General features: G+C 32.9%; 9 protein-coding genes across 24 annotated transcripts; all 9 read right to left on the bottom strand.

Moving 5' to 3' along the window:
* Nucleotides 1–11,994: 11,994 nt before the first annotated feature.
* Nucleotides 11,995–17,800, bottom strand: LOC145316916 (uncharacterized). 2 transcript variants are annotated; one of them, XM_080157736.1, is made up of 11 exons: nucleotides 17,508–17,800; nucleotides 16,988–17,137; nucleotides 16,553–16,672; nucleotides 16,295–16,428; nucleotides 16,060–16,135; nucleotides 15,566–15,920; nucleotides 15,332–15,414; nucleotides 14,726–14,823; nucleotides 13,522–13,707; nucleotides 13,034–13,124; nucleotides 11,995–12,704 (listed from the first exon to the last, which is right to left on the bottom strand). In XM_080157736.1, exons 1-11 carry the CDS (start codon nucleotides 17,724–17,726, stop codon nucleotides 12,390–12,392), a joined length of 1,827 nt encoding a protein of 608 aa, XP_080013862.1. In that variant the 5' UTR covers nucleotides 17,727–17,800; the 3' UTR covers nucleotides 11,995–12,389. The 2 variants fall into 2 exon arrangements, with proteins under 2 accessions (XP_080013862.1, XP_080013861.1); XM_080157735.1 differs by having other exon boundaries at nucleotides 15,566–15,923; nucleotides 17,508–17,799.
* On the bottom strand, nucleotides 17,783–24,775 carry LOC145315435 (uncharacterized). The gene is made up of 14 exons (XM_080155416.1): nucleotides 24,645–24,775; nucleotides 24,218–24,260; nucleotides 23,987–24,051; nucleotides 23,601–23,686; nucleotides 23,132–23,182; nucleotides 22,664–22,763; nucleotides 22,060–22,248; nucleotides 21,560–21,655; nucleotides 20,186–20,331; nucleotides 19,606–19,695; nucleotides 19,265–19,328; nucleotides 18,981–19,017; nucleotides 18,539–18,807; nucleotides 17,783–18,187 (listed from the first exon to the last, which is right to left on the bottom strand). Exons 1-14 carry the CDS (start codon nucleotides 24,714–24,716, stop codon nucleotides 18,056–18,058), a joined length of 1,440 nt encoding a protein of 479 aa, XP_080011542.1. The 5' UTR covers nucleotides 24,717–24,775; the 3' UTR covers nucleotides 17,783–18,055.
* Nucleotides 24,727–29,789, bottom strand: Vti1b (Vesicle transport through interaction with t-SNAREs 1b). 3 transcript variants are annotated; one of them, XR_013878770.1, is made up of 8 exons: nucleotides 29,668–29,789; nucleotides 29,308–29,395; nucleotides 28,972–29,009; nucleotides 28,622–28,704; nucleotides 27,962–28,181; nucleotides 27,514–27,613; nucleotides 27,055–27,254; nucleotides 24,727–24,879 (listed from the first exon to the last, which is right to left on the bottom strand). XR_013878770.1 is itself a non-coding variant. In XM_080157751.1 (7 exons), exons 2-7 carry the CDS (start codon nucleotides 29,387–29,389, stop codon nucleotides 27,106–27,108), a joined length of 672 nt encoding a protein of 223 aa, XP_080013877.1. In that variant the 5' UTR covers nucleotides 29,390–29,395; nucleotides 29,668–29,789; the 3' UTR covers nucleotides 26,683–27,105. The 3 variants fall into 3 exon arrangements, 1 of the variants encoding a protein (XP_080013877.1); XR_013878769.1 differs by lacking the exon at nucleotides 24,727–24,879 and adding an exon at nucleotides 25,917–26,135; XM_080157751.1 differs by lacking the exon at nucleotides 24,727–24,879 and having other exon boundaries at nucleotides 26,683–27,254.
* GPHR (Golgi pH regulator) lies at nucleotides 29,786–51,478 on the bottom strand. Its single transcript, XM_080157742.1, has 14 exons — nucleotides 51,434–51,478; nucleotides 51,019–51,068; nucleotides 50,665–50,786; nucleotides 50,074–50,166; nucleotides 49,808–49,883; nucleotides 47,955–48,036; nucleotides 47,590–47,669; nucleotides 34,072–34,191; nucleotides 33,050–33,181; nucleotides 31,957–32,095; nucleotides 31,479–31,619; nucleotides 31,199–31,335; nucleotides 30,761–30,822; nucleotides 29,786–30,357 (listed from the first exon to the last, which is right to left on the bottom strand). The coding sequence occupies exons 1-14, from the start codon at nucleotides 51,471–51,473 to the stop codon at nucleotides 30,258–30,260; spliced, it is 1,374 nt and encodes a 457-aa protein (XP_080013868.1). The 5' UTR covers nucleotides 51,474–51,478; the 3' UTR covers nucleotides 29,786–30,257.
* A 3-nt stretch (nucleotides 51,479–51,481) lies between these two features.
* LOC145316919 (uncharacterized) lies at nucleotides 51,482–54,902 on the bottom strand. Of its 2 annotated transcripts, XR_013878768.1 has the most exons (6): nucleotides 54,012–54,902; nucleotides 53,554–53,750; nucleotides 53,115–53,169; nucleotides 52,705–52,945; nucleotides 52,019–52,378; nucleotides 51,482–51,762 (listed from the first exon to the last, which is right to left on the bottom strand). XR_013878768.1 is itself a non-coding variant. In XM_080157740.1 (5 exons), exons 1-5 carry the CDS (start codon nucleotides 54,900–54,902, stop codon nucleotides 52,293–52,295), a joined length of 1,470 nt encoding a protein of 489 aa, XP_080013866.1. In that variant the 3' UTR covers nucleotides 51,680–52,292. The 2 variants fall into 2 exon arrangements, 1 of the variants encoding a protein (XP_080013866.1); XM_080157740.1 differs by having other exon boundaries at nucleotides 51,680–52,378.
* Nucleotides 54,126–57,020, bottom strand: LOC145316924 (uncharacterized). Its single transcript, XM_080157752.1, has 5 exons — nucleotides 56,875–57,020; nucleotides 56,340–56,404; nucleotides 55,944–56,034; nucleotides 55,599–55,684; nucleotides 54,126–55,062 (listed from the first exon to the last, which is right to left on the bottom strand). Exons 1-5 carry the CDS (start codon nucleotides 56,951–56,953, stop codon nucleotides 54,961–54,963), a joined length of 423 nt encoding a protein of 140 aa, XP_080013878.1. The 5' UTR covers nucleotides 56,954–57,020; the 3' UTR covers nucleotides 54,126–54,960.
* A 36-nt stretch (nucleotides 57,021–57,056) lies between these two features.
* Nucleotides 57,057–66,451, bottom strand: LOC145316921 (RING finger and CHY zinc finger domain-containing protein 1-like). 8 transcript variants are annotated; one of them, XM_080157744.1, is made up of 11 exons: nucleotides 65,420–66,451; nucleotides 62,504–62,574; nucleotides 62,137–62,227; nucleotides 61,880–61,957; nucleotides 61,367–61,484; nucleotides 61,027–61,166; nucleotides 60,542–60,668; nucleotides 59,845–60,069; nucleotides 59,142–59,549; nucleotides 58,530–58,986; nucleotides 57,057–58,066 (listed from the first exon to the last, which is right to left on the bottom strand). In XM_080157744.1, the coding sequence occupies exons 1-9, from the start codon at nucleotides 65,546–65,548 to the stop codon at nucleotides 59,254–59,256; spliced, it is 1,275 nt and encodes a 424-aa protein (XP_080013870.1). In that variant the 5' UTR covers nucleotides 65,549–66,451; the 3' UTR covers nucleotides 57,057–58,066; nucleotides 58,530–58,986; nucleotides 59,142–59,253. The 8 variants fall into 8 exon arrangements, with proteins under 8 accessions (XP_080013870.1, XP_080013872.1, XP_080013876.1 ...); XM_080157746.1 differs by having other exon boundaries at nucleotides 57,057–58,839; nucleotides 58,958–58,986; XM_080157750.1 differs by having other exon boundaries at nucleotides 57,057–58,839; nucleotides 58,958–58,986; nucleotides 59,183–59,549.
* An 894-nt stretch (nucleotides 66,452–67,345) lies between these two features.
* Nucleotides 67,346–76,173, bottom strand: LOC145316917 (phosphatidylserine lipase ABHD16A). 3 transcript variants are annotated; one of them, XM_080157738.1, is made up of 15 exons: nucleotides 76,015–76,173; nucleotides 74,827–74,883; nucleotides 74,161–74,324; nucleotides 73,654–73,729; nucleotides 72,132–72,294; nucleotides 71,550–71,727; nucleotides 70,992–71,104; nucleotides 70,379–70,498; nucleotides 69,982–70,046; nucleotides 69,688–69,852; nucleotides 69,318–69,427; nucleotides 68,927–69,113; nucleotides 68,746–68,844; nucleotides 68,307–68,447; nucleotides 67,346–68,071 (listed from the first exon to the last, which is right to left on the bottom strand). In XM_080157738.1, the coding sequence occupies exons 1-14, from the start codon at nucleotides 76,171–76,173 to the stop codon at nucleotides 68,334–68,336; spliced, it is 1,770 nt and encodes a 589-aa protein (XP_080013864.1). In that variant the 3' UTR covers nucleotides 67,346–68,071; nucleotides 68,307–68,333. The 3 variants fall into 3 exon arrangements, with proteins under 3 accessions (XP_080013864.1, XP_080013865.1, XP_080013863.1); XM_080157739.1 differs by having other exon boundaries at nucleotides 67,346–68,038; XM_080157737.1 differs by having other exon boundaries at nucleotides 67,346–68,447.
* Nucleotides 76,163–95,558, bottom strand: stmA (Protein EFR3 homolog stmA). 3 transcript variants are annotated; one of them, XR_013878766.1, is made up of 17 exons: nucleotides 95,401–95,558; nucleotides 94,915–95,067; nucleotides 94,147–94,361; nucleotides 93,878–93,944; nucleotides 93,349–93,470; nucleotides 92,846–93,136; nucleotides 92,249–92,503; nucleotides 91,921–92,025; nucleotides 82,739–82,830; nucleotides 82,173–82,232; nucleotides 81,596–81,734; nucleotides 81,337–81,437; nucleotides 81,056–81,180; nucleotides 80,470–80,869; nucleotides 80,052–80,156; nucleotides 79,205–79,902; nucleotides 76,163–76,615 (listed from the first exon to the last, which is right to left on the bottom strand). XR_013878766.1 is itself a non-coding variant. In XM_080157734.1 (16 exons), the coding sequence occupies exons 1-16, from the start codon at nucleotides 95,465–95,467 to the stop codon at nucleotides 79,668–79,670; spliced, it is 2,532 nt and encodes an 843-aa protein (XP_080013860.1). In that variant the 5' UTR covers nucleotides 95,468–95,558; the 3' UTR covers nucleotides 78,999–79,667. The 3 variants fall into 3 exon arrangements, 1 of the variants encoding a protein (XP_080013860.1); XR_013878767.1 differs by having other exon boundaries at nucleotides 76,163–76,376; nucleotides 79,446–79,902; XM_080157734.1 differs by lacking the exon at nucleotides 76,163–76,615 and having other exon boundaries at nucleotides 78,999–79,902.
* Nucleotides 95,559–104,044: the final 8,486 nt, after the last annotated feature.

Here is a 104,044-nt window from a genome sequence, read left to right as displayed (position 1 = left end):
GGATAATGTTTATGGACATACTTTTTAGGACTTGATTAAAGAGTTGCTTCGCTTATTACATTATACTTTGTTGTCCCAGGAATCAATATACCAAAAATCAGATCAATCGGATGATCAGATCACATAAAAATTTGTTGTTAAAAAAGTAAAAAAAATCAACATGTTTAAAATGGACGTACGGACATTTTGGTGATGATTATAGAGTTGCTACGCTTTCTAAATCTTACCTAACTACTACAGAAATCACCATGTAAAATTCTTACATGCTTAAATTAACAAAAAAAAGCTATCAGTTACGGACGGACCGACCCTAATTATAGAAAAGCTTCGCTTTTAAAAAAACTTATAAATATGAATTTAGAAGTTAACCTTGTATTAATTCTTGAAGCCATATTTTGAAGCGCCTATCGAGCACTGAACCCCGCCTAACTTTAATCATGATGGGTAGGGGGGATGGGGAGTTTTTTTTTCCTATGCCTTACTAAACCTGAACTAATGTAATAAACAAACTAACGATAAACTTCCCTCCTCCCGTTTTCTTTTTATTTCAAAATAGTTTGGGAGGTTTATGTGCTCGACAAGACGCCAGGTAATCCAATTTGTGATCAAACAACCATTTTTATTCTTTTTATTTAACTATCCATTTTTCCCTGAAACAATTGCTTCCCAAAGTGACATCTGGTTTCTTCCTAAAACTGAGAAAGTTTAACCCGCTTTCTCTTCATACCTATAGTGGATTTAATAAGAATAAATTAAAGCTTTAGATGGGAGTAAAGTTCTTGCATGTCATTTTATTCCATATGCTAGAGAAGAAAATCCTATTCTATAGGTTTTTGTCTTAGTAACCACGGAACCGATTGGGTTTGCTTTCACTGGCAGACTTCATATAGGTCCAGTGGTGGTTTTAGACTGATTTATTTTCAGATAGAAGTTATTTAATGGTTTTAAGCTATTTTTTATGTCCCATTCAATAAAGTGCCTATAGATGCTAAGGAAGTAGCCGCTAGTGTTTATATACAGTAAGATTAAAAACAAGAGATAAGTTGTGTTTTAAATATTGGGTAAAAGTAAATATTTATTGGACCTTGATAGAAATTAGTCATCAGCCGCCTGTAATCCTCAGGGAAATCAACTTATTACAATTTCTAAAATCAGCAGGAAGTCTAAACCTGACCCAAATTTGAAAAATCCCTCTTTTCAAAACATATTTTAAAGCTTCCAAATGAGTTTAAATTTGAGGCTTAGTTGCAGCTGTCGCGCGGTTGCCGAGCTCCATTAGAAATATATATCTTTCAGTCATATACAAAAAAAAAAAATTTTAGCATTTTTATTTAGTTTTATTTTTCGTTTCATAAATAGACTTAACAAGAACAACAATGTTTATAAATTGGACTGTAAAATATACTGGTACCAAAAAAACGTTCCTTCATTCGATGTCACAAAATCTTAAAATTTGTCGCTTTAAACTAGTTTTATTTTAATCTACAGTAAGGGGTTATTTTGTTTATCGTCCATTACCTTATCCCTTATGATCCCTGATAAATATTTAGATTTGGGGGTTCAATACTTTGATACATTTTCATTAATTAATTTCATTTGAGAATTTACACAATCATAAAATTTGTCATTCGATCAGTTAATGTTAAGTTGGTCTAGGTTAACTCAACAGTAACACACTTGTTTCTCCAGCCTTCCGCAGGGTCTAGGAAGCAGGTGGAATCCCATAGGAATGAAATTATTTGTTTTCAATTTTTCTGGCGTTTAAACTAACTAGATGACCAAAGAAACAATATTAAAAGAATGGGAAAAATTTAAAAACAGAAAATAAGACACAATACAATCTGTCCCGACTTTGTATTACTTTTGCGGAACATGATTGCAGTTACGTCATATTTTTCTTTCCCGAAAAAGAGAAGGGGGAAAGAAAAAAAAGGGAAGGGGGGAAGAAAAAAGAGATGGGAGAAAAGGGGGTTTTCCCCATATCTTTTGAAGAGATTTTTTTCCCCCTTCCCTTTTTCGGGAAAGAAAAATATGACGTAACTGCAATCATGTTCCGCAAAAGTAATACAAAATCGGGACAGATTGTATTGTGTCAGAAAATAAGATTTTTAAATGAAGGTTTAGTAAATAAGAGACAAAAATAGTTGTAAAGACACATTATCTTGTCCTGAAAATGGGTCATGTCAGCACAAATTAAGACTTTCTGAAAGGTTTTTATACAACACAATATTTTTTTTATAAAGCGAGCGCTTTTTGCCACCTTTTCTTTTTTTAAATCTGAAATGCATTTGGTCACGTAGTTAATATTTAAGGAAACACCCCTATTCTTACAATAGCTTGTCCAATGGGTCCAGTCGATATGCAATTTTTATGCCGTTTGTTGAGGTATATTAAAAGATTATACCCCAATTCGGTCCATTTGGTTACTAGGAGCTTTAGACAGTCAATATTGTTCTACTTTTATGTTATTGGATTTTGAAATATTTGGACTATTCGAAATGTTGAGAAAGAAAATATCTTTCAGTTTCCAGATCTGGAAAAAATATAATTTTTCCCAGAATCTTTCTGAAGGGTTGGCCTTTCCCAGATGAAATTGATGCTATGTAAAGCTTAGTATAGTCAGAAAGAGATAACTGGACAGACAGACAAATATCATCCTACCTTTTATAACTTAGAAGAATATGTTCTGTATTTCCGTAAGTCTACGTAATGGGAGTTTATACAAACTTACAAATGAAAAAATTTTAACCACATTCTGTTATTTATTTTAACTAATAGCTGCGTCGCTAGCCCATAGTAGCTTCGCCTCAAGAGAGGGTGGAGGGTAAACCACATGTACTTGATACTTTCTTTAAAAAGTCCCAAACATAATCATTTCTTTTCCGGGAGGGGACCCCCCCCCAAAAAAAAAAAAAATAGTCTAAAACTTTTATATGATATTAATTATCTTGCTGTTTTAAATGACCACTAAAACGGCCATGAATTATCCTTACCAACTACCAATCCTTTCAGACATTATGAATATTCTAAAGGTTTCTAATACAGAATTATCTTAGATTCATCAATAATATACTTCTACAAAAATTATAAAGTCGAAAATATTCCTTACTACCCATGTAAGGCTAGGATATTTATAAGATTTGGCCCAATTCATTTCAAATAAGTAAGGATATTCTTCAAATATTATCATATAGCATCTGGGGTTCTTGTAATCAAGGGGCAAAGAATAACCTTAAAGGAAGCCTGCAAGAAATACCACGCTTTAACTGCTGAAAGACTGCCACAAGTAGACCAAATACCCCAAATTTGAAGCCTTCAGCTTCTATAACAAAAAAGTTCTAGGCATTTTAAAATGACATTTTATGTACAATGAAAATTTTGAAAGAATTGCAATGCTCATGTTGAAAACTTTGAAATTAAACTACGTGGCCTAGAAACAAAATTATAAGCTTATTTTTGTCATAAATTTAGGTTTCCAGTAACTAATTATATTTTTACAATATTTTGACCATTTTTATAGTCAAAATCATTAAAAAAAATTAAGTTTAACTTGCGTTTTACTGAGTGTACTGTAGCCAATCAGAAGGCTAAATCAGCTTAACAACCAATCACAGCTGAGCTTCCCCCTTTGTTTCCGCTATGATTTTCGTTTAAAATACAATTTAAATCGAATTTTTTTCATAGATTTTGACTATGAAATGTGGTGTTTTTATTGTAAAAATGTAATCAGTTACCGGCAATCTAAGTTTCTGACAAAGATAAGGTTATAATTTTGTGTCTAGGCAACGTAATTTAATATTGTTTTTCCTTTTATGAGCATTGGAAATCTTTCAAAAATTTCATTGTACATAAAATGCTATTTTGAAATGCCTAGAACTTTTTTGTTATTAAAGCTGAAGGCTTTAAATTTGGGGTATTGGGTCTACTGGTGGCAGTCTTTCAGCAGTTAAAGCGTGGTATATCTTGCAGGCGTCCTTTAAACCATTCTAAGGCCCAAATCAAACATAAAATTATCCTTGGATACATGTGAAGCTTCCATAGAAATAAGAACCTAATCAGTTCAGTAGTTATTGAAATACTTCATAAATTAGGATATATCAGTAAACTAGATTTTCGACATCAATAATATAAGCAGGGCTCGACAGCAGCGAGTTGCGACTAAGCCTCAAATTTACCTTTTTTTTTAAACATAAGGATTGCTATATTTGGGTCATGTGTGACTTCCACCTGATTTTGAAATTGTGAAGCGTTTCTCTTAGGCTTACAGGCGGCTGACGAGCCCTGAATATTAGTGATGTTATAATACAATATATGTCGATACTTTGTAAGCTAAGGCCACTTTGAAGTAAAACCATAAAGTCGACATGTATTCTATATATTGAAATCGCAAGTCGTCCCAAAAGCTAAATAAGAAAAAGGATAAGGATTACTCTAGTATATTTTATATTGATTAGATGTTTGTACATATTTTTCCAACTATACATCTTATACTATCCATCAATACATCCATCTATTCATCAATCTATCCTTAGGTAATACAAATTTATATGTTAAACATTTTACATAAATAAAGGGGAAGGGGGGTTGCCAAAAGTCCCAACATCCGACAAAAATGTAATGATTGTTTCTTGAATGATTTCTATTCATTCGATATGTAAAAACTAGTTCAGAACCATGATTGCAGTATTAAAGAGATTCTGAATTTATTTGGTGGAGATATTACAGACATTTCCAATTTTAGAGCAGCTTCAGTATTGAGAGAACAAAAAAATATATTTTCCTTTATTCAAATGTTTATTGAATAGTTTTTATACTCGTGTGATAGATAGACAGCTTTCCGAAGGTATTAAAGATAATTTAAAATTAAAACCAGTTTATTAAAATCCGAGGGGTCGAAGGCCCGGGTAACAAAACTAATAAATTTTATGATTTTCATTTTAATATTCGTGGAAAATTGTCTGTAATTTTTTTCAGAATGGCGGAGAACCAGTTCTAATACAGCGGATATTAATCGGTTTCGAAGCCATAATGGAAAAAATACTATTAATTATATTGAAAATGTAAGTCTTTTCTATTTCCTGTGTGTTTGAAAATGGATTGTTTTTATTCTACTAATAGTAAGGGCAAACAAGATAAATTTACTACGTCTCCTATTTTCTCTCTTCACTCCAGAGGGAAGGCAGTAACAGTATTAAAATACAAAAAAACGTCTGCTCATTTTCTTTTACTAGAAGAATCAATTTTTGGGGAAAAGGTCTTAGAAACGTTGTCAAAATTAACTAATAGTGCTGCCTTTTAATGCGTTATGCGAATTTTATGACCAAGGGACTGCTATATAATTTTAAGTTTGTACACCCCTGATGTCTAAGAATACCAGACCATATAAAATATAAGTTTGTACACCCCTGGTGTCTCAGAATAACAGACCATGTAAAATATAAGTTTGTACACCCCTGGTGTCTCAGAATAACAGACCATGTAAAATATATGTTTGTACACCCCTGGTGTCTCAGATTAACAGACCATGTAAAATATAAGTTTGTACACCCCTGGTGTCTCAGAATAACACACTATGTAAAATATAAGTTTGTACACCCCTGGTGTCTCAAAATAGCAGACTTTGTAAAATATAAGTTTGTACACCCCTTGGTGTCTTAGAATAACAGTCCATGCAAAATTTAAGTTTGTACAGCCCTGATTATTGAGAATGACAGACCATGTAAAAGACACCCCTCAAACACTCTTGCTTAAAATTGGATAAATTATAAGAGTAAAATGTATTCAAAAAAAGCGGGTTCAAGCACTTTCAAAGTTTCGTTCTACCATGTAAATAAAATGAAATAAAGCTTCATTTAAAAGATAAACAATAGCTTTAAAATTTCTCAAGGAACAGATAGACAGATGGACTTTCACATAAAAATTACTTTTTGTTTAATCTATATACCAATGTGAATAGAACTGAGGTAAAGGATTTATGAACTTTCAAACAATTGGAAGAACTGAGAAATAGGGGAGATAGAAAACTATACAATATATACCTTTTATAATAATTTCGGCCACGCCCCTAGGAGCACTTGAGGTAGTTGGGAGTTGAAAATGATACCCCATTTTTTTCTAAGGGCGATTTCGCTTGCTAGGGTGTTATACTTATAAACCTTCCCAGGAACTATTAGAATCTACATTGTAAAGGAAGACCATATCGGCTCAACGGTAAAAAAATGAAATATATATGTCATTCAAATTTATCACCATGTCTATCCCCCTCTTCATTTCATTTACTAAGTATATTTGCGATTACTTTTATTTAATAGATTTTTCCAATTTTTAACATTTACAAAAGGGCCTACTTTATTGCTTCAAGATCCATGTCAGATCTATATAGGAAATAAATGTCTATAAACGAGCTCAAGTTTTCCAAGGAATAAATGTTTAAAACTCATAGTGCTCCAATAATCCATAATAAACTCTCATTGCCCAGAACAATAAAACCCAATATTTTACTTTATTAAGAATAAATTATTTTTTTTTATTTCATCTTGCTATTTACATAATATTGAAGTATTTTATTACTATTCTTAAAAAAGAAAATTTAAATTCATAATATAGTAAATTTAAGAAAACTTAGTTTTAAAAGGAGTTGATTCTAGCGCCCCTCCCTAATGTGTCCAAATTTTGAAACAAAAATTAAAAACATTTTAACCCTTTCCTGACGGTTATAAAAAAATATATATTGGAAAATAAATTCCGTAATTTAAATTGCATTTTTGAAAGAATGAAAATGGCTTTATTATAAATACGTATTTGAAGATTAAATTAAGAAATCAAAAGAAAATGGAAGAAAAAGCAAGTTAGAGAGAGGTTTTTTTTTAAAAACAAGAAAACGCTAAGGCAGAATGTTAATACGTTCATAGTATCAAAGGCTTTTATTATGAAATAAATAACTAAAATCAGCCGGACAGAAATTCTAACGTAAGTAGTTGAACTTGAAGTAATCTTTATGTGTAAGTTAATATATTTATCTCTTTCTATTATAAATGCATAAGAATATTTTAAACTAGCGGATGTGTACCTAGCATCCAGGGGCTCTCAATTAAAAGGGGCAGAAACAGGCTAGAAAAAATAGCTCAAAACCATCTGAAAATGAAATAGCCTAATACCATCATGGGACCTATTTAAAGCTTACCTAAAATAGAGAACCCAATTGCTTCAGTAGTTATTGAGATCTTAACTTTCATAAAAAAAGTTGAAAAACATATTTTTGCAGACAGACTGACGGGCCAATTGAGATGCAGAGTAGATGCTCATCGCCCTGTAAAATTTTACCAGGGAAAAATTCATCTTTCTATCAATCAAATGACAATCAGAGCATTACCGATAGACTGACAGACCAGGTAAATTGTATAATGGATGCTTATTTGTAAAGGAGAACCATATAGATTCTGCGTTTATAGAGATCTTTTAGTACAGACAGACACACACACACACCGAGATCCTTTTACTTTATTTTAAGGACTATAGGCTAGACTTCTATTTTCAATAGAAGAAAAGGCACATTTCCCTACAGAAATTGATGTCATCTGGAGGGTTACAGACAGACTAACCAACTAAATAAGGTAGAGAGTAGATATTCATCTATCAGGAAAATCAGTTGTGACCGTCTATCTAATTTAGAATTTAATAAATAAAATTTTTACATTTTAAATTAAATGCCTTGCAGGGTATTTCCAACAGGCTGATGGAATAAGTAAATCACATATTGGATGCTTAAAGGTATAGGGTATATTCTCAAAAATTAAAACCGTCTATCTTTAATAGCAGATGGTGAATTATGTTTTACCCTCAGACGGACATTTCTAATTAAAGAGGGGCTTCGCGTAAAAAATATTATATTTAATAAAAAAGCAAGGTCAGCCAAAGTGAGGATTAGGGTGCTTTCCCATATCGAGTGCATATCAAGCATTGAAAATACACTTCCATATTTTAGAAATAAATTGTAAATTAGAAGGGATAGTTTTTTTTGCATAAGCCTAACTCCTGCAGGGGGCCCTAACCCACCAAGGTTTACCCTTGATGTGCCCTTACTCTTGATAAGATATTAATTATAGAACATATAGAATTTCTTAGAAATTTTAAAGCTAAACAAGGATGACATCATTTATAAGTCCTTAATAAAGCTAATAAACATGGAAATCTTTACAATAGAATTTATATAATATCTTTGATAGTAGATGCATATCAAAGCATTCCAACAGACGGACGGACAAAGTAAGTTCATCAGTATGGGGATGTTTTTAATTCCAGCCATTGATCTTTCATAACTGAAGAGAAATTCACGTTTACTTCTTTACGATTTCTTTCAGACAGACAGACAGACAGACATTTCAATCAAACATCCATAAACTTTAAAAATCTAATAAAATAGACGGACAATATGGTTAAAACATTAGATGTCAATAGAAATATATACAGTAAACTTAAAACATGAAATACCATAAAATCTAATTACTAAAACTTTAGCATAATGGACGGACTGACTGACAAAGTTAATTAAATATATATGATGCTTTTTAGTCAGCGAAATCCTCACAGACAAATTTGCTTTTCATTTTTATTTTAAGTAAATCATAATTCTGATTTTGTACCAGACAGACATACAAAGTTCAAGTAAGATTTTCTGCTAAAATATTTTTTAGTAGAGAAGCTACTCTATAATTTATAATATAATAATTTTTCCTAATAACTCGGACCCTAAGGCGGCCTGAGGCCGCTTCGTCATATCTTAATAATTGCATTAGGCTTCTACCTTTCCAGTACGGATATTTAATATTCTCAAGAGCATTACAGACCAGCGAACAACGTGAGCTGTAGGCTAGTATTTTATATACAATTAAATAAAAAATAAGAATGTAAACCCACCACGTAATATTTTTATACAGCTTGACTTCAACAAAACAGTTGACAATCAGCGAAATAAAACAGAATCTAACGTATTGAAGATTACCATTTTTCAAGTTCAATTTTATTAGTAATCATCTAGGTAAAAGAAATTCCCAATAATGAATATAAAATGTGAAAGTTGCTTAATATCTAAATGCTTAGATAGTCTTACTGACGCTCTGTTAATCATTATAGAGCGGCTACAATTGTTCATTATTCCATAATTTTACTGTTCAAGAATCTTGATTAGATTTTCAATCAAAGCCTTAATATCCAATGACTTTATTTAGCTACAATGATAATAAAATTTTGGTGCATTTCCTCAAAGTATCTAATAAGCACAGAAACACCCCCTCCCCTTTTTAAAAATTTATTGGATATGGGAGGGAAGTTGTTATCCTTAACGTAGCACTTTGAGGGAAACCACCGGATTTTTATTACAGAACCAAGACCTGCTTGATACAAAATTATGTATGTATATTGTACGCAAACATTATTACTAAAGTGGCACTTAAGTACGTAAGTATACATAGTAATGGTCAAGAAAAAGGGGGGAAGGGTTATCAATATCAAATATCCAGCAGTGAAGAAAAGGAGAAAGAAAGGGTATCAATGATAGAAAGTAAACACAAAAGCATTTAGTTTCCTACGTCAATTAGAACCAATCGATTATTTTGAAATCCTTACATACAAGTAACAGTATGTCTGTCTGTTTGTTTTGTTTCGAAGGATATTGCTAACCTCTGAACCGATATGGTTCTTCTTTACAATGTAGCTGCTTATTGGTATTGAAAAGATTTGTAACTATTTTTGAGGAGGTTACCATTTACCAACAACCTACAAAAAAATTGCCTCAAGATAAAAATAAACTTCCACTAAAAATTTTATTTTATTTTAATACTAAAATTGGAGAGGGTCGACTTGAATTTAATTATGCCAATATACACAAACCTATATCTTAACAACTATAACCCCAAACCCTTAAAATAAGTTTTTGATTTAGATATCAAATACTAATACTAAGATTAAAACATGTAAACGCAAAGAAGTTTCTAAACTAAAATAATTTATTTTGTTATCTTGACCTAAATTTTACAAAAAAAATATGTACATAGCAGGTAAATTAACCTAAATTTTAATATATTCCAACATGATACAGATATCAAATTATTTCCAACCATCCTCTACACATCTTCAAACAAGTTTAATATACAAAATTTTATATTTACATTTCAAAATACATACTAACATCTATGGGTTAATTTAAATATAAACATTAAATATTTACTTTGCTTTACTATGAATGCTTTAAGAGGAATTTAAAATGCAAATGTTTATAATCCTTAAAATGAAAATGTTTATAATCCTTAAAATGCAAATGTTTATAATCCTTAAAATGATACATGTTTAAGCTTATTGATCTAAACTTAAGTGCCTACCGAGTTTTCCAAAACTGGGTGGGGGGAAGGGGGTTACTTACAAACCAGGGATAATACAATGGCAAATAAATTGATGTACATCCCATTTGATGATAAGACAATATTATCCTTTCTGTAAATTACAATTATTGGTTGAAACATTTGGACAGTCAACTATATGAAACAACCAATAAAAATTTCAATTAAAGTCCTAAAAGTTGTTAAGCCAACTACTGAGAAAAAGTTATTATAAAAGTTTGGGGACTAGGTTAATAAATAGCCCAATGCACCCTCCTACCCTGCTTACAAACCCTTACTTAACCTAACCTGATTTAAAAAATCGATGTCTCCTATTATATGTTAGAATTAGCAACATATGGAATTATTCTCATAAACTTCACCTCTTCATATATAACAGAGAATTTTAGAATGCTAAGATATATATTTGTTAGTGTCCATGTCATGGTTTCATATTTAATTCCCCCTTATTTTTTATTTTCTTGCATGAAAGACATTATATATTTGAAATAAATTATTTTACCTAATGACTGAATAAGTGAATTCATGTGAACAGTCTTATCTAAAAAGAAAAATATTTTGAGCCATTTCTACAATGATGTTGGGGCACACTTACTCTCAAATAAGCCTAAAGCCGTCCCTGAACTAATACTTAACCTCCTTATAACTTTAGAATGACTCGTCCAACCGTTCACGGAATTTCAACGAACATACATCGAATTACTTTAGTATATAGGATTAATCACTTTTATTAGCAACTCTAATAACAAAGGCTCATGGAGTCAACAACTCCTTGGTTGTTAACCACTCTATAGTAACTCTATTTAGCGGCTAGATAATGCCAATATGATGAACTGAATTTAGTTTCCGAAAGTGTGCGTAGCTTCCGCGTCCTATCTCAATATTTGCTACTAGCTAAAAAAAACTTCAAACTTTAAAAAAAATCAAAATTTGAAAAATTTAAATTTTTGAATGTATAATGTATAAATCGTTTATACATTAATTCGCTTTTCCATTTGACCGGAGTCGCTGAAAATAGGGTCTGCAATAATTGAGTTATCTGCTGTACACTTTAGGAAACTAGGGCTCGAATAGGAAATCCATTTCAGCTGATCGCCAATATTCCACACACAGTAAATCAACCAAAGACACAAAGGGCGTTCCTTCACACCCGCTTAACTTTGTAGACCATAACCATTAGGAACAGAAAATTAGTGTACAACTTTTCATACCAAAAAGAACGGTTTTGTTCAATTGCTGTGTAGCTTTTGACACGGAAAGCAATATTTCAGGACATATGAATATGATTGATAAATTAATTTTATATAACAACGTGGATGTTTTAAAGACAAGTACTGAGATAAACCATATAGAAAATTAGGGACAATTTCTCTAGGGAGGTTGGTTATCCGGAACCCTCTCCAAAAAATAGTTTAAAACCTCCGAAGGATCTATGAGAAGCAACATTGTACATAAAGGAGAATCATATCAATTCAGCGGTTAGAGAGATCCTTCGGTACACACAGACATCCTGTTTCTTTTATGTAAGAAATCAAGAAAGACAGAAAGATCGTGCGTCCGTAAAAACATGCAAATTTCACAAAAATTAACTAAGACAAAGTTTTTAATATTTCATTAATTTTCATTCAATTCAATATATTAACAAGATTAAAAATTTACATTCAATAATAATTTACATATAATGTTTATTAAATAACTCTAAATTGTAGATATTAAGCACTTTAAAAGTACAAAGTTATGACAATTATATTTTGTTGTTACAAGCAGAGGTCGTGTTCCAGCAATTTAATTACATTTGAAATTTGGATATTTATGTGGCGTTGTTGGCGTAAACCTTGTTTTATGTTGTAACTAAAGGTAAGTGGGTATGAAAGGGGGAGAAGAAAGAAGTGGATTGTGGGGAATTTTTTACTTAGAAATGTAAAATGAGAATACTGGTCCCTTGTGACAAGCATAGCTTCTATGTATTTTTGATGTTTCCTTTCATAGCCCGGATTACACCCAATATTTATCATCATCTTCAATAATACTATGAGCAGCTGGATGTCCCGCCGCAGCAACCGCTGCGCCGCCGCCATCACTGCCGCCGGTATCATCGGTTGTTAGTACGATAAATTCCTGAACAGGCGGCAGACCTTCGTCATCTATTTCCACAATGGCTGTTCCAGCGTCGGCATTTGGCGCAATGGCCGAAGAGGCTTTAACGCCGCCGATCCCGGAGGCTGAATCAGTAAGAACAACGCCGCCAATTGGTTCCCACCGCATAGGTACTTGCGCTCTTTCTATTACTATATTTTCTTTATTGTGAACCTAAAACAATTTTTCATTATTTCACTAACCATTGGGGTTTGACTATCGGCTACGCCCCCTAGAGGAAGAAGGAGTGGGGAGTACAAAACGACCTTACATTTTCCTTTTTTAACATGCATAAAAAAAATTTGGGTGGGTATTTTTTCTAGGGGCAATTTCTCTTGAAAGGGTGGAAGTACTCTCTCTCAAATATTTAAGAACTTTCTCTTGGCCTATTAGAAGCTTCATTCTAAATGAAAACCATACTTTTTGATTGGTTAGCAAGATTTTTCACAGAAAAACAAACACAAAATCCTATTAACTTTATATAAGGATTAAGAATTAAACACCTTCATATGTCGTTGAAGTTTCCAATTTTTTTCAAACAGTTTTCCACAATTGGGACATGCCTTTGTCAACTTCTTCGCTTTCTCCATTAATCTATAAAAAAAATAATAATAGTGGGGTTAAGTTTTTATTTTATTTTTATGCCTAACCTTTATTATACCCTATGACCAACGTACTAATATCTAAGGTAAAACCCCCCCGCCCTCTCCTCCCTATTTTTGATGAATTGAAAATAAAGAGGGAGAATTTTTTTTCGTGTGCCTAAAGTTTTGTTTTCTTTGTACCTTGTATCCGATATATCATAACCTAAGGTAAAATATTAATACACGAAAAACATTCCAACTCCCCTAGGTATCAAATTGGCTTTACTGTTGTGTAAATTATGAATTTTTAAGAGTGTGGTAGATTTAAAAAGAGGAAATTATATATTTTAGAAATCGGTTTGCGTTTAAATGTATGAAGTTTCCATAATTAAATTAAAAAAATTTACCTAATATCGTCAGGTAAATGTATCTTCATGTGACTCTTAAGATCATCTTTTCTCTTAAACTTAGCCGCACACTCCTCACAAACAAAGTTCTTCTCCTCAGTGTGCACCAGCTGGTGGCACTTCAGCTTGGCCAACACAAAGAAGGTTCTGGGACACTGCGTGCACTGGAATGATCCAGGTATGCCTGCAACATTTTATTCACATATTCGCAAGGATCTTAGGGGATAAAACATAGGACGATGAATACAAAGGGGGGGGGGGGGCAAAAGTGACACTTTTTGAAACCAAAACTAAAAGTCAACAAAGGAACTCAACTAAAAAAAAGAGTTACAGGTCTGAGATTTTGCATGGCAGTTGCTTTATAGAGGTACAATATGGAACTGTGAAGAAACGGCGGCGCAACCGCCAAAAAACCACCGTTTCCCGCCGTATTTTTTTTTGCCTTTTCTCGGCGGTTTTCGGCGGTTGCGCCGCCGTTTCTTCACAGTTCTATATTGTACCTCTATAAAGCAACTGCCATGCAAAATCTCAGACCTGTAACTCTTTTTTTAGTTGAGTTCCTTTGACTTTTAGTTTTGGTTTTAAAAAGTGTCACTTTCGCCCCCCCCCCTTTATAATGATTTTTAACAAAAATTACGCCATCAATTCTGCGGATTAAAATATTTGGTTAAAAGTTTGGACGCTATTGGTTAAGACCGACCAATCAATTTCTTTAAAATTATCCAAGTTTCCTCTATGACTATTAAATAGCTACTTTTTTTAAGATCCTGCAAATTTAAACAAAAGAATGAACATCTTAACTATCAAATACGATAATAGTTATTTCTCGCATCGTATTATAAACGGCTTTCCGCGGATATGGAATGTACAGTTATAAGAATAAAACTGGTTTTTATCTTTTGATTGTACATTTTTATAATTGTAAAAAGCTGGATATAATACGCTGCTAGACATAGTTTTTTTTCGTATGGATGAGAACCGGTTCCTATCCACCGGATTCGAATGAATTCGAGAAAAACACATCCTAACCCTTTATATAACTTAACAGACATAATACTGTGAAATTTAGGTGCTCAAAAAAACTTTTAGGAAACCGCCGACAAAGCTAATGGAGACCACGCTTTTAGAGTTCCTTATAACATAAAAATTACGAGAACCAATTAGGAACAAATATGTGAACAAAAATGAAAAATATGTGATTCCTAGATGAAATTTCTTCATATGCTTATCCACGTTGATTTGATAATTTGTAGCAAAATCACATTTATTACATTTAAACTTCTTTGGAATGTCTTTGTGCTCCTATAAGTAATAAAAGAAATATTTATAATATGGGTTGCAGCAAACCGCCGTTTTTTTGCTGATTTTTTTTTATTGCTATGTCATGTAATATCAAACAATAACAAGAAAAGTTTTCATGACATACAAGAAAACAAACCTTAAACATATGCATCAAGACCCATAAAGAAGTATGTGTTAGGGTTTACTTTACAGCCCTTATTTCTTAATGTATCATCATATGGGCCATACGAAACACGAGGAAGCATGGAGTTTATTTTTAAATTGATGGAAGAAATGAAAACTAGAAATCTTTTTGAAAAAATGCTTAAAAACAACAACATACTTTATATATACCGTATAGCAGTTGAGTGGCTGACAGTATATGCATATTATGTTGTGTATATTATAAAGAATTTTATTTCGTTTAAACGGACAAAAATATGTTTTTATACTTTTCTTCAATATGGAGAAAATAGACTTACAAAGTCTTTTTGTGTTTTTTGTACCTAAATATTTAGGACTTTAATACCTTAACTGTATGAACTTTTAGCAGCCTAACTCTGGTACTTGAAAAATCACAGTGATGGCAGTTGTGTTTCTTTTTACGCTCCCCTAAAAAAAGATATTTGAAAATAGGCTATAACATCGTAATACAAATAAAATATATATTTTGTCTCTATTATGTAACAGATTGATATGAAAGGAAAATAGTTTTATTCAATTTTTTGGTAATGTGCTTAATATTGTCCCTTTTTCTTCTCACCTTTTACATGCTTCTGACTTTTATGTTGATTCAGATCAAACTTGCTGTCCGTACGGAAATCGCACAGCAAACAGCTGTACACTAATTCATTTTCTAACATTGGCGTAGCTGCATTCTCACTTTCATCCTTGTTGTCAGGTTCTAGTAAAATATTTGGTTTATCTACTGTAACAGCAGATATTTTAGTTGGTTCTCTAATTTTAGTTCTATTATTCACTTTTAGTAAACTTTGGGATTTTGTACTTTTATGGTTTTTCATCATGTGTGCCCGTAATAAGCTTCGGGTTCGAGTCCTGTGATCACATTTTGTACATTTAAAGGTTTGTTCACGATCTTCAACTTTCTCCGGATTTTCCTCCTATAAAAATACAATTAAAGAAAGGATTACTCATGCCAAATTTCATCATGAAATTCTGATTCTAATTGCCATTTTTGCACCCCCCCCCCCCTTTTTTAACCTAAAGAAGGAATTGCGAAAATCAACTGAATATTACCACTTTTTTAATGACTTGAGTCTGAAGTTGTTTGTCTTTTGCATCCAATAATTCATCAATATCTCTTACACTTATTCTAAATAAATATTTTATGACTTAATATTTGAAGAAAATTGTTCAGTTCTTCGATGCTGTATAAAAAAACGAGTTCGTAACGAACATTTTCTTAATAAAAATCTTTTTTTAAAAATAGCAAAATGTTTTTATAGCAGAAATAAACTTTCAAAAACTCAACCTGTACTTGGAAGAATCTTCTTGATTATTTTGATAAGTTACCGGTGCTGGATCTTTTCCATCATGGATGTTGAACAGCTGACAAAACCGGTTTATTGTTCCACAATTATAAACCTCCAGAACAGCTGATTCTACCTGAAAACCAAATAATAAAAAAAATTTATCAGAACATTAAAAAACGGTAGATTTTATTTAAACTTAAATCAAATGTGTGTTTTAAAAACTTCATAATTAATTGATCAACAACTTTAGTATGAACCTGAGCTTTAGAGCAATCTGGAACAAAAATAAGTTGATCCTCCTCTGTCAATTGAAAGAATATATCACAGTAGAAAAATAATTTATCCAATAAGAAAGAGTGGGCCGGAACTGAACCATCCTAGAATTAATAAAAATTATTATTTATTTCTGTCTGTAGCTAAAGATCTCAGGATGGGTTGTCTGATTAGGTTGATCTTTATTGAGAACCTTTATAAATGCCTTAAGTTGGTTTTAGGCTATTTTTAGGACACTTCCCCTTGTCACCTAGAGTACAGAGGCGAAGCAGCTAGTAATTTAAAAACACACAAACAGACAGGCAGACATCATGTTGCTTTTATATAAGGATTGTATAAATTTATTTATTGCTTAAAATAGCAAGAAAAATAGAATCGATTGTATAAATGTTCTTACAGCAACTGAAACTGAATTGTACCTTGCATATAAATGTAAGATCTGTATAGAGATTGTTGATCCTGGCCTGGCAAACAGTCCTAATCAAGTCTGTGATGTAGGTATTGTTGGAGATAAGGCTCACCTTCAGGCTCTCCCCATCAAACAAATACGTTTGGTCATCCACACCTCCCTAGATGATTAAATTTGAATATAATGTGGTTTTAGTAAATACAATAAAAATTTAAAATCTTGAGAAAAAAAATATTTAGCATTTCTTAACATCAAAATACCCTTTGAAACTTTTATTATTCATGTAAGAATATTTCATTGACCTTAGGGAATAAGACAAGATAAATTAATGTATAGGTATATCCAATTAGAATAAAGGAAATTAATTCTTATGAAGATTATAAATATTGGTTGGAAAGTTTAGACACTGCTAGTTTGTAATAGCAAATCAAGATCTAATAAAAGTATCAGGTTTAATACAAACGAATTAGATAATGACAGTATAGTATAACTCAAGTCCAATGTCTACTCCCTCCCTGGTAATTTCTTACCTCTACATATATTAGTCTCCCATTTTCCTCCTCCATAGTTTCATTTTCTGTCTGCTCTGCTGTACTATCTTGTATATAATTAGCATTGGCACCCAGTAGAGTTTGTATCTCCTTCTCATATATATCCTCAGATATTTCATTATTGCCATTTTCCGTGGACATGTTCCTTGCACGTTGATCCGTGGACATGTTGCTGCTCCGATGATCCGTAGACATCATTTTCAAATTATCAAATCATACTGGATTAATATTTAAAACATTTTTTAGATTCAAAATCTGAAAATGTAACAAATTATAAATAAACTATTTTGTAACAATATTTAGATGTATCTTGAATTTATATTAAAATTTATTGAAACAAGGAAGCTCTTTATATATCACAGATTTATACATAATGGTATTTTTTATCAAATGAAAACTAAAGTTTGTAAGAGATTGTTTCAAGAAAAGAAAATCCGTTTCTAAGCTAGGGTAAATAGCAAAAGACTTTTTTTTAAAAAAACAATAGGTATAGACTATTAAATCAAAATCTAAAAATTCTTAAAACTTCAAAGCTTTGCCTTTTCTTGATAGGCGGACGGAGGCACCTGACCCTTGAACTTGTTGGTCACCTTGTACACAACAGAGTGGGCCTCGTCGTAGTAGGGGTTCAGCTCAGACTTCACTCGATCCATGTAGGCCTAAACATATAAATGATAGCTAGCACCAGAGAACTCTTAAAATTATTTGCCACCAAAATTTTGGGGATATGCTAAATCATTATATAAGAGAAGATTACGATAACTGCAGAACCGATATGGTTCTCATTTACAGTAATACCTCTAATAGGTTCAGGGACGGATTATAACTATTTAGGTGGAGAGAAATCACAATTTTTTAAAAACTTTTTTTTGTGCTAAAATTAAAAATAAAGGGTCGAATACATCGACTTTTTAGGAGTCACCGTATTTGGGAATCATTTTAAAATTTCAATTTGCGAAATACGGTAATAACAATACACATATTTACAAAAAAGGCGTAATACAACTAACCTTTAAAATGGAACTTTTCTCGCGAACATTATATCCTGCCATAGCCGGCTGTTCCAGTTCACAAGCTGCCAGTATGTCCGCACAGCTGATTGTATCACCGCACAGGTATGGTTTCTGGCCACTCTGGAGCCAGATCCGCTCCAGCTCCTCAAGACACTTCTCCATGCTGACCCGCGTGCTGGCTATCCTCTTCTCGTTGGGCGGCTGTCTGAAGGCAATTGGAAAAAGCCATTTTTCCTGGAAGAATCTGGAACACTGGAGACGTGTACCTAAAATATGATAAAGTAGTAAAAATTTTTTGTTAATTAACCACTGAATCGAGTACCTAAGATATTAATTTTTAAGAAGTTTTACAAAGAACCTGAGATTATTTTATTTTCTATTCATTTCAATGGGTATAAGTTTACAAAGGTAAAAACTATGTCCTGTAACTTGTACATACCTTGATGTTGCCATTCCAGATACTCATCTACTCTAGCCTAAACAAAAAAATTATTTTGAATAATTGATATTCAAACTGAACTAACTGTTTACCAATAAAAACTAATCCTAATACAATGATTCATAAGCAATTTCACTTTCTAAAGACTTTATAAAATTGTTTTATTTTACAAATTGTTTAACTAGGTACCAAACACTTCTTTACAGTTCTATGTAATTACATTGGCTTGTTACGTTTATGATTTGGATAGATGATTCCAAACAGACCTAAGGAGAGATTTCTACCTGTAGTTTGTGATCCTGCGGGTACCAATGATCTGCAACAACCCGTGTCTGAGCAAGATATCTGTTGAGTAAAAATCATTCATTTTCTACCAGTATTCAAAGCAAAAATCTTTTAAAATAAAATGTTAAAACGTGTAAGACATCCATAAGGGCTATAGTTGAGATAATTGAGCAATTAAAAAATATTTTGAAGATTAAAATGACCTTACGCCCATCAAATACTATATTTTAATTTTAGAGCTTATTTTCTGCCACCTTCGTCCCAATGAACAAAGAGAATTTCAAAAATTTAAAATATGTTGATAAGAAAGTTTTCAGTAGAAATGATAAACATTTTCCTGAATATTGCGACAGATTCAGTGAGGGCAAAATCTCCGTCTTGAACAACAGGAACTCTTTGAAACGGATTCATAGCTGTATACTCTTCTGTCCTGAAATTTAACATAGTTTTTAGAGCAGTGTTCCATTACATCCATATATTGTAATGGGCTTAATATTGAGCTAGTATTCTGAAATTTAGTATGCATGCCTATTCCAATATACATCTAAATGTAAAATCCAATTTTATATTAATTTATTTATGAAAAACCCTGCAGAATTGGCGCTTTACGGTCTTTTTTGGTCTATTTTGATGTACAAACTTACTTTAAATTGTTTTTTCTTATTTTTTACCATTAAAATACACTATGTCTATTCATAGTGCCATTATTCAAAGTATTTCAGCAAGTCGGGGCCGACCGCAGCGGGCTAGGTTGGTGGCCCGCAGGGGTTTAAAGCATTTTTTCAAAGTAAATTATCATACATCAAATTACAGGTTTTTAGGTAAAGAAACTCAAATTTAGAGCTAAAATTAGCATGAGACCAACCTGAAGCTAACCCCCGTGGACTAGGGGGATGGCCCGCAGGGTTTAAGTGGATTACCTTGTGTCTCCATTAACAATTCTGACAGGTATAATCAGGTGGGGTATGCCAGCTGCCTTGCAGAAGATGTATACTGCTCTGGCTGGCTGGGACATCAGGTCCACATATACTCGTACTGGCGCACTACTTCCCATTTTCTTATATTTTTAGGGTTCTTCTACATCAATAGATTTATTACACTAAATGGTCAATATTACAAAACAATCCGTCCATCTTAAAAAGGAATTTTGGCAGACAAAGATAAGATTTTTTTAAAGCTTAATCCTAAGAAATTGAGCTATTAAAAGCCGACTTAACATATGAACGCCATGAAAAAAAACCAGTCCTTTCGTGCTAAAATGTGTACACTTTCTTTCCAATTATGTGGCCGGAATGGCCCTGCATTGTGCTGCCATATTTGAACATATAAACTTTCTATAATTATCTAACTATCTAATGCAAAATAAGGACAATGGAAGTAGCATGAGGATTATTTTAACAGTTCATTTCCTTATTTTATGAATGTCATATTTTAAAAAAACATATTTTATTAAATTGTAAAAGTAAAAGAAATTCTGTAAAATATATTACTTTTATCACTAAGTAATGCATGGAAACTAAAGATAATTTACACAATAATTATGTAAACAATAGTTTTATCTTTCTAGTAAAAAACAATATATTATGAAAATCACGAAACTTTTGTTATTCGAATATTTTTACCTAACCAGTCTTATTATTAACATTATTTCATCCAACATTAACTGAAAACATTTTCATTTTTTCTGTTATTAAATGCAAATACAAATATTATAAAAAGTATTTTCATGACTAAAATAAAAAGACTAAATCACAAATGAATGATATAAAATATATTTTTTTTTATATTCAACAATATATTTAAAAATATAAAATGTCTAAGAGCACCATTGGTAAGTTTATACATCAAGGAAATAGTTAGTGTAATCTAATTCTGAGTTGCGCAGATACTCTATAACTATGTACGTGCGTTAATCACTCCGTCCGTGGAGGCTTAGGAACTTTAACATAATATCATGTAGGACCCTGGATGGTTTTTGGCTATTTTATTAATAAATTTAAGACTTGGGAAGGTTTTATCTGCCTACTTCTTACCAATTAGAATAAAGACGCCCGTGCTCATAAATTACTGAATTATCTATCAATTATTTATTTAAATCTCAGTGATTTTTTGTTAAACCTGACAAAATTACAGTTTAAAACATTGATATAAAGAAAAATATCAGCATAACATAACTTATTATCTTGATATTGCTGGCTTTTTTATGGAAATAAGTGTCCTTGTTCTCAAAAATGTTGTTGCAATTTCAGGTTTCACGTCTCTAATCCTTGAATTGATAAGTTTTTTGTTTATTTTTTGTACATAGCTTCTGGCACCTCGCCACCAAATCTCTTGATCATTTTCTGAACAACTTCATGGGCAACATCGTAGTGTGGATTTAGAGAATCCTGTACAGGGCAGTTTCATATAATACTGACAAATCTTAATATTTTAGGAGCATTCTACCATAACTTTTCATCAATATTTTTCTTACTAGCCCCCCCCCCCCCCCCCATCTTCCTCCTCAGATACAATGTACGATAAATAACATACAACTTTGAATTTGATAAACTAAATCACCCCTTCTGTAAATTAAAAACTAATGATTGAAAAGTTTTGACACTTCCAGATAGTATAACCCAATGTCAATGAAGATTTAATAAAAGTCCCTACAGTTTTTAAGCCAACAAATAAAAGAATAACATGTGTATAAATATTTTGTAACCATAATAATTACAATCCAAAGTCTCTTACCTCCCTACTGACAGTAAATATTTTATTTTAAATTTTTCTGTTCTGAATGAAAACTTTCCTGAACTCTCTCCATATAAGCTTTAAGGATTGGACCGCGGTTTCTCACATCATAGCCGGCCATACCCGGCTGTTCCATTTCACAGGCCGCCAGGATGTCGGCAACACTTATTTTACCACCGGCAATAAAGTCCTTTTCTCCGTTTTTCAGCCAGATTCGTTCCATTTCTTCCAGACAGGTTTCCATGTTAGCCTAAAGACAATACAGTTTTTAATTGCAGTACAAATAAAAATAATACTTTGCTAAGGTGTATCTATTAAACCTTTTTTTGGCATATTCTATACAATTATGCATATTAAAACACCATTATAGTGTTCCATATTTGCATTGCACTGCACATAAACACATATCAAATAAATTATAGGAGTTTTATGATGATAGAAGTTGAGTAAAAGGAAAGAGTTAGTTTGTGCTGTTGTAATAATATGAGGGTATGAAAAGTTACATGTGAGGAAGTAGTGGCACACCAAATAATTATGATATTTTGTGAACTTGATATCAACATAACACTCGCAAAGAAAATATTATACAATTGAATTTTTCACTCAAGACCTCTACTTTTTTCCCCAAAAAACAAAGGTTTGAATCCCTGTATCTTTGTACTTGCCTTCATCTTTTCAACTTTTTTATCATCTGGCCTCTTCCTGGTGCCCATGGGAATTAAAAACTTCTCCAGGAAAAATCTGGAGCACTGCAGTCTTGTACCTGGATCAGGAACGATTAAAATGCAAGAATGGAATAACAACATATGTTAAGTATTTATTTTACAGTTTTAATGTAAAAAGACATCGCTAACCGCAGAACCGATATGGTTTTCCATTATAATGTAGCTTTTTATACGTCCTGGGAAGATTTATATTTTGGGAAAGGGTACAACTGCCCTCCTAAGAGATATCGGTGCAGCCGCAAGTAAGTAGGGGCGTAGCCGCTAGTAAGTGAAAACAATAAATTTAAGAATAGGGGCGAAGATTAAATTATATGCTATTGACCAAGTGATAAATGAAATACATGTCATTTAGCAAAAAGTTATTTGAAGCATTTTTCATTGTATTTTTTTTTTGCATTTTTCGTTCCTTGATGTTGCCATTCTAGATATTCATCTACTCTAGCTTGTTCTCTAGCATCTATGTACAATATAAATAAGTTGTATAATTTTCTTTTAGGTGACTTAATTCATATAACTGTGTAGACACCTCTTACAGTTTGGTCGCAGCATTTATGAGAATATTAATGTTTGCTTTAAAATTGGCATTTTTTCTGTAAATATGGTGTGCTTGAATAATATCTTAATTTTTAAAATCTCGTAATTCTTTAATTCATGGCGGCGGTCTTTGTTTTTACTCTACGTCAGGTTAGGTTCGGTTATATTGTGTACAGGGTAGCCCCGCAGGTTTAGAGCAGCTGACAGGCTTTGCATAAAGAAAAAAACGAACTCTCATCCCTTATTTTCAACTTATTTTAAAAATAAGGAGGATGGGTTTCTTTGCTCGCTAGAAACTTTTGGAGAAAGCACCTTTTAATACATGAATATAAAACTATTTCCTTTAGGATACCAATGATCTGGAATCTCCCTGGTTCTGGCCAGGTATCTTAAGATGGCAACAGATTCTGTCAGTGCAAAATCTCCATCCTGCAATAAATTTGAGATCAAGCACTATTTTAGATGTGCTCATAAATGTGCGGGATTTTACTGTTCCTTTGTAGGCTCTAGTTTTTTTTATTAATTCTAAAATCTTTTGTTTTGGTTAAAGAAAATAAAGTTTGGTTGTAGACGGATAAATCTTAACTCTATTTTTTTGATCTCACAAAGACAAAATTTTCTAATATTATTTTCAATTGCATTATTATTTATTTTGTTATTATTTTATTTGTTGTTTACCTATCGCTCTGTCTGTGCCTCTATCCACTAAGATTTAAGTACTAAAAGTACCTTTATAACAGGTACTTTCTGGAATGGATTCATCTCTGTGTACTCTGGAGTTTTTGTGTCACCCTGCAAGTTAACCAGTTTTATTCATATTATTAGTTTATTATCTTCAAAATTCATTATTTTTACTTTTATTTTCAAGGGATAAAAATAAATACCTTACACAGAAAAATATCCCTTTTGTAAAAAAATACATTGATACATAATTAATCTACAAAAAATGTAAACTGTCCTTGAGAATCCGGACAGGTACAATTTCATGCTGGATACCAGAAACCTGTAAAAATAATATTTATTATTTATATTATCAAACTTCTTTACCTATAATAATAACTTTTCTGAGAGGATTATAAAACAGAACATAAAAGCGAGGGCGGGTCGGCAGCCCCGACAGTCAGACGGACATAGTAAGTAACGATGACCAGTAGACATAAGAATCTTCACACAAAATTTCAACAATCTAGCTTTGATAACAACTAAGAAAATTGTATTTAAGATAATTCCGATGGACTGAAGAACAATGTGATTTATAGAGCACACTTGAATTGGGCAGAATAGAAGCTGAGAAATTCATGTTTTCCCCTAAACGTAGCTGACAGACGGAAATTTCGAATTATAGAGTAGCTTTGCTAATCAAAACTAAGTGATTTCTAATACACACCTTGCAGAAAATGTACAGAGCCCTAGCTGGCTGGGACATAAGATCCAGGTAAACCTTTACTGGAACACCCATCTCTAAAATATCTGAAAGAATCAAACAGGTGTCTATTTATCATCTGACATAATATATGTATATAAATATTATAATGTACATAAAATTAGTTTTTATCAGTTGCATATATTTTAATAAGGATAATTATAATTAAATAATATAAGCACAAGTCACATGAAGACATCTTAAGTTTTTTTTTAAGTTAAGAAAGTTTTATTTCAAAGCCTATATCTACCAAGTAAATGTTTGAAACAGTGTTTCGGAGCCGGAGCCGGGAGCAGCAACATTTTTGGTGGAGCCGGAGCCGTATTTTTCGTTAAAAACGGCTCCGGCTCCAGATAAGCTAAAAATGATTTTTTAAAGTAATATTATAATTTGGCAACGGTCTATTTCCATATAATAAACTGACGAACTATTGTTACTTAACAAATAGACACAGATCCTTCTACTTTTATATAGCTTTAATCAAATAAAAGCAAAATATTTTATATTATTTATTTTATTTTATCAAATTCAATAATGAACAAAAATTGATATATTAATTTTAAGGTAGGAGCCGGAGCCGCATCAAAATTATACGGCTCCGACAACCTGGTTTGAAAGATAAACATTTTTTCATTTAAAAAATAATGTATAGGTAAACCTAATAAATTCAATCAAAAATTAATTTCAATGTCAGAAAACCAAAGATTTCAGCTATATTTGTGACTTGGAATATTGAAATAAAACAAAAATATCATTTTGTTTTGTGTAAATATAAATCATAGTTAGAGAATCAGCTGTTAAAAATAATAAATATGTAAATAGCTATATAATCACTGTTGCTATCAATGAACTAAACTAGTAAACAAAAATGAAATTTTTCTAAATAAACAAACGCATCATAATTAAGCCAAGAAGATAAGAAAAAATATAAATGCAAATAATCAATTTTATCTATCAAAAATAAAATGGAAGCATTTCTTTTTTATTAAAGCTTTAAGAAAGCTAATTACTTATACATGTAAAATATTTTTAATCAATGCAAATAATACCTATTAAATATAAATTATGAACTTGTATCTTTTCGCACGAATATTGCCATGCTGATGTACAGAAACCAGAGGTGAATTCTTTAAAAACTTTTGCTCCACTAAAATCAGCGAGGCAAACTAAAATTTTAGAGGGGATAATTTTGCCTCACTAAAATTTTAGGGGGGCAAAAGTTTTTTAAGAATTCACCTCTGACCATGAAATATATAAATTAAAAAGTTAGGCATAAAATTCAATTCAGTTATTGAAAATATACAACAAAACGGGTGTCCAAAAATAGTTTTGATTATTTTCAGCAAATGTAATTGAGTACTACGATAAAATATCGCCCATTATTTTTATTTTGTGACTAAAGGTAAAAAATTATAGCTAGAATTGTTAACAAAACGCAGGAAATATTTGTGAGGCCTTTAAAATATATGTATACTAGCGGTTTCGCCCCTAGCCTCTAAAGAGGTTTGATCAAACTAATTTTTCGTATTTTAGATTTAGAAGAAAAATTTAAAGGGGGGAGGCGGATGTGCCACTTTTTGAAACCAAAACTAAAAGTCAACAAAGGAACTCAACTAAAAAAAGAGTTACAGGTCTGACATTTTGCATGGCAGTTGCTTTAAAGGGGTACAATATGGAACTGTGAAGAAACGGCGGCGCAACCGCCGGAAACCGCCGTTTCCCGCCAAATTTTTTTGCAATTCTCGGCGGTTTTCGGCGGTTGCGCCGCCGTTTCTTCACAGTTCCATATTGTACCCCTATAAAGCAACTGCCATGCAAAATGTCAGACCTGTAACTCTTTTTTTAGTTGAGTTCCTTTGACTTTTAGTTTTGGTTTCAAAAAGTGGCACATCCGCCTCCCCCCTTTTTTTTTGAGGGGGGGGGGGATTAGTCGACCCCACTATTTTGATTTTAGTTTTAAAAAGAAATTTTTTTTAGTGGGGGGTAATTTTCATTTTTTGGGGGGGGGGGGTTGGGGGTGTCCAACCCCCCCAAGAAAATAGTTATAAACCTTCCCGGGACCTATGAGAAGCTACCCTGTAAAGGAAATCCCGATCGGTTCAGCGGTTAGCGAGATCCTTCGCTACAAACAAACAGACAAACAGACAGACAGACAGCCATTATTCTACTTTGTATTATAGATAAATAAATAACAATCTTGCAATTTAAAAACAAATATAAACAAAAAAAATTCCTGAATGTTTAATTGTTAAAAGAAACTTAAATTCATCATTTCAAACAAAATTACCACTATTTCGTAAATTAATCAACATGGTAGTTATGAACATGGCAGAATTTTCTTGATTGAAAATATCCTTATCCTAATTCATCTTACTCCCAACTGTATTCCATTAAATTAATAACTAAATTTTCAAAAGCTTTCTCTCTATGAAGTCTTTCTAAAGTATTTCCAGTATACAACGGCCACCAGGATGCCAATCTCAATGAATATGATGGCTATGAGGGTGATCTTGCTGGTCAACACGTTCCAGGTCATCTTGCGCAGCACTGACCTCGTCTCATCAAGCTCAGTCTCTGCTCACACAGATAAGGACGGATTAAACAAGAATTAGATACCTTGAAAAATCAAGCATTCACAATCAATGATGTCAATCAGAATTAGCATCTGATTACGTTTAATAATCCGCAAATTTTTAGTTTCCTAAATGACTTAGCCATTAGCTTTTGCTTTTAAGGAAAGCTTCATAAGCAAAAGACAATGAACTAGACAAAAATCTAAACAATGTAGGCAAAGAGTCTTTAGTACAAGAAACAGTGTGAATCCTTATCATGCCTGTATGGACTAGTCTATTGCGGGTGCGTTCTAAAGATTCTCTTTGGGTGCCAAGGTCTTCTATAATTCCAGTTCCAACTTGCTCAGTTTCTATTGCCACCTAAACAAGTTTACAATTTCATTTCTGTGTGAGTAGCCAATAAAATCTTTAAGTTAAAGAACTAATTTGTCTTTTATTTTGAGTGAATATTTGAATTAGTGCTCCCAGTTTTTTGCTATATTATTCATGATAAGTGTGGAGAGCGGGAAAAATCACCCTTAAAAATTTCTAAAAATCGCTTTCTCTTTGGATCTAAGCTCTTTTGACTTAGAATAATCGTTACAAAAAGAAAAAAAGCTTAAAGATGTACCAGACCTACACAAATATTACAATCAAATCTGTCTGATAAATAATAATCAATAAACAAAGAATCCTCCCCCCTAAAGAAGAATTTTTTCTTCACACTACCTGTTGTGACCTAAACAGGCTGTCTCCAGTTCGTTCTAGCGTCCTGATGCCAGATATCACCTTTTCCCGCACCCCATCTCCAGCCTGCTGTTGCTGTTTCCCACTGCCACCAGTCGCTGATGTACGCGCTGACTTGCTGCCGCTTAGGATGGATCTGTGAGAGCTACGCAGAAGCTGGAGGCGAGATTCTAGCGCCCGTACTGTAGCAATCATCTGTGCTCTGCATAAAACATATGATTTATTTGATACATACTGGAATATCATTGTCAAGAGTCATACCCCAAATATGTCCACAATTTTGTAAGAAAAACCTGAAGGAAAAGAACTATTTAATAGGCCAAATATCCTTGTCTAATTAATATTATTTTAACAAGTTGTTTTAATTAATTGAAATAGTGAATGTGATCTTTCAAATTATATATTTATTAACATAATGATAATTTATTGTGTTTATGTGTCAAAGATAAAATATTCATAAAAAACTGCAGTTTATACCATGCCAGGTAAAAAAAAAATTTTTAAAGATGTTATGCGATTTTTACAAATTAAACACATTTTTTTTATATAAATAAAATAATATTAGTAGTGCAGCTCCCTATAATCCATTCTTAATTTCTATTTATTCCAGACCCCAGCCGATTTATATGTGAAAAAATTTACCTGTATTGTAGCGGTGCAGAGCGGGCCTCGGAGTCCATTTCCTCCAGAAGTTTGGATCCATCCTCCAGGCTTTTCTCACAGATCTGAACAATTTTAGCCTCTTTAATTTCATAGTAACCATATTCTTCTTTCTTCTTTTTAATTCTTATATGACATCGGATTTAAAAACTCTGTTAAAAGATTTTTAATTTTCTATTATACCCACTTATTCTTTTTTATACAAGAAAGATTTTTTTCTTGGTCTATTAAAATCTTGCTAACCACTGAACATTTTTAAGGAAGCTTTACGTGACATAGGTCCTGGGAGGGTTTTAGGCCATTTTTCTGTAATCTCAATAAATATGGTTTACCTGTTGGTTTCTTTTTCTAGCTTCTCCTTGACTTGTTTCTTGAGAAAAAAATCAACCATCATTCATTTAATAAAATATATATTTCATAAGTTGTGCACTTTATGTTTTTAAATATACAAAAATGAAATGTACTATTGGGCTCTAAATTCATCAACGTTTAAAATAATGAAAAATTAAATAATTGGGTACTTTTTAGCCCCTTAGTGAAAAAGCCCTTTTAGGAAGAAAAAACCTCCTCCTTATCTTAAATTTATTTTAAAAACAAATTTGAGGATGGGGGGTTGGAATTTAGTACACCTTTTTTTACATTATTCAATGATTGACATGATGTGTTGCCTAGTTGTGTGAGAGCAGATCCAAGCCTCTCCAGAACTCCCTCCAGTTCATCCTCTGCATACTCAAATCTTTCACTAGACATTTCTAATCACAAAATTCAGTTGCAACATTATTGTCAATTAAAAATCATTTTTCAGCCGATATATACAAAATTGCAAACTTAACTTTCAGAAACTGCTTTCAGGTAGATATACGCAAACTTTTACAAAATAGTTTCTCTAACATTGTCAACAACAACAACAAGAGTTTTTTAAATGTTTTACCAATTCAGACAAAAAACAAATAAACATTTTTACAGAACAATGCCAATGTCGCCATTTGTATTAAAAACCATTTTTCAGTTGAACTTATTTTTCCTAAATTTTGTTAAGGCTTAGGCAGCTTTCAAGATGTGTTTCATTTAGCGAACTATTTTTAAAATTTAATATTTAGCTAGCAGAGTTTATTTTCTATTCGTTTCTTCATTTCATTTTTACTATTCTGAAATTATCACAGATAGAATCAAAATACAAAATTAATTTAATCATAAATATCACATTATTTTATACAATATTTGTTCTATTAAACAATAAATAGGATAAGTTATGAATTAAGACATTTTGAATTAAGGCCTAAACTATACAAGATTTCCACATGCATTGTCGAAAGAAATGCAAATGACGCTATGCTACTATGTACTGTACATTATTGTTCTTGTTATGAAATATAAAAAGAAAAGTAATTGAATGATAGCAGAATATTTCTCCGAAATCATTTGAGTTTAAAAAAAACGAATTGTTAATTAAATAAGAGATTCTCTCAATTCATTAGTAAAGGTGAATAACACAAAAAACCGTAGATAAACATATTTTTCAACACTGGATAGGTTTCCTAATACCATTAGGGGAAAAAATAGCAGATTTTTTACTGAACTATGAACACATTACTTTGCAAATGCCTATCAGATAGTTTTATGACATTTTATCAGCTGTTTCTACTTCCCGTTTATGGGCCAGGTATAGAAGACCCAGGGTAAGGCTGGCTGATACAAGGAACATCACATCAAACCATCTAAAAGATAATAATTTTAAAGTCGTCATTTCCAAAAAATAAATATTATGATAAAAGTAAATCCTATTTAGTTCTCTATCGAAGCTACAAAGCAAAACAACATCTGTCCAGATGTGAAGCTTAAGATCTCAGTAACCGCAAAACTGATAAGGCTATATAAGGGAATATACATATTGATTTTACCATGGTTTTAATCTTATTCCATGGAGGGTGTGACACCCCTCAATATTCATATATTCTTCTTTTTCTTTTAAATTAAAAATCAAAAGAGTTGCGACGAGTGAAGTCAATAAAAATATATTAATAATAAGTATACTAAACCAGATGTTGACTGACGGACTGACTTAACCACCTATTATCATAGAGTAGCTACGATACAAATAAAAAATTCAAAATTCTTTACCTGTGATAGAAATTAAATTGTAAATCTCCTAACACTTCTGTAATAATGGCTCTGTACTCCGCCTTAAATATATTTTAAGTAATATATTTTTTAAGTAATTTTTCAGAGAAAAAATAATTATTGATATTCACTCATTATATATACCTTTGATCTTTGAGAAGGCTTAGAATTATGGATAGAACGCTAAATGAACGATAAATTGATGTGCATTACCAATGATTATAAACAAATTATCCATGCATTAAAAAATTGGTTAAATATAGAATGAAAGCTACTATTTTCAAGAAACCAATCAAGACTTGACAAAATCACGTTAAGTTTCTTAGCCAACAAAAAAACTGCCTTTTAGAAAACTTTTGGTGCCAGTATAATTCACTACCTAATATCCCCTCCTAACATCCATGTAACCTTTACCTGACCACAAGTATATGTACGTACCGGCATGTTCATGCGCATGAGCACCACCATAGACATGAAGTACATCCCCATGATCTGGGAGAAGAAAAGCACGATGATGTTAGAGCTCTTGGAACTTGAAATCCAAATAAAAAATTTGGACATTGTTAACAATAAACCTAAAGAAAATATATAATATTAAGTGTGACTAAAATTCAAGGTTTCTTTAGCAAATATACTAATTAGTTACCTATGGATATATTTGTTCTAGTTTAATTCTGAATTTAGTTTAATTTGTATAAGATTAAATTACAAGACCAACCTCTTGTTGAAGTGAGAACTATGATACCAACAACAATGAAAGATATCTGTTGAGACCAAACAGTCACGTCCACCTCCAGCCCGAACCAGTTCACCAGGATGTCAAAGGTCTTTGTGATTGGGTCAACCTTGCCCACCCTGTGAACGTTAATTAAATTTTTAATATCAGCCAAGGATATTAAATGACATATCAACCACCTATTCTGTGCAATCATTGGTCATTTCTTATAATAATTTTAATCTACAGAATGGGTAATCTGGTTTATCATCATTGGGGATGTATTTTTATCCATTTAACGTCCATTGTCTTATCTCTTAAGATCCCAGATAATCTTAAATTATTTTTACTCGACAAAATTTAAATTTTAACTAAAGCGGCATTAATGACTGGTTAAAAACATAAGTGAGCAGGCCTTGCTTCTATTAAACATAATCATCCTTGCTTATGATATGATCTGATACTTTAAATTAATCCCTGTCAAAAACAATGTTGACTGTTGATATGAAAATCTTCCAGACACAGTACACGGAGAAGAAGTATCCAAGAAAGTTGAAGTATCTGCCCTGCCAGGTGCGTGACCACTGGATTCGTTCCCGCATATTCTGCAGGTCATGCGCCTAAAGAAAAATTATTCCTTTCTTGTATGAATAACAAGTATGTCTAAGTTCATCTAAAAGAAGCGAAGTGCAAAATAATCATGGATGGACAAACGGACAAAAGTAGTTATTGGCAGATGGTCAGTGGTCATAACAAAGAGAGCATAACAAAGAGAGAGAAAAACGCTATAGAACTTAAAAAGAAAAAATCACGATACCTTTTGCAGCTACCGGCAAACAGACCAACTAACAAGGTAAATCAATTCTCATTCGTGATTTATAATATTTATCACATCTATGTTTTACTTTTTCGTTTTAATGACCACTTAACATCTGCTCTATAATTAAACCTGTCCATTCATTTATTTTTGTGCTTAGCTATTTTAGAGGGTGTCTACAAGAAATTAATTATTTATATATTTAATGCTACAGTAAAGGTAGCTGCAGATATTTGCCAACTGTCCTGCCTGGGACAACAGGACGAGTCAGGCAGGTAATTTTGCCGTCAGTTTAATCTTGAATTCCGCATGGCTGCCAAACCTTTCCCAGATAAAGTCTGGCGCACCACAGGAAACATGCTAGCATAATCATAAAAATTTCCCGGAAAAATCAATACTATTTTAAACTTAAGATATTAGTGTTTATTTCACGAAAAGAAAAATACAACTTTTCATTTACTTACATCAGCAAATAAAACTATCAAGAGGAAGATATAAAGTTGTAACAAAAGAATTTAACAAAAATAGGACACAATATCTTATATTTATAAATTAATTTGAGACATCTGTAGGCAAATTTTGTAACTACATATGTGTTATTGGAATTACGAATGAATGCGCTTCTTCATACATATTGCTTAATGCAATACTATACATACAAAAACAATTCTTTATTGACAAAAATAATGACGGCAAAATAAGATTCCTTCTTGTACAATTACATATACCATCTACATCTTACATCTGTAAAAGTTACCTCTAAGAAAAGATGTTCTGAGAATTCTTCTAGTATACCAATATCTCTCTTCAACTGTGGAATATTTTCTGTCGTTGGTGAGTCAACAGACGCTACTGACCTTAACCTTCCCCACCAGTTCGAATCTGTCGGCTAAAATAGGGGATAGGTCAATGGTAGATTATTTGATCATATACTTAATGATGTTAAATTCTGACTAATGTAGTTAAAACATAAGAAACTAAAGATTGGATAATTTATCACTCAAATTACCTTTAATTTGCTTTAATATACAATTTACAGAAAAAATGAAAACGTGATGGTCTGTTGCAGGGTTGGTAAAAACCCGTTTTTTTTGTTTTTTTTATAAATAACCCAACCCATTGGTTTTTATTAATAAAATCCGGGTTTTTTGGGTTTTATTGTTTTCTAAAGATTGTTACCTAGGAATTTTAAGATATAAGGTTAAATCATTTTTATAAAGTAACAGGATGTTTGTCTGTACCATAGGATCTCGCTAACTGCTGAATCGGTATGAATCTCCTGTACAGGGTAGCTTTTCATAAGTCCAGGGAAGGTTTATTCCAATTTAGGGGGAGGGCACCACAAATCTCCTATGAGAAATCTGCCCCCCCACCCCAAAAAAAGTAGTTAAAAATCTTCAACGGATCCGTGAGAAGCTAATTGTAATTGAAAACCATATCGGTTCAGTGGTTAGGGAGTTATTTTGGTACATAGGGACAGACATTCCGTTACTCATATATAAAAATAAGCAGTTAAAATCAGTTATACAATAATTAAAATAAAATGTTTTTATAATATCAATTATTTGTTTGAAAATAGTACTCCTTTTGAGTCAAAATAGGGTTAACATTATCGACAAAAGGTACATTTTAAAAAAACCCGGGTTTTTTTTGAGTTAAAAAACCCAATAAAACCCAACTTGGTTTTTTTACTTGGTTTTTTTTGCCAACCCTGGTCTGTTGTGAGCTACCTAATGTTACAAATTGCGAATTTAGCAGCTTAAAAATCCTATTTTTTACCTTAGTTATTCTACTTTGTTTCTCTCGTTCAGCTAGGGCAATTTTTCTTTTCTTTACCAGAATTTTTTCAAGATTTTGTAAAAGTTTCTTTTCAATTTGAATTACGTCATTTGTTGTCACCTTAAATCATGTATAACAGATAAAATATGAAGAATTACCATGTCTGCTTCCCTGTCCTCTAAAAGTTATAGCTCTTTTGAGAAAGGACGGAAAGAGGCGGATAATTAAAATCATACAGTTGAACATACCTGCATTACTTTTCAAAATCTTCAGTGGTGCCAAAATAATAAGATCTTCATGAAGACCTTGATCTTCATTTTTTTCGGCGTATATAAGTGTAATTTTTTTCGCGTATAAAAAAAGGTCCTAGGTAGATGTTGTATTCAAATGCTCTTATTAAGTCAGGCTGTTCTTAATTATGGACCATTTCATTATTATACAATGGGTTATCATTAAGAAAACTAACTTAATAAGATTATTTGACTACAACTCAACACTCAACTTAAATAACCCTGTTTATGATTGTACAATGGGGGTGTAGTTCCCTACCCCTAGGAAGCTCTGTCTTTTGCAAGTAGTGTCTTTTACAAGCTGTGTCTTTTCTCTTACAAGCTCTGTCTTTTCTCTTGCAAGTCATGTCTTTTGTGAGTCCAGAATCTAGAAAAGACAGGGCTTGTATTAGAAAAGACACAGCTTGTAATACAACCTCTGTCTTTAGTGATTGCAAGTCGTGTCTTTTCTCTTACAAGCTCTGTCTTTTGTGGATTCTGGCCTTACAAAAGACAACAGAGCTTGTAAGAAAAGACAGGACTGCAAATGAACCTGTTTTTACAAGCTCTGTCTTTTCTCTTACAAGCTGTGTCTTTTCTATGCAAGTTTTGTCTTTTGAAAGGCCATAATTCACAAAAGACAGAGCTTGTAATAGAAAAGACAAAACTTGCAATCACTAAAGACAGAGGTTGTAATACAAGCTGTGTCTTTTCTATTACAAGCCCTGTCTTTTCTAGATTCTGGACTCACAAAAGACATGACTTGCAAGAGAAAAGACAGAGATTGTGGATTTTGGCCTCTCAAAAGACAAAACTTGCAAGAGAAAGACACAGCTTGTAATACAACCTCTGTCTTTTGTGATTGCAAGTTGTGTCTTTTCTCTTACAAGCTCTGTCTTTTGTGGATTTTGGCTTCTCAAAAGACAAAACTTGCAAGATAAAAGACACAGCTTGTAAGAAAAGACAGGACCTGTTTTTGCAAGTTCTGTCTTTTCTCTTACAAGCTGTGTCTTTGCAATGTCTGTACAAGACAGAGCTTGTAATAGAAAAGACACAGCTTCATTTGCGGTCCTGTCTTTTCTTACAAGCTCTGTCTTTTCTCTTGCAAGTCGTGTCTTTTGTGAGGCCAGAATCCACAATAGACAGAGCTTGTAATAGAAAAGACACAACTTGCAAAAGACAAAACTTGCAAGAGAAAAGCCACAGCCTGTAATACAACCTTTTCGTGTCTTTTCTATTACAAGCTCTGTCTTTTGAGGATTTTGGCCTCTTAAAAGACACAACTTGCAAGAGAAAAGACAGGACCACAAATGAACCTGTTTTTGCAAGTTCTGTCTTTTCTCTTACAAGCTGTGTCTTTTCTATTACAAGCCATGTCTTTTCTCTTGCAAGTCATGTGAGGCCAGAATCCGCAAAAGACAGAGCTTGTCTTTTCTCTGTCTTTTCTCTTGCAAGTTGTGTCTTTTATAAGGCAAGAATCCACTAAGGACAGAGCTTGTATTAGAAAAACAAAACTTGCAATGGAAAAGACACAGCTTGTAATACAACCTCTGTCTTTTCTCTTACAAGCTGTGTCTTTTGTCTTACAAGCTCTGTCTTTTCTCTCTGTGTCTTGATAGTTGAAATACCGGCACCCAAAGCAAGGGGAGCACTACCAGATGCCTGACTGACACCCTGGCGAAGACTAGACATTGATATCTCAACCCTTACTCCCGTAGTAGAGCACCAAAGACGAGGTACCAGCACTAGCGCTAGTGTCAAACCCTTGACCTTAGTCAAGCTGACTGTAAGTCAGACTACCCGTATACTTGCTCTGGTATCTCTTCTTTGGCAGACTACTAGCGGAACTAGGGTTGAGATATAACTTTTTGTGGACATTCTTGACGGCATTTAGAGCATCTTTTATTAAAGCAAGTTTGAGCTGGGTCCACTCCTTCTACTGGTTAAGGTTGCCTGACTTTGGGGCACCCTTATGAGTGACTTTAGACTATGGGTTCAAATGGTATCTATATACACCAAAAGAATTTCTGTATCTCATCTGTGGCCTGAGCTAGACCCATTTTTGTGCTTTTCACACTCCCAACGCTATCCTCCATATATGCAACCCCTATACCGTACTCACTCCGATACCTTGTTTTAGGCGCTCTACCAGCGGGGGTAGGGTTGAGATAATTCTTGACTAGAGCATCTTTTATTAAAGCAAGTTTAAGCTGGGTCCACTCCTTCTACCAGTTAAGGTTGCCTGACTTTGGGGCACCTGTACGAGTACTTAGAGTGACTTTAGACTATGGGTTCAAATGGTAACTACTAGTAGAATCTCATAACGAATTCATAGACACCAAAATAATTTCTGTATCTCATCTGTGGCCTGAGCTAGACCTGTTTTGTCAACCCTTTGTAGCGCTTTTTTGCTCCCTACCTTCTCCCTTGTATACACAACCACTATACCGTACTTGCTCCAGTACCTCGTCTTTGGCGCTCTACCAGCAGAGTTACGGTTGAGATATCAACACCAAACTTGGTGTGGACATTCTTGTGTGCTAGTAGAATCCTATAAGCTCTCCATAGACACCAAAACGATCTCTGTATGTCATCTGTGGCCTAAGCTAGACCCGTTTTGTCAACCCTCACCACCACTTTTCTCGCTCTATTGAACACCATTCCTTAGTCAAGGTGACTACTAGTATGCTCGCTTCAGTACCTCGTCTTTGGGAGTCTACTAGGCTGCCTATAGTAGACTCAGTTTAACCAAACTTAGTATGTGGTATCTCATGACATCATAGATCATATCACGTTGAAGTAAAGTGCCCTCTCAGACAACTGTAGTCAAACCGAGGACTCTAAGCTGAAATCTTGGAAATCCTTATGTCAGCCTATCATTTTCAGGGTACCCTAAGGTCTAGAGTGACTTTAGACTATGGGTTCAAATGGTAACTGCCCTATTAAGTACTCTAAACTCTCAGCATGGCAAGCTGAAAAACTTTTATAAAAAGCCTTTTGGACAATTTTTGACTCCTTAGGGGGGTTAGTGACCCCCAAAGACGAGAACTGAGAAATTTTCAAAATTTGAGTTCTTGTATGAATTTTTTGGCCCATAGAATCAGTTCTAGGCAACCAAAACCACTTTCAAAGGTGTTTTTGGTGTCAGGGGACTATGCTGGTTCATATTAGATAAAAAAAATCGCGATGTCAAAATTTTGACCCAAAACCCAGATTTTGAGATTTTTAGTCACTGACTTTGGGGGGGCACCCTCCCCTTGAAAGTTGGACTAGAGACTTCCCAAGCTGAGCTGTGTCTGAGCTAGGAGGTGCTCAGACAAATGCTCAAGAGTATCTGTATCAAATTTGAAGTCATTATCTCAACTTTGATGCGTTTTACAGCACTTTTGCAAAAACCCTCCAAAATGGTAATTTTTGGCAAAAATGGTAAGGCATGAAAAAATCATTGATTTTCATCAAAAATCATTTTGTTCTAAAAATCATCATAAATCATCTCAATGGACCCAAAACTAAGATTGAATGCCTTTGGCCTGCTCAATTTTCTTATTTGAGATATGACTTTACCAAGTTAGGAGATGATAGTCAGATGCCTAACAGACACTATACAAAAGACTAGAGGTCGATATCTCAACTGTAGCCTGACTTGTGGCTTGCCAAAGTCAAGACTTGGATTTAGTGCTAGGCTGGCAGCACCCTTCAGATTGACTACCAATATCTTCAGGGCGCCCTAAGTACCCTCTAGAGTGACTTTAGACTACCATATGTGTCGAGTTATCTCTTCAGAATGCCAAGAGCTCTCCATAGACACCTTAAAGGACGCCTGCAAGAAATAACACGCTTTAACTGCTGAAAGACTGCCACAAGAAGACCCAATACCCCAAATTATAAGCCTTCAGCTTCAATAACAAAAAAGTTCTAGGCATTTCAAAATAGCATTTTATGTACAATGGAATTTTTAAAAGATTTCCAATGCTCATAAAAGAAAAAACAATATTAAATTACGTTGCCTAGACATAAAATTATTACCTTATCTTTGTCAGAAACTTAGATTGCCTGTAACTGATTATATTTTTACAATAAAAACACCACATTTCATAGTCAAAATCTATGAAAAAAATTCGATTTAAATTGCATTTTTAAACGAAAATCATAGCGGAAACAAAGAGGTAAACTAATACAAGCTTAGCTATGATTGGTTGTTAAGCTGATTCAGCCTTCTGATTGGCTACAGTATATTCGGTACAACGCAAGTAAAACTTAATTTTTTTTAATGATTTTGACTATAAAAATGGGAATTTTTATTGTAAAAATATAAGGGGGGGGGAAGTTCTGACACATTTGCGTAAACGGTGATTATTGGCTTTATCTTTAGACTGAGAGGATAGGTTATTAGGGATAAAATCATTCTTATATGATGAATTTCCCCCAGATTTAAGATTTTTTGGATAGGCCTCCAGGTTCCGGAGCTCCAGGCCTCCAGGTGGTCTCTGAACAGGTAAAATTGAAAAAAAAATTTTTTTTTTTTAAAGTTACAGGTCAACTTATAAAACAAAATATGCATCTTTTTTAATATTATTCACATATTTGAAGAAAACATATGCATATTTTGTTTTATAAGTTGATTTTTAACTTTAAAAAAAAAATTTTTTTTTCATTTTTACCTGTACAGAGACCACCTGGAGGCCTGGAGCTCCGGAACCTGGAGGCCTATCCAAAAAATCTTAAATCTGGGGGAAATTCATCATATAAGAATGATTTTATCCCTAATAACCTATCCTCTCAGTCCAAAGATAAAGCCAATAATCACCGTTTACGCAAATGTGTCAGAACTTCCCCCCCCCTTAGTTACTGGAAACCTAAATTTATGACAAAAATAAGCTTATAATTTTGTTTCTAGGCCACGCAGTTTAATTTTAAAGTTTTCAACATGAGCATTGCAATTCTTTCAAAATTTCCATTGTACATAAAATGTCATTTTAAAATGCCTAGAACTTTTTTGTTATAGAAGCTGAAGGCTTCAAATTTGGGGTATTTGGTCTACTTGTGGCAGTCTTTTAGCAGTTAAAGCGTGGTATTTCTTGCAGGCTTCCTTTAACCTCTGTTCTAGCTCAACTGTAGCCCATAGGGTTGTCATATTAGGCACTTTTTTCGATATTGGGCGGCCCAATTGCCCAAAAGGGTTTTGGGCGCTCAAAAGTGGTTTTGGGCACTCTTTTAGGGCAAATGTCGTAAAAAGCATATAAAAGAATTTAAAATAGCCTAAAACCATACTGAGACTTATTATTAGAAATAAAGTAGCCTAAAACCATCTATGGACCTATAAAAGCTACACTAGAAAGGAGAACCATATCGGTTCAGCGGTTAGCAAAATCCTTTTTTAGATACAAAAAAAGCTTACTTAATTTATAAAATAGTTAATATCACCCAAAAAATATGCCCACCCCATCCCCCTCTTTTTTACCCACTCCCCTTTTTTCACCCCCTCTTTTTTACCAACTCCCCTTTTTTACCCCCCAAAACAGAGGGTGCCTATTAGGGTGGGGTCGATTTTGGACATTTTTTTTCTGAGATTAAAGCGGGGATCTGCAAATGAATCTTATGAGTACAATACACCTCTGGATGATTTAAATTTATCCTAAGTCTACGGTGATGACCAGACATTTAATTGTATAGCTATTTGTAAATGGGTGTCGATAATTTATTGAATCAGAACTATGGCTTCATGGTGCTCCCAGGAAAGGCATTGAGGAGTAGAATCAGGAACTTTTGACCGTTATAAAAAATCTGGGGAAATGCACAAAAAAATTTTGCCCTCTAGCACTACTAGGAACTGAGATAATAAGTAAAGAGTACTTGATTGTCGTCTTTGCATATTTTTTTATTAATGAAATACATTTTTAAGTGGTTGCATTCTAAATATCAATTTTTTAAAATTCTTTTTCGGTCAGAAAATTTATTTAAGTTAGTTTTATCTGTTGCACATCTCATCTTTGTCTAATTCCAATATGAACCCGCCTAGTGCCCATATCTGCCCAAAAGGACTGTACTCAGAAAATATATGGTAAACCTTAAATTAACAATGACAATACAGAACCTCCATGGACCCTGGATAAGTATTTATATTTTATATTGAGTTTTACTCCTCGAAAAGGGGGGGGGGGAAATGTGGTGACTCGTGCCACGACATTCCAGCAATTTTATTTTGGGTGCTACTCCCTTAGTTTTAGAGATAATTGGATGAAATCTTTTGGGCTGGGTCAGTAATTACCCCAACTAGAGGTATCTTTCAAAAAAACGGCGGCGGGACCGCCGCTCCCGCCGCCCGCCGCCGTTTTCCGCCGCCACCAAAAAAAAAAAAATTTTTGCATTTCTCGCCGAATTAGGCAATTTGGGAATCATTTGAGACCATGTTATTTTTTTCAAAAATTTTTCCCCTTACAAGCAACCCTGCGGGGGGACTTAGTCATTTTTTTTCAAATTCTCGTATATCAAGGTATATCTTAAATACAGTACTTCTCCTGTGATTTTGAAGATATTAAAACAAAATCTTTTTAGGTTGGTAAGTAAAAAATATTTGAATTAAGAAAACGGCGGCAGGACCGGCGGGACCACCGCCATGTTATTTTTTTCAAAAATTTTTCCCCTTACAAGCAGCCCTGCCGTCCGCCGCCGTTTTCCGCCGCCAACAAAAAAATATCTTAAATTCAGTGGTAGGTACTCCTGTGATTTAAAAGATATTGAAACAAAATATTTTTAGGTAGGTCAGTAACTAATGGCAGAGGTACGGCTGCGGAAAACGGCGGCGGGAAATGCAAAAAAAAATTGGCGGCGGAAAACGGCGGGAGCTGTGGTACCGCCGCCGTTTTTTATTCAAATATTTATTACTGACCCATCAAAAAAGATTTTGTTCCAATATCTTCAAAAGCACAGGAGAAGTACTAAAGTCCCCCCGCAGGGCTGCTTGTAAGGGGAAAAATTTTTGAAAAAAATAACATGGTCTCAAATGATTCCAAATTGCCTAATTCGGCGAGAAATGAAAAAAAAAAAATTTTTGTTGGCGGCGGAAAACGGCGGCGGACGGCGGTCCCGCCGCCGTTTCCTTCATTCAAATATTTTTTACTTACCAACCTAAAAAGATTTTTTTTCAATATCTTCAAAATCACAGGAGAAGTACTGAATTTAAGATATACCTTGATATACGAGAATTTGAAAAAAAATGACTTAAGTCCCCCCGCAGGGTTGCTTGTAAGGGGAAAAATTTTTGAAAAAAATAACATGGTCTCAAATGATTCCAAATTGCCTAATTCGGCGAGAAATGCAAAAAAAAATTTTTTGTTGGCGGCGGAAAACGGCGGCGGACGGCGGTCCCGCCGCCGTTTCCTTCATTCAAATATTTTTTACTTACCAACCTAAAAAGATTTTTTTTCAATATCTTCAAAATCACAGGAGAAGTACTGAATTTAAGATATACCTTGATATACGAGAATTTGAAAAAAATGACTAAGTCCCCCCGCAGGGCTGCTTGTAAGGGGAGAAATTTTTGAAAAAAATAACATGGTCTCAAATGATTCCAAATTGCCTAATTCGGCGAGAAATGCAAAAAAAAAATTTTTGTTGGCGGCGGAAAACGGCGGCGAACGGCGGGAGCGGCGGTCACCGGTCCTGCGCCGTTTTCTAAATTCAAATATTTTTTACTTACCAACCTAAAAAGATTTTGTTTTAATATCTTCAAAATCACAGGAGAAGTACTGAATTTAAGATATACCTGGCGCCCGATTTCAAAATTTTCTTCAAATTACTTCCTATCATCTATAAAGAAGCCAATTTTGTTAAATAAGTTTTGTTCTAACTTTTAAAGTAAAAATTTAAATTTTTACCTGAACCTGGAGCCCGATTTCAAAATTTTTTTCAGATTAGTTAATACCATCTATAAAGAAGCCACTTTTGTTAAATAAGTTTTGTTCTAACTTTAAAAGTAAAAATTTCAGTTTTTACCTGTCCAGGATCCACCTGAAGGCCTGCAGTACCTAAACCTGGAGCCCAATTTCAAAATTTTTCTTCAAATTAGTTAATACTATCTATAAAGAAGCCACTTTTGTGAAATAAGTTTTGTTCTAACTTTTAAAGTAAAAAAATTCAGTTTTTACCTGTCCTGGATCCACCTGGAGGCCTGCAGTACCTGAACCTGGAGCCCGATTTCAAAATTTTCTTCAAATTAGTTCAAACCATCTATAAAGAAGCCACTTTTGTTAAATAAGTATTGTTCTAACTTTTAAATTAAAAATTTTCAATTTTTCCCTGTCCAGGATCCACCTGGAGGCCTGCAGTACCAGAACCTGGAGCCCGATTTCAAAAATTTCTTCAAATTAGATCATACCATCCATAAAGTAGCAACTTTTGTTAAATAAGTTTTGTTCTAACTTTTAATGTAAAAATTTTCAATTTTTACCTGTCCAGGATCCACCTGGAGGCCTGCAGCACCTGAACCTGGAGCCTGATTTAAAAAATTTCTTCAAATTAGTTCATACCATCCATAAAGTACAAACTTTTGTTAAATAAGTTTTGTTCTATTTTGAATTTTCAATTTTTACCTGTCCAGAATCCACCTGGAGGCCTGGAGTACCGGAACCTGAAGGCCGAATCCAAAAATTTCTTCAAATTAGTTCATACCATCCAAAAAGTACCAACTTTTGTTAAATAAGTTTTGTTCTAACTTTAAAATTTAAAATTTTCAATTTTTACCTGTCCAGGATCCACCTGGAGGCCTGCAGTACCAGAACCTGGAGCCCGATTTCAAAAATTTCTTCAAATTAGTTCATACCATCCATAAAGTACCAACTTTTGTTAAATAAGTTTTGTTCTATCTTGAATTTTTTTTTTTTACCTGTCCAGAATCCACCTGGAGGCCTGGAGTACCGGAACCTGGAGGCCGAATCCAAAATTTTTTTTAAAATAGGAAAACTACATCCCAAAAGGAAACTTTTTTGCCGAATAACCTATCCATTATCTCCAAAGACAAAGCCTATAATCACTGTTTACGCAAAAGTGTCAGAACTTCCCCCCCCCCCCCTTACTTTTTCAAATTGGGTCGCTCCTTCTACCGGTTAAGGTTGCCTGATTTTGGGGCACAGAGTGACTTAAATCTATGGGTTCAAATGGTAACTGCTAGTAGAATCTCAAAACGAATCCATAGACACCAAAATAATTTCTGTAGCTCATCTGTGGCCTGAGCTGGACCCGTTTTGTCAACCCTCGCCACCACTTTTCTCGCTCTTAAGGGCAGCTTGACTAATGTATAATGTTTGACACTCAAGCTCCTGGTTCCTCGTCTTTGGCGCTCTACTACGGGAGTAAGGGTGGAGATATCGAAGTCTAGTCTTCGCCAGGGTATCAAGGCACTGAGAGAGAAAAGACACAGCTTGTAATACAATCTCTGTCTTTTGTGATTGCAAGTCGTGTCTTTTCTCTTACAAGCTCTGTCTTTTGTGAATTCTGGCCTCACAAAAGACACAACTTTCAAGAGAAAAGACGGAGCTTGTAATAGAAAAGACTAGGGTTGGGCCGGATATCCGGTGTGGCCGGATACCAGATATTGAAACTATCCGGCCGGATATCCGGCCACACCGGATATCCGGATACCGGATATTGAAACTATCCGGCCAGGTATCCGGCTACACCGGATATCCGGCCCAACCCTAGAAAAGACACAGCTTGTAGTACAACCTCTGAAGTTGTGGCCAAAGATTAAACTGACAGGCTATCATAATCATTGCAATAAACTTTTTACACCTGTAATATCATGTTCAAAGATAAAAAATGTATTCATTTGCATTATCATTTAAATTATGAAATAATTTTTTTATATATTAATTTTACTTCATGGCAAATCTGTAATTGTAATCAGTAAAATTGACTTTAAAAATCTTAATTTGTGTCAGAAATTTTTTTAATATCTTTTAAAAATCCACGCTTAGAAAATGAAGATTCATGCTTTTAAAATGAATTTACATGCTTAAAATAAGAAGATCCATGCTTAAAAAATGAAGATGCACACTTTTAAAATGAAGATACACTTCTAAAAATGAAGATCCACACTTAGAAAATAAAGATCCACACTTAGAAAATAAAGATCCATGCTTAAAAAATGAAGATAAACACTTTAAAAATGAAGATACACGCTTATAAAATAAAGATCCACGCTTAAAAAATAAAGATCCTCGCTAAAAAATGAAGATCCACGCATAGAAAATGAAGATCCACGCATAGAAAATGTAGATACATTCTTTAAAAATGAAGATACATGCCTTTCAAATGAATATACACGCTTAAAAAATGAAGATCCACGCTTTAAAAATGAAGATCCATGCTTTAAAATGAAGATCCATGCTAAAGAATGAAGATTGACGCTTTAAAAATGTAGATCCATGCTTTAAAAATGAAGATCCATGTTTTTAAAATGAAAAAAAATGCTTAAAAAATGAAGATACATGCTTAAAAAATAAAGATACACGCTAAAAAATTAAGATTGCTGCTCAAAAAAATGAAGATTGACGCTTTAAAATGAAGATTCTTGCTTTTAAAATGAAGATTGAAGCTTTAAAAATGATGATCCATGCTATAAGAATGAAGGTTTATGATTAAAAAATGAAAATCCACGCTAAAAAAATGAAGATTGTTGCTTTAAAAATGAAGATACACGCTTTTAAAATAAAGATTGAAGCAAAAAATGAAGATTGACACTTTAAAAATGAAGATCCACGCTTAAAATATGAAGATTGACGTTAAAAATGAAGATCCATGCTTTAAAAATGAAGATCCATGCTTAAAAAATGAAGATCCATGCTTAAAAAATGAAGATACATGCTTAAAAAATTAAGATCCACACATAAAAAATTAAGATCCATGCTTTTAAAATGAAGATTGGCACTAAAAAAAAGAAGATTGATGCTAAAAAAATGAAGATTGACACTTAAAAAATTAAGATTGATGCGTTAAAAATGAAGAAATAAGCTTAAAAAATGATGATTGACACTTAAAAATGAAGATTCCCGATTTAAAAATGAAGATCCACGCTTAAAAAATGAAGATCCATGCTTAAAAAATGAAGATACATGCTTAAAAAATGAAGATCCATGCATAAAAAATGAAGATCCATGCTTTTAAAATGAAGATTGGCGCAATAAAATGAAGATTGATGCTAGAAAAATGAAGATTAACACTTAAAAAATGAAGATTGACGCGTAAAAAATAAAGATACATGCTAAAAATTGAAGATACACACTTAAAGGGCGAATATAGGTTCGATATGATATGAGCTTATATGAAAGGTGCCATTTCATACTTTTAGAATATCCATGCCAAATTTAAAAATTCAAAAAAATCCTTAAGTAGATTTTGCAATTTTCTGTTTCAATTGAACATATGATAAATCAGATTGACGACAAACCGTTTATTTTAGCCCTTTACAAGACTTTTTTTTTACTATTTTGCTTAAGTTTGATTGACTATTACATTGGCACGCACCTTAAAAGATAATTTAAATGTTTATTATTTTAGATTATATACTAGTTTATTTAATTTTTAAAAAGCATAAAAATAATTTGCGTAGAAGGGCGTCAGGACTATTGACTAGGGTAAATAATACGTCTTAAAGTTTATTTTCTGTACAGAGATCTTTGATTAATTCATGATGGTATAAACATCCCTGATTACGCATTTTCAACACACACACACACACGGCCACAAAAAACAGGGATTTGAAATCATTCTTCCTCCAAGAAAATTTTATTGATTATTTTTTATTTTACTTTTTACATTATTTGATGTTTTTTTTAACTTTTAAATATTTTACTTTATATATTTTGTATGAAGGTAGAAGGAGGGTATATTTACCCCTGATTAATTCCCGAAACCTTTTTCTCATTTATTTGTACTGCAAAATAACAACAGTATTTAGGCAAACTCTACACGCATCCTGTTGTGAATATGGGTATTTGAATATGTTAGGGAACCACTCCTCTGACGTCACAAATTAGCCCAATTGGCTAGGTTTTTAGCTATAACGGCCTTATCCAATGGAATATCTTTATTTGCTTGAGTTATTCATAATGTATATACTTGCACCTTTGATATAAGCTCATATCATATCCAACCTATATTCGCCCTTTAAAAAAAATGAAGATACGTGCTTAAAAAATGAAGACCCACGCTTTTAAAATGAAGATTGGCGCTAAAAAAAAGAAGATTGATGCTAAAAAAATGAAAATTGACACTTAAAAAATTAAGATTGACGCGTTAAAAATGAAGAAATAAGCTTAAAAAATGATGATTGACACTTAAAAATGAAGATTCCTGCTTTAAAAATGAAGATCCACGCTTAAAAAATAAAGATACACGCTTAAAAAATGAAGATTGACGCTTAAAAATGAAGATTCCTGCTTAAAAAATGAAGATCCATGCTTTTAAAATAAAGATTTGCGCTAAAAAATGAAGATTGACGCTAAAAAAATGAAGATTGACGTTTAAAAAATGAAGATCCATGCTAAAAAATGAAGATATATGCTTTTAAACTGAAGATACGTGCTTGAAAAATGAACAAGAATTAAAATATTTTACAGATTTTCCATTAAGTAAAATTAAGATATAACAAGTATTATTTTATGATTTAAATGATAAAATAAGTGAATACTTTGCTATCTGAGAATCTAATATTTATGGTGAAAAATGTTCATTGCTACGCTTATGATCGCGTGTCACGTTTATCAATGGCCAGTCTTCGGTGGCATTTGGGTGGCGAAAACCCAAGTAATGCAGGTATGCAGTTGAAGTTACAATAAAATTATGTTATATATGCAAGTTAGCACTATTACAAAAAAGAATGAAAACTATATGGTAAAAAATATTGATTCCATAATTTAGCCTTTTTTTACTTGAAATAATATATTTAAAACCCACCCAGGGGTGTATATTCTGCACAAGATACATTTTTTTCCCCTCCTAGTTTTTTCCAGCAAGGAAGGAAATAAAATGGAAAAATATTTTCAAAACTCTTTATTTTATTCATATTATTCCCCTTCCCACATATTAATTTAGTTTTTTTTCACCAAAAAGGTGAGAAAAAATGGGAAAAAAATGCTTTCAGTTCTCTTAATTTTTACATTCCCCCCCCCCCCCCCCCCAATCACATATTTTTTTTTTACCCCCCCCCCCCCTCAGCCGGGACAAATTACAAATACACCCCTGAACCCACCTTTCTCATGAACATAGCCATAGACGTGTATGGATAGTTGACAGCACCAAAACCAGATAACAAGGCCATTACTGTCACACCTATACAAGTATTTTCATAGTAGTTAGTGCAGATTTTAAGATGAAAAAATTTCTTAATTGGATTTGTTTGACAGAAGTAAAATCATATTTTAGGGGGCGGTTAACCTAAGAGTGCATAGTAGAGTACAGAAACTACCCCCTTTATTAAAAACAAACTGCCATAAGGTGGATGGAAAGAACAGATTTTAGTAACAACATTCATTGCGCAGTTAATCTTTAAAATCATTGAAATGTCATTTAAATTATTATTATTGTGTTCTTTTCTCCTGTGAAGTAAAAACTGACCTATTACTCCAATTCTACTAATTCCTTGTTCTATGGAGAGCACACCGTGTTTGGGGGAGAGAATTGGGAATGGGTCTCCAAGCTATAATAAAAATAATTTTGGAATTTTGTATATCTTGATGATTTATAAAAAGCACCATTATTAGAAAATTCTATAAAAGAATCAATTTATAATACTAATATTCGAATCAACTTCTGTTCACGGTAAAACATTCCTGGTAACGAATATTTCCAAAAATCTATGAATTTTATAGACTGCTAGCTGCCAAACGGCTGAACGTACAGATCATACCCGCACACCGTTTTAAGCGGTATAGGAAAGCCTACAAATAATCTGGAATAGCCATAAATCAATGATGCACAATTATCTCGCAGTGCAGAGAAATGCGCGAAAAAGACATATTTTACGCGTTTTTTCTTCAGTGATGCTTTCCCTGAGCATCATTGGATCTTGGTTATTCCAGATTATTTGTAGGGCTTCTTATTAGGGATGGGAATCCGTCGAATTTTTGGGCCGGATTCGGATTCCGGATTCTGAAGGAATCCGTCAAAAAAAGTGACGGATTCTTGCGGATTCCGGATTCTTAATTTTGGCGGATTCCGGATTCGGATTCCGGATTCTAGCAGTATTTTAAAAGGCCGTCCGTCACAGAGGGATAGCTTTTTTCGTTAATTTATCACTATGTTACTTGGTTGAAGCCTTGATTTGTTTAAAGAGTTGACTTCCAGCATAACTAAAACATTTACATCACATTAGTAAATTTAAAAATTTAAGTGCTACGTATGTCCTAAAAATGTGCTTGGTATTTTCTAACCTATTTAAATTAAATTTAGCCTACCAATTTAGAATCCGGAATCCGCTATAAAAAACGGATTCCGGATCCGGATTCGGATTCCAAAATTGGCCGAAAATTGGGCGGATTCCGGATTCCGGATTCGGATTCCGGATCCGGATTCCCATCACTACTTCTTATGACGCTTAAAACGGTGTGCGAGCATGATATTTACGTTCAGCCGTTTGACAGCTAGCAGCCTTTAAAAATCATAGATTTTTGTAAATATTCGTTACCAGGAATATTTTACCGTCAACTGCAGTTGATCCCAATATTCAAAATGTTACTTAAAAATAAGATAGGTATTACTTGAATAGTCCTTGATTAGGTATCCATAAAAAATATAGAATTTAGAGGAATGCTTTGAAGACAAAAATATAAGATAACATACAATAGGTAAAATTTTTTGTTTTAACAATAATTTAAAATAATCCTTATATAAAGTAACAGGATGTGTGTCTGTTTGTCTGTACCGAAGGACCTCGCTAACCGCCGAACCAATCAGGTTCTCCTTAGCTTCTCAAAGGTCCCAGTAAGGTCAATAACATTTTTTTGAGAGGGTACCACCACCTTCCCAAGAGAGATAACAAAAAAACCGAAATTTTGTTTACGTATAGTGACTGGAACGCAGCATAGATAGGTAACGTATTTTTTTTTTTTAAAACCAAACATTGAAAGTGCCACTAGAGGCCTCTAGGGGCGTAGCCGCTAGTCCTTATAATAAAATAAAAGGATGTTTGTCTGTCTGTTTGTCTGTACCGAAGAATCTCGCTAACCGCTGAACCAATCAGGTTCTCCTTAACAGCGTAGGTTCTTATAGGTCACGGGAAGGTTTATAACTATTTTGGGGGAGGGTACCACCACCCTCCCAAGAAAAATCGCCCCTAGAAACCCCCCCCCCCCCCCAACCCCCCAAAAAAATCCCCCCCTCTAGGGGCGTAGCCGCTAGTAATAAATATAATAAGACACAATAAAACCTAACTTTGCCTACCTAACAATTCAATAGTAAAAGTTTCTTACCTTCCAAAATACATAGAAATAAATGCACCAGTTGATAAATGTCAAAGGTTTCTTCACAGACGGGTTTACATGACGACTAGAATAAAATATTCAAAAGTTAATTTTAAAAATCAAACTTTAGTAGGTTATTTAATTTATTTTACAAAATTTTTAACTACCTATACAAGCAAATTTCGCAAATTAAGAAATAAGGGGAAAATATTAAACTACCTATTGTGTTTTTATTGTCCTATCATGTCACTGAGTAAAAACTATGAATACTCTACCTGGAAGAGACAAGAAAATACATGATGTAGAATGGAGTAAGGACTATAATCATAAACAACATGGAGTATATAGCACAGTACCAATGGAAATATCTAAAACAAAACGACATGTTTTATACCAAATGAAATATATTTAAGCTCATTTTACTAAATAATATTTAGTACCTATTACAATTTAAAAACTACTATTTTACAAAATAACACAATGTAAGTCATCTTTATATTTATCACTGAAGATCTCGTTATTTTAGCTCTGCTTTTCAAGGAAGCATCTTAAGGAGTAAGGACATCCTATTTTTTTATTTGGGGGGGGGGGGGGGTGTTATCTAATGTATTTCCAAGAATTTTGTTGGGGGTGTAATATTATATGTTTTGAAGGAGAGCGGTGTAATACGTCATTGTGCTTCCTATTCTTAGATAGATCTCTCCTAGATAGATCAATTGTATTTGGGTCCGAACACTAAGAAACAATGGCTACACACACAAATGCACAATAATATCTATGTATATACTAAAGTGAAATATTTATAGCTTTCAGTTTGTTAACAATCCCATGTCAAGTTTTCTTGCATGTATAATATATGGTTTTACCTGGATTGTATATCTAGTATGTCCGCAATCTCAAAGATGATGAGCTCGAACATGGTGCAGGAGAGAGAGAAGTTGACACAGAACACAAGCTGAACCTGCATGTGGTGAAGCTCGTAATCCCTACCAGGTTTTAACCAGTTATCTTTTTATCTCAAAAGTACCTTTCAAAAGGTTTGTTATTGGGAAGAAACTTTGTGCTTTCTGAAGTTTTGTCACATTACAGGGAAACCAAAATTTGTATTTGTATGTATATCCTCGTACTAGGGCTTTGTAATATTCGTCTTGAACCTACCTACCCCTTTAAATGAAGAGCCCCAAGTTAACAATGATTAGAAAAAGTAAAAACTGGTTCCTGAATAGCATTTTGACAAAGAACAGCCATCCTACGAGGAAAAAAATGACCTAAGACCAATACTTAAATTAATTATTAAAACTTTTGATAATTTGTTGACATGAAGAAATAAATATGTTTTTGTTGTAATTTATATTGTTTACATACATACAAAATCACATTCCCTTATGTTGATAAGATAGTTGTATAATATGTATTTAAGGATCCAACTTACATATTGTACTATTATTTTAATCAAAAAGCATATTTCTTATATTCCCAAGTTTTCCTTATAAAAAAAAATGAGTCTAAAGGATTCATCTATACAGTTTTAGTAACAGCTGCTAACAAAAAAATCTTTATGAAATTAAATGATTAAACCCAGTTGACTTTTGTTAACATGATAGCAACGTTGAATATTTTTAAGTATTATTCCCTGGCTGGCCAGAACAACCAGGGTGTCCTGCAGCAGATACATTTTTATCCTCTGAAAAAAAATAATAAATAACACTACCTATCTGTTTTTTTTATAAATATATACCTAATGATTTTTAAAAGAAATATGAATGTTACCGATTATCATTTTTATATCCTAATTTATTTTAATTAAAGAGATTACTACTAAGTTATCAAGCGTAATAAGTTTCTAATCACATTATTATAGTAAATACAAATAAACAAAGTTTTTAAAATGTATTTAATTCTTGTATCACAAAAAAAGTTTGAAATGTTTATAAATACGTTGTGTTGTTGTTTACATTAAAAGGCTTTAAAAATATGTGTAGGTATTATATAGCTTTTAAAGTAACACAATACTAATCAGAGCAAATTTTGGATCATTTAACAGAAAACAAGTTATATATTTTTTTGACATTAAATCAGGTATATAATTGGATTTAATAATGTACCTTCCATTTATCAATAACAAAATTACCTCGTATGTAGATTAAAATGATTGGTTAAAAAGTTTAGACACTTACTTTGTAATACATCCCAATCAAATTATATTTTATTTATACCTACCCCCTAAGTTTTTAAGCTAACGAATGACAAGACAATTTTTTCGAGGGCTGAAATATTTTAATTCACATTTATTGTCCTTTCTCTCACTGGATAGAATATAATTCAGTGGCTATGGTTACCATGCAGTATGGCGACCTTAACATCACTTGAGTTCTTGCCATCATCATTCGACTTCATTGTAACATGAGCTATGAAAAGTCAACTTGGCAACTGTGTTATACTTGTACGGCTCGGCAACACTGCTATGACAATTCAGACTGGCAATTTTATATTGCTACTCAGTTGCTCTGGCAACCAATACCACATGTTCACCTCGTAACAATACTTGAGGTACGTGCCGTACACATAACTCGTACTTTCCTAATTTTAATGGTTGTCAACATAAAACTTACTACCTATTAAAAGTTTTATTTACATTTGTTGTCAATTTATATTTTTTCCCAATTTTAAAAATCTAAACTTTAAATTGATACCTAGGTACTTGTTATCTATATCCAAGAAAGTTAGAAACAATATAAAAACAATTATTTTTAATATGGTTAAGTTTTTACCTAAGATTTTGTTTTGTGTAGAAATTTTAATCTTTTTTTAAATCGGCAGTCATTGTGTAAGGAAAGGAAATTTTATTTCATAGAATAGACAGCTAGAATTATCATTATTTTACTTTACAACATTGACAAGCATGCCTTGTATCTTAACAACCCGCATCCGACTGTTGCCTATTTCATATTCAACCGGCAAATCGGCCGGCAGCAGTTTTCGTTTCAGCTTTCTTTCCGGACACCAGGTTTTCCGCTGGCGCAGCCGGCTAAACTGTTCGTCGACGTCGGTAAGGGCCAGATTCCAGTGCTTGTCGAAGGCGGCAATAAAGGCGGTGGCTGTGCCGCGGATTTGGTCCAAGCCGCGAGTCCATACCTTTACCCTCACCTAACATACAAAAATAATCAATAATCATTTATGTGAATGTGCAATGAGCCCAACAGAAAATATTAAAGATTAACAAAACAGTTTTTTTATTGCAATTACTAAAAAAAACCTTCATCTTTTTATTAAAAATTATTCTAAATATAAAAACAGTTATGATAAAAAAATGAACCTTATTTTCCCTCCATTCTCTGAGTTGTGCTAGTGGTCCTCGGAACCTTTCCATCCTAAAAATTATAACGAGTTATATATTTTTTAATACACAGCACGAGGCAATAGTTGGTTTGTCTTAATCCCTCTTTCTTATGCATTTACATTTGTGTCGATTTTACCCGGACGCCGCTATTTTTACAACTGGCAGAAATACAGTAAAATCTACTTTTTTTGTCAAACTGCAAATACCTCTGCCAAATATACAGTCATACTTAGTGTAACATACCGGTTATCAATTTATGTAGATATTATAGTGGGGGAAAATTAAATATTGTATACAAAACTTAAAACTTAATTTGATTGTGTTTTGCTAAGTAAAACACATTACATTTGATTACAAAAGACATTCCGACAAAGTAAGGCTTGTAGACCAGCTGCGCTTCTAAACAAACTTGTACCTGGTATTAACATCTCTAAACTTCTTGCCCCTGGAGGTGGGGACCATCATCTGTTCAGGAGCGAAACATCTCTCTAGCTTGGGTAGGACCACACCCTCCGTCTCCACGGACTCAACCCCTCGCTCTTTCATTGCCCTTCTTTCTGTGTTAAATTCCTTTATGCAGTCCTCGATTGTGTCGAAGGATTTTATTTCACTAAAATTTCGACATTCTTATTAAACTTATAAATAAATTTTTTGTAACTGCATTGATTAAAAAATATTATGAATTATGATGAATTATAAACGTATACTACACAACTTTATAATAAAGTAATTATACGACTTAACAGATCGTATTCAATAACACTACATGAAAATCCATAAATACTTGAGTACATTTTAAAAGATTAAAAAAAAACTAAGCATTTAAAAATTTTGTTGAGGGGATTAGGAAATTAAAAAAATAAGAACATTCCTTTGATCAACATAAGGTATCGGAACATCAGAATAAATAGCAAACTTGGCATCAAACTTATCACAAGCAGAATCTACTCTAGAAGCGGGAGCAATCTCATCTTCCTTTTCCACGCATTTTTCTTTTTCAATGTCTTTTTGCGCATTTTCAGTTTCAGTATTTCTAGGGCTGGGTCTTGATCTTTCAGAGCTGCGTAGGCGCGATTCGGTAGATTTTGAGCGTTTTCGGCTGCTTGTACTTTGTTCTGAATCTTTTCTGATTCTAGTTGATCTTCTTTCCGCTCTATGGCTGCTTTCTCTGGAGGTTCTTGTCCTTGATGATGAATCATCTCTATCAAGTCTTGATCTTCTACTTGATTCTGACCTTCCTTTAGACCTTCTAGAATCTCTATTTTCCGGAGATTTGCTTTTGTTTCTATCTTTCTTCGGACCTTTTCTTTCTAATGAATCGTTTATTTTTGATTTACTTCTTGGGCTAACATCTTTTTTTTCTCGCGAATAAATTCTTTCTTTGTCTTTGTCAGTCTTTCTTCCCATACCAAGTCTATCTTTAACAGACAAACGACCTTTGACAGACGATTCTTTTTCATCCAAAGAACCTTCTTTGTCTTTGACTTTACTGTCATTGCTTTTATTTTTAATACCAAGTCTATCTTTAACAGACAAACGACTTTTGACAGAAGATTTTTGTTCAACTGAAGAGCCTTCTTTGGCGTTGTCATTATTACTTTCATTGTCTTTATCGTTTTTATCACGTCTAGAAACACTACTGTCTCTATTACGTCTTGAGCTTTTGTCTTTTTGATTGTTATCATCCTTACTGCGTGTCCGAGACCGAGTAGAATAGGATTTACTGTCCTTATCACTTTTAGACCTTGTACTTCTTGAGGCCATTTTTATCACAATAATTTTGAATTGGCCAATAAATAAGGATATAGGTAATATACCTAAACTAAAATATCATTTGTATTTTATTCATGAGAAGGTTTTGTAATTCAATAACTTCAGATTCCCACATTTGTTGTGCGTGTGTCTGACTGCTCAGGTCACAAATCTAAAACAAAGAAGGATTTAAATTTTTATTATTATTTTCAATTGGTACCTAACTAACAGCAATGTGTTTTCTGCTTATTATATTTTAAACAATTAAACGGGTAGTTTATTTTGTTTTCATAGGAATCTGAAAAAAAGTATGTATTTTTAATTTTTATGTACTCTTATAATAAAGTAAAAGGTAAAAGCTCTGCCTGTGTGTCTGTACCGAAGGATCTCGCTAACAGCTGAACCGGTATGGTTTTCCTCTCCATTGTAGCTTTTCATAGGTCCAGGGATAGAGTTATTTGGGGGGAGGGTACCACCACCCTCGAAAGAGGAATCGCCAAAAATATGGAGCAATATTTTTTAGAGCCGCCTAGCAGCCGTACAGATATTTTTTCGTAAACAGCTGATCTTCACATAGATTAAAAAGAAAACATGTTTCGGGCCCCTAGAGGCACTTAGGGGCGTAGTTTACAACATTTCTAGAACTATTCGAGCATTCGTGACTTTATAGGGAGATTTATCTTCTAACTAGGATAAAAAAAAACTAACCTTCGTAGCGGAGACAGCCTGAAAACCTAGATGAGAAGTGGCCACTACCTGACCAATCACCTGAACATACTGACCCTCACAAATATCTGGAAAAAATGTAAGTAAAATTAAAGAGAATACCTATATAATATAATTAAAGATAACAAAAGGAATTCATTGTTGGAACGAAATATTATATTGTTCTTCTGCTTGTCATTATGCAATGCATATATTATAATATCTCAATGAACTAGGTAATTTTTTTGGTAGGCTAAATTTTCAAGGTAAAAATTTCTTAATATCACCTAAATCTTTTTAATCAATCTTGACCTATAATTCAACAATAAATTAAAAATAAAAGTTGACCTGATGTGCATTTATTTTTAAGTATCCTGATAGAAATATTATCAATATCTTGTATGAAAAATTCTTCTATATTTGCACTTGTCACTCGTCCCTTGAATAAAACAGTATGTAGGTTTTATATTTACAGCTATTTCGTAATAATTGGATTGAAAATATAAAGACTAAAAAATCACTACATTTAAATCGTCTCGAGACTCGCAGCATGAAGTACCAGTAATTTTCTTTCTTTTGGATGCTTCTCTCTTAGTTTTATAGATATTTAAGTGAAACTTGTATTTTATGGTTTATGCTGCAAGATAGTACCCCCCCCCCCTCTGATTCTAAGTAAACAGGACATAATCGATACCTTAATTTGAAAGTCTACAATTCTTATTTAAAGATTGAGCTTTATTATACCTGGATCCAGACCATTTCAGCTTCCATAACTTTTCCATTCTCTAGCTTTACACCGACAATTCCATCTAAAACAATATTGCTTAGGTAGCTATTTGATAATAATAATTTAATTCTTAATACTAAAGAGATAGTTCCATAGAGAGTATTATATTAAAAGTTGATCTAATTATATCGTCTTCACAATGATGATATTTAAATTGAATATGGTTCTCCCTTAATAGAGATACTTACAGGATTAGATTTTTTACTTTTTCTTTTTAAACTAAAATTGAAAGTGAAGGGTCGACTTCCCCTTTCATGAATTGTCTTGATCCTTGAGTGGTTTGCCTATTGCAAGGTAAAAGCCCCTCTGTGGGGGCTAGGAGCTTGGATAGAATCCCAAGGAAATTAAATGGAAATATAAACAATAGGTAAATGAATATAGCTCAAGAATTTCTTACAATTCAGTTCTAAATGTCATGTAATCACATGATCTCTTTCATAATGATACAAAAAACCTGTACTAGCGGTCTTTTCTAAAACTCTGAAACAATACCTTGATAATATTGAGAGTTGTCGAGTTGTCTACAAAATAATTTATAGAAAGGTTTCATAAACTTGTCACTGACTGCCATACTCACTCAAACAAAGAATTTTGCATTTTCCATTATTAACTACAATCCATTATCATTCATTTAAAATTCTGAAATAACACATGAAAAAGAAAACAATACAAAATTCAGGTTATTTTTCTCTTTATTTATTGAAAAAAATGGACAACATGAAAATTTACCACTGCAAATTTTGAAGAGTTGATTATATTTACAAATGTTTTGTTTAAAAATATTATTGTACATAGGTTAAACAAAAAATCAGGCAAGGTTAGGCTAGGTTACGATCAATAGTTGACAAATTTTTGAATAAAAATGGTTGAAAAGGAATCAGTATGTTCATTATGACTTTTAATTGCATTGGTTATTTATTTTCTAATTATATTCGACGCTAACCTGTCCTGAAAGGTTAAAAAGGTGGATCTATACTAACTTGGCGTAAACACTGCTTTTTTATGAAGAAGGGGGGATTTTTTTTGTAGAGGCATGTCTTACATCAACAAAATATTTTACTCCAGATTTTTGACGATTTGCTTCTAAATATTATACTAAACTAGGTAAATTAAAATCAGTAATTACGCGAAGAAAGCAAAACGCCACGCCCTCTCCATATTACAATAGTCTAAACTTTGTTAAACAAATTACATTAATTCAGTCAAGTATAAGATTTAGAAAACAGTTTAGAAGTAGAAAAAATTAACATCTAACGGAGACGGTATAAAGGTTCAAATATACAAACAGTTTCCGATGATAAATTTTAGTAAAAATTGTAAGATCTAAATCTAAAATTTTTTTTTACAAAGGTTCAAGTCTACAAAAAGTTAACTACAAACAATTCAGCACACAAATCTTAATGTTTTAACAAAAATAAAATCTTAGAATTACAAAATAATCGGAGCAACTTAATAATAATATTAGAAGAAGTCAATCATGATACAAAATATCATCAACTAATGATCTCAAGGAATGTACAATGAACGTACAAAAATAATAGGGCTCCTTTGAAATATGAAAAAAATAGAACACAAAAGACAAAATAAACAATATGAACTATTGAAATAACAAACTAATATGAAGGTTTAACATTTTGACTACAATATTCATCACGTTTTAAGAAAAACAGATTTAATAAATCAACTAAGAATTTTTTGTAGAATAAAATAAAATTGTTAGTTAAGAATAATTACTATAATTTTGTGAATTGAACTAATAGTTTTTCAGGGGGTGTATATTCTGCACAAGATTTATTTTTTTTCCCCTGCTACAAAATTTTTTATTTTTTTCCCCCCCTAGATTTTTCTTAAAAAGTAGGGGGGGGGAAATAGAAAAATGTTTAAAGAACTCTATATTTTATTTATTTTATCCCTCCTACCACACATTTTTTTAGTTTTTTTAACCAAGGTGGGGGGCGAAATGGAAAAAATGTTTTCAGTTTTCTTAATTTTTACATTTTTTTTCCCTCCAACCACTTATTTTTTATTTCCCCCCCCCCCCCCCCTGAGCCGGGGATCCCATGCAGAATATACACCCCTGTAGTTTTTTTTTACTAGTAAATAAATACTAAATTATAACAACAATGACTTTATCTAGAAGTACTTACCACTTACATCGATATAATATTAATATCAAAATTGCATTAGCAGTTGGTTTACATTTAAACATTCAATTGTAAAAAATGGGTTACATTTTGATTCGAGAAAATGCATAATTAAAAAGATTATCTCATTTCTCGTTTTATATAGGTATAATACTTTAATAACAACTATTTTTTCGTGAAAACATCTGGTAACTATTGTTTATCATTATAATTACTGTAAGGAAAACTGGTTTTTGTTGTGAACTAGAGAACTTGTAATACTTAAATTATTGTATAACCTTGTGTTACTTCACTGGGCTTTTAATTTTTGGGTCTGAAATAACGAATAATGATAATTTAATGCAACAATTAAGAAAAAGTGATCTCTTACAGAAGTAAAAAATCTAAAGCTTTATCTTATCATTTGTTAGCATTGAAATAATATTTCATACAAATGAGCAAAACAGAAAACAAATCTAAACTGTATTTTACACGATTTTAAAATTAAAAGATAGTCTTGTAGAATCCAGACTTTCCTTTTAAGTTTAAAATCAGTTTTTTTAAAAATAAAATGTTTTTAAAAATATTCCTAAAGATGACATTACATAAACCAAATGAACCCTTATCTAAATATACCTAATTAATCAAATTTACATAATTTAAAATTTCCTACTGACATGTCATGACAAATATACATATAAGATTTGTATGGTTAATTCCAAAAAATTAGTGTTCAAGTATTTTTCCGCTAAATTGCTTCTTCATCCATGGGGCCAGTCTCAACGCCCCACAGATAATCATTATCGGCGGATCCTAACGGTAAAGTTGGTACCGCTGTCGGCGAGGACGATGAAAACGAAAGCCGTCGAATCGCCGACCGACTCAAAGAATTCGTTCTCCGGTGTTCCATAGAGAAGGTTGATGTCGAGACAGTGGCTTCGACATCTTGCATCTCGCGGACTGGCGACGGTTCCGGCGTCGGCGGGGACACGAGGGTGAGGTTAGTTGAGGTTGTAGTTGGCGCTGAGGCATAGGGTGCGAGACCTAAAAAATAAAGGACATAATACTATTTTCAAAATCTTATCATTGACTTATTCAAGTTTCACATCTAACAATGAGCTACCTCCCTAAACAACATAAGGGCTGTGTCATACTCCCATCCAAGCAAGAAAAAGATAATGAATACCCCCCCCCCCCCCACTGCAGACGTATACCCACTTGGCTATTTCCTATGCACGCACCCCATACTTATGTGTTTTCGCAAACAGTAAAAGACAAATGTGACTGACCGAAACATAAACTTGGACAGTAGATTTTAGATTTTAATAATTTTTCATACCTATGGACATAGTATCTGACATATCATCACGATTCGGCGTCTCTGGTGGTGTAAGCGTACCGGAGGCCTCCTGGTCCGGCGGGGTCAGTGAACCAGACGCGACGGCGGAAGGATCTAGAACTTCCAGCGTCTCGAATGATGTTGCGACCATTGTGCGTGCTAACCGTCGCAATGGTCCCTTGTCGCGTACAGTATTGTAAGAACCACAGTCGTTACATTTGATGCCTAGAAAATAAAATTAACATTAGAGACTTATTAATTTAAATGTTACTAGCGGCTACGCCCTTAGGGGATAAACCAATTTTTTATTTAGATTTTAAAAAAATTGGACGGGGAAAATTTTTTCTAGGGGCGATTTTACCAAAAATATTTATAAACCTTCCAGAGACCTATGAAAATTAAATATACCCTGTAATTTAGTAAGGGAAAACCATGTCAGTTCAGCGGTTAGCGAAATCCTTCGGTACAGACAGAAATCATTTAACATCCTGTTATTTAATTATAAGGATAATAATTTGAACACCATATAGGTATTTGTTTAACTTTTACGAATAATATATACTTTCCAGTATGACGATGTCTTTTTGTTTGTCTGTCTGTATAAAACTTAAGACTACTTCCCTCTCGAAAAAAAAGTTTTTTTGAACTTTACTTCTTAAAAACCCCGCTTCACCTACTTCTCAATTATAAAACCTACCTAGGATATGAAATGATGCTAGAGATGTTTGTAGACAGTCTCTGCATTTGATATTAGCGTATAAATCTCTGTACTCCTCAGGCATGGGTGTCTCCTCTATATCTTTGTCATAGATCTTCCAAATCTCCTAAATAAATGTATACTTGTTAGGATTTAAGAATGATATTAAAATAATTCAGATCTAAAATTAGGGGATAATAAACAAGGACGTCCAATGGGGGGAGGGGGGAAGGGATAAAGGGACGATTACCCCCACCAAAAAAAAAAAAAAATTAAAGCTTGGACGTCCTTGCCTATATTATATAAAGATTACTCCCCAACCCAAATGAAAAAGCCTGGACGCCTTTGAAAATAAAGAAGGAGTATCAATATATTCAAATGCAATTGTTAAACTAAAATATATCATAAAGAAAAAGTAATTTTAGTTAATGATCACACTTCAAGATTTAGTTATTGAACAATTTTTATGGAACACATAGTTTTACCTTCATGGGTATCATGGACACGCCACACACCGGACAGGCGTAGTGGCCGTTGTTCAACATGTCATCAAAGCAATTCTTGTGTATGAGATGGTTGCAGGGTGGTATCTGAGAGGGAATGCGGGACGTATGGATATCCTCCTAATTGTAATACCCATGTTAAGTTATTTAACTAATACAAAAAAGAAATATTGCTCGAAAGCCAAAGCAAAATTAAACCATCTAATTGAATAATTTGATTAAGGTTATCTCAACAAAAATGAACACCTTACATTTTAAGTTTGATAATCAATATTTTGACTGATTTGTTTATTATTTGATTAACATGGGGTAAAAAATTCCTGGCAGACTGGACAATTTCCCCTCGAGACTTTCTCCACACACTTGTGGGCCCCTTCCAGGTGGTTGGGCAGGCACATGTCACAGCGGTCACAGTGGAAATAGTTGGCCCGTCCTCCAACCTACAGGTATAAAATATTCTAATAAATAATTTTTGGACGAGACATTTTTGTGTAGCCATTTGGGACAGCTCAAGCTACTTGTTTAAACAAGCGGTCTCGTGGGAGCTCCTAATTTTTTCCTAATCCTAACGGAGTAACTTAAGGTTTTAAAGTATAAAATAACAAACAATTTAAGATATAGGGACAATAGAGGTTTTAATTTATTTTAAGATATTAGGACAATGGAGGTTTTTAGGCACATTTTAAAGTCATTTAAAGAAAGTAAACGAGTGTAAAATGTTGAAGAAATATATCTCATTCATTTGTTCTATCCTGTTGTGCTTGGATAAATTATATTTAGAATAGGGAAATGCTTTATCCCTATGGGGAGCTCTGATCTTAAATGAAGTACTTACCCTACAAATGCCACATCCCTGACAGTGAAATTGTTGCTTATCCTCGTCATCATACAGTTTACACTCGTAACAGAAATACTGAAATAAAATTAAGATTTTATTTATAATCAAACAGGTTTAAGGTTCGAGTCTTAGACAACTTAATGTCATAAGCATACGAAGTATAAATAAAGATGGAGTTTTATATCCTATTGTATAAAGTACAAAGGTTTTTAAAGACAAAAATATCATGCCTCTTTTATCTCGGGAAGACTTACCATGCCAAACTTGATGTTACAATTGGAACAAAATTCTGTGACTCCTTGTCTAGTTCCACAAGAACAACATTCTACTACGTTCACGTCCTCCCTAAATGGTAATAAAAATTGAATTACAAAAGTCAAAATAACAAGTAAGTTTCGGTACTTTCTCTCAAAAATAGTTCTTAAAACAAAAAAAACTAGGCCATGGGGTATGTAGCCCGGCGGGAATTTCTAACCTATACTTCACCTAGCCTAACCTAAAAGTAAATTGTACCTTATTTATAAAGCTAGCTTAATATGATTTAAATAATATTATGTTTTCTTTTAGATTAATATTTTAAAACCTTCGCCATCGAAAAAGTGTAAAGCTCTAACTCCTTACCTCCTGAGTGGATGATTTTGTTCTTCGTCATGACAGAATCTACACCTGTAAACTCCTCCACAGCAAGGCGTCTAAAATAACAAATAAAAATTATTTTTACATTGTTTACCAACTTAAAATATTTCTAGGATAGTTGTAATTTTGCCATAAGAAAAGGTATTTAATAATGTTTTTTAACCTATCAAATTCAAATTATTTTATTCATTGAAATCGCACTTAACGTTCAATTTCCTAATCATAATGCTTAGACCGTGGACTAAAAACGGTTTCTGAGGTGTTACTAGACAAACGAACAGAAATACAAAAAAATCGCTTCTTTTTGTACAGGATTCATTAACATATAGGATTCATTTATAATAATATTCAATTATAATTGTATTACACGAAATCTCAGTCTGTCTACAAGCAAGAAAGAATAATATTCCCCTAAACATATGTACATACTTATTACTTAATGACTCTAATCGGCGCGGCGAGGAAAGTCGTTCACCTAACCTTACCCTTGTCAGTGTAGTCTAATAATCCAATTACAAGGTGTGGCAATGAACGACTCGTAAATGGAAAAAAATATAAGTACTACTAGCGGTTGCACCCCTAGCACCTAAAGACTTTACATAGGGGTGAATAAGTAGCTAAAAACCAGCATAAAACCCATTCAAACATACAGAAAAAAACATACCATATACCTATGGTACTAGGAATATGTGGGACTGTACGGAAATTATTTTCGGGCAAGCTACAAATAGGTTTGCTGCAATTTCCTCCCCCAACGACACCACAAGCCCTTAGAAAACTAGCTATCCATATCATTATATCTTTCCTCAAACTTAGGATGAAAATAACTTAAATATTGTATTGGCCTAAATTAATTGGACAATTTCCTTACCCCATACCCACCCCTAAAACATCCTTGTCTAGCTGGGTGCATTCAACTCTACGGCATTACGGCTAAATGATCACAATCCAAAAAATGCAACTTTTCTTCCCCCTAATTTAAAGTTCTGCAAAAAATTTCCAAATATTCCCTCAACCCTCAATATTGTATTTGGTGACATTGACCTCATGAAAACGCGTAAATTATCTATTTGCTTAGGTGGGTAAAAACTTGTAAAGAACAATTTTAACCATCAATATCGCAGCCAAAACAAGCTAACAATATAAAATATACAAAAAAGAGAAAGTCAACTGCAACAAAGTAAAATATTATGCCTGAAACAAATGTCATTTTTAAATTTGACATTACAATACAACACATTTACTATATTATCTCTACTGCAAGGGTGTGTGTATAAATCATATAAATCAGTGGTAATGAAAATAAACTGGGAATAGATAAACTGCGAAAAGCCTTTCCTGAACTTTTTATAGGTGACGGCAAGTAGGGCAATCGGGTCTGCTGAAATACGGAAAAGCTCCATAATAGATTAGCTTCGCTATTAAAAAGTTAAAATAACAGCAGCATATAACATGAGGTGGCTAGAGGGGGAATATTCTGCTCGTATTTCCGGTCAAAATATGCGGAGAAAAAAAAGTATTTGATATCAGCTTGATAATGACATTGATTAACTTCATTCAGACTGAAGTATAAAAAAAAACATTTATATTTGACAATTTTAGTGTCTACTTTATCGTTTTTAAATGCTTATTTTAACACTATACCTACTTAAAAATAAATAATTCTTTCTGTTTTACTAGCAGGATCTGGATTCGAAGGGGAAGAGTGGGGCTAGAAATATAGCTTTAAACCATCCCAAGACTTAAATCTGAAAATAAATCAGCCTAATACCATCACAGGGCCTATGTAAAGCTTACATTAAATAGAAGATCCAACCGGATCAGTAGTTATTGAGATCTTCAGTTACAGAAAAAAAACCTTACTACTTTATTTTAAAGAATAAGATCATTTTTATAAAATATGATAAAATAAGAAGCACAAAAATTGTTTTTTGGCTTAGCCTAAACATTTAACATTTGCTGTCCTAATACCTATTTGTTTGTATCCGTGTGGCGTAATATCTTATGTTTCTTTTCATTAAAAGTGCATCGATTTTTAAGTGCGTAGCCTCTCGATTTGCCATCATCTTTCTCCCTTACTTCATAGCTTACTATTTCATTCCGATTTTTAAATTGGGATTGAATTAATGTTAGCTGGATCCTAAGTACCTTTCTCCATTTTTAACTCTTTTTGTGTCCTTGCTGCTTTTCAAATTGATATTTATATTTTTTACTAATTTTGATACAGATGTCTAATAGTTTATGTGTAAATTATTTCTTATTTTGCATAAATACATTATGTTTTGTTATATTTATATCTACGCAATTAGGGTCGTATTACGTGTACATCCTTGTTGTATTCAATCCAATTTCAAAGCCTAAAATTCCAGGTAACTAAGCAAAAGAGTTAAAGAAAACGCAAGTTGCATTTTTCATTCAAACTTTCTTTATTACAATGTGAGCTGTGAATAAAGCTTTAAATAAATTGCAACAAACACATTTATATTATTAGTGGTGTGGAAAAAGAGCGTAAATTTTATAATCTAAATATTTCTTTGAAGAAATAAAAAATAAGACAATAACTCCATGATAAAAAAACTCTTTTATTGGTCCGATAGTTCGTTCGTCCAGTAGAAGGAGAATGGAATGAGGTAAACGGGGAATATCGTTATTTTAGCCTGCTGTGAGTCTCAACTCATTCGAGAATATGAAAATCTGGTGTAAGATCGAAGTAATAATATATCTATGTAGTCTTTGTATATGATTGATATATTGCTTTTCATTTCATTCTGAAGAATTTTTATAGTCTAAAATAATATCTTTCCAAAAATAGGTATACACTTAAAACTATGAGTATGTATGAAGTCTAATATGTACCTAATTTTATCTATCATAATTATCTAGACTACAATTTTAACTTACCACAAAACGGCATTTTCTCTTGTAATGTTGGCATCTAAATTTATCATCGTTCCCAGTTTCTTGTGTGGGGGGCGCTAGAGCCACGGCACCCTCCCCACAACTTTCATTTAGTCTATCTTCACAGGACATTTTCTAACTATTTTAAAATAAGTAGCAAGATATTTTTTGTCTTTTTTCTTGATGTTTGTTGGTAGTTAAATTTTTGTAAATTCAGAATGTAAATTTATTTCTCGAGGCTAAAGTTTGTTTCTTTCTTACATAGTGGTTTACATAGTTTAGTCTGAAAATAAATAAAAGTACCTATAAAAAAAGTTGATAAAATTATATACAAGTATAACAAAAATCAAGTATTTGAAAGGCTATCTAAAAATGTACTAAAACAAATCCCAAATAACGTATTCAAAAAAAGCAACATTTATACAAAAATATTAATCGATCTAGCAATAATAATACCTATTGATTTTACAAATCATCTTCATATCTAAAGTAATTTTTTTTATCATACTAACTTATACCCCATAGCCACTGGGGAGGGCGGAGAGGTCGGAAAATAGCCTAAAACCACCAAATACATTTATAAGTCTTCACTAAAAAGTACATTTAAATCATTTTCCGATATCAAAAGCTTTAGACCAAAAAACTACCTCACTTAGTAATATTATATAATAAGTCACCTAATTAATGAAAAACAAATAGTTAAATTAACACAGCTGGTCTTTAAGGCCTATAATAACTTTAAAAACAGGATTTTGAAGCAACTTTTCAAATATAAAGTTTACTAAAAAGTAAAAAAAACAGGCAGACGCGCTCTCACTTAACATTTGACAGATATTTTAGCCCTCTCCCCTTTCTCTAACTTGTTACAACAACATTAGAAACAGGAAAAAGAGGCAGATTTTAGGAAAAGAAAATGTAAGAGGGGGGGGGGGGGAAAGAGGAAGTAGTTTTTCCCGTTCCCGTAATATTGACACCACCATCAAGCTAGCAGCACCAAGCGTCCCTTAATTTCAACCCCCCAGACATATAATTTGCAAAATCCCCCCCATAGCGTTTAGGCCTTCTTCCTTTTTCACCCCCTCCCACTATTTTTGATTCCCCCATACTCTTGAATTTCATTCCCTTTTTCCTCCTTTTTAATAAACAGAGTAGTCAACTTTTTATTCCAGAACTTTTTACTTCACAAAATAATCATAGATTAATAAAGTACAAGACTTAAAATGTAAATAAATAAGATTTTTTGAAGAAATATCAAAAAGTATTTATATAAAGTTGATAGCTCTGTATCTGGGAAAGCTAGTGACGTCATAATATATACTCCACAACCAAAACAAAAAATTGGACCAATGAAAAGGCTCCTTCAAGGGTCAATCAACGCCTCTGATTGGTCACATTTTTTACTATATAATATACAAGGCGAGTCACAAATATTATATTTATGAAAATTAAGCCAAGGTCATTAAAGGTTAGATAAGAAAAAAAACATATGAAATTGACAGAATATGTATATAGGATTTATGAATTTTTATATACTATTCAGTTGCGAAGCTCCACTTTGATTTATTGTCTATACGTCAGTAAATCAGTCTTCAAAGCTCCAAAAGGAATATATGAGAATTCCCGGCTATTTATGATCAGGGAAATTTTGATAAACTGCTGCTGCACTGTATTGTATTTAAACATATTTATTTGTAGAGATTTCGTTATTATGTTAAACATAAACGACAGGGCTTAGTGCCTCTAAATCATGAAGAAAAGTTTCGGGTAATTTCATAATTTTATGTCAAAGATTATGTTCAAGTTCATCCTTTACAAGACTTGAATTGTTAGCTACTTTGGATTTTTAATTCGGTCGTTGTTTGGTTGAACTTTAGATGCGGCTTTCATGTCAGAAACTGCTTATGTCTTCATAAAAGTTTAATCATATTATTGTCTTGTATATAATTTATTATAAAGTTTAATTTTATATAGGTACAATTTTTACTTTTTGAAACAAATAAAAAAATTTAAGTACTAATTTGAATACAATACAAAAGGATACGTTTATATCATAAAGAAAGAATATTTATCTAAGTAGAGTATAGCTTAAATAAATCGACTTGGTCCCAATAATCAATTTATACAAATTTAAAAAAAGGAATAGAAAAGTTTGAAAATGCAAACACAAAATATAAAAAAAACTTAATTCCTTTTTATCAAAAGACATGATTAAACTACTTCTACTTAATGCACACAACTAGAAATTTTGTTTAACTTAAATTTATATCCAATTCTGAGCAATAAAAATCATTAATCATTTTGTAATAAATAATTTTTAATTAACAATTTTACAACTTTGAGTGTTATAAACCATATGATTTTAAAGATATTATAGGGTACATAAATGTTGCAGGTTAAATCTGTCTACTTGCAAAACTTTAAATTTTATATATAAAAAAAGTAATTTAAATAGAATAGGTATTTTAGAAATAATTGATTAATTACCTAAAAAATTTTCATCTCCATTGAAATATTACTGTTTTAATAGAGCAGCTTTCCTATAATTTGGTATGTTTAAAATAGGGTCGTAAATAATTATGGCATGTATTATGTATATTGTGTGGCTGCAATAATTTATTAACTCTTAATACATTATTAAATAAAAGATACTATGTGCTGTTAAACAAAGTAAGTTTATGGTATATCCAACGAGAAATAAACTCAATACTTATGCTGTTTATAAAATCAAATCCAAGTTGCTTGTTTTTTTTAGGAAATATTAACAATAAATTCATTTTGTTTTGTAATGCCAAGCTATTACGAAATGTCTTATGACATATATATTATCAAATTACAATTATCATGTTGGTTCATCCAGCATTCTTTGTCTATGAGGACACATAGTAAATACATATAAAATGGATAGACAAGATTATAATTAAAGACTAGAAATATTATCACTATGATTATTATCTGAGTTATCTTCACTTTCCTCTCCAGAATTCTCTTCTTCCTGACTACTACTGCTAACTGCCACTGTGTCATCTATTGCCTAAAACCATAATACCATTAGAAGAAGAAAAAATAGACAGTAAGATGGCATTAAAGCAAAATTAGGGAAATAATTTAGGAGTTTGGGAAATATAACTAAATCTCATTTTATAGATTGAAATTATTTTCCTGGAAGTATAAATTATGTATAGTTCCCCTTCTATAGCTCACTACATTTTTAAAACGCTATCAAGATTTTTAAAATGTTTTAATAGAAAATATTTTGCCTGTTTGAAAAGTTTGAGGCAAATTCGTTTTACACAGTATGCCCATTTTTTTACATGGTTGAATGAACTAACCTGAATAGTACACTTCAATGGGTCCCAGGGAGCAACCATTAACGCTGATGTCAGAGGGGTGCAGTGACTACTATCCATATCTTTCATATACTTCTTCACCTAGAAAAAAAATATAAAATTCAATTAACTATATCCTTTCTTGTATGATTTTCAAATTCCCATATTATACAAGATCACTTACCAAATAGAAGAGCATATTCTTTTTCTCTTCATCTGTCAAATTATTTCCAAGATCAAGCGGAAATGTGATGGCCCCGTCTTGTGTCTGGTTGGTGTGCTCCAGGTAGCTCATGTAGTTCACCTCCATCAACTCCATGTCAACGTTCAGAGTCCACAAGGGTTGCGACAGCATTCCCTTCAACAGGTTTCTGTATTTGAAAAGTAATTATTTTTATGTGCTCCACTTGTGGCTAACTGCAATATTATATGTAGCTTTATATCAACAGTATAGCAAATTCCAAAATAAAAAATATATATTTACAAAAACAACAACGTTTACAAGCTTTACAAATAAAGAATTAATCTTCTTACATCTATTTGCAAGAAAAGTTACAAAAGGTGTTATAACTTGCCTGGTTGCGTTATTCACCAGATTAGGATATCTGTCCTCAAGGAGTTGGATTACAAGATTATTGCCACGGTTAGTCTCCAGCTCCAACATTCGAGTTGTTATCATTTCATCCTAAATTTTTTTGTATAATATATACGTACACTAAAGTCTTTGTAACAAGCCTCTAGGAGATTTATCCAAAGAGTGAAGTGATTCGATGCACAACAAAATTTTTATTGCCCGTAAAAGCCGCATAATATGATGCACAACATTATCATCAAATCCTATTTGTCACATTGTGCGAAAAAATCATGCTATTTTTGGAAAGTGCCAAAACCACAAAAAATGGCCTTGAACCTTGCTTTGATCATAAAAATAAATGTTTTTATTACCTTTAGTCTTCTGACAATGGTAACTGGACCTTTGTATTGTCCAAGCTGACCGGCCACGTCCAGGTTAATGTGTTTGGTGACCGCCTGGCGAACTATTGGTGCCATTATGGCCGGCATTCGGGGTAAGGCCAAAGGCTCTAAGGTGTCAAATGTAGCGTCTAATATCTAAAAATAATATTTAATGGGTAACAAAAAATCTTATTTTTTTGATACTTTGTTAAAGTTTCAGTAGAAAAATAAGAAATTAAAAAAGAAAAGGTAACAACATACTATTAAAAATATGGAAAAGCTTACCAATCCTTTGATTTCAGGATAATTCATAGCCAACCATGTAGAAGTGAAGCCTCCGATTGACCAACCTAAAATTTATATAATTCGTTTATATTGTTGTTTCAGTGGGTGGTAGTTAGGATGAGAGCTTAATGCAGGATCTGATTTTAGAAAGGTTCATTTACTAAAATGTACAAAATAGAGATTATTTTAAAAATTTCTAAATTTCCATGCATCTTGGTTTATTGGGTGTCTGTCGTCGATAGTACATAAAAAATATACCCTCAACCCATATTTCTATCACATTCTTGTACATCAGAACGATGAGAAAAAAAATTATGAGTGAATGAAAAAAATGAAGAATCTTATGGACGACTTATTATTATTTTCACCATGTATGATTCTGGGAGTAATAACTTGCCTACTACAATGATATCCTGTGGCTTGAAACCAAGCTTGTGTATGGCAAACTGCATCACCGCGTCTACGGCGTGCTTCTCTTGAGTTGGGAAAGGAGCGCCGGAAGAACCACCGAAACCTGTGGCGGAAAACTTAAGCAATTGACATTGAAATTTCTCAACAAAAATGCAAATTGACGAAAAGCACTTCCCTTCTGCATAAAATATTTAATTAAATTTCTTTGTTTATTGTTTATGTTTGATTTAAATAATTGCGGGAAAAAATTGTACAAATAGGTAAAAATTTTATTTATAGGGAAATCGAATAAAGTTCTTCAAGGCTACCAATAAACTCTTCCTGCTTTTATTATCCCCTACCTTCTTGTTAAACCTCTTATAAAATCCTGGAACAAATGGCCAGTAGTCTGAAAAACACAATGCTAAGTGAAAATTTCCCACAACCGAATTCCTCCCCCCCCCCCCCCCCTCCCCCCATACTTATCAACGTTCCTTTAGTTACAGCAGAAAACAAGTTTTACGCCACAAAAAAATATCCATCTTTTCAGCAATTTCAAATAAATTCAATTTACTGAATTACGGCCCCTGATAAAATCAAAGTTTAAGTTATCGTTCCTGGATGATTCCAGCCAAGGACACTGTATCCCGCCACCAGGGGCGTCGTCATCACGCCGATCTCGTAGAAACCCGCATTGCCCTCACAGCATAACACAAGAGTATTTCCATTTTTACTAAAACATAAAAATATTTTTAAATTGGATTTTGTTTCTATTCTAATGTCAGCCAAGCTGTTTTTTTAGTTAGAAATAACCGTATATCTGAAACGTTTACGGGACAAAATAAATTTCTTCCTATTTAGGAAAGACGGTTGAAATTTCATATACAATTACACATTGCCATCATTATGAAGCAAAAGGTATAATACATCCATGGCGGTCAGACTTCTTATAAGCATTTTTTTATCTGCTATTGTCTCCAAAAACTATTTCCAAATATATTTGGTGTTTGTGGTCCCATTTTTGAAATACTATTGAAATTAAATTTCCAGATTAATGATCATTTACTCTTTATGTTTCTTTGCTACTTATAGATGTTGACATTCTTAATTTGTCTTGAAGATTTTAGACAGTTTTACATTTTTTTTTACTTTTTAAGTCTTTCATACAAAAAACTGACCTATTTTTATCTTGAGTTCTGTTGACGAACATGGTATCAATGGTGTTGTCGTCCCTGGTCCTGATCTTGTTCCTAGTAGCCTTGTGCTCCATGACCAGCTTGCACCTGCCCTCCAGCAGTGGAGCCTCCAACACCAGGCTCATCAGGGACATTGACCCAGGGTATACCAAGGAGATACCTATTAAAATTAGAGTTAATTACTGAATAGTATCAACGACTTTATTTTGTCCTACTATTCTACACTACGAAATATGTTTTCTACTTGGAAATAAAAGAGCTTAAGACCTGATTTTTTATGCTTTTTGTTATTGTTTGTCAGAAGAGCGTTAAGTGCCACAAAAAAACTTTTTTTTTTAAATTACAAAAACAGTTAATATGATTCATTTTACTAACTATCCATGCGCTAACAATGTAGTTTATCCATTTCGGAACTAGCTCTTAGCAATTAAAAAAAACACCCATAATTTGACTAGAATTAACCTTGATTACTGCTTAACATCTTTCAAGTATCTTGATAATATGTCCTAGAAACAGGGCTAAATAACATAAGAATACAAAATATTAAACAAGAATAAATCTTACCAAAGGAGTTAGTCAACAGTTTAGCCAGGATGTCAGTAATAGAAAAGACCGAGGTTGCCGGGGTGGCCACCACTGGAATATTTTTTCTAATTGTCTCCACCTCCCTTACATCAAAGTCAACTGGCCAGGACTTGAACTGGAAGTCGTATTTCTCCATGGCCGCCTGAAAACGAAATCTGTGTTATTTTATTAAAGAAAAAAGTGTTTATCCCCACCTCCCTTTTCTAATGTTTAATTAACCCATTAGTGCCGAGCGCCACTTTTATGGACCGATCGAGCTGAAAATTTCAGGGAAGCATTGTTATGGTAAAAACGGAATTCCAATCTTTTTGTTTTGCTCTAGTGGCGTGCACAATAGTTGCAATAAAACCCGGTTCGGCGCGAGTAAAGAAACCGTTCGGCATAGGTAACCGTTTTTGGCGTTTTTTGGTTTTTTTTTCCCCGGCATTCAAGCCCGGTTTTGTCCTAAATACCCGGTTTTTTGGCCCAAAAAATTTAAAATGTAATTTTTGAACGTCCAAAGTGAGTTGTAAAGTAGCTAAAACTACGATACGATCCGTAATTGAAAACTACATAACCTCATGTAATTGATAGAGAATTGATATAGAACGTAAAAAAATGATAAAAAAAATCATATAAAAAATAATAATTTGAATAAAACGAATTCACAAATGGATGTAGTTTGCAATAAACTTTAAATTTCACGAAAAAAATCAGCAACTTTACTAGAGAAACAAAAAAAGTTAGAAGGTGTATTTTAAAACCACCTCGTTTTTCTTGATTTTCCAATTTTTTTGTTGAGCTATACCAGCAAACGGAAGTAAGCAAAACTGCCTGCTCCAGGGGGAAATGAAAACTAGGGTAATAGAGGGGGGATTCATACTGTCGAATGATGCAATTGAGAAACTAGGAACCAGTTTTTTTTGTTTTCTGTAACCGGGCGATAAAAACCGGTTCGTCACTAATGGGTTACGGGATTGGTTTTCGTGAAAGCTAATGCCTTTTTGAATGAAATAAGATATTGATGGTTTTTCGTTCACACACAAAACCTACTAGACGTCTAGATTAGATTTTCTGAAACTTAATTTTAAAAATGAAGAAGAAAATATACAAAAAAATCTAATTTAGATAAACATCCTACTACTTTAGCAGATGTACTTCCAATAGAAATGAAAAAGGGCTATGTTACGCAAGATCTCATATAGACAGACAAACACACATCCTAGCCTATCTGTCAAAGTTGCAGGGTACAATAAAAAAAGCAATCCTAGGAAGTAGACATTTTCAGTTTACTTTATACTAGCGGCTACGCCCCTACAAGTCATTTGGCAATTTCTCCTGGGACTGTGTACCCTCCCCCAAAATAGCTTTAAATTTTCCTAGGACCTATGAAAAGCTTCACTGTAAAGGAGAACCATATCGGTTATGGTTCTGCGGTTAGCGAGATCCTTCGGTAAATACAACCGGACCCAGAGAGATCCTGTTACTTTTATATAAAGGATAAAAACAAACATAAGTTTACCTTAGTAGTTTGATTGTAGTTTTTGTGTGCAGAGATCAATGTTTCACAAAAATGAGGATAAAAAGGATTTCTCATTCTAAACAAAATTATTCTTAGTAACCTTATTAACATTTTATTTCATCTTTTCTCTTATAAGCGTTGATACTATAAATAAACTCACAAAATAATGAGAGGTAGAAAAAATACACATTTTTACTTTTAAATGTAGTATTTTACAGTACATTTTAGTTTTACAATAAAATGTAACGCATTTCTATGTTCTCAATAAATAGTTCAAGAAAGTATTAAACTGATTCTTCAAATGGGATATTTAGTATTATTTTATATGTATTTGAAATAACATAACATAGCTATTCATTTTAAGAATAAATATCATGTACAAAATAACAGAATGTAAAGAGAAAAATCGTAAAAGTAAAAGATCGTAAAAAAATAAATTTATTGATGACAAAAAATAACACACATAAGGGTGACTTGTAGAGTATCTACACACTTACAATATCGTACCTGCCAATGGACCTTGAGATAAGTGCCACGAAGCAGACCATGGCCACGACCACAGTGAACTTGGACACGAAGACACCGGTCTCGAGGCTCAACCAGTCACGACGCAAGTAGAAAGGAAGGATGAGAGGGCTTGTGTATAAGATAATTTTGCTTGCACAATAAATCTAAAAAAAAGACGAATTAAAATCATTTTTGCACTGTACTTGGCAAATCAACAACAAAAAAATACGAAACTATTTACAGGCTTATTTAATGGTTCTAAAATTAGGTTCTTTTGATTAAAGAACTCATTCTATAAGACACCTGAAGGGATTTTAAAGACTCTTAGCCCCTCTAAAAACCTAGTGTATAGTGTATTTTGTCTATATATTGCAGTAAAAATCAAGTTTTAACTGGAATTTTAAAATTATCTATTGTACCTTACCTATGTAATATAGTTAAGAAAAACCGTGGACTATCACTGATTTATTTTTCGATTTTAGCATATTCCAAAATTTGGCTAATAATCCCTACAACGAAAGTGTGTTTGATAGAATGATTGAAACTAACCTAAAGAATCCTGGTCCTTTGTGACTTCTTTTTATGTATTCAATTGTATAGTTATACACAGAAGGTTTCAAATCTAGCCAAAAATCTTGCGGAATGTTTGAAAAATAATTTACTTACTGAAGTGAGTATATTGTCTCCATATCTCTCAAAATTGTTTGGTGTATATGGCACTACCTAAAATTGAATAAGCTAGTAATAACAAAGAATGTCCAGGCTATCAATATTGGTATTTATTTTATGATTTTTATCTCATTATTCGTGGAAAATTGTCTGTAATGCTATACATTCATATTTGGTATGGCTGAGAATCGTAATAAGCCATACTGGAGTGAGTATACAATTTTTTAAAAGCGAAGCTTTTCTAAATTAGGGTCGGTCCGTCCGTACGTCCGTAACGGATAGCTTTTTCCGTTAATTTAGGCATGTTAAAATTGTTCTATCGATTTTTATGTGATCAAATCATCGGATTGATCTGATTTTTGGTATATTGATTCCTGGGACAACAAAGTATAATGTAATAAGCGAAGCAACTCTATAATCAAGTCCTAAAAATGTAAGTATGTCCATAAAAATTATCCTGTATCAAGCAGTTTTACAACAAATTTACTTACAATTTTGCTTTGACTCTTATGAATTTATATTATGATAATTAAGTTCTAACACTATACAAGTGTTAATGTCCGTTTGTCCTACCGTTTCAGTGCTTCGCTTTTATGGATGTTGTCATCCTTGTTATATTTCTATACTCTTTTCTATTCTATTGCGTGACAATTAAAATATTAAGCAGGAACACCTTGGCGAAAAAAACAGTTATAACTATTAAACTTATGTTTATTACAGGACTGTTTGCCTGCTCATCAACTATCCTGCTCTCCAGTTATCCGCAGCTTATTTTATTATGATGCTTATACTATGTTTATGTTTATGTCATATCTATGTTAATAAAATAAGATGCAGCTTGGTTCTGTGTTTTAATCTATACTATCATGTTGTCCATCTTTCCAGATTTAGGATGGAGGTTTTAAATTATGTTTACAATATTTCAGTATGTCACAATGCCTAGAAATGACAGATAAAGGTTGCGTAGTTACTCCATAACTTACTTAATACGCATTTCCAAATATACATGGTTTTCATCTTGTTTAACAATAACAAACGATTTAAAAAAAACATCGTGCAATCAAAGGGACAGCTATATACTTAGATAACTAAAGAAAACTTAGATAACTTAAGAAAAGATAACTACAAGATTTATGACGAAGACTTTGCACCTTTTCTCTGAGGTAATTGGAGAAAACACCTTACCTTAACAGCATTTGACTGAACAGTTGCATAGAAGCTATAAAGCTTGGGTCCCAACAGGTAATGGTAAAGCTTGGCCAACCCCATCTCGAACTCGCCACCTTCCTCCACTAAATCTATGTCCGTTTCACTGGTAATTGTGATCAGATTATTCTGAAACATAATTGCTATTTAGTTCTCGGCTAAGCAATATAACAATATGGTATGATAAGGTTATTTATAAATTTGGATTTATTAAAGCTTTTAATACAATACGTATTTATAAGCATCTCTTACTAAAAATAAATAAGCAGCAATAATGCCTTAGTTAAATGACTCTTATGTTAAAATCACATGACTAGAAGTTTGGCCCAATTATGACTACACTTTAAAAAATATTTTTCAATTTGTTCTGAAGCTTTAGGTTATACTTACTATAAAATATACTTAAAGTTATTAAGCAGAATGTTTTCTAAAAGGAATATACCTACAAAACTAAAGTTTTAACAAAAAACAGATTTTTTAGAGTGCAGTTTAAATAATAAGTATTACTCTAAAAATATATATAAATAAATTGGTTTCGTCTAGATTCATATCAATTAAAGTTCTTTAAAATTGTATAACTCTTAAAAATCTTGATATAGATATGGTGCATTATTTGCCAAATGTACCACTTTTCTGCACTACCTCTCCGATTTTGTTAATACTCTATATTTTGGTCCGTTGGGTAATTCAAGGATGCTGGATGGCCAAAAAAAAGTTTCAGAGTCCCTGGATGTCTAGATATCTAGCTATCTATGAAGGTAGGTAAAAAAAATTTAAAAAACACCCATTTTTTCACAATTTTAAAAATTAATTTTTTCATCAATCTTACATCCAACCTATACATTTTATACACCAAAATGATCGTTTATTCATGTAAAAAGCGCACATAATGCTATTTTGGCCAAAACTCTAATTTTACAGGGTGTCCAACAAAAAGTATATTTTGGATATCTAGCGTAATACCCAAAATACCTGTCCGAAAAAAATCATTTTTTCTGGCTTAAATCCTGTGTTTTATCTGTGGGCATATGTGGTATATAACGGTTCGGAGGACCCGGGACTATAAGGTTGTCAAATTTCATTTTGGAACACCCTGTAAATGTGATTTTTGTGTCTGTAGAGCTAAAACTTGGTCCAAATTGGCTATTTTTTTCAAAGTACTCTAATATGTGTCTTAGTATGTTTGGCCATAGTGTTTTCTGACCAGATCAATATTTTCCTATTTTTTGGACACCCTGTATTTTCAAAAAGAGAGAAAATTTTTTTTTTTTTTTTTTTAAATTTTTTTTCTATTTTTAAGTTACTTAAAACTGTCATATAGATACAGATTTTGACTAATAACAATAATATTTGCCTATTTTACAAATTTTTACACTTTTGGGACACCCTGTGCATGTTTTTGAAAAATGATGGTTTTTGCCCATTTTTGGGAGGAAGGAGTCGTTTTAAGGCCATAGACTATTTCTTCATTTTTGTAGAACTTTTCAAGATACATCATTTGTTATTTATGCAAAAAGCGCAAAAACCGAACCGTTTTGCCGTTATTCACTGCCAAGGGCGGAATTTTTACGTTTTTTGCCGTTCCTGAGGATTTAATGCGCATTTTAGGTAGGAAGACGTTGACTTTTCAAGATAACTGTGAAATACTTTTATTTAGGCATTTTATTTTACTAAATTTCATGTGAAGTAAAAATTTTTGTATATCCAACCGATTTTTGTCAAAAGGAATTTCAAATGCACATGGTTTATGTTTCTTTTATTACTTATGTTATAGCAATTATTTATATTATATACACTTCATTTTCTTGTTTTAACAATTGAAATCCATCTCAACGAAAAATGGTTAGCTGCACAAAAAATTTGACTTCATATGAATTTTAGAAAATTAAATTTCCAAAATAAAAGTATTTCAGAGTAATCTTGAAAAATCAACGTCTTCCTACCTAAAATGCGCATTAAATCCTCGGGAACGGCAAAAAACGTAAAAAATTCCGCCTTTGGCAGTGAATAACGGCAAAACGGTTCGGTTTTTGCGCTTTTTGAATAAATAACAAATGATGTATCTTGAAAAGTTCTACAAAAATGAAGAAATAGTCTATGGCCTTAAAACGACTCCTTCCTCCCAAAAATGGGCAAAAACCATCATTTTTCAAAAACATGCACAGGGTGTCCCAAAAGTGTAAAAATTTGTAAAATAGGCAAATATTATTGTTATTAGTCAAAATCTGTATCTATATGACAGTTTTAAGTAACTTAAAAATAGAAAAAAAATTTAAAAAAAAAAAAAAAAAAAATTTCTCTCTTTTTGAAAATACAGGGTGTCCAAAAAATAGGAAAATATTGATCTGGTCAGAAAACACTATGGCCAAACATACTAAGACACATATTAGAGTACTTTGAAAAAAATAGCCAATTTGGACCAAGTTTTAGCTCTACAGACACAAAAATCACATTTACAGGGTGTTCCAAAATGAAATTTGACAACCTTATAGTCCCGGGTCCTCCGAACCGTTATATACCACATATGCCCACAGATAAAACACAGGATTTAAGCCAAAAAAAATGATTTTTTCGGACAGGTATTTTGGGTATTACGCTAGATATCCAAAATACACTTTTTGTTGGACACCCTGTAAAATTAGAGTTTTGGCCAAAATAGCATTATGTGCGCTTTTTACATGAATAAACGATCATTTTGGTGTATAAAATGTATAGGTTGGATGTAAGATTGATGAAAAAATTAATTTTTAAAATTGTGAAAAAATGGGTGTTTTTTAAATTTTTGTTACCTACCTTCATAGATAGCTAGATATCTAGACATCCAGGGACTCTGAAACTTTTTTTTGGCCATCCAGCATCCTTGAATTACCCAACGGACCAAAATATAGAGTATTAACAAAATCGGAGAGGTAGTGCAGAAAAGTGGTACATTTGGCAAATAATGCACCATATATATAAGCCTCTTATTTTATAGTTTTTACTTCAATTTTAATTATCTTCAACTTAAAGTTTCATGTTTTTTCAATTAAAAAAAATACCTAGATCATTTTTAAAAATATTTTAGGAGATTTTTTTACAAGCCTTATAGGGGGATGCATTTTACAATTCTAATAATACTTTTTCAAAAGTTGATGTCTAAAATTATTGCTTCAAGATATTTCAGGTTCACCATATTCAACAAATACAATCATAAAATAAAATCCTTCACCTAAAATATTACTGTGCATTACCAAATAAAGTGCTAGGTATATAAATCAAAATAAAACAGTTTGGTTTTAATGCTTAAAATACAATCGAGATTTATTGACAATTCATTTCTAAGTATTGAATTACTTAAATGCTTCAGCCATATAAAGTAAAACATTTCACCAAAACCTTTAAAAAACACAGCAAATAAAATGAGTAGGTACCTAAAGAATAAGATACTTGTTCATAACAATAAAAAATCAAATTTGAATAATTAAAATCTATCTGACAATTATAATACTAAAATCTTTTTAACAACAAACATTAAACTAAGCTTTCTTTACTTTAATCAAAACACAAGTATAAAATTAAATGCAATTAAAAACTATCTATCTATCTAATTTCTTAACAAGTAAATGAGTTAGGTATGTTTAAAAGAATTATTTCTAGTACATAAAAAGCTCGGGGAAATATTCTTCAAATTCATTGCTAAACTTCTTTGTGTTAATGTCAACGGTATCAGTAGCCGTTACACCGCTGGTGGCCCCCGCCGTCATAGCCTCGGCGGTGTACAGCTGCTTGTTGAACAGGTCGTTGAGACAGCTGTGAAGGTTGCTCTCCGGCTTCATGGAGGAGGTTAGGTCACACAGCTCTTTGAAGCTTGCATTCAGATATTTTTCCCTGGTAAATTATATCAATAATTCAAAAACTCTATGACAATTATATTCATTGTTAAGGGTAATGAAGGGCCCTGAGACAAAATCCATATTATTTGTAAAACCTTGGTATTAGAGTTCTATAAATTTAAAATGAATTTTTGATAGTCCTGCCTGATTGCTCTCTTCTGTCGCTCCTCCTCTTCCTTGTCCTTGATGGTTGGCTCCTGCAAGGCCTTTTTCATAGCCCAGAAGGACACCTCAGTGCTCGGTGGTTTCCTAAACATATAATTATATGGGTTTTTTTTAAAGATAAAATTATGGTATTGAAGAATGAATTTCTCAAAATGATTATATTAAGTGTTAGTGATCTGCATATTTTTTATTGCTTTAAGAACAATACTTTTATAATATCTAATTAAAATATATACCTATCTTCATAATCTGCATATTTTTTATTGCTTTAAGAACAATACTTTTTTTAATATCTAATTAAAATATATACCTATCTTCATAACATGTAGTTTTAAGTTATGCTAAAATTAAATTTATCTGGTTATGCATGAAACTTAACTTAAAATAACATCTATACCTGAAAATACCAGGACTGGAGGCTCCACTATCCAACTCCAGGCTCACAGAATTCAGAGACACGCTACTCGGTCTTCGTTGAGCTGGATCACCCACACCATGCCACTCCATCCCTGAGTTGCGCGGCGAATGCCGCGGTGAGTTTTGACGCGAGTTTCTGTGGCTGGACAAACCACTGCCATGGCCGGGTCCGCCAATCTTGTCCACAAAACGGCCCTCCTTGCGCAGAGCAGTTTTGGCCACCTCAAGGTCAATAAGAATCTTGTCAAGGTCCAGATTTGGCTCCAGATCTGGGGAATAGTCATCGTCCAGAGGAGGTAAGAGGTGGGGTGCCAGGCTGCGACGGACACTGACTAGACGGTCCTTGTACTCCATGAGGTCAACACTTTTCACAACAAAACCTAAACAAAAAGTTTGTTACGACATAAGTTTACATCATTGTGAGTCCATCTCAGGTGAGTAAGATAACGAGCAGAAAATACCTTGTCCCATTAAAATATATAACTTTGTTGATTTTTCAATGAGTGTTGATAGACCAAATGCCATTAAGTTAAGTTTTAAGTTTTTTAAACAGATTCATGACTTACCTAGCATAGCAAGAAGACATATACAGAGTCCATGTAGAGCAATCCTGTTTGCCAGGCTGAGTCTCAGGTTATGAGAGCTACTGCTGGCGGCTAAATCCTGTACGTCACGGATAAAGTCCAACTGATCAAAGTAATGCATATTTAGAGGTTTTCTAGAAGTTGAATTGATTTTAACATAAACAATGCTTACTATAATTGATGAAAAATTATAGTTTCCAAATTATACAAATGCTAAATGTGTCCGTCTGCAGCAAATAAATTGTCAAAGTATGCATTCCTGAAAAGCAATATTTTCATCACTGTTACATTCTAGTAGAAGCAAAGCACAGGTTATGTAAATATTCTCGTAAAATTCAGCAAAGTTGGATTCCTCTTTCAATACCTAAACAAATTATATAAGTTATTTAAAGATGAAAAATGTACTCTAAAAAGTGGAATTAATAACTGGTTGTAAATAAGTTTCTTAGATGAAATCATTTGGATTTGTTTCTCAAACGAGCCTTACTAGAAGCTCGAAACGGAAAAAAACATGAAGGTTACCTTAAACAATTCTCCATAGAGCCTTTCTCCATACTTGATAAAGAAGATGTTGTCCTGTTTGTTGAAGTTTGGTTTCTGAACGACCAAATCAGTTCCTGGCTCCACGGTTGGCCGTGTCAGACGCTCCAAGTTTCCTTTTCTAAACAATTTAGAAAACTTTTATCATGGAAACATTGAAATAATGGAAATGGATGAACAAAAGGATTTTAAAGAACTGAATTATCAAGTCTGATGCTTTGTGAACGTATCGATGGAACAGAGTATCAATTGGTTCTTTCACTTCAACCTTTTATTGGACTACAAAAGGCTTCCCACATTTGCTTTGATTTAAAAAGAAATATAATTAAAGCCCAGGTGAGGTCTCCATTATTGCAGGGTCCTATTCCTACATGGTGCTATCTCTGCGGACTTTTAAAACTTTACATAATCAATAATTTTTCCAAAAAGTTCTTTTGTGGTCCATATAAGGAACACAAAAAAATGCGTAATTTATGTCTTAACAATACCTAAATCTTAAGAAAGCCGAATTTAGATCTTTCATAATATCATTTACTATTGGCCTATCCAAGCTACTAACCTGTCTACGAGCGTGTGGATAATTTTGAGTACAAGCATTCTTACATCTGGCTCTGGTGATCTAAAATACAGGAATAGGTTATAGCCAACAAGCGAATTAAATCTAAAATAATATTTGGGGGCAGATCAAAAGGTCGTCAATTTTACTATGTGTTGCCCCCCAACAGCAGCTGAAAATCACGTATATGTTTCGTGACTTTTTTCGAATTAATTTCATGTTAGTATAAGCTGCCTAAAATGTACAGGTATTACCATACAATAATAAAATGTTCAAAAAGTCTTCTAATCTTCAAATATCAGAACATAAAAGCAATAAAATATTGTGAAAGCTTTTTGTGTTTTCTTACCCTTAACATATAAATTCCTTTTTATACCTAATTGTTTTTTATCTCATTGCACAATATTTTAAAAACCATTTTCTGATCGCAGTGTTTTAAAACATTGATATATCTTAAATTAATCATTTCATATAAATCTGTTCACGGAAACACTATTTAAAATGTTACCTAAATTAGTGATTGTATGACAGATTATAGCGCAACCACTTAACTAATACCATAGACTTACCTAAGAAGATTGACTAGATGTCCCAAGAATTGTGGTGGGAACGTTGTGGTAAACTGGATAGGAGTGTATTTTTCTCCAACAGTTAACAACGCCTGGTTTTTAATGGATTACTTTTTGATTACATAAATCATATTATATTTCTAATATTAATCTTCTACTTTAGAAATATAATGCTTTTAATGTTAGATTTGCTTATTAAATTCATATTTTTAAAATTTTTTATCATTTTATAATTAAGAAGGTAATTCATTCATCATGAAACATTTCAAGAATATTTGTCATCCTGTTTTCCCTTGTATGTTTCTTGAGTACAATCATCACCAATACTTCCCCTTTCAGAAGCTCAGCTACTTTACTTACAACTTATCCATTCTTTGCAATACTAATATATCTTACTTTAAAATAAAGTATCTTTCTTGTATGACAAAAATTATTAAAAATTTAAGGGATACCCTAGGGAAAATGTCAAAATAAAGGTCAAAAGTTTACCTTTTTAAATTTTGTTGAAATTAGTGTTTCTAGTTATTGCTGAGCTACTTAAAAACATAGTTATCCGGCTATACTCAAAAAACGCCTATCTCAGAAAACGCCTATCTTAAAAAACGCCCATCTCAGAAAACGCCTATCTCAAAAAACGCCTATCTCAGAAAACGCCTTTCTCAAAAAACGCCTTTTTCATAAAATGCCTACTACATTTTTAAAAATTGTCTTGTAGTGAAACATGTCAGTCTAAGGTATTGTGAATATTGTACAATATGTACATTATAAATCTTCTTATTAAAATATCTATCCCTGAAGTATAATATCACTCTTGTACATTCCTTAGGCACTTTTTTTTTTTTAAGCATTTTGAGCAACAACATACTAAAGGTTTGCTGTTTGAAAATTGATCACAATTGAATAACAAAAACTTTTACATAGTTAATTCATGTTTTAAGTTTCTTTACTACATATATCTACTGCAAACAACCCAGTTTACTTTTCAGTTTTTACAAAAAGATGAACAACTATTAGCTCTATAAAACATAATTCTTATTTATTATGTTATCATTTGACCTAATATCTTGAATTAAGAGAATATCAGGTTGAAATGTTGTAAATATGACTAAGCCTGGTAATTTTGTTCTAGTTTTTATTATGCTTAAAATAAATTTTTGATTCATGTTATATAATTAACATACACAAATAATATACAAAATATTTATTGAGTATGATATGCTTTAAAATTATCAGAATTTTATGTTCCTCAACATAAAAAATTTGTTTAGAATAATTATTATAAATTTTAATTAAATTATAATTACATAGCTGTTCCTCAAAATAAAAAAATAGCTTAAAATAATTATCATAAATTATAAGCAATTTAACATTTTGTTAAATCTTACTTTCCATAAATGATGAATTTTGGGGGAAAAATAGGGTGAGGGTATTTTAATATATTTTCCTTATATTCCTTCTTAGTTTTATTAGATTCATAAATGATGTACTTTTGAATAAGCTTCAATAATTAAACCCTTTCCTCTAATGAGTTCTCCCTCAAATAATTTTCTCCAATCCCTCATTTTCCATTTATTTAAACCTTCTCTATTCTCTTAAAATAGCAGCTACTCTTAAGTTTACCATTTTATCTATCTTTATTGACTGGTTGATTTGATAACTGTTTATTTGTGTTTTAAATAATACACTGTTAAAAATAATTTTTTTATTTAGTATCAATTGATACTCTGGAGAGTATTGGAACCGTAAGTACGCTACAACTATATAATTAATATATAACACTATGTAATACTATATAACACAATAATTATTACTATACAGAACCCATACATTTTTTTAGTATCGATTGATACGCTCTAGAATACTGGAAAATACGGTACAGAAATGTTTATTAAAAAAGTACTATTTGATAGACTCTAGTGTACTGGAAAATACGCTGTAGAAATGTTTTTTAATTTAGTACTATTTCATATGCTGTAGCGTATCAGACAATATGCAAGAGAATGGTTTATTAAAATAGTAACTATTCATACGTTCTAGGGTACGAATCCGTACTGTAAAGAATAATTGAAACAGACATCATTGGTGCATACCTCTCATGGAAGTGTTTATGCTTGGTCGTTTTAGACAAAGATGAAATGTTACTATTTATGCTCATATTTATAGTTTTGTTTTTTGTAATTATGACTGACCATAGTTTTTATTTTTAAGGATCATGTTTAGTCCTAAACATCTTTAAAGTCATTTTTTTTACTAAATTTACATTTAAATTAATGTTTTATTGCTCTGCTTGGTATGTTTGTTGATATAACAAAATGTATATGTACATATAATAATAATATATTATAAACTGATCTTTCATCCAAAGTAAAACAGTTTCATACCCTACAGGGTATCAAAAATTATGATAGAGGATATCAAAAATTGCAAAGGAGAGTATTAAAAACTTACTTCTACTGTATTGAATATTATTCCAAAGAGCGTATTGGATAATACTATACAGACAAATACATTATTTAGTACTACATGTTACTCCATAGAACACTAAGTATTGCTCAATACAGTATTGGAATCTTCCTTGTATTGTAATAAGGTTTTTTTCCTATAACGTACGGATTGATATTATACATTAATGTGAAGAATATATAGTATTATCTGATGCTAAAAAAAAAAATTATTTTTAACAGTGTAGATCATGAATGACAGGTATTTTATTATTCTGTTGAATACTAGTTATAATTTAGGCTTTATTTTTTAAAACTGTAGTAGGCATTTTATGAAAAAGGCGTTTTTTGAGATAGGCGTTTTCTGAGATGGGCGTTTTCTGAGATGGGCGTTTTTTGAGATAGGCGTTTTCTGAGATAGGCGTTTTTTGAGATAGGCGTTTTCTGAGATAGGCGTTTTTTCCATGTTTCAGTTTTTATTAAGTATTAAGGGGGGGGGGGGAAGTTTTGCCACTTTCGTGTAAACAGTGTGCTTTCGACTAGGTATTGATTTTAGATTATAGGTTATTTAGGATAAAAGTTTACTTTTGGGTATTAGTTCACGTATATTTAATCATTTTTTTGAATAGGTCTCCAGGTTCAGGTGCTGCAGGCTGGAAGGTCGTTTCTGGACAGGTAAAAAAATTAAAATTTTTTTTGTTTGAAGAGTTAGAGAGCAACTTATAAAACAAAATATGCTTCTTTTTGAATGTTATTAACATATCCGCAGAAAAATTAAATTCGGCCTCCAGGTTCAGGTGCTGCAGGCCTCCAGGTCCACTCTGGACAGGTAAAAATTAAAAACATTTATTTGAAGAGTTAGAGGTACACTTATTTAACCAAATATGCATCTTTTTGGATGTTATTACCATATTTGAGGAAAAAATGACAATCGGCCTCCAGGTTCAGGTGATGCAGGCCTACAGGTACACTCTGGACAGGTAAAAATTAAAATTTCTTATTTGAAGAGTTTGATGTACACTTATTTAACCAAATATGCATCTTTTTAGGTGTTATTACCATTTTTGAAGAAAAAATGACAATCGGCCTCCAGGTTCAGGTGCTGCAGGCCTCCAGGTACACTCTGGACAGGTAGAAATTAAAATTTCTTATTTGAAGAGTTAGAGGTACACTTATAAAAACAAAATATGCATCTTTTTGGATGTTATTACCATATTTGCAGAAAAATTTAAAATCGGCCTTCAGGTTGAGGTGCTGCAGGCCTCCAGGTACACTCTGGACAGGTAAAAATTAAAATTTCTTATTTGAAGAGTTAGATGTACACTTATAAAACAAAATATGCATCTTTTTGGATGTTATTATCATATTTGAAGAAAAAATGACAATCGGCCTCCAGGTTCGGGTGCTGCAGGCCTCCAGGTACACTCTGGACAGGTAAAAATTAAAATTTCTTATTTGAAGAGTTAGAGGTACACTTATAAAACAAAATATGCATCTTTTTGGATGTTATTACCATATTTGAAGGTAATTTGACAATCGGCCTCCAGGTTCAGGTGCTGCAGGCCTCCAGGTACATTCTAGACAGGTAAAAATTTTTTTAAAAATATTTAAAGAGTTAGAGGTAAACTTATTAAACCAAATATGCGTATTTTTGGATGTTATTATCATATTTGAAGGTAAATTGACATTCGGCCTCCAGGTACAGGTGCTGCAGGCCTCCAGATCCATTCTAGACAGGTAAAAATTAAAAAAATTTATTTAAAGGGTTACAGGTACAGGTTCTGTTATTATCATATTTACAGAAAAAATTCAAATTGGACTCTAGTTTCAGGTGCTGCATGCCTCCAGGTACACTCTGGACAGGTAAAAATTAAAATTTCTTATTTGAAGAGTTAGAGGTACACTTATTAATCCAAATATGCGTGTTTTTGGATGTTATTATCATATTTGAAGATAAATTGACAATCAGCCTCCAGGTCAACTCTGGACAGGCAGTTAAAATATTTTTTAATACTTTTTGATTTGGACACCTTACCTGGATCCTGTTGACTGCTGGTTGTTGGTAGCCAGTTAAAAAATCCTAAATAGTTATTTTTGAATTTATAGGAATGGTTTCTAAAAAGAAAATGGCTAAATTATAATAATTTAGTATAATATAGCATTTAAGGCTCCAGACAGGCTGTAGGCGGCCTCCATGAGCCTGCTGGACAGGTAAATCAAATGTGTAATCTTTTATTTAAAAGGAAGGTATACTATGTAGAAATAGAAAAGAAACTTTATGTAAAAAATTAGAGCATAAAATTTGCAATGTTATCCTAAATAATATTCACATAACTTTCGTCATGGAGGCCTCCAGTACCTGAACCTGGAGGCTGATTGTCAATTTATCTTCAAATATGATAATAACATCCAAAAACACGCATATTTGGATTAATAAGTGTACCTCTAACTCTTCAAATAAGAAATTTTAATTTTTACCTGTCCAGAGTGTACCTGGAGGCATGCAGCACCTGAAACTAGAGTCCAATTTGAATTTTTTCTGTAAATATGATAATAACATCTGAAAAGATGCCTATTTGGTTTTATAAGTGTACCTGTAACCCTTTAAATAATTTTTTTTAATTTTTACCTGTCTAGAATGGATCTGGAGGCCGAATATCAATTTACCTTCAAATATGATAATAACATCCAAAAATACGCATATTTGGTTTTATAAGTTTACCTCTAACTCTTTAAATAATTTTTTAAAAATTTTTACCTGTCCAGAATGTACCTGGAGGCCTGCAGCACCTGAACCTGGAGGCCAATTGTCAATTTACCTTCAAATATGGTAATAACATCCAAAAAGATGCATATTTTGTTTTATAAGTGTACCTCTAACTCTTCAAATAAGAAATTTTAATTTTTACCTGTCCAGAGTGTACCTGGAGGCCTGCAGCACCTAAACCTGGAGGCCGATTGTCATTTTTTCTTCAAATATGGTAATAACATCCAAAAAGATGCATATTTTGTTTTAGAAGTGTACATCTAACTCTTCAAATAAGAAATTTTAATTTTTACCTGTCCAGAGTGTACCTGGAGGCCTGCAGCACCTGAACCTGGAGGCCGATTTTAAATTTTTCTGCAAATATGGTTATAACATCCAAAAAGATGCATATTTTGTTTTATAAGTGTACATCTAATTCTTCAAATAAGAAATTTTAATTTTTACCTGTCCAGAGTGTACCTGGAGGCCTGCAGCACCTGAACCTGGAGGCCGATTTTAAATTTTTCTGCAAATATGATTATAACATCCATAAAGATGCATATTTGGTTAAATAAGTGTACCTCTAACTCTTCAAATAAGAAAACTTAATTTTTACCTGTCCAGTAAGTGCAGTCAATATTCTCTAAAATGGCTATAACATTTGGAATGATAGTGCAGCTATTACCTTTAATGATACAAATAAGGATTTTAATTGCCAATTATCTGAAAAGTTTATATCCTTGAGCTAAATTTTTTTTGTTAATTTTATAACTCTGCCAACCCTAAATCTTCATGCGGTTTTTAATATCTTTGTTATGGTTCAATCCACACATATAATGATTGCTTTAATCGTTTTCCAGGTACCATAACTGTGCTGCTAGACCTTTATTTTTTAAAAATCGGTTCAGAAATAAGGATTTTAGAAGCTAAAATATTAGAATATTAGTTGTTTGATCCTTATCCTATTGGGGAGTCTGATGGAGGTCAGGAACAAAGCCTAAAACCAACCCTAAGACATTTATAAACCTTCCCTTAAAAGTGTAACCAAATTGGAACAGTATTAGCAAGCTGTTTTTGTTATCGGCTGGCCGGAAATCGGCCGACTTCGGCCGGATTCGGCCGATTAACATAATCGGCCCAAATTTTCTTCATGTTAAGTTTAAAAATATCGTATTCGGCTATTCCTCAGCCTATTTAGTCGTCTAAGGTGGCAAAAAAATAGTCCTGGTCAGAATAAATTCAAATCCGTTGACCAATCTAAAATCCGTCCACTGGTTGTCGCGTAACGATGTTTTTAAAGTTGTAGACATGATAATAATTGCATAAAATAGAAGTAAAATTTAAAAATACCGTAGCCGGTTATTCCTTGGCCGATTTAGTCGGCCAAGGTAGCAAAAAAATAGTCCTGGTCGTAATAAATTCAAATCCGTTGACCAATCTAAAATTCGTCCACTGGTTGTCGCGTAATGGTGATTTTAAAGTTGTAGACATGATAATAATTGCATAAAATAGAAGTAAAGTTTAAAAATACCGTAGCCGGTTATTCCTTGGCCGATTTAGTCGGCCAAGGTGGCAAAAAAATAGTCCTGGTCGTAATAAATTCAAATCCGTTGACCAATCTAAAATCCGTCCACTGGTTGTCGCGTAATGATGTTTTTAAAGTTGTAGACATGATAATAATTGCATAAAATAGAAGTAAAATTTAAAAATACCGTAGCCGGTTATTCCTTAGCCGATTTAGTCGGCCAAGGTGGCAAAAAAATAGTCCTGGTCGTAATAAATTCAAATCCGTTGACCAATCTAAATTCCGTCCACTGGTTGTCACGTAACGATGATTTTAAAGTTGTTATAAATGCTGCGTATATTATAAATATAATAATGTCTTATTCGAAATGAAAATTTTACTCTAAGAAAATTTTTGAACTACAAATGTGATTTAGATGGACCTTTTACCATAAAATTACTTTTTCATAAACTAATTATTATTTAACTACCTTTTTTAAAGTAGCTGCAACCATTTTCCACCCAAAAAAAATTATTGACTGCACTTACTGTCCAGAGTGTACCTGGAGGCCTGCAGCACCTGAACCTGGAGGCCGATTGTCATTTTTTCTTCTAATATGGTAATAACATTCAAAAAGATGCATATTTGGTTTAATAAGTGTACCTCTAACTCTTCAAATAAATTTTTTTAATTTTTACCTGTCCAGAGTGTACCTGGAGGCCTGCAGCACCTGAACCTGGAGGCCGAATTTAATTTTTTCTGCAGATATGTTAATAACATTCAAAAAGAAGCATATTTTGTTTTATAAGTTGCTCTCTAACTCTTCAAACAAAAAAATTTTAATTTTTTTACGTGTCCAGAAACGACCTTCCAGCCTGCAGCACCTGAACCTGGAGACCTATTCAAAAAATGATTAAATATACGTGAACTAATACCCAAAAGTAAACTTTTATCCTAAATAACCTATAATCTAAAATCAATACCTAGTCGACAGCACACTGTTTACGCTAAAGTGGCAAAACTTCCCCCCCCCCCCCCTTGTTGATGAGAAAAAAGGGTGGGAACAAGTAAATTATGTAAGGTACGCGTTTGACCGCCCGATCGACTGTATACCATTTGATTTTGGAAGGGTTGTAAGGTAAAAAAAGGTGGGGTTTCAAGACAAGATGAGGTTTTAAAATGAGTTCATATAAACACGAAATTGTCACAGTTAGAATTAAGTCAATTTTAGACCAATACTAATGTGTGATTTTTTGTGTGTGAATGTCTCTGGAACCTAGCATAAAGTTGAGACAATACAAAAAGTTTGGGAAGATTCAATAATCAATCAGTTTTAGTTGAACAGCAGAGGTGTGAACAAAATGTTTGAATACCACCAACTCGTGACAAACTTGTTTCACGAATGTAAATGCTGTGAAAGTGAAATTCAGGCCACACAAGAAACATTCCATTTGCCAGAGGACAGTAAATCAAATCTTATTTGTTGCTCAGTATTATTGTTAGTGTGTTATTTGTTATCACACATCTTGATTGATTCATGTGATAAGCTTGGCGCATTTTTGATCAACGTCCTACAGACCTTGGGAATACTCGTATTGACTTGGAACCTGTACATAATTATAGACGATGTCAACATATTCCTAAGCTGGTATACAAAAACAGCTGTGCTTATCTGTGTGCTTGATGAGTTGACAATCCATATGATTATAAACATGATGGTTGATGATAGCACGGATAACGATAATGAATCAACAGCTGCCAGAAATGAACAGCGGATCCTGGTGACGAGCTCGTGGCCAGCCTGGTGGTGCATGAACACAATCTGGAGCCTCATGCGGGACATGAGGTTGACCATGCAGGCATGGATTTTGGCATCGAACCTGATATACCTGTGGCCAGCCACCACGAGTCTTGCTTCTGCTGTCGTTAACCTTACTGTAGCATGGAAGCCACTGCAAGCATGGTTTTCGGCGGGAAAACTGATCATCGTGATTGAATTTAAGTTAATTGCCATTTATTTCTTCACTGTTTACCAGTTTGTTCAACGGCCAAAGTTACAAAACTTTATTCTCTATTTTGAACATATTGAGTTTTTGTTAACTGTTGAATTATTTAGATATTTGTTATTTTAGTAGGTATGTGATATTATATTCTTTTGTTTGTGATTTGACAGTTTAAATATATATTTTTCTTTACAACAACGATGATTATTTTTTTTTTAAGCGAAGCTTTTTAACATTTAGTGTACGCCAAACTACATACACATTTAGGCACGTTTACTAAGTTTTAAGCGCTATAAGCGAAACAACTTTAAAACTTTTTGGAAGGAATTGCAATTACTGTTACGTTAATGCAATTGTGCGAATGCACTTAACATTTCCTTAGTTACCTACCTACCTACTTAAGTACAAATATCTTTTTCCTCTGAATTGTCAAAATACTCGTAGTTTGTTTTGTTGACCAAAGCACAACAGTAATCCACAAATCCTGCCTTAAGCATAGTGTGCTGTAACTCACTCTCCACGTCAATGGCCTTGGAGTCCATGGTCTCGTAGTTCAACCGTGGTGGCACTTTACCAAGCACAAAAATCATCACCTTGATAAGAATTAGACTATAATATTTTTTAATCCACATTTTAAATGTACAACTAGGAAAAGAATTGATAAATAGCTTAATGCTTATACTATATTAAACTAGCAGATTTAAAGTCTTGTGCCTTGCAGTTCTGAAGTTCTCGTGTTTTATCGGTCCCGTAGCAGAAACCTTTTTCTAGTTAACGTAGCCAACTATACCTACTGTATATTTAGATAAAATTTACCTCAATAATCTGGAAGTTCGGCAGACTGCTACAATATTCACCCAAAGCGTTCAAAATAGCCTCATTGTACTTCATACTGTCGGGGTCAGCCTCGCACCTGCGCCCTGTCGCCGACATATTCTCAACTGAGGAGCGCAGGTGGGTCAACAACGAGTTGATGGTCTCCAGCACGTTAGGCCCGACGCTGTTGTCGATAGCGCCAGAGCTGAATATTTTCGATAGAACGGTCGCTATTCCACAACGTACTCGAGTATCCTAAAGGAGAAACCCATTAAATTATTATTGACAACAAAAACTTGTTTATTTTTATTATAATTACCTGGATTATGGTTATTACAGGGTTTATAGGTTTCCAAAAAATAAAACAAGAAATTCATAATAAGAAAATATCCCGAAAGACGCGAAGGGGAAAAATTTCCAGGTATTTGATTGGAAAATAAACACCCTTTGGTATTGATTAAATATTAGTGTGCTTGAGATTATGTTAATATTGATAAATCATTAAAAATATAAGTAAGATGGTTGTGGTTGTAGGAAGCAACGCACCCATTGCTAGCTTGGGTCTATTAGAAGCATTTCAACATTACTAATACACACCTGATTCTTTTGGCCCAGATGATTCATAAGCATCTCAATAATAATATAGGTCACATTTTGTGCAATACTAAACACAACAATCTGGAACACATGCTCGGCAAAGTCTGGTGGGTCCCACTTCTTGTGGATGTCCATGTGGTTCAGCACGGGCTTTAGCACCTGCCTCACCGTTGTGAAGGACGCGTTGCCAATGAGCTTGCGCAACGTGTCCTCGGCGATCTTGAGCGGAGACTGGGACTCCTGGTCTGTCATTGTGCCGAGGTCAGGGGTTTGGCTTCGACCCTGGCCAGCCTAAAAACAGATGTAAATGCAGATGATAAAATAGTAACTTTAACTGAAGGAATAACATAACTAAATTATGGGACAAAATTTAAGTTGACTGTATATTTGTAGAATAAAAACATCTATTTAAAAGAGTCTTTCTCCCAAGGCAAAGAACTGAAATTCTGTCTTGATTAGATCTTTAAATATTTAGAGAAAGCAAAATTTCAATCTCAAATTACCTTAAAGTCTCTGATTTGAATATTGTATAGCAGAGAAGGAATAATGTTATCCATATGCTTGTGATTCCAAATATTTTCATTCAGGTCATCATTCACAGTCTTCTTCACAACACCACCAATACCTGTTATAATATCATTTTATTATTTTTAGCATTTTAGCGTCATCAGATGTTATTAAGGGGTAAAATGAGGGGTTACAAAGCTTTAAAGGGGTATTTCTTTTATTTTTGAGGGAATAAAATGTGGGGATTCAAAGTTTAAAGGGGGTTAAACAACTACTCTCCCTGGACGTCTACGGTTTTGAGTTAAATCCAATAATAAAAATGGCAATTAGTGCAACGATTTCAGGCTCATTGCTTTAAAGTGTTTGGGGTAATGACATAGACTTTCAAACTAATTGTAAATCAGTCACTTTACATGAAATGGCTTATACTATGGCTTATACTCTAGATTAGATTCAGAATATCCTGACATTGATAGCTTTTAGTGTCAAAAAATGTATCATATTTCTTTTACATAAAAATGTTACCTTTGAGTCCAGAGACACGAATTTTTGTAGTTATATCTGCATCATTAGTTTCAGAGACACACATCTGTTAAGTATTTTAATTATCATTATGTATCATATAGGTAATAACACTTAACACATCAAAAGTAAATTTAGATTTAAGACAAATTTACTATAACCAGACACACAGTAATTATCCTTTTAAAATAATATTAAAGTATTTGGATAATCTTATCAAAGTAAACCAGAAACCTCTCCAAAATTAGAAATGAATGATAATAACTTTCCTGAGAGAACTTGATAATAAAGAAATCATATCTCCTATGATAGGCGGGAACATCTTCATCTTTGGCCGCAAAATTAAGGAAGGAAGCCGCTGCTCTAATCTGCATCTCTGAGTTAGGATTCTCCAGCAGTTTCTGGACAATTTTCAGGTAGAACTCAACATACATGTTCAGCCATTGAGATGGACAAGCTTTCAAAAGCTGGTCCATTGCATCAACACCTTAGATAAAATCAAAGTCTTTGATCGTGACATCAATGTAATATTCAATATCTATAATACAAAGTAGAACGATGTCTGTCTGTCCGTCTGTCCCTTAAGATCTCAGTAACCACTGAACCGATCGGATTCTACTCTTCAGGGTATCTACCTATTGGTCCTGTGGTGGTTTTAAGCTATTTTCTTGGGGGGTGGGACACCCCCAACCCCCCCAAAAACCAAAAAATCCCCCCCCAATTTTTTTTTTTTTTTTTTTTTTTTGAAGGAGATTTCCATGGTCCTTTACGATTTTCGCCATATTTTTTTTTTCACCTCTTGGGGCAAAGCCCCTAGAGGCTAGGGGCGAAGCCGCTAGTATTATATAATCGATTAATCGAGTAGATTCAAGTTATTACTTGAAATGTTTTTACACTCATAGTTAGAACCAACCAATCAAGATTTGATAAAAGTACCCAAATCTTATGAGCCAAAGAGTGAAACATTGTGATATTGATAAAAAACTTTAGTTATAAACTTGTCACCTCCCTCATAAATATTTATTCAATGCTTTACTAACCTATGACTACAAAGCCAAACTTGCTTCTGTAGAGATATCTCTCAATTTTCTGGGCTAGGTAGTCCCCAATCCTGTCAAGCTTCTCAGGTGAAGTGGCCGCGTAGTACAACAACTTGTCCATGTTGCCCTTGTTAAGTCCATCCTCGGCATAATCTAACAAAAAGTTGGCTATGGTGAATTGCAAAACATTTGCATATTATGATTATTTAATAAAAACTAACCCATGTAATTTACAAGAGCCCCACCACTGAAGGGCCTCCTTACCTAATCTTATTTTAGACAATTAAAATTTAACGGGAAAACGATTGAGTTCTTGATTATAGGAAAGCTTTACATAGCTTTCAGGATGATTTTAGGCTATTCTATTTCTAAATCTATTTATTGGAATGATTTAAGGATACTGAGCTCCTAGATGCAAATAAAGATTAATTAAAGAAAACATGACAGATCGAGTTAATTTAATACATCTCAAAACATTTATCTTGCCTGGGAAGATATTATCTACCAGACGCTTGTATCTTGGGCGCAGGGGGGAGCAGCACCCACACGACATCCTGATGCGTGGCACACAACACCTAAACTAGGAGGAACAAGGGTTTTACGCCCCTATCTGAAATCGTAAAGTATGCTTAGTATTTATATGTGGATAATGAAACAATAGTAATATTGATACAACTCGTATAATCAGCTTTTATGCTTGGAGGGAGGGGACATTGGACTATAAGATGCACATATAAGTACCAAAAATTTTATTAGTGATGGGAATCCGGATCCGGAATCCGGAATCCGCCCAATTTTCGGCCAATTTTGGAATCCGAATCCGGATCCGGAATCCGTTTTTTATAGCGGATTCCGGATTCTAAATTGGTAGGCTAAAATTACCGTCTTGAGTTTTTTCTTACAACTCCATCTTTTTGAAGGCAAAGATCACCTCCCCCCCCCCCCTCCTCCCCAACACACCACCTTCCCCCCCCCCCTCTTTTCTTCCCACATAAACCACGAAGTTGATATACCAGCTAATAACACAGAGCTCTCATTGTCAGGCCAGCGATCACGTGATGAGCTATTCAATTCCAAGACCTCAGATTTGACAGCCAACGATCACGTGATGAAGTGTAATCCACTCACCATCAACTAAGCCCTCTAATTGGCTGTACAGTGATCACATGACATAATAATATACACACTCCCGTTAGAAAATACCAAGCACATTTTTAGGACATACGTAACACTAAAATTTTTTTCTACATAACAAATTTTAATAATTACTAATGTGATGTAAATGTTTTAGTTATGCTGGAAGTCAACACTTTAAACAAAACAAGGCTTCAACCAAGTAACATAGTGATAAATTAACGAAAAAAGCTATCCCTCTGTGACGGACGGCCTTTTAAAATACTGCTAGAATCCGGAATCCGAATCCGGAATCCGCCAAAAATAAGAATCCGGAATCCGCAAGAATCCGTCACTTTTTTTGACGGATTCCTTAAGAATCCGGAATCCGAATCCGGCCCAAAAATTCGACGGATTCCCATCCCTAAATTTTATAACCATTCAAAAACTAAAGTGGAATTTTGATGGGTTGGTTCCAAAAACTAGAAGAGTTAAAACTTTTCAAAAGTTCAGTTTCATCTACTAAAGGGTAATTTTGATGAACAACATTGGATATGTATATTTTTTTCTCTTGCTCTATGTCCCTTAAGATCTCTGCCTTTTATGAACAAAGTGGTAAATACAAGAGAGCTTGTATAATTTTTTAAGAGTATTTGAAACTGAAAGAAATATTTTCTCAGTATTAATATATTATGTCTTTAATTATAAATAATTTAATGTTTAAATAGTTATGGGTACTATTTATTTCTTGATAAACATGTATATATCCCATTTAGTTATCAGATTTATCAATAGAAATAAGAAATACCAGATGTCGTTACTTGTAATAAGCTATGGTTTCAACACACTTCCTATTTATTTATCTTGTATTTTCTGGTTAATAAAATCAATCATAATCAATGAGCCATTAAATGTTTAAATTTAACTTTTTTGCTTATAAAAATGTATTCATCTCTATATTTTTGTAATTTTAGCTAATACTTGGGGATAATTCTATTAATTTTTAAATGATTTTGTTAGCCTTATTATCATTTTACACTTTTTGTTATTTATTTCTGAATATTATTAACAGACGATCATCTGATGACTAGGAGCAGCAAGGTTGCCAAATTTAAGATAATAATTTTTAAATCCTCTTGAAAGACACACTTTCGTAAAATACCTTTTAACTTTTTAGGAAAATTAATACACGATCTTAGAAATTTGTTTTTATCAAATAAAACCAACTTCGTATGTGAGCAAAGTCAAGCTATGTTTTTAAAATAATGTAGGTTTCATTATTTTACGTTTGGCAACTTTGTTTTTGTTAGAGAATGCCGCGAATAATTTTCAACTTTTTCCTTATTCGAAAGAAAATTAATAATGACAATTACATTAAATGTGATTAATAATGTTAAAAAGCATATTTAGTACAAAATCTTTGAAAAATGAACACATTCAATTCAATTTAAAAACATAAAAAAGGGTATAAGTAGAATATTTTCTATTTAAAATTTTATCCTCACACAATTTCAATATAAATGAGTAAAAGATTATAATAGAGGACTAATAATTCTTTCACTCATGTCTTACAGATAAAACTGAGCTGGATCTTTAAATCATTTAGTGGTGAGCCAAATCGGGGTGCGCCAGAGGTGATCCGGAGGTAATCCTAAGGTGAGCCACAGCCACTGCTAAAAAACATTGATCTTTAAAAAAATTTTGACTCGGTGTTGCCAGATCGCTGGCAAAACTAAAAAAAATCGATCTTTAAATTTCTAAAACTGTATTCATAAGCATTTGGATATTAGGGTTAAGATTAGGATAAGATTAATGTATCATTTTATTTCTCTTTTAAAAAAGAATAATTATCAACAAAAATTCACCAAACTTCCCATGTTCACAAAGACTATTCTTATAATATCCTTATTAAGATATATAAGTTTCCCGGAATTTTAAAGTTAGGGCAGTGGCGTGCGAAGCACTTTGTCTAGGGGGGGGGCATTTTGAAGATTTTGTAAAATTTTGCCCCCCCCCCCCCAGCCAGAAAGTAGCGTCACTATCGCGCTACTATAGCGCACGATATCGTGTAGCAATCGAGCACGAGTTCTTGCGATATCGCTAAATAGTCGTCCAATGCACATCGACGATATGTTACGATAAATGGTCGAAAAGGTACTTAGAGCTGCGCGATACACCCACGAAATTGTAAGTGATATCGTAAGGTTCGTAAGCGATATCGTGCCAAAATCGTGAATAAAAAGTACATTTAAAAAATATTTAACATCATGAAGTTTTGTTTGTAAATATTGTATGTAAGTAAGAGGTTGCATAAAGAATCCATTTCACACTGTGCATGCAGACAGAGAAGAGACATGGTGTAAAGAGACCCCATTCTCTGTGCCCTTCTGCTTCATGTTTACTCTCAAAAGTTTTCAATTAACTTTGATAGAGTATTTTTATGTTTATCATACTGAATGGCAATGATTTAAGGAATATTAAGACACACATTTAAAAATGTTGCCATTTAGAAAAAAAACTTTTTAAAAATACTTTTATTTGCAATATTAAACATAAACACATTATGACAATTTTAGTTATCAGTTTTATATTTATTTTGTTTGACAACAGAAAAAATGCAATATATTTTTTAAAATAATGTGAACTTCTAGCGGCCAATTTATAAACTATATTTCTCACAGAATGATGTTGATTATATGTTGGTTGTGTGTCTGTTTGTAAGTGTGTGTTGACACACATAAAATGCTATTGTTTACGATATCTTAGGGAAATCGTGGTTGCCGCGATTTTTACTACAAAATCGAATTAATCCCTAGCGATTTTTTTCGATTTTTGCTATAAAATCTTAAATAAGATTTTGGCGATAATATACTACATATCGGATGCGAGTTTCCTTACGACGTTTCTAGCTGGGCCCCTAAATCAAAGTGCCCCGGGGGGGCACTTTGCTTTAGGGGGGGGCATTTTGATTATATATACTAATTTTAAATAAGGGCGTTTTAAGGGGTGGGATTATTTGATTATGGGCCTTCTAGTCCTTATCCCTTCTTCCCCATCCCTATTTCCCATTTATATCCCCCATCTCTTCCCCCCCTCTCTTCTCCCCACCCTGCAATGACCGAAGGGAAGGTAGCTAGAAAGCATTTTCGAAAAAAAAGTACAGAAGATAATTTAACCTTCCCCCCCCCCCCACCACAAAACATTTTTTATGGGAGGAAGGGGATGTTATAAAATCTCAGCAGGAAGGATGAATAACCCCATTAAAAAAATTTTTTGGGGGGGGAGATAAAAACACTCATTTTGGAAATAATTTACCAAAATTAAACCTAATATGTAGAACTGATTTTAAATATTTCTTTATTGTATGACAACAAGGATTACAACATCTATAAGTAGCAAAGCACAAAAAATCATTAATAAGAATATAGACAAGAAGATTTAAAGAGCATTAGTTTAAATAAATATATATTTTAGGTAGAAAAAGTCACAAATCCTTTTTCTTGTATGTTGTGTGATGACAGTCAAAGTAAATTACATACTAGATGCTCGGAACAACGAGAGATTTTATTTTTTTGATATTATAATCCACAAAAAAATTTATTGTGCTATAGAATCCAAAGATATAAAGAACTTTGTAAAAAATAAAAAAAAATACTTGTCCTTTCATCTACAGATATGAAAATCTCTTAGAAATATGGAAAACTTTGGGGTATAGTCTCTTTTGTGGCAACACCTCTTAAGGGGCATTTCGTCGTATTTTCATAGTAGCTTTTAATAGTTTATTATAGGTTAAGTTAGGTTAGGTGATTTTCCCCCAGGGTTAGACAATTGGCCCCACAGGGGCTATAAATAGGGGAAAAGCTACTGTAAAAATATGAAGAAATTAAGAGGCAATGTCACGAAAGGGACTATACCAGAAATTTGATTTTGATACCCTTAGCTACAAAAATTTTGTGAATTGGACCAAACAATGGGGGAATTGTGAAAGATACAAGATTGCCAAAAACGTCCTAAAAAGCAGTCTGACCTCCAGAAATTTCTAATATTTAATTATACTCCATAATGTTGGGAGTGTTAACATTAAGTTTTAGCCTTCTATCTTTAATTGCAGTTAAGAAAATTACATTTCCCCATTAGCATTACAAACTGACAGCCATAGTTATTATAGAGAAGATAAAAAGTTTTATCAACATATCCTACCCTCTTCAAATGGCAATTTAACAATATGTCAATTTTTCATGAAGTGGTGTTTTCAAGGATTTATTAGGGCAGTGTGCAAAGCGCACCGAAAAAAATTTATTTCCTCTTTGAACTAAAATCAATTAACTACAACAAGAGTGATGTATATTAACAAGTTAGGAATATAGAGTGTAGTTAGTTTTAAGGCTCTTTAATGAAAATTGCCATAAAAAAAACATGTCTTTTTGTAAGGGTATGTACACTAAAAAATTATAAACTTATCCTGAACATTATATGACATCATATATAGTTATTAATTTAGACAGACATACAATGTTGAAAAAAAGGATTAGATAAATATCAACGCTGTTTCATTTTTATTTAAATAACTTTTGGATTAAATATTTGATTTTTACAAATGTTTTTATACAATGTGATAAAAAGCAGAAACCAATTGGAAGGGCGCGAAGCGCAAATTTTTTTCTTTAAATATGCAGGGAGGAGGGAAGGTGTTTTGGGCTATTTATTACACTAGTCCCCAATATTTCATATAAACATTTTCTTATTCGTTAGCTCAACATCTTTTGGGATTTAAATGGAATATTGATTGGTTGGTTAATTAAGTTGAGTTTCCATACGTTTCATCCACTAATTGTAATCTATATAAGGGGTAATTTTGTGTATCATCATTGGGGATGTACAAAATTTCTTTGGTAAAAAGTTTATATTATACAAAAAAAGATACTTCTATTAAGGTTAAATGAATAGTAACTGTCTGTTTGGCGCGTAGCGGCAAAAATTTTTTTTGTTGAGTATTTCTTGATCTTTTTTTTGGAAATTGGGAGAGTTTTGCTTTTTGTAGGGTAGGGGGCAAAAAGGGGCATTATTGTTTACCAGGGGGGGGCAAAACGGGGCATTTTTCAACATTTAGGGGGGGCGGTCGCTAGGGGGGGGGGCAGGGGGGGCGTTTTGGTCGCTAGGGGGGGGCGATTGCCCCAAACGCCCCCTTCGGTTCGCACGCCACTGAGTTAGGGGGAGATTTGAAATCTGCATCAAATTTTGAGGATTTTTTATAAAATTCGTTTTTTCTATAATTCTTTATCTAAAAGCGGAAATGCAATTTAAGTTAATTAATTTAGGCATCTGTGATTGGTGGATTTTAAAAATCTGCTCTCTGATTGGATGGCGTACATCATTCAACCAATTAGAGCGCAGGTAGTTTAAAATCCACCTATCCTATTGGTCAAAATTAATTAACTTAAAATGCATTTCCGCTTATAAGATAAAGAATTATACAAAAAACGAATTTTATAAAAAATCCTTAAAATTTGATGCAGATTTCAAATCTCCCCCTAACATTAAAATTCCGGAAAACTTGTATATCTTAATCCTTATACTAAAGTAACAGGATGTATGTTTGTCTGTGTGTTTGTGTGTTTGTACCGAAGGATCTCGCTAACCGCTGAACCTATCGGGTTCTCTTTAACAGGGTAGCTTCTCATAGGTCCCGGGAAGATTTATAACTATTTTGGGGAGGGTACCACCACCCTCCCAAGATAAATCGCCCCTAAAAGAAAATATCCCCTTACAAAAAAAAAATCCCTCCCCCCACAATTTTTTTCAAATTTTTCTTTTAAAATCTAGAATAATAAATTATGTTATCAAATTCGACTCTCCCCTCCTCAAGTGCCCCTAGGGGGCGTAGCCGCTAGTTAAAATATATAATGTTTCAAAAACAAATATTATACCAAGCATTCTTATTTTTTCCGTTTGGGCTTTATATTATAAAATTAACTTCATCTATGAATGATAAATTTTATATACTTTTCTGCCAAAGTTTTAAAATCTATTAATACTATGATTTGATTCAGACTTCGTTTGATTTTAGGCTAAAAATTGTTTGTCTATAAAGAGCAGAATATAGAGCTAAAAAAAGTGCAAGCAATTTAGACTTTTTATGTCAGACAGATGCATAAAATATCTATTGTATAACAGAAAGAAAGATTATAGGGGTAGGTTCATTTAGAGGGAAAAAAATTTGGAGAAGAAATGCATATATTAAGTAAATGGGAAAGGTTTTACACTGAAACAGAGATAAAAAGAAAAGTATGTGGTAAAATTAACATCACAGAAGTCTCTTTTAAAAACAGGACAATTGCTCTGCTTTACAGGGCAGCTTCTTAGGGTTATACCCTGGTTTAAAGTTATTCAAATGCGCGTAAATTCTTAAAACTTATTTACTTTAAACATCGAATTGGAGTATAGTTTAAACAATATTAATTGCTCTTTTCCATGAAGCATTGTGATGATCATATTCTGAGATAATTTTCATCATCATTGCCATTTATCTCTTCTTTGTAGTACATAGGCCACGCACAATGGTTCTCCAACCTTCAATGGATTTGGTACGACTTAAGGCATCGCTGATAGATGAGATCTTCTTCTCTTGCAGTTCATAGAGGAGTTGTCTCCTCCAGATTGTTAGATATTTTTTTAGCCTCCTACCCGAAAAAAATGTCTAATTTAAATAATTTTTTTTGTATTCTTTATTTAGGAACTAGTTAATTCGCCCCTAGCCTCTAGAGGAGTGCTGGGAAAGTCAGGAGAGTAGCCTAAAACTATCCCAAGATATTTACAAAGCTTCCTTGAACAGTATAACCCTTTCGAACCATCAATTTCCGAGATCTTAAGCTTGAGACAAAATCTTACTACGGATAGTTTTCATACTTATCCCAATATCCCTAAAGGCATAAAAGACCATTTATCATATTTTGCTCATTTTTATCAACTCAAAAACTCCTTTTTCTTTTTTTTCATCAATATCCCTTCTAGTGTTTTTGTACCCTTCCAAAATTTTGCCTGAAAACTCCTATTTTCTTGCCTGATATTATTTATTCTAAGTAAACTTTTATAAGATAGTTTCAATAAAAAATGTTTTGTTTTAGAACAATAAACAATTTTGTTAATTGAATTCTGACAAAACTTTTATTTGAAATTATGGAAACACCTCTAGGATTACGTGTATTTAAGAAGAGTGGTGTTAAGAGTTATGACATGTGGGAGTTGTTGTTTAAGCAGAAGGGGGAGGGCTACTTTTGGTTGACCCAATAGACATAATAAAATGAACAAAAAATCATCTAATTTTGTATATAAAAGTTTAAAATCAAATCAAAAACTAAACAAGGACCATCCTTCTTAGAGACAAGAACATACAGAAAACTTTACCCGCATTGAGCCATACCCCGCAACACTAACATTTAGGCATTTAGGATAAGAAATTTTCATCTAAAATTCACTCTTAAAAATTACAAAAACTAATCTTTATAAAAAAAACATATGCATCACAAAACACATATTTTAAAATATTAGTTTAGGTATGATTACTTTAGATATGGGTAAGGAGATCCATACATATTTCCTCACAGGATTAGAGCTCCACGCAGGGGCTACAAACATCTTTGTTTTGTTCAGAAGTGAAAATAAGGGGGATGGAGTAATTGCACCCAATAGTGTATCCATGGTTTATAAATCTATTGTTGGCTCACAGATCTGTTAGAGATTTGGTGGTGGGAGTGAGAGGGGGCGGGGGGGGGGGGGGGGGTTGGCAGGATATTGCACAAATCTCCAGGCATTACAATGAGCACATATCAAGTTACCATTGGATAAAATGGTTAAATTTTACAACTGGTGGCCGCTGGAAAGAGGGAGAGCATTCAAAAGAGCTTATTTTGTAAGGAGGTGGCGGTGTACTGGGGGTTATGGAGCCGGGGAGGGGGATTCAAGGGGGCTAAACATGAATGTCTTTTTCGTTGAAGGTCGCAACTTAAATGATAGACTA

The sequence above is a fragment of the Acartia tonsa genome, chromosome 4 (genome assembly GCF_053477335.1).
Source record: "Acartia tonsa isolate MP-2025a chromosome 4, ASM5347733v1, whole genome shotgun sequence".
NCBI classification, from domain to species: Eukaryota; Metazoa; Arthropoda; class Copepoda; order Calanoida; family Acartiidae; genus Acartia; species Acartia tonsa.
The sequence above is the reverse complement of the archived record's forward strand: the minus strand, read 5'-3'. Positions and strand labels throughout refer to the sequence as shown.

Bases quoted from the DNA above. Each gene is read 5' to 3' on its own strand.
- LOC145316916 (XM_080157735.1), bottom strand. From the start codon at position 17,726: ATGATGTCTACGGATCATCGGAGCAGCAACATGTCCACGGATCAACGT. The intron at 13,125-13,521 runs GTAAATTTTTTT...TTTTTTTTATAG, and splicing joins CATTTACCTGACGATATTAG to ATTAATGGAGAAAGCGAAGA. The intron at 12,705-13,033 runs GTGTTTAATTCT...AAATTGTTTTAG, and splicing joins AACTTCAACGACATATGAAG to GTTCACAATAAAGAAAATAT.
- LOC145315435 (XM_080155416.1), bottom strand. From the start codon at position 24,716: ATGGGTGTTCCAGTAAAGGTTTACCTGGATCTTATGTCCCAGCCAGCT. The intron at 24,261-24,644 runs GTGTGTATTAGA...TTATTTTTACAG, and splicing joins CTCTGTACATTTTCTGCAAG to GTTTCTGGTATCCAGCATGA. The intron at 22,249-22,663 runs GCAAGTACAAAG...TATTGTCTTTAG, and splicing joins AAAAAGTTGAAAAGATGAAG to GCTAACATGGAAACCTGTCT.
- Vti1b (XM_080157751.1), bottom strand. From the start codon at position 29,389: ATGTCTAGTGAAAGATTTGAGTATGCAGAGGATGAACTGGAGGGAGTT. The intron at 28,182-28,621 runs GTAAATTTTTTC...TGTTTTATGCAG, and splicing joins TCTGCACCGCTACAATACAG to AGCACAGATGATTGCTACAG. The intron at 27,255-27,513 runs GCATGATAAGGA...CTGTGTGAGCAG, and splicing joins CAATAGACTAGTCCATACAG to AGACTGAGCTTGATGAGACG.
- GPHR (XM_080157742.1), bottom strand. From the start codon at position 51,473: ATGTATCTGCTGCAGGACACCCTGGTTGTTCTGGCCAGCC. The intron at 32,096-33,049 runs GTAACTTTTACA...ATTTTTCTTTAG, and splicing joins CAGAACATCTTTTCTTAGAG to GCGCATGACCTGCAGAATAT. The intron at 30,358-30,760 runs GTAAAGAATTTT...ATTATCTTTTAG, and splicing joins CAATTTAATTTCTATCACAG to ATGGTTTGATGTGATGTTCC.
- LOC145316919 (XM_080157740.1), bottom strand. From the start codon at position 54,902: ATGGCCTCAAGAAGTACAAGGTCTAAAAGTGATAAGGACAGTAAATCC. The intron at 53,751-54,011 runs AGGAATGTTCTT...TGTCGAAATTTT, and splicing joins CGATACCTTATGTTGATCAA to AGTGAAATAAAATCCTTCGA. The intron at 52,379-52,704 runs GCATGCTTGTCA...CATTAAAATTAG, and splicing joins GCGGGTTGTTAAGATACAAG to GAAAGTACGAGTTATGTGTA.
- LOC145316924 (XM_080157752.1), bottom strand. From the start codon at position 56,953: ATGGCAGTCAGTGACAAGTTTATGAAACCTTTCTATAAATTATTTTGT. The intron at 56,405-56,874 runs GTATTGTTTCAG...ATATTGTTTTAG, and splicing joins CAACTCTCAATATTATCAAG to ATGGAATTGTCGGTGTAAAG. The intron at 56,035-56,339 runs GTATAATAAAGC...GTTTTATTCAAG, and splicing joins CTGAAATGGTCTGGATCCAG to GGACGAGTGACAAGTGCAAA.
- LOC145316921 (XM_080157743.1), bottom strand. From the start codon at position 65,548: ATGTCCTGTGAAGATAGACTAAATGAAAGTTGTGGGGAGGGTGCCGTG. The intron at 62,575-65,419 runs GTAAGTTAAAAT...TTGTTATTTTAG, and splicing joins AGAGAAAATGCCGTTTTGTG to ACGCCTTGCTGTGGAGGAGT. The intron at 61,958-62,136 runs GTAAGTCTTCCC...ATTTTATTTCAG, and splicing joins GTAACATCAAGTTTGGCATG to TATTTCTGTTACGAGTGTAA.
- LOC145316917 (XM_080157737.1), bottom strand. From the start codon at position 76,173: ATGTTTCAGAATAATCTGATCACAATTACCAGTGAAACGGACATAGAT. The intron at 74,325-74,826 runs GTAAGTAAATTA...TCTTTTTTTTAG, and splicing joins GAGACAATATACTCACTTCA to ATTTATTGTGCAAGCAAAAT. The intron at 69,114-69,317 runs GCAAGTTATAAC...TTTCAAATACAG, and splicing joins CTGGTGAATAACGCAACCAG to AAACCTGTTGAAGGGAATGC.
- stmA (XM_080157734.1), bottom strand. From the start codon at position 95,467: ATGTCGTGTGGGTGCTGCTCCCCCCTGCGCCCAAGATACAAGCGTCTG. The intron at 81,735-82,172 runs GTTAGTAGCTTG...TAAATTGTTTAG, and splicing joins ATCCACACGCTCGTAGACAG to AAAAGGAAACTTGGAGCGTC. The intron at 79,903-80,051 runs GCAGGACTATCA...ATAATTTACCAG, and splicing joins CGACAGAAGAGAGCAATCAG to GGAAAAATATCTGAATGCAA.